At 42.5% G+C, this 144,179-nt stretch overlaps 1 protein-coding gene and 1 non-coding gene across 2 annotated transcripts; one reads left to right on the top strand and one right to left on the bottom strand.

Annotated features, from left to right (window-relative positions):
* Window positions 1–50,071: 50,071 nt before the first annotated feature.
* FLT1 (fms related receptor tyrosine kinase 1) lies at window positions 50,072–124,492 on the bottom strand. The gene is made up of 13 exons (XM_066583297.1): window positions 124,266–124,492; window positions 101,142–101,238; window positions 99,250–99,470; window positions 90,798–90,922; window positions 85,913–86,078; window positions 85,411–85,547; window positions 84,672–84,846; window positions 84,328–84,445; window positions 78,064–78,233; window positions 77,811–77,967; window positions 67,423–67,540; window positions 61,115–61,223; window positions 50,072–58,550 (listed from the first exon to the last, which is right to left on the bottom strand). Exons 1-13 carry the CDS (start codon window positions 124,324–124,326, stop codon window positions 58,153–58,155), a joined length of 2,052 nt encoding a protein of 683 aa, XP_066439394.1. The 5' UTR covers window positions 124,327–124,492; the 3' UTR covers window positions 50,072–58,152.
* Window positions 124,493–139,318: 14,826 nt separating this feature from the next.
* LOC136594101 (U6 spliceosomal RNA) lies at window positions 139,319–139,429 on the top strand. Its single transcript, XR_010788496.1, has one exon. It is a non-coding gene; the product is annotated as a U6 spliceosomal RNA (small nuclear RNA).
* Window positions 139,430–144,179: the final 4,750 nt, after the last annotated feature.

The raw sequence follows: 144,179 nt of genomic DNA, 5'->3' as shown, positions 1-144,179 counted from the left end.
CAGGAGAGCTACAGGATCCTAGCAGACCCTGATAAGCTCTGCCAGTGTCTATTATCACTACAGGGGGACGTTTACCCTGTAACTGGAGCTCCTATGGATACCTCAGCTACAGTGGAAAAGTGTCAAATTAAAAAAAAACAAAAAACATGTGAATGTCCCCCTTAGGTCTTATAGGACATCATGGGGAACATAGATAGTAAAAAAAATAATTACATACATCAGTAAAACAAAATTACAGAATAAAATAAAAATCTATACATAAGAAAGAAAATACCCCAAAGCCGACGCCAACCAAAACTGTCGCTGTATGCGCCCTGTAATTGAAAAAACGATACATATTATATATCAAAACATCCAAAACAAAATGATGGACCCATTCCTATACTTTATTTTAGCATAAATATTCTAATTTAAAAAGAAATAGCTATAAATGTTAAAAAAAGCATCATTTTTTTAGTTTTTTCCCCCAAATAAAACTAAAAAACGGAAAAAAAAGTCAGTGAAAAATATATTTAAAAAATAACCCTATATGTCGCAGAAAAAAAACACAGCAAAACTTTGGTAGCTGAAGGAAAAAAAATAGGGCATTAAAACCACCACATGAGTAAAATCCCTAAGTGTCTGGTCTTTAAGGTACAAAACAGCTGGTCTTTAAAGGGTTAAACACATCTTGCTTCCAAATGCAGACTTTATTGAACAGTGAGCGGTAAAACATACATTTCAGACTGCACCCGATAACATGTTCCTGCCCTTGAGAGGACCAAACATCTCTTCTTACTCCTCCAGGTCAGGTCTTTGTGGACTGCTCTCACTCCTTATGAGTTGAGTCTTTTTATGACTTTGACGCTTAACGCTACAGGCCCTATCACCACTGTAATCTCTCTCCTCTACAGCTATAGGCTTCCATTACCTCCTTCCTATATAGCCGTGATCCAGCTCTGACTCCACCTCCTATCACATGACTCCTCTCTACAGCGGGAAACGACATCCCCAGCTCTTAAAGGAACAGTAGTTTTGAAATAAAACTTGCAATAAAGAAGACATATTATCAAGAGCGAACATGAACATTAATAAAGTTTACCTCCTTTCCTCCACCCCCCTAAAACTTACACGGTGCCAACCTTACTTTCCATATACAGCAGTATCTAGTCCATTGCAAATTTTAATTGTTTTGTTTTTGACCAAACATTATATTGCATTGATGTTAACAGCTTGATTTTGAAGTACTAATCCTTCTCAGGAAGCAGCTAATAGTTTTTCTTTGTAAACAGTCATTACTTTACTAACATGAGTAAACGGGCAGAAATTAAGAGGACTTGAATCGCTGAAGAGCTTTGTGTTGGAGCCAAGTATTTGATGATTAAATATGCATGTTCCAAATGCATGTATACAGTGTAATTAACACTGATGGCGGGTACGTGCCCTTTGAAATGCATCCCAAACAAAGTGCCAAGTGTATTTGCCTTATGTAATAATCATTTATAATTTTAACTACATTATTATATATGCACAATGCAGTGTACAGTGTACATACAATATACTAAGCCACTTAGCTGTAATCCTGAGGTAGAGATTTTGAAACATTTTAAAGGGGTATTCTGGGCTGAAGTATTGATAACCTATCCTCTGGGGCAGGGGTCCACTACTCAGGGCTCCCAGCGATCAGCTGTTATCCAGCCCACTGTCAGCATACAGCTCCATACACATTCCAGTTGTTAATGAAGGCATTGCTCCTACTAAATTATTTGTGTCTGCAATACCAACTTTGGGCACTGAAAAGTGTATGGAGCTGTCCGCTTCCAGCCCTGTGCATAGTGACCATAGTCTGCGGTCCAAGGTGGCAGACCTTTGCCAATCAACTATTGATGACCTATCCTGAGGACAGGTCATCGATACTTTAAAGCTGGACAACTCCTTTACTATTAATCATGTATGAGCTGTATTACCCCAATGGGAAAGGGTAGTCAGATTATGGACGCCGAAGGTCCATAAAAATTCTTTAAGGCTGGGTTCACACGGGGCGTATTCCCGCCGGAAATCCCGCGGTTTGGCCGCAGCCGAAAACCGCGAGATTTCCGCCGGGAGAACCGCTGCGAAAAAACCCGCGGCGGCTTTGAAGCGGCCCGGCCGCTCGCTCTTCCACTGCGGCCGGCGCTCCCATAGAGGAGCCGCGGCTTTAGCCAGACTTACCGCAGCGGATTGGCTGTCCCGTGTGGATGAGATTTCTGAGAAATCTCATCCACATGGCTGGCTAATCCCGAGATTAGCGGCCGCAGGTGGATTTGCCGTGGCGAAATTCCGCGCGGAATTTCCATGGCAAATCTGTCCTGTGTTAACCCAGGCTAATAGTTTTTGAAGATATTTTGCACTTACTAATATTTGTTTTATAAGAAAGTCAGAAGGCAGACGTTTCGTGGCTAGCACTGCTGCCTTGTAGCACTGGGGTTCTAGGTTCATATCTGATTATGGGTAACATCTGCATGAAGGTTGTATTTTCTCTTCTTGTTTATTATTCTTCTTCTCTATGTTCTCTTCCTCTGAAGAAGGGAGAAGAAAGAAGAAGTGTGCTGGGTCAGTAGTTAGCATTGCTGCCTTGTAGTGCTTGAGTTATAGATTCCCCTCCAGTAAGGCAGAGCTAACAAGTGTTGTGGCTTAATTGTTAGCACTGCTGTTTTGAAGTGCTAAGGTTCTAGAGTCATCTCAGACCAAGGTCAACATCTTAATAGGTTTTGTATGTTATTTTTGTGTTCATTCTTCCTTTTCTTCCTTTTCTTCTCCTGCTCTGGACAAGAAAGGCTAGTTGTGGTGGCTCAGTTTTTAGCACCGCTTACTTGCAAGTGCTGGAGTTCTAGGTTCAAATATATCCAAGAGCAGCATCTGCATGGTGCTTTTACATTCTATTTGTGTTTCTGTTGTTTTTCACCTTCTCTAGCCCAACAAAGACAAGTGTGGTGGCTCAGTTGTTAGCAGTGTTGCTTTGCAGTGCTGAAGTTGTGTGTTCAAATCTGTCCAAAAGCAACATCTGGATTTTTTTAATGCTCTCTTTATGTTTATTGTTGCTCTTTCCCTCCTCTAATGTCATGCTAGTAAGAGTGGTGGCTCAGTTGTTAGCACTGCCACTTTGTAGTGCTGGAGTTGTAGGTTCAACGCTATCCAAGTGCAATATCTGGATGGGTTTATTTATATTCTCTTTGTGTTTTATTCTTGTCATTCTTCCATTCCCTTAAAGCTGAGACAATAGATGTGGTGGCTCAGGTGTTAGTACTGTTACTTTGCAGTGCTAGAATTGTATTTTCAAATTTGCAGTTTTGCAAAGTGCAAATGTTATTCTTGATGGGATTTGAACCTAGGAGTCCAGCAGTAAAAGGTAAAAGTGCTAACAGCTGAGCCACATTCATAGAAAAATAAAACTACACAACAACGACAAGCAACACTACTAGAGAATACCTTTAAAAAATTGACCCCCCCCCCCCCCCCATAACTTTTTTATTTTTCCACCAACGTGCTTTTTTTTTTTTTGCAAGATGACCTACAGTTAATATTGATAACGTTTGGGGTATATATGTCTTTTTGATCTCTTTTTATTCCATTTTTTCTTGGAGTTGGGTGACTAAAAATGCGCAAATCCAGCATTGTATATTGTTTTTTTTTCTGATGGTGTTCGTTGTGCGGGATTTAATAATGGGATATTTTACTAAACTGGACTTTTATGAATGCAGCAATACTGATTTTTAATTTTTATTTCCTTTTTTAATGTTATGACTGGGAAAAGAAGGGCAGATAACTCAGATCACAAATGTTAACCCTTTAAATGCTGCTGTAACCTTCCCGCTCGCAATGAACATTTTTCATCAGTATTTAACACCTCAAATCAGGAAGGGAACCTGCAGAGAAAAATGATAATAGAAGGATTTACATCTCCTGCGTATATTGTAGCCATCCTTGGTTTTGGCTTACAAATAGTCATGCAAAACACTGACCCAAATACTGCCATGTGAAAGGGGCCTTATACTGCGTTCGGAGTATTTGAAGGGTTAATAGCCACAATCAGAGTTATTTCCAACTGTGGCTGTTGTGGTTGGGTGTCAGCTGTTATAGATGGCTTTCACCAAATACTGATGAAATATACTAACATGTGAATAAGCCCTTATTAAAACCCCATTCACTTACATTGTACTGCTTTTCACACCTGAAATCCCGTAACAGTTCTGATGTGTGTGAACTCAGCCTGACAGTGGAGGGATGCACCTTCTTGACAAGGGGAATGGTAACATACAGTCGTCAATGTATTCATACATTTCCAGGAGGATTAACAGAGGAACACCAGAGTCATAAGAAAGAAGCATCGGCATTGTTATCCCATGGGTAATACAAGTATTTACTGAAACAGATATTTTAGGAGGGTGTCATATGATTTACTGGACTTTTTGAAGTTGATCGATAAACCACATTGTTAATCATGATAGACTGGATTCCCACTGACACCCCCCATCCCTGGGGGTTCAAGTCTGAAACAAAGCAAAGCAGTCTCCAGATTTACCACAATTTACATTGAGCAGCCAAAAAGAGGCAAATAAAGTTCCACAAATTCAGTGTACTCAAGAGTTTGTGCTCGCAAGATTCTGGTTCCAATCACTGGGAAGGGTCTGATCTTTTTTCCCATGGACAAGAGGATCATTTTTACGAATGTTAAGAGTCCATGTTATGACTTGTAATGGAGTGTTTGTATGAAAGGAAATAAATAAACTCTCACAAAGTTTGCAGACATAAAGCAGAACTGATTGGACATGACAGTACTGAGGAAACCTCAGAGTAGCCTGGAAGAAGTGGAACCAAAAGCTCAAAGCTTCTGAAAATAGACTAGGAAGCATTAATATGTTCTTAAGACAAATGGTGTATATATATATATATATATATATATATATATATATATATATATAAAAGAAAAGATTAAATAGAGGAAAGATATAAATCGAATCAGTTGTGTAATGCGAGGTGCACAGGTAGTAGTCACGTGTGGGCTTTGGTGCTCACGAGGGCTAAAGGTCACTAAAAGTCATCAATAGAGTTGAGCGAATGTACTCTGCCGAGCTTGATGCTCGTTCGAGTATTAGTGTACTCGATGGTGCTCGTTACTCGAACGAGCATCAAGTTGTGTTCGACCCCGCCCCAGTTTTTGGCTCCTCCCCACTGTGATATGCCTGTTTTGGCTCCTCCTCGCCATGACGCAGCGCACATCAACGGCAAATTTTTTGGCTGGCAGGCAGGAGAGAGAGAGAGAGAGAAAAAAAAAGAAAAAGCTCGGCACCCAGCGGTCCACATACAAAAAATGCTCGAGTCTCCCATTGTAGTCAAGGGGGGTCGTTACTTGAGTAGAGCTCTCGAATTTTACGAAAAGCTCGACTCGAATAACGCGGACCAGAGCATTTGGGTGCTCGCTCATCTCTAGTCATTAATATTACAAATGACACAGACCACAATTATGTATGTGGACCCAAGGATTTTAAGGCTATGAACACCTTTAAGGGGGGTAGGGAATGCATGAATTTTCAGTTGACAATAATTTTTGTAATAGGATTTAACTGAAAATTTTGCACAGTCAGTCTTCTGCAGCTTCTATGTATCACTTCAACATATATATATATATATATATATATATATATACACTGCAGTCTAAATCTTAATAGGAGATCCATCAGTAAGGATGAAAGCTTAGTTTCCCTCTGTTCTCTCCTGACCTGCACCCTCTTATCAGCTACTTTATGACCTCTACAAAGTTTATCCTTGCTGTGGTCATAAAATAGCTGACAAAAAGTACAGCAGAGAAGAGACAATGACTGAAAACTAAGCAGTCGATCACTAGTGAGACTTTGACTACAGTTTCTATATACAGGACTAGCTGATATACCCGGCTTCGCCCGAGTTAATTTGGTACTGGTGTTTATCTGGTGTTCACACGGAAAATCTTATGAAGTCGTGGTTACTTTAGAGATACCGGAAAAACATATGTTCACCATTTTGCATAGCTCTCTGCGTTACCCAGGAAACACCACGGGGAGGTAACCATGTGACGTCTACTTTATATAAAATGACATCAGGAAGTGAGAGAATTAAATTCCATACGTCAAATTTGGACGCTAATTCTTTTGCACTTAGAATTGAATAATCGAGTTGGGACCCATTAACTTTTCCTATTTATGACATAATCAATGCCCGTGCCAAATTTCAAGTTTCTATGACATCGGGAAGTTGAGAGAATTAGATTTCGTACGTGAACTGTGGACGCTAATTCTTTTGCGCTTAGAATTGAATAATCGAGTCAGGACCTATTAACTTTTCCTATTTATGACGTAATCAATGCCCGTTCCAAATTTCATGTTTCTATGACACCGGAAAGTGAGAGAATTAGATTCTGTACGTAAAATTTGGACGCTAGTTCTTTTGCGCTAGAATTGAATAATCGAGTTGGGACCCATTAACTTTTCCTATTTATGACATAATCAATGCTCGTGCCAAATTTCACATTTCTATGACACCGGAAAGTGAGAAAATTACATTCCGTACGTAAAATTTGGACGCTAATTCTTTTGCGCTTAGAATTGAATAATCGAGTTGGGACCCATTAGCTTTTCCTATTTATGACATAATCAATGCTCGTGCCAAATTTCACGTTTCTATGACACCGGAAAGTGAAAAAAATACATTCCGTACGTAAAATTTGGACGCTAATTCTTTTGCGCATAGAATTGAATAATCGAGTTGAGACCCATTAGCTTTTCCTATTTATGACATAATCAATGCTCGTGTCAAATTTCACGTTTCTATGACACCGAAAAGTGAGAAAATTACCTTCTGTATGTAAAATTTGGACGCTAATTCTTTTGCGCATAGAATTGAATAATCGAGTTGGGACCTATTAGCTTTTCCTATTTATGACATAATTAATCCTCGTGCCAAATTTCACGTTTCTATGACACCGGAAAGTGAGAAAATTACATTCCGTACGTAAAATTTGGACGCTAATTCTTTTGCGCATAAAATTGAATAATCAAGTTTGAACCCATTAACTTTTCCTATTTATGACATATTCAATGCCCGTGCCAAATTTTAAGTTTCTGACATTGGGAAGTGAGAGATTTAGATTCCGTACGTAAAATTTTGGCGCTAATTCTTTTGCGCTAGAATTGAATAATCGAGTTGGGACCCAATTACTTTTCCTATTTTGGAGATAATCTATGCTTGTGCCAAAATTCATGTTTCTACGACATCGGGAAGTTGGAGAACTTTTGGCGAGTCAGTCAGTGAGTCAGTGAGTCAGTGAGTGAGTCAGTGAGGGCTTTCAGCTTTATATATATATAGATATGTGGAATCTGCAGAAGACAAATGGTGCAATATTTTAAAGACACTTTACTGCAAAAATGATTGCCAGCCCAAAATGTATACATTTAAAGTAAAAAAAAAAATTCCCCCAAAGGTGCCCATAGCCTTTAACCCCTTAGTGAACACCCATATGTGTTTTCACATTCTGGGTGTCTGGGCTTTATTCTTCAGGGCTGTGAAAACACAATGGCCCTGTAAAATAAAGACCTGGGGTCAGGGAGTGTGATAGTGTGGTAGCCAAGAGCCTGGAGCTGTCAGTGGGGGTCCTGATATGCAGGTTCCTTGTCATAAGGTCGCCATTATCCCATGGATAACAGCAATGACATAAAAATGAAATCCATAAGTGAAGATGAAACTACTTACCTAAGTCCTTTGTGATGTCCCTCGACGATCTTGTATTGCAAGGACCTTTCCACAGCGAGCTGTTGTAATTGCAGGTACTGCTTGCGTTGATTTCAATGAGAGCCACGCTTGAAGTTACAAGCACCGGCCACTACACAAAGGTCGAAGCAGAGACTTCTTCATTTTCTTTCTTCTTTTTCCTTCTTCTTTCATCTTCTTTTTTTTCTTCTTTTTCTTCATTAACTTTGCCTTAAACAACTCAAGGTGACCTAGGAGTGTATGCAGGGCTTTTATGGTTCTTAGATAGTGTTATGCACCAGTTTTAGGGCTACTGGTGAAGTTCCTGTTTGGTTCAAACTAATTCAGACTGTACCAAACTTTTTCAACAAATTAACCAAACGGAACTTTTCAAAACTTTGCTCATCACTTGCTGTAATGTAGCCACATTTTAGGGTTCATGTTAAAGTCAACAGACCTGGACATCCCCAGGTATACAGTGCTAAAACCTTATCAGATAATATTTGAACTCTGAAGTGGTCTAAGTTCAGTTCAGTAGAACTTTCAGGGGTGTGGTGGTGGTGGTGGTGGTGGTGGGGGGGGGGATTTGGCAGCCTGTTACCGGTCTTTTACTATGTTTAAATGCAGAAGAAAATTCTCATTATGGAAATAGAAAATTTTACCTTTTACATTCCAGTAGCTGAAATCTGCTGCAAATCCGGAAGAAATCTGTTATAGATAACATACATCCTCAAATCTATGCAGTTTTTTCTAAATCATCAGAATGGGGCTTTATTTGTACTGCCCATCTGCAACAAATACATAAGTTGCAAGCAAACAAAGCCTATGTTGTGGCGGTACTGGGATGGCTGCCATGCTGATAGTCTGGTGCAGGTTTTGCAGGTGGTTCTCCATTTTCTGGCCCTAGTGGGTGTGGTATTAGGTGAGACATGCTTAGCTACACCTGTGGGAAATTGTCAGGGCTATTTAGTCTGGCTGATGCTGATGCTGAATCTTCAGTCTAGCTCTGACTTTGGTCTCAGTCACTTCCTAGTCCCGGATCTATCATTTGCCTGCTATATCTCTAAGCTAAGTTTGTGTTTCTTTTCTATTGTGTTTCTTATGTCATTCACCTGTCGCCCGTAGGGTTAACTAAGGCCTTAGGTACGAGGTCAGGTACGTCCTTGTCAAGGCGAATTGCCTGCGTTTAGGCAGGTCCCCATCCCTCAGGTTAATTAGATAGGGAAATAGTTCTCATGTTTTGATGCAGTTTTGTGTGAGATCTGCGGGTTACAGATCCACCACATTCTGGGTGGATGTGACAGCCTAATTATCGCTTTTCCCTAATGACAGGGGCATAACTATAGTGGGTGCAGAGGGCGAGGTCACACTGGGTCCTTGGAGCTGTAGGGGGCTCATATGGTCTCTCTTCTCAATATGAAGATATCAGTACTGTAAATGAAGCAGTGTCTTTGGGTGACCCCATTACCGAATTTGCATTCTGACCAAAAGCTACAAGTTACACCTCTGCTAACTGATGATATTACAAGTTCTTGGGTTGGACTGGCCCAACAAAAAAACAGAGGTCTAAGTTTTTAAAGCTTTAAAGGGACTCAGCAAATTAGGTAAGGCAGTGAACAATCCTATGTTTATATACAATGGGCAGGATCTATTAGTCAATTTATCGCAATGTGCAATGATACAGTAAAGCATAAATGGATATGAGGTGGTTTTGTATAACTGGAGGATGGGCCTATGGTGCTTCAGGGGTTAGTATGTTTTCTGAAAGAATGGACTATTGGATTATTTGCATCATTTAAAGCACACATAAAAATATACTTCCAGTAAATGATATGTTATGAACCGATCTGCACATTAACCATATATTGATGCAGAAAATTCTAAAGGGTTCACAAATTTTTGGCACTGATGTTCAGTTATTAAAAAGCACTAGAGAATGTAATTTAATTCTAGGTTGTAAACAGGTGCATGCCCTTCCTACTACTACAGAGAAGTGGTTACAACTTTCTCATGAGATGTAAGAGGACTCCTGGTTTACAATAACAAACCACTGTATGAAGTCTGTGCAGCGCTAATAGCATTCATATGCACATCCATGAAACCCTGCGGGCTCTGTCCAGTCCCAGCCAGAAAATGTTCTTCTTTACATTTCTATTAGAATTCTATTAAAATTCCTCAGATGCTTTTACAGAGAAAACACGCTCTCAGGCCAGTTCTCATAGCCGAGGCCATGATGTAAGCTTCTGTGGCTTGATACGTGACCAGATGCAGTTACTTAGAATTTTTCTGGTTCCTAAAAATAGGAGAGGATGTACACCGAAAGTGTGGAGAGGGCGGGGGGCTCTAAAATCCATCAATTCACATACATTTATTATGATTTTTGTCTCTAAAGGACATGTTTATTGCAATGTATTTAGAAACAAAGTTATTTTTATCAGATAATGATAGTTGATGGGGAACTTACTCAACAAGTTAGTGAAGAGTTATTTTTTTGCAGCACAAATTATCTTAATCTCTGAAAAAAATGTAGCCAAAGAAATGGATTGCTCAAGAAGAGGATATCTATCTATCTATCTATCTATCTATCTATCTATCTATCTATCTATCTATCTATCTATCTATCTAATATCTATCTTATCTATCTATCTCATATCTATCTAATATCTATCTTATCTATCTATCTCATATCTATCTAATATCTATCTTATCTATCTATCTCATATCTATCTATCTCATATCTATCTAATATCTATCTTATCTATCTATCTCATATCTATCTATCTATCTCATATCTATCTATCTCATATCTATCTCCATCTATCTCATATCTATCTATCTATCTCATATCTATCTTATCTATCTATCTATCTATCTATCTATCTCATATCTATCTTATCTATCTATCTCATATCTATCTGTCTATCTATCTATCAATCTATCTATCTCCTATCTATCAATCTATCTATTCCATATCTATCTATCTATCTATATCTTCTATTTATCTATCTATCTATCTATCTCTATCTTATCTATCTCATATCTATCTATCTATATATCTCATATCTATCTTATCTATCTATCTCATATATATCTATCTAATATCTATCTTATCTATCACATATCTATCTATCTATCTATCTATCTAATATCTATCTTATCTATCTCATATCTATCTATCTATCTATTTATCTTATATCTATCTATCTAATATCTATCTTATATCTATCTCATATCTATCTATCTATCTATCTATCTATCTAATATCTATCTTATCTATCTATCTCATATCTATCTAATATCTATCTTATCTATCTATCTCATATCTATCTAATATCTATCTTATCTATCTATCTCATATCTATCTAATATCTATCTTATCTATCTATCTCATATCTATCTATCTCATATCTATCTAATATCTATCTTATCTATCTATCTCATATCTATCTATCTATCTCATATCTATCTATCTCATATCTATCTCCATCTATCTCATATCTATCTATCTATCTCATATCTATCTTATCTATCTATCTATCTATCTATCTATCTATCTATCTCATATCTATCTTATCTATCTATCTCATATCTATCTGTCTATCTATCTATCAATCTATCTATCTCCTATCTATCAATCTATCTATTCCATATCTATCTATCTATATCTTCTATTTATCTATCTATCTATCTATCTATCTCTATCTTATCTATCTCATATCTATCTATCTATATATCTCATATCTATCTTATCTATCTATCTCATATATATCTATCTAATATCTATCTTATCTATCACATATCTATCTATCTATCTATCTATCTATCTATCTAATATCTATCTTATCTATCTCATATCTATCTATCTATCTATTTATCTTATATCTATCTATCTAATATCTATCTTATATCTATCTCATATCTATCTATCTATCTATCTATCTATCTATCTATCTATCTATCTATCTATCTATCTATCTATCTCATATCTATCTATCTATTTCTCTATCTTATCTATCTCATATCTATCTCCTATCTATCTATCTATCTATCTATCTATCTATCTATCTATCTACTTTATCACCATTCATTGATCTCTAAATTTCGAAAGAAAAACTCCAAAAAGACAAACAAACACCTCATAGCAGTGTTTCCCAACCTTTTTTAGCCTTGGGACACATTCAGCACTTAACCATTCCTAAAATCTCTCTCACCTCCCACCCTAGCAGTTTACATGTGGCCAAATGTCTCTCTCCCCCCAGCAGTATACATGTGGCCAAATATTTCTGCCCCTCTCCCTAGTAGTATACATGTGGCTAAACGTCTCTCACCCCCTTCTCAGCAGTATACATGTGGCCAAATGCCTCCACCCTCCCTCCCAGGCAGTATACGTATGGCTACATACACCCCCCTCCCCAGCAGTATACATGTGGCCAAATATCTCTCCCACCCCCCCAGCAGTATATGTAGTGACCCAGACTGGTCACTACAAAAAGAATGTATATATTTAATTTAAATGTATGTATGTCACTTAAATTTACATTTGCTTTAGAATGGATCTGGTGAGTGGAGGACCACCACTGCCAATTAGAGAGTAGACTAGGACCCTGTCTAGTCTCAAAGCTGTATGCTCAGGGAAGGACCTGAGTCTATAAATAAATTCATCCAGTTTCCAGAAGGGGAAGTCAGAGTCAGTGTCAGTGTAGGAGTAGTTGTTTACCAGTCAGTGTTAGAGTGAGAAACTAAGAAATAGTGCAATGAGAAGGAAAGGGGTAGTTAAGAATAGAGAAAGATTATAATGAGGAAGGGGAGAGAAAGATACAGAAAGGAGACAAAAAAGAAAAGAAGATCTAAAGGAAAGCTGGAAAACAGGACAGTTAAGAGACAGAGACATTCCTGCACCCAAGAGCAGGTGCTAGATACGACGCAGTATCTCAAGTGATAGATACAATGCAAGTATAGAGAGTAAGTAGTATCTCCAGGGTAGACATTGTTCCGAGGGTGGCATCTCCAGTCACCAAATTCCAGATTGCTTCGGGAAGTGGACCTGTAATGAACATTGTCATATTTTCCTGAATCTTCAAATAAAAGAGAGTTTCACCTGTTTTCTCTTTCACCTTTTCTGGAGAAGAAGACGTAAGAAGCTTGATGGCTCAGTGGCTAATACTGTTACCTTTGTAGCCCTGGGGTACTAGATTTATTATTGACAACATCTGCATGGAGTTTGTATGTTCTCTTTGTTTTCTAATTCTTGTTCTTGTCCATCTTCTCTGGGTAAAGAAGAAATGTGGTGGCTTAGTTGTTAGCACTGCTGCTTTGCAATGCTGGAGTTGAAAATTCAAATCTGACGAATGGCAACATTTTGGTAGTTTTTTTACATTTACTTTGTGTTTATACTTGTTCTCCTCCTTCTCTGGAACAGAACACACAAATTTGATGGCTTTGTTGTTAGCACCGCTTCCTTGTCGTGCTTGAGTTCTAGGTTCAAATCCGTCCCAGTGTGATATATGTTTTATATTTGTATGTTCTCTTTGTGTTTATTATTCCTGTTCTTCTTCTCCTTCTTCAGAAAGGACAGTTGTAGTGGCTCAGTCAATAGCACTGCTGCTTTGCAATGCTGGAGTTGTACGTTTAAACCTGACCAGGGGTAACCGCTGTATCTGGACTTTGTGTTTGTTCTTGTTCTCCTCCTTCTCTGGGGAAGATTGGACAAGCGTGGTGGCTCAGTTGCCAGTAATGCTGTAGTTCTATGTTCAAATTTGTCATGTCTATTCTTCCCCTTCTTCTCCCAACCTGAATATTTCAATTATTGCTCAACACCATCCATGATCTTGATCTGTTGATTCATAGCCACGACATTACCCATAGGATTTAATGGAAGGTGGCATCACTTTGCATGGACATCAATGAAGAGGGATGTGCACGCCGCCTCTGGAGACTTAACAACTATGAATTGCTGAGTATCATGGGACCTACATTTCCCTATAGGGGAAGATTGCAGAAGTGGGACCAGTACCTATCAGGGATTTATGAGATATACTGTGAATATGCCATGAATGTTTTAAAGGATATTCTCATCATTGCTGTGCAGGGACAAAGTAGAAAGATATGTCATACTAAAATTAGTGCTGCATATCCTTCATTCTCAGATTTAGTGTAAGTCCCAGTGGTCGGACCCTCAACAATCATAAAGTGATAGCACTTCTCTGACTTGTCTATGGAGGGTTTGACTGTCTCTGACAGCCAGCTTTCCTCTCTTGTTCCCTGCAGACTCTGCAGAAACATTTAGCCATACTCTCATTTGCACAAGGAAAGACTAGAAGCAATGAGATGAAACTGAAAGGGAGGAGACACAGATTGGATATTAGACAGTGAGGGTGATCAATGAGTGGAACAGGTTACCACGGGAGGTGGTGAGTTCTCCTTCAATAGAAGTGTTCATACAAAGGCTGGACAAATATCTGTCTGGGATGTTTTAATGAATCCTGCACTGAGGAGGGGGTTGGACCCGATGACCCTGGAGGTCCCTTCCAACTCTACCAGTCTATGAACTCTGTAGAATTATATGCTGTTCAGCATGACATCTAAAGATTTTTAGCAGTCCTCAAGTAGTTAATCATTTTTCTCAGCTGTTCCTAATTAAGCTGATTGTAGTGTTAATTTTTTTTATACATGCATATCTTCCAGTTGCGTCTAAACCAGGCCTTAGAAATGCAGACTGCAGGGGGGAAAAACAATGATAACAGCGGGAAACTATCTGAGAGCTTGGTCACCTGGACGTTGGTAGATGAGCCAATGTAATTCGATCGAATTATATACCAAGAACCTTGCATTATTTAATGTGGTTAGAGTATTGATTATAGGTATGTATACCTCTGATAGTAAATGTATTTTGCGTGTTGTTGCCATTTTTATAATTGTAATAGTAGAGCAGCATCAAAGGTACAGAAAAACCTCCAAAAGGCAAATAGAATCTTCTCACCAGTTTTCTTCCTTTATTGCCACAGCTTTGCTGCAACCATATATCTTTTATACTATGGATCTGTTGCCATTTTTGGTTTCTGCTTCTACTGTATGTTGCAGCCATGGTTTAACATGCACCTATATATTTCTATTGAGATATATTTCCATTGGGTAGTGCTGACCTATTTTATCTTTTTTTTGTACAAATATTGTGAAGTTTTGGCTGCCTTCACTTGAACGTACACACCTGTCACCCATTTACCTTCTCCCCCTTCTACTGGAGCATATGAATAGTATCCTACCTTCCTTGGTTTTATTTGTAGGCTGAGTCCCAAGAGAGGAGCATTCTGAGAGGTAGGAACTAGAGATGAGCGAACGTACTCGTCCGAGCTTGATATTCGTGCGAATATTAGGGTGTTCGGGATGCTCGTTACTCGTAACGAGTACCACGCGGTGTTCCGGTTACTTTCAGTTTCCTCTCTGAGACGTTAGCGCGCTTTTCTGGCCAATTGAAAGACAGGGAAGGCATTACAACTTCCCCCTGTGACGTTCAAGCCCTATACCACCCCCCTGCTGTGAGTGGCTGGGAAGATCAGGTGTCACCCGAGTATAAAAATCGGCCCCTCCCGCGGCTCGCCACACATGCCTTGTGACTTAGCTGAGGGAAAGTACTATCGTGCTGGTGCTGCTGTAGGGAAAGCGTTAGGAGTCAGTGTAGGCTTCAAGAACCCCAACGGCCCTTCTTAGGGCCACATCTACTAGTGTGCAGTACTGTGTTAGCACAGTATTTTATTTTTTTTTCCAAAATTGGATCTGCAGAGCATTGCGCCCTGCAATAGGGACAGAAGTGGGGGTTAGGCAGGGAGAGTGTTAGGAGTTAGTGTAGGCTTCAAGAACCCCAACGGTCCTTTCTAGGGCCACATCTATCCGTGTGCAGTACTGTCCAGGCTGCTGTTAGCAGTGTTGCATTTTTTTTTTCTTTCTCAAAACCGGCTGTGCAGAGCATTGCACCCGGCATTAATACTACAGGGATAGAATTGTGTAGGCAGGGCCAGAAGACATACATTATTCATTGAATAGACGCAGTGTGGGTGTTCCTTGTAAAAAGCAGGGAAAAAATTCTATTTGGCCTGCCTGTGTCAGTCCTAAGGGCTCTGGGTACGTGTGTGCTGCGTGGAGAACGTAAAAAAATCAGACGCAATCAGCTACGGTTGAGTGCAGCCTTGCGCCAATTTCTTTCTTGCCTGGGAAATACCTGCTCTGCCACAGTTAGTAACTCTGCAACAGTAAAGTTCTGTGACAGTTTTGCAGGGCCGTAACACAGTTATTAAACTTATTATTCAGTGAATAGACGCAGTGGGCCTATCCTTTTAAACAAAAGGGAAGAAAGTATATTTGCCCTGCCTGTGTCAGTCCTAAGGGCTCTGGGTACGTCTGTGCTGCGTGGAGAACGTAAAAAAATCAGACGCAACCAGCTACGGTTGAGTGCAGCCTTGCGCCAATTTCTTTCCTGCCTGGGAAATCAAATCACTGGTAATACAGCATGCTGAGGGGTAGGGGTAGGCCTAGAGGACGTGGACGCGGCCGAGGACGCGGAGGGCCAAGTGAGGGTGTGGGCACAGGCCGAGCCAGTGCGGTGGCCAGGGGTAGAGGCAGGGCCAGACCGAATAATCCACCAACTGTTTCCCAAAGCGCCCCCTCGCGCCATGCCACCCTGCACAGGTCAAGGTGCTCTACGGTGTGGCAGTTTTTCACAGAGACGCCTGACGACCGACGAACAGTGGTGTGCAACCTTTGTCGCGCCAAGATCAGCTGGGGAGACACCACCAACAGCATGCGCAGGCATATGATGGCCAAGCACCCCACAAGGTGGGACGATGCCCGTTCACCGCCTCCGGTTTGCACCACTGCCTCTCCCCCTGTGCCCCAACCTGCCACTGAGATCCAACCCCCCTCTGAGGACACAGGCACTACCGTCTCCTGGCCTGCACCCACACCCTCACCTCCGCTGTCCTTGGCCCCATCCAGCAATATCTCTCAGCGCAGCGTCCAGACGTCGCTAGTGCCACAGTTTGAGCGCAAGCGCAAGTACGACGTTACGCACCCGCACGCTCAAGCGTTAAACGTGCACATTGCAAAATTGATCAGCCTAGAGATGCTGCCGTATAGGCTTGTGGAAACGGAGGCTTTCAAAAGCATGATGGCGGCGGCTGCCCCGCGCTACTCGGTTCCCAGTCGCCACTACTTTTCCCGATGTGACGTCCCAGCCCTGCACGACCACGTCTCCCGCAACATTGTACGCGCCCTCACCAACGCGGTTACTCCCAAGGTCCACTTAACAACGGACACGTGGACAAGCACATGCGGGCAGGGCCACTATATCTCCCTGACGGCACATTGGGTGAATTTAGTGGAGGCTGGGACAGAGTCAGAGCCTGGGACCGCTCACGTCCTACCCACCCCCAGAATTGCGGGCCACAGCTCGGTGCTGGTATCTGCGGCGGTGTATGCTTCCTCCACTAAAGCACCTTCCTCCTCCTCCTCCTCCAACGCAACCTCTGTCTCGCAATCAAGATGTGTCAGCAGCACGTCGCCAGCAGTCGGTGTCACGCGGCGTGGCAGCACAGCGGTGGGCAAGCGTCAGCAGGCCGTGCTGAAACTACTCAGCTTAGGAGAGAAGAGGCACACGGCCCACGAACTGCTGCAGGGTCTGACAGAGCAGACCGACCACTGGCTTGCGCCGCTGAGCCTCCAACCGGGCATGGTCGTGTGTGACAACGGCCGTAACCTGGTGGCGGCTCTGCAGCTCGGCAGCCTCACGCACGTGCCATGCCTGGCCCATGTCTTTAATTTGGTGGTTCAGCGCTTTCTGAAAAGCTACCCCCACTTGTCATACCTGCTCGGAAAGGTGCGCCAGCTCTGCGCACATTTCCGCAAATCCCACACGCACGCTGCCACCCTGCGGACACTGCAACATAGGTTTAATCTGCCAGTGCACCGACTGCTGTGCGACGTGCCCACACAGTGGAACTCTACGCTCCACATGTTGGCCAGACTCTATGAGCAGCGTAGAGCTATAGTGGAATACCAACTCCAACTTGCGCGGCGCAGTGGGAGTCAGCCTCCTCAATTATTTACAGAAGAGTGGCCCTGGTTGGCAGCCATCTGCCAGGTCCTTGGAAAATTTGAGGAGTCTACCCAGGTGGTGAGCGGCGATGCTGCAATCATTAGCGTCACCATTCCTCTGCTATGCATCTTGAGAAGTTCCCTGCAAAGCATAAAGGCAGATGCTTTGCGCTCGGAAACAGAGCCGGGGGAAGACAGTATGTCGCTGGATAGTCAGAGCACCCTCCTGTCTATATCTCAGCGCGTTGAGGAGGAGGAGGAGGAGCAGGAGGAGGATGAGGAGGAGGGGGAAGAGACAGCTTGGCCCACTGGTGAGGGTACACATGCTGCTGGGCTGTCATCCTTTCAGCGTGTATGGCCTGAGGAGGAGGAAGAGGAGGAGGAGGAGGATCCTGAAAGTGATCTTCCTAGTGAAGACAGCCATGTGTTGCGTACAGGTACCCTGGCACACATGGCTGACTTCATGTTAGGATGCCTTTCTCGTGACCCTCGCGTTACACGCATTCTGGCCACTACGGATTACTGGGTGTACACACTGCTCGATCCACGGTATAAGGAGAGCCTTTGCACTCTCATTCCCGAAGAGGAAAGGGGTTCGAGAATGATGCTATACCACAGGGCGCTGGTGGACAAACTGATGGTAAACTTCCCATCCGACAGCGCTAGTGGCAGAAGGCGCAGTTCCGAGGGCCAGGTAGCAGGGAAGGCGCAGAGATCAGGCAGCATGTACAGCGCAGGCAGGGGAACATTCTCCAAGGCCTTTGCCAGCTTTATGGCTCCCCAGCAAGACTGTGTCACCGCTCCCCAGTCAAGGCTGAGTAGGTGGGAGCACTGTAAAAGGATGGTGAGGGAGTATGTAGCCGATCGCACGACCGTCCTCCATGACGCCTCTGCCCCCTACAACTACTGGGTGTCGAAGCTGGACACGTGGCCTGAACTCGCGCTGTATGCCCTGGAGGTGCTTGCTTGTCCTGCGGCTAGCTTCTTGTCAGAGAGTGTGTTTAGTGTGGCTGGGGGAATCATCACGGATAAGCGTACCCAGCTGTCAACCGACAGTGCCGACAGGCTTACACTCATCAAGATGAACAAAGCCTGGATTTCCCCAGACTTCTCTTCTCCACCAGCGGACAGCAGCGATACGTAAGCAATACGTAGGCTGCACCCGCGAATGGAAGCTACGTTCTCTCTCACCATCCAAAACGGGGACATTTCTGCTTCATCAATCTGTGTCTAATATTCCTCCTCCTCCTCCTGCTCCTCCTCCTGAAACCTCACGTAATCACGCTGAACGGGCAATTTTTCTTAGGGCCACAAGGCTCACTCATATAATTTTTCTAAACAATTTTTATATGTTTCAATGCTCTTAAAAGCGTTGAAACTTTAACTTGAACCAATTTTTCATTAAACTGGGCTGCCTCCAGGCCTAGTTACCACTTAAGCCACATTAACCAAAGCGATTAATGGGTTTCACCTGCCCTCTTGGTTGGCCATGGCCAATTTTTTGGATGTACATTAGTACTGTTGATACAGCAATCTTTGTGGGCCCTCGCCTACAGTGTAATCAAATGAATTTTTAGCCCACCTGCATTACAGCTGACGTTACATCCGCTGTGTTGGGCAATGCAATGGGATATTTTTGTGTATCGCCGGTGGGTTCCAGGGAGCCACCCATGCTGTAGGTGCACACGGAGTTTAACCTACATCTGTCCACTTGTAAAGAACCCCAGTCTGACTGGGGCATGCAGTGTGGACCGAAGCCCACCTGTTTTAAGCACAACATTACTACCTCAGCTGTGTTGGGCAATGCAATGGGATATTTCTATGTACCGCCGGTGGCTTCCTGGCACCCACCCCTGCTGTGGGTCCACAGGGAATTATAAATGCATCTGTTTCCACTTGTAAAGAACCCCAGTCAGACTGGGGCATGCAGTGTGGGCCGAAGCCCACCTGCATTAAGCACGACATTACTACCTCAGCTGTGTTGGGCAATGCAATGGGATATTTTTATGTACCGCCGGTGGGTTCCAGGGAGCCACCCATGCTGTAGGTGCACACGGAGTTTAACCTACATCTGTCCACTTGTAAAGAACCCCAGTCTGACTGGGGCATGCAGTGTGGGCCGAAGCCCACCTGTATTAAGCACAACATTACTACCTCAGCTGTGTTGGGCAATGCAATGGGATATTTCTATGTACCGCCGGTGGCTTCCTGGCACCCACCCCTGCTGTGGGTCCACAGGGAATTATAAATGCATCTGTTTCCACTTGTAAAGAACCCCAGTCAGACTGGGGCATGCAGTGTGGGCCGAAGCCCACCTGCATTAAACATGACATTACTACCTCAGCTGTGATGGGCACTGCAATGGGATATTTTTATGTACCGCCGGTGGGTTCCAGGGAGCCACCCATGCTGTCGGTCCACAGGGACTTCACAATAGGGAGTTGTACCTGCCTGTGTCTATGAATTAAAAACCGCGGTCTGACTGGGGCATGCAGACACCTTGACAGAATGAATAGTGTGTGGCACATAGGTTCCCCATTGCTATGCCCACGTGTGCAGCTCCTGATGGCGGTGGCACAGGATTATATTTCTCATTGCTTCTGTACAGCATTGTGGGCTATCGCCCCGCCCCTTTTAAAGAGGGTCGCTGCCTAGCCGTGCCAACCCTCTGCAGTGTGTGCCTGCGGTTCCTCCTCATGGCAGACACACTTCTAAATAGACATGAGTGTGGCGTGGCATGAGGGCAGCTGAAGGCTGCGCAGGGACACTTTGGTGTGCGCTGTGGGGGGGAGGGGGGGGCGGTTGGGCAGCATGTAAGCCAGGAGAAGTGGCAGTGGAGTGTCATGCAGGCAGTGATTGTGCTTTCTTGGAGGTAGTGTGGTGCTTAGCTAAGGTATGCATTGCTAATGAGGGCTTTTCAGAAGTAAAAGTTTTTGGGAGGGGGGGGGGGCCCACTCTTGCCGCTATTGTGGCTTAATAGTGGGACCTGTGAACTTGAGATGCAGCCCAACATGTAGCCCCTCGCCTGCCCTATCCGTTGCTGTGTCGTTCCCATCACTTTCTTGAATTGCCCAGATTTTCACACATGCAAACCTTAGCGAGCATCGGCGAAATACAAAAATGCTCGGGTCGCCCATTGACTTCAATGGGGTTCGTTACTCGAAACGAACCCTCGAGCATCGCGATAATTTCGTCCCGAGTAACGAGCACCCGAGCATTTTGGTGCTCGCTCATCTCTAGTAGGAACCCAACTTTCCCAGGTTGAGATTTACTATCTGGTATTAGCGTTAGGACCCATCTGAGAGCTTGGTCACCTGGACACTGGTAGATTGGCCAATGTAATTTGATCGAATTATATACCCAGAACCTTGCATTATTTAATGTGGTTAGAGTATTGATTATAGGCATGTATACCTCTGATAGTAAATGTATTTTGCGTGCTGTTGCCATTTTTGGTTTCAGCTTCAACAGTGGGAAACTAGTCATATAATGGCCAGAAATAGTGTTATTCCGCATGTGCCACATATGACAGCTTCTGAAATATCATCTGGTATGACAGGTATGCTTTCACTTAGGATCCCAGCTTATCATGAGATTCTAATAGCTGCTTCCTGTTACAAGGCATTGAAGTTTTAAAGTTGCCTGTTTCTTCTCATGTACAAATACTGTTGCTTCCCTGGAGCATTATAAGCCCCATTTGACACGATAGAATGTTTACGCAGATTCTGTGCCAAAATCTGCATCAGGATCCGTGTGAATTCTGGCTCCCAATGGTTTTAACAGGAGTCCGTGGTGTAGTTCATACCATGTGGGGTTTTCACATTTCAAATGCATATCATGGAAAAAGTTAGTGACATGCCACTTATTGATGCACCTGCCATGCTGATTCCACGTGGAAATTGTGTCGGGTAGCTAATCCCTGTGCGCATCCATGGCAGTGCAGACTGCAAATCCGTGGCAGGAATTCAAGGGTCATGGACTTTACTGCAAATGCACAATGGATTTTTCTACAGGAAAAATACATTGTGTGAACATGTCCTAAATTTCACACTCGATAGCTGACACTTGAATCTGCATGTACAATATCATTGTCTGTTGAAGTTGATTTTTGAGTATACAAAAAAATTTACTTGATGGAAATCATGAACTGGTTACTTCCAAATGCAACCTACATAACAACTCACTATTTATGCCCACAAGATTCGGCTGATTGTGAGAGGTGTGGATGTATCTAATAGTGCACAAAGCTCTCTCCAATAGCTTAAAGTGGATAAGTCACCAACTCCAAATGGTTGATTTATTGTATGATAGCTGTATATTTGTCGTTGCTCGCACCTCTGTGGCTGAATAAATGGATGTATTGTTCAATGGCGCTTGCTATAGCAAGCTTTCAAATCCATGTAGGGTTCATCAGGCTTCTAATAGGATAAATATTAAAAGCCTTAAGAAGAAAGCGTGCTGACATGCTGGTTTAGGAAGAGGAGGAGGAAGATCAGAGAGGGATAGACCAAGCTACGTGTCCCCTTTTTGAGGGTGACAGAGGGTGCATGGTTCTCCTGTTCCAGCTTAAAGAATCTTTATGTTCCGCTGCTTTCCACTGGTGGAGAAGAGAAGTCAGGGGAAATCCAGGCTTTGTTCATCTTAATGAGTGTAAGCCTGTTGGCGCTGTCAATTGACAGGCGGGTACGCTTATCCGTGATAATCCCCCCCAGCTGCACTAAACACCCTCTTTGATAAGACGCTAGTGGCAGGGCAGGCCAGGACCTCCAAGGCATACAGCGCAAGTGCATGCCACATGTCCAGCTTTGACACCCAATAGTTGTATGGAGCAGAGGGATCACAGAGGATGTTGGTACAGTCGGCTATGTACTCCCTCACTATCTTTTTACAGTGTTCCCTCCGACTCAGGCTAGACTAGGGAGTGGTCACACAGTCTGGCTGTGGAGCCATAAAACTGGCAAAGGCCTTGGAGAGTGTTCCCCTGCCTGCACTGGACATGCTGCCTGATCCCCGCATCTCCCCTTCTAGTTGGTCCACTGAGCTACGTCCTCTACTGCTAGCGTTGTCAAATGGGAACTTTAGCATCAGCTTTTTCACCAGGGCCTTGTGGTATTGCATCACTCCCATACGCCTTTCCTCTTTGGGAATGAGAGTGGGAAGGTTCTCCTTATACCGTGGGTCGAGAAGGGTGAACACCCAATAATCTGTGTTGGCCATAATGCATCTAACGTGATGGTCACAGGAAAGGCAGCTTAACATGAAGTCAGCCATGTGTGCCAGAGTCCCAGTATGCAACACATCCCTGTCCTCACTAGGAGGATGACTTTTATGATCCTCCTCTTCAGCCCATACACACTGAACAGATGTGAGGGAAGTAGCATGGGTACCTTCTGCAGTGTGGGCAGCAGTCTATTCCCCCTTCTCCTCCAATATGCGCTGAGAAACAGGCGTGAGGGTGGTCTGGTTATTAAGCGACATATTGTCATACCCCATCTCCTGTTCTAACCATAAAGCGTCAGCCTTTATGCTTAGCAGCGAACTTCTCAGCAGGCAAAGCAGCGGGATGGTAACGCCGATAATGGCCGCATCGCCACTCACCATGTGTGGACTCCTCAAAGTTTCCTAGGACCTGACAGATGTCTGCCATCCATGCCCACTCCTCTGTGAAGAACTGCAGAGGCTGACTACCACTCTGATGGCGATGTGGCAGCTGGTATTCTACAATGGCTCTACGCTGCTCGTAAAGCCTGGCCAACAGGTGCAACGTAGAATTCCAGCGTGTGGGCACGTCGCACAATAGTCAGTGCACTGGCAGCTGGAAGCGATGTTGCAATGTCCTGAGGGTGGCAGCATCTGTGGTGGACTTCCTGAAATATGCGCACACACGATGCGCCTTGCTAAGCAGGTCAGACAAATGGGGTAGTTTTTCAGAAAGCGCTGAACCACCAGATTGAACACATGGGCCAGGCATAGCAAGTGTGTTAGTCTGCCAAGCTGCAGAGCCGCCACTAGGTTACGCCCATTGTCACACACGACCATGCCTGGTTGGAGGTTCAGTGGCGAAAGCCACAGATCTGTCTGCTCCGTCAAACCCTGTAACAACTCTTGGGTATTGTGCCTCTTGTCACCTAAGCTCAGGAGTTTCAGCATGTCCTGCTGACGCTTCCCCACGGCAGTGCTGCAGCGCCTCGAGCTACTGACTGCTGGCACATGGTAATTGAGAGGTGGAGGTGGTGAAGGAGGAGAAGGGGGGTGTTTGGAGGAGGTGGCATAATACGCTGGAGAAACCATGACTGAGGTAGGACCCGCAATCCTTGGTGTGGGTAGCACGTGAGCGGACTCAGGGTCTGACTCGGTCCCACCCTCCACCAAGTTCACCCAATGTGCTGTCAGGGAGATGTAGTGTCCCTGCCTGCCAACACTTGTTCACGTGTACGTGGTTAAGTGGACCTTCCCAGTAACCACATTGGTGAGGGGCACTGTTTATATTCCGTGAGACGTGCTTAGGACGGGGACAGCGCATCGGGAAAAATAGTGGCGACTGGGGACTGAGTACCGAGGGACCGCCGCCATCAGGTTGCGGAAAGCCTCAGTTTCTACTAGCCTGTATGGCAGCATCTCCAGGCTAAGTAGTTTTGCAATATGCACGTTTAAAGATTGTGCATGCAGGTGAGTGGCCGCGTATTTCCGCTTTCGTTGCAACGCTTGGGTTAGCGACAGCTGAACGCTGCGCTGGGACACATTGGTAGAGGCAGTGGAGCACCATGGAGGAGAGGGGGTGGGTGCAGGCCGGGAGATGCTCATGCCTGCGTCCTGGGAGGGAGATTGCATTTCTGTGCCAGGTTGTGACATGGGAAGAGGCAGTGGTGTGACCCGCAGGTGGTGAATGGCCTTTGTTCCACCTCATGGGGTGCTTAGCCATCATATGCCTGTGCATGCTGGTGGTGGTGGCTCCCCGGCTGATCTTGGTGCGGCACAGCTTGCACACCACTGTTCGTCGGTCATCCGCGCTCTCAATAAAAAACCTCCAGACCTTCGAACACCTAGTCCTCTGCACGGAGGCTTGCCGTTAGGGGGTGCTGTGGGAAACAGTTGGGGGATTATTTGCTCTGGCTCTGCTTCTCCCCCTTCCCCCCCCTGCCTCTTCCAACCTGTTCTGGTGCTGCAGTTGCCTCCCTTCTGAAGCCCTGTCTTCAGTAGGCTTAGAAAACCAGGTTGGGTCAGTCACCAGCTCTTCCTCTGAATCCTCTGTCTGCTCCTCCCTCAGACTTACTGCCCTAACAACAACCTCACAGACAGACAACTGTGTCTCATCATCCACAAAAAGCTCTTGAGACAGTACTTGGAAGTCCCCAGCCTCATCCCCCTGACTCTGTGAAAGTTCCAAATTTTGGGCATTGGTCACGACAAACTCCTCAGGTGGCTGATAAACCGTTTTATCTGACTCCGGGCAGGGACCTGAGAACAGTTTCTGGGAGTATGCATGCTAAGAATCTCCCCTTTTCCTGGAGTGACCAGGCTGGGAGGAAGGAGGAGCAGCCTGAGGATTCAGAGGTGCCAACCCTTGGCGACATGAGTGGACTGCGTGGAAGACTGGGTGTTGGATAAATTACTGCACATGTTATCCGCCAACCACGTCAGCACCTGATTGCACTGTTGTGCTTGTAATAATGGTCTACCACACAGACCTGCAAAATGTGAGATGAAGCTGGGGAGTGGAGATACACGGCGCTCTACTAATCCCTCAGCAGCAGGCAATGTTTCACCCCGCCCAGGATCTTGGCCTCTGCCCACACCCTTATTCGGACGCCCACGTCCACGGCCTCAACCCATACCCCTAGTCTTCACCATGTTGGATAAAGCACTTGGACTAAATGCTACGCAAAATGCAAGTTATTTTGCGTACGCTTATAGGCCAAAATAGACAGAATAATTCGTGTATACTGTTGTTAGACAGCGGAAATTCACAGCCACCCAGAGACTGGTATATAGTGTACGCTATCAACAGGCCCAGAAAAATTTAAGTGTATACTGCTGTTGAATAGCGCAAATTCACAGACCCCCAGAGACTGGTATATACTGTACGCTCTCAGCAGGGCCAAAACTTCTTTCTAGTGGGTATACTGTTGTTAGATAGCGTAGATTCAAAGCACCAACACACGGGTATATAATGTACGCTTTGAGCCCCCCAAAAACTAAAAAACTGAGAAATGATAGTTTTGTTACTTCCTATGTACTCTGTGTACGCCCCTGCCAGTACACTGCAGAAAACCGGTAACAGTGGACAGAATACAGCCGGGATGCTTGAAAAAAAATCTGTGCACACTACTGGTCCCAACCAGCCAAAATGGTGATGCACACAATGAGATGAGCAGTAGTCCTAAAAAGGACTGTTGGGTTCTGGTAGTCAGGATCCCTGCCTAACCGCAACCTAATCCCTACACTAACGCTTTCCCTGCCTAGCACTGCTAGCAGCAGCTCTATCCCTTATGTCATGCAGCATGTGTCTGAGGCAAGCCTCGGGCGGCAACAGGTTTAATACTCGGTGGTCACCTGATCCGGCCAGCCACTCACTGCTGTAGACATGCAGAGGGTTGGCACGTCACAGCAGGAAGTGGTAAAGCCTTCTCCGCATGTTTAGTGGCTAAAAAATGGTGCAAAACATGCGGGGAGGGGACATTAAAGTTTCTCAAGCTCCTCGTGGTGCTCGCTCATCCCTTTTAGTCATTAAAAAGCATCATACAGTATCTACAGGAATACTTAGTTTCTCTTACTTAGAACAATCATACTTTGATTCCTAGATCTTTAATGGCCCCCATTAGGGGGTAGTATTATATTCCCAATTCCAAAAAAGTGGAGACGATGCATAAAATATAAATAAATGTAAAGAAAAAAGGAATGTGATGATTTGGAAATCTTATATAATCACATTTTATTCACAATAGAGTATAGAACACGTATCAGAGCCTGCTACGTTCTGTTTTCTGCGAGTGGATTACCTAATTTCAAACCACTAATGTGAGTGGAATTGTGTAACCCAGTGCATTTGGTTGATCCGTGTATTACCTCGGATCAGATGCATGCGGAATCTGTAATTTCTATCCGGTCGTGTGAGACCGGCCAAAGGTAGATCGCTACCCTTTTATCATGTGACTGGGGACTGCTCAACGAGGCCACCGGTCACTGCTCCGGGCTCTCAGTGACTTTTGGTAGCCGAGAGTAAGGAGATTTTAAACTTTCCGGGCCCTTCCTGGCTCCTGCAAATATGTTTGGCATTTTGCTGATGGGCGAATGCGCAGAATCCGGGTAAGGTCCATGGAGGAGGATCATGTTGGAGTTCAAATACGGAGGCTTCCGGTGAGGGGATCACATCAGTGAGGGAAGATAAAACGTCAACCTTTTTTTTTACTGTTATGCGATCGCCATTATCCATTGGATAACAGTGATCATGTGACCAAAAACTGCTCACCGCTGCCCCCCATGACATCTCCAGGCTCTCAGCTCCCTTTGGTAGCCAAGAGCAGGGAGATTTTACATTTCCTGGGCAATCCCTGACTTTTGCGCATGCGGCCGCCATTGTGCTGATGGGTGCATGCGCCGAAGCTGGGGTATCGATGGATAATGGTGATCATGTGACCGGGAACTGCATACAGAGGTCCTTGGTCACATCTCCCTGCACTCGGCAATCTTTGACAGCCGAGTGCAGGCAGACTTTAAATTTGCCGAGCTCTCCGACCATGTGTGCATGTGCGCCACATCGGCGCATGCGCAGAAGCCCGCATTAGGTCCAAATCGCCGTTGGACATCACGAAGGATGAGGGTGAGTGTTTCCAGCTGCCTCCATGGTTCCGATCCATGAGGGCAGCTAAAACTTTAACTTTTTTTAAAAATTTTTTTTACTTTTCCGTGATCACTAGCCCGGGGACAGGTCACCGCAGTCTCTGGTAATATCTCCTGCCTCCCAGCTACATTCAGGAGCCTGGAGCCAGGAGATTTCAAATCTCCCTGGCTATCCAGGCCATCTGCATGTGAGCGTGACATCATACTTATCCATTGGATAGCGCCGATTGCATTGCTAGGGGGGGGGGGGGGGGTCTATGATAGCTCCATGTTGTCTTCTACCTCTAGTAACCAACAGCATGTAGCTGTAGAATTGAGGTTGCATTTAGGTTGTACAAGTGTACTGCTGTATTCCCTTGTAATTTTTACCTTCACAGTAGTGCTCCCTATTCACCTGAACAGAGTTGTTGTTATGTCTGTGCAGCAAATGAGCACCACGCTCAGCACGGACGCAGGGTGACGTTCACACTACTGCAGTTGTAACACTCTGCACTGTAAAACAGTGCGCGCCACACCAGAAATCTGAAAGCAAGTGTGTAAAGCCTGTGTGGCACAAGAGCACAGCGCAGAGCAATACTATGCAGATCAGTAGCACCACTCCAGGTGGGAAGGAAGCCTCGCCCTAATCTAGCAGGAAGATGACGCGCCCCTGCCCAAAGCGGAGTCATCGCCTCGATAAAAGGTGGCCCCACAGTCTTCTTTCTGTGCCCTGATTGTCCGTATAGGAACCCCTGGAGAGACGAACCAACACCACAAAGCAACAATAATAATGGAAACCAAAATACAACTGATAGCAAGCAACAGCACTTTTCTGAACATGAGCCAAGGGAGGGGTGAGAATATAAAGCCACTCCAAACCTGAAGACTAGCACACCAATTAGGGAAGCTCACTTTCAACCTTCTCCCAGGCATGACTAATCAAGCATGCATCATGCAGCAAAGACAGACAGCACCAGCAGTCTTTGAACATTGTGCATTAACCCTTGTCCTGCATAACAAGGCGACAGATCAAGGCCTGTGTCGAGGCTACCATGCCACGACACTGTCACGACCGACAAGCTGCGACAGTTGTGCTGCAGTTGCCCTGCACATTGTTGCCCAGCCGAAAATTGTGAAAGTGCAACAGTGCTGAATCAATGCACCAGCACCCTCATTCTCAGGAAAGGACCAAGGCAGTATAGACGAATTGCGACAGCCCCTACCTCCTTACCTTACTTGCTAATAGAGATTTAACCACATTTGAAAAGCCACAGATAAAGGTAGCATGAATAACCCCATAACTAATATAGACACCTATACCGGACCCCAAAATTAATATAAACCGCAAAAGGAATAGATAACTGCAAATCACACCACAAAATTAATATATACCCACAGAACAGACTCCAAAACTAATACACCACTTGCATCCCCTCGATCCCCCCCCCCTCTTCCTCACCTCAGCCAGACAGATTAAACTTGCAGACAGCTCTGCTGCAGCTTCTTAGACATTACACTTGTCTCTGTGCTGACATCATAATAGTCAATGAGCACTTTCCCCATAATGGAGGCACTCATTGGTACATCACAGAAGGGGAAATAAAAAATTAAAAACAATCACAGAAAATGGCCGTTACTTACTGACTGAGGAGTGCATATAGCTGCATCCTCCACTCACCATGCAGGTAGCTGACTACCAAATGGAGGAGCAATTAACACCTGTGCAGGACACTGATAAGACAGCCACATTGTTTTTAATTTTTTATTTCCCCTTCTGATTGTTTTTAATTTTTTGTTTCCCCTTCTGTGATGCATTTATATTAGTGTGGGGACCCACTACAACGCAAGGAACCGTGAAGTGGTTAGTGGGCTCATGTATCTTGGCCAACATCCAACCAATGCCTTGCATTTATTATCTATTATTCATGTGCAGTGTGGCTTTAAGACTCCAGGGGGAGCCCAGGGTGGCTGTACCAATGTGGTTCACTGTTGGAAATGCAGGGCAACCTTCCGAATTATCATGGCGTCATTAATAGGCTGCTGGTCTGCATGGTGAACTACATATATCAGAATGGTCTGGCACCCTGTATCCACTATGTGTGGGAGTATACGCCAAGCATCCACCCCCCTCATTATCAAGAGGCAGTGTGAGTGGTTGTCTTATCGGTGTCCTGCACAGGTGTTATTGGCTCCTCCATTTTGTAGTCAGCTACCTGCATGGTGAGAGGAGGATGCATCTATATGCACTCCTCACTCAGTAAGTAATGGCAATTTTCTGTGAAGGCACTCATTGACACATTCACTGACCAATGGATGCTTCTTGGAAAAAGGCAAAGTGCTGCTTATGTATTAGTATTCCTCCTGGTACTCACTGATGTCTACTAAGATGCCTGGAGTGATCTCTGGCAACACTTATATATCAAAGTGCAGGCTTGGAAGTACTGTAACTGGCAGCATGCATTAATTTCTATGCTGCGTGTGTCTTTGCCGGCCACCAACTTTCATTACAATGACAAACAGCTGTGTCCCAACAACAGTGGGCTTTGGACTTTAGAGCCCTGTGGCCACCTTGCATAGTGTGCAGGGACATACTCCCCTCCCCCCAGGCCTGGTAAGAGATGGTGCCCTAGGCAGTTGCCTATCTTTGCCTATCCATCATCACAGAGGTTGGAATCCCCAAATATGTCAGCACTAGAGATGAGCGAGCACCAAAATGCTTGGGTGCTCGTTACTCGGGACGAAATTTTCGCGATGCTTGAGGGTTCGTTTCGAGTAACGAACCCCATTGAAGTCAATGGGCGACCCGAGCATTTTTGTATATCGCCGATGCTTGCTAAGGTTTCCATTTGTGAAAATCTGGGCAATTCAAGAAAGTGATGGGAACGACACAGCAACGGATAGGGCAGGCGAGGGGCTACATGTTGGGCTGCATCTCAAGTTCCCAGGTCCCACTATTAAGCAACAATAGCGGCAAGAGTGGGCCCCCCCCCCTCCCAACAATTTTTACTTCTGAAAAGCCCTCATTAGCAATGCATACCTTAGCTAAGCACCACACTACCTCCAACAAAGCACAATCACTGCCTGCATGACACTCCGCTGCCACTTCTCCTGGGTTACATGCTGCCCAACCCCCCCCCCTCCGCACGACCCAGTGTCCACAGCGCACACCAAAGTGTCCCTGTGCAGCCTTCAGCTGCCCTCATGCCACACCACCCTCATGTCTATTTATGAGTGCGTCTGCCATGAGGAGGAACCGCAGGCACACACTGCAGAGGGTTGGCATGGCTAGGCAGCGACCCTCTTTAAAAGGGGCGGGGCGATAGCCCACAATGCTGTACAGAAGCAATGAGAAATATAATCCTGTGCCACCGCCATCAGGAGCTGCACACGTGGGCATAGCAATGGGGAACCTATGTGCCACACACTATTCATTCTGTCAAGGTGTCTGCATGCCCCAGTCAGACCGCGTTTTTTTATAAATAGTCACAGGCAGGTACAACTCCGCAATGGGAAATCCGTGTGCACCCACAGCATGGGTGGCTCCCTGGAACCCACCGGCTGTACATAAATGTATCCCATTGCAGTGCCCTGGACAGCAGAGCTAAAGTCAGATTAAATGCAGGTGGGCTTCGGCCCACACTGCATGCCCCAACCTGACCGGGGTTTTTAATTCATAGACACAGGCAGGTACAACTCCCTATTGTGAAGTTCCTGTGGACCGACAGCATGGGTGGGTGCCAGGAAGCCACCGGCGGTACATAAATATATCCCATTGCATTGCCCATCACAGCTGAGGTAATGTCATGTTTAATGCAGGTGGGCTTCGGCCCACACTGCATGCCCCAGTCAGACTGGGGTTCTTTATAAGTAGACACAGGCAGGTACAACTCCCTATTGTGAAGTCCGTGTGGACCGACAGCATGGGTGGCTCCCTGGAACCCACTGGCAGTACATAAATATATCCCATTGCATTGCCCATCACAGCTGAGGTAATGTCATGTTTAATGCAGGTGGGCTTCGGCCCACACTGCATGCCCCAGTCAGACTGGGGTTCTTTAGAAGTGGACACATGCAGTTACAACTCCGTGTGGACCGACAGCATGGGTGGCTCCCTGGAACCCACCGGCGGTACATAAATATATCCCATTGCAGTGCCCAGCACAGCTGAGGTAATGTCATGTTTAATGCAGGTGGGCTTCGGCCCACACTGCATGCCCCAGTCAGACTGGGGTTCTTTAGAAGTGGACACATGCAGTTACAACTCCGTGTGGACCAACTGCATGGGTGGGTGCCAGGAAGCCACCGGCGGTACATAAATATATCCCATTGCAGTGCCCAGCACAGCTGATGTAACATCAGCTTTAATGCAGGTGGGCAAAAAATTTATTGGATTACACTGTAGACGAGGGCCCCAAAAAATTGGTGTACCAACAGTACTAATGTACGTCAGAAAAATTGCCCATGCCCAACCAAGAGGGCAGGTGAAACCCATTAATCGCTTTGGTTAATGTGGCTTAATTTGTAACTAGGCCTGGAGGCAGCCCAGTTAAAATAAAAATTGGTTCAGGTGCAAGTTTCAACGCTTTAATGAGCATTGAAACGTATAAAAATTGTTAACAAAAATTATATGACTGAGCCTTGTGGGCCTAAGAAAAATTGCCCGTTCGGCGTGATTACGTCAGGTTTCAGGAGGAGGAGCAGGAGGAGGATGAATATTATACACAGATTGATGAAGCTAAAAGGTCCACGTTTTTGATGGTGATAGAGAACAGTGCTTCCATCCACGGGTGCAGCCTACGTATTGTTTAGGTATCGCTGCTGTCCGCTGGTGGAGAAGAGAAGTCTGGGGAAATCCAGGCTTTGTTCATCTTGATGAGTGTAAGCCTGTCGGCACTGTCGGTTGACAGGCGGGTACGCTTATCTGTGATGATTCCCCCAGCCGCACTAAACACCCTCTCTGACAAGACGCTAGCCGCAGGACAAGCAAGCACCTCCAGGGCATACAGCGCGAGTTCAGGCCACGTGTCCAGCTTCGACACCCAGTAGTTGTAGGGGCAGAGGCATCACGGAGGACGGTCGTGCGATCGGCTACGTACTCCCTCACCATCCTTTTACAGTGCTCCCGCTGACTCAGCCTTGACTGGGGAGCGGTGACACAGTCTTGCTGGGGAGCCAGAAAGCTGTCAAAGGCCTTAGAGAGTGTTCCCCTGCCTGTGCTGTACATGCTGCCTAATCTCCGCGCCTCCCCTGCTACCTGGCCCTCGGAACTGCGCCTTCGGCCACTAGCGCTGTCGGATGGGAATTTTACCATCAGTTTGTCCGCCAGGGTCCTGTGGTATAGCATCACTCTCGAACCCCTTTCCTCTTCGGGTATGAGAGTGGAAAGGTTCTCCTTATACCGTGGGTCGAGCAGTTTGTACAACCAGTAATCCGTAGTGGCCAGAATGCGTGTAACGCGAGGGTCACGAGAAAGGCATCCTAACATGAAGTCAGCCATGTGTGCTAGGGTACCTGTATGCAACACATGGCTGTCCTCACTAGGAAGATCACTTTCAGGATCCTCCTCCTCCTCCTCAGGCCATACACGCTGAAAGGATGACAGGCAAGCAGCATGGGTACCCTCAGCAGTGCGCCAGGCTGTCTCTTCCCCCTCCTCCTCATCCTCCTCATGCTCTTCCTCCTCAACGCGCTGAGATATAGACAGGAGGGTGCTCTGACTATCCAGTGACATACTGTCTTTCCCCGCCTCTGTTTCCGAGCGCAAAGCGTCTGCCTTTATGCTTTGCAGGGAACTTCTCAAGAGGCATAGCAGAAGAATGGTGACGCTAATGATTGCAGCATCCCCGCTCACCATCTGGGTAGACTCCTCAAAGTTTCCAAGGACCTGGCAGATGTCTGCCAACCAGGCCCACTCTTCTGTAAAGAATTGAGGAGGCTGACTCCCACTGTGCCACCCATGTTGGAGTTGGTATTCCACTATAGCTCTACGCTGCTCATAGAGCCTGGCCAACATGTGGAGCGTAGAGTTCCACGGTGTGGGCACGTCGCACAGCAGTCGGTGCACTGGCAGATGAAACCGATGTTGCAGGGTGCACAGGGTGGCAGCGTCAGTGTGGGACTTGCGGTAATGTGCGCAGAGCCGGCGCACCGTTCCGAGCAGGTCTGACAAGTGTGGGTAGCTTTTCAGAAAGCGCTGAACCACCAAATTAAAGACGTAGGCTAGGCATGGCACGTGCGTGAGGCTGCCGAGCTGCAGAGCCGCCACCAGGTTACGGCCGTTGTCACACACGACCATGCCCGGTTGGAGGCTCAGCGGCGCAAGCCAGCGGTCGGTCTGCTCTGTCAGACCCTGCAGCAGTTCGTGGGCCGTGTGCCTCTTCTCTCCTTAGCTGAGTAGTTTCAGCACGGCCTGCTGACGCTTGCCCACCGCTGTGCTGCCGTGCCGCGCGACACCGACTGCTGGCGACGTGCTGCTGCTGACACATCTTGATTGCGAGACAGAGGTTGCGTAGGAGGAGAAGGGTGGTTTAGTGGAGGAAGCATACACTGCCGCAGATACCACCACCGAGCTGGGGCCCGCAATTCTGGGGGTGGTAGGACGTGAGCGGTCCCAGGCTCTGACTCTGTCCCAGCTTCCACTAAATTCACCCAATGTGCCGTCAGGGAGATATAGTGGCCCTGCCCGCTTGTGCTTGTCCACGTGTCCGTTGTTAAATGGACCTTGGCAGTAACCGCGTTGGTGAGGGCGCGTACAATGTTGCGGGAGACGTGGTCATGGAGGGCTGGGACGGCACATCGGGAAAAGTAGTGGCGACTGGGAACTAGGTAGCGCGGGGCCGCCGCTGCCATCATACCTTTGAAAGCCTCCGTTTCCACAACCCTATACGGCAGCATCTCCAGGCTGATAAATTTGGCTATGTGCACGTTTAACGCTTGAGCGTGCGGGTGCGTGGCGGCGTACTTGCGCTTGTGCTCCAACACTTGCGCTAGCGACGGCTGGACGGTGCGCTGAGAGACATTGGTGGATGGGGCCGAGGTCAGCGGAGTTGAGGGTGTGGGTGCAGGCCAGGAGACGGTAGTGCCTGTGTCCTCAGAGGGGGGTTGGGTCTCAGTGGCAGGTTGGGGCACAGGGGGAGAGGCAGTGGTGCAAACCGGAGGCGGTGAACGGACTTCGTCCCACCTTGTGGGGTGCTTGGCCATCATATGTCTGCGCATGCTGGTGGTGGTGAGGCTGGTGGTGGTGGCTCCCCGGCTGATCTTGACGCGACAAAGGTTGCACACCACTGTTCGTCGGTCGTCTGCACTCTCAGTGAAAAACTGCCAGACCTTTGAGCACCTCGACCTCTGCAGGGTGGCATGGCGCGAGGGGGCGCTTTGGGAAACAGTTGGTGGATTATTCGGTCTGGCCCTGCCTCTACCCCTGGCCACCGCACTGCCTCTTCCAACCTGCCCTGCTGCTGCACTTGCCTCCCCCTCTGAAGACCTGTCCTCAGTAGGGGTAGCAAACCAGGTGTGGTCAGTCACCTCATCGTCCTGCTGCTCTTCCTCCGAATCCTCTGTGCGCTCCTCCCTCGGACTTACTCCAATTACTACTACCTGAGTGATAGACAACTGTGTCTCATCGTCATCGTCCTCCTCACCCACTGAAAGCTCTTGAGACAGTTGCCGGAAGTCCCCAGCCTCATCCCCCGGACCCCGGGAACTTTCCAAAGGTTGGGCATCGGTCACGACAAACTCCTCCAGTGGGAGAGGATTCGGAACCATTGCTGCCCATTCTGGGCAGGGGCCCGAGAACAGTTCCTGGATGTCTGCCTGCTCCTCAGAATGTGTCATTGTAATGGAGTGAGGAGGCTGGGAGGAAGGAGGAGCAGCAGCCAGAGGATTCAGAGTTGCAGCAGTGGACGGCGCAGAATTCTGGGTGGTCGATAGATTGCTGGATGCACTTTCTGCCATCCACGACAGGACCTGCTCACACTGCTCATTTTCTAATAAAGGTCTACCGCGTGGACCCATTAATTGTGAGATGAATGTGGGGACGCCAGAAACGTGCCTCTCTCCTAATCCCGCAGCAGTCGGCTGCGATACACCTGGATCAGGAGCTCGGCCTGTGCCCACACCCTGACTTGGGCCTCCGCGTCCTCGCCCGCGTCCACGTCCTCTAGGCCTACCCCTACCCCTCAGCATGCTGTATTACCAGTAGTGCAGAAACAGAACGCTGTAATTAAATGTGCCGCTTATTGGCCTGTGGTTGGAGGCTGACTTCGCTTACGGAACGCACAGCAGAGGCAGGAAAGAATTTTGCGCAAGCCTGCTGTAACACTTAGCTGGCTGCGTATGAATTAGGACAACTACCCCCAGCAGAGACGCAGTACAGTCAGGACGGTCACAGGCAGCCCAAATAGATTTTTTTCCCAAATTTTTTTTGAAAAGCCCACTGCCTATATAGACAGGATATGTCTTTTACTGTCCCTGCCTCACCACCACTACTGGCTGTGGACTATGTAAAATTACTGCAGACTGTTTCACTCTGGACAGGATGACAGCGGTGATGTAAGAGGCAACGCAGAGGCAGGAAAGAATTTTGCGCAAGCCTGCTGTAACACTTAGCTGGCTGTGTATGAATTAGGACAACTACCCGCAGCAGAGACGCAGTACAGTCAGGACGGTCACAGGCAGCCCAAATAGATTTTTTTTCCCAAATTTTTTTGGAAAAGCCCACTGCCTATATGGACTGGATATGTCTTTCACTGTCCCTGCCTCACCACCACTACTGGCCGTGGACTATGTAAAATTACTGCAGGACGCAATGCTCTGGACGCAATTCTCTGCACGGCCGATATACAAAAAAAAAAAAAATGTGCAACACTGCAAAAAGCAGCCTCAACAGTACTGCACACGGTCAGATGTGGCCCTAAGAAGGACTGTTGGGGTTCTTGAAGCCTAAAATCAATCTTAACACTCTCCCTATAGCAGCTCCGGCATCAGCAGCACTTTCCCTGAGCTATGTCAGAATGCATCTGTGGCGAGCCGCGGGAGGGGCCGATTTATATACTCGGGTGACACCTGACCTCGCCAGCCACTCACTGCAGGGGGGTGGTATACGGCTTGAACGTCGCAGGGGGAAGTTGTAATGCCTTCCCTGTCTTTCTATTGGCCAGAAAAGCGCGCTAACGTCTCAGAGATGAAAGTGAAAGTAACTCGAACATCGCGTGGTGCTCGCCTCTAGTAACGAGCATCTCGAACACGCTAATACTCGAACGAGTATCAAGCTCGGACGAGTACGTTCGCTCATCTCTAGTCAGCACTTTTTATGAGATGGGAATACCTTAATTCCAGTTTACCTAAAGTAACCACCGACACCAATACTTTGGATTAATTTGGCCACAGCAGCTATATTTATTAACAAACAAGACATTAACAATATTTTATAACCCTCTTGAAAACCTATGGAGAGATCCTTGGAGCCCTGTAGAAACTTTGTTGCCTCACCAACCCGGGAAATAGTTGTATCTGCCACACGTCGCATACTAACCGACTTGGGCGACCGCATTTCCCAAAGCACACCTCCCGCGGCAAGCCTACCAACTCAGGAGGCCCATCATTCACCAACTCACCTCTAGTCGCCGACCTCCAGACACTGAGGCCGACTAGCCATACCCTGGCAATCCACTCCCACCAACTTTGCAGGGCACCGCTCTGGCAACGCAAAGAGGCAACAGACCAACCAATTAATCAATGAAAGGGGAAGGTAGCTATCCAGGCCCTGCCTTTCCCCCCACCAAATTTTTATGCTGACTCCAAGGACCCCTCCCCTCACCACTGCCATGACAATGCTTCCCATCCCCCTCCATCACCTTCCCTCCTCCCCTAACTCCTAGGGTGGGCAGATGGGACTCTTCTGCCCAGCTCTGGCCTTCTTCCTTCTTCTTCCTCAGCTCCTGGTCTGGCTCCTCCCCTCTTTGTCTCGTTCTCCCCCCTCCCCATAGCTCCCAGCATTCCCTTGTCCTAGTTAACGCCTTCCCTCCCCATTAACCCTGTCACGTCTGCCTTCCCTCAGCTTCGACGTCTCTTTAGGGGCTCTTGTAGAGCCTTGCACAGAGTCATTATGGGTTTGTGTTATGGACTTGCAGTGTGCAAAACCTTGCGTGCGAACTGGGCAGGTGTCTGGAGAGGAGCAGGTAGTCACTAACATGGTCACGGGGCAATAACACACCTGGGCCTGTAGGTCCGCACAAGCAGGGCTCAAAGGATCCCTGTTACGATTGCATGGAGGCCGCACCTGTACAAAGGAAGGGGGGCGCTGCATGCACTGCAGACTAGGACTACAGGTGTCCAAACCGTCTTTAGGGAAGCAGAGAGACACAACAGACCTACATGCAAACACAGATCTGAGTGGGAACAAAACAGATACATCCCAACAGTAGAAGACCAGCTTCAGACTGTCAAGAGCTGGGTTTATATGTGCTGAAGGCTAAAGGGATTGGCTGCTGGAGAATACCACACCCAGCCAGCTCAATTAGCCCAAACCTCCTGAGGAGCTGTGCTACTAGGAACCTTAGCACTACAGATCCCAGCAGCACATGTAACAATCCCACTGAGGAGTGAGGTTTGTAATATAAAATAAAGTCACTCGTGACGCCAGCACCTTTGTTAGTGTGACTGAAATAAAGACGTGCTAGCAAATTCAAAGGTACAAAAATTTACTATGCCTTTTGTGTCGGTTCGTGAGGTAGATTTTCTTCACAGCAACTACAGAGGAGTATAAGACATTGCAATGAGACCTGTACTGGTATATATGTGGTGTTTAGCAATAAAGCGGAGAAGAAATTAGAGTAGCTATGCTATGTGTGGCTACAATGGACCAAAACTGACTAAATATAAATGCTAAAATGACTGATTTGAAATAGAGAAGAATTCCTGAAAGATTTTGCTGTACAAACATTGAACCGCAAAATGGCCGCTGACACTGAGTGTAATAACTGATCCTAAAATGGCAGCCAGTAGTTTTCTGATGTTGCTTCTAGCGAGGCACTGTTCCCTTCTGAGATGATTAAGAATGACTTGAGAAACGTTAGATGCTTTTCTGAGGTAAAATATTTAGGGAACTAACTCTGCTTGCTTTTATCTTCCTTCTACCAATTAGACTAAATGTAAACTTGAATTTCACTGAGGTGATTTATTTCGTTCAGGCCAGTCACTCATGAATACAGGTGCCAGGCGGGCACCGGACTATCATACATCAGGCCCACTTCACTCTCTGAGGCACCCGGTAGCTTCTGATCGTACCCACATGGCAGCACAACCACCAGCATCCAGTCAGGACGGCGTCTCCTCACCAACCCCCTGCGCACTTCTGGTCCATGGCTAATCTCTCTGCCTGTGTCACCACAGTGCGCTAGCTCCTCCCCCTAGCCTGTTCAACCACACAGAAACCTCTATGCACTGGTCTCCCAGCAACCAATCAGGAAATCTAAACGCAGTGTTGCCGGGCAGATTATACATTAAAGAAATAGCAAAGCTTTACACAAAGCACAGTCGCAGCAACAGAATATAGCATGGCTATTTATTTGCCTGTGGTCCTTGCAGCGCCACACTTCGGTCCACTACTGACTGATAGACACTTTATTCTGTCTGATAAAGCAATGCTTCTAAGGGAAATAGTTGCATAATGCGGCATTCAATGAAGCATGCTGCAATTTTCTATTTTCTAGGCATATGAATGTGTGAGGAAAAAATCTCCATGTGCCTTAGTACAAAATCAAACATTCCAAGAGGTACCTTATGGGCACAAATATAATGATACCACACAATGCATTGTACAAAATCTCCCACCAAGGAATTTAGTGGTTTTTGCTCATACCATTAACATTAAAGGGGCTCCCTGAGATTAAAAAAATGGCCGCAAGTAGGAAACGTTATAAAATAAATAACATATACTAACCATTAATATGCCCCACCGCCGATTCAGTGGATCCTGCTGATCCTGCAGTGATTACATCAAATACATGAATCATGAGATCACTGATCTCGGCGGTCATGTACCACACAGGTAAGCATCACTGCTTAGGCCAGTGATTGGCCCCAGCAGATATGTGAACGATATAAGTACATGATGTTAACACTAGAGGACTGATGGGTACCACCACCTCAGTAGGGCGTGCAATACTGTGCAAATGTTTTAGGCCAGGGTGGAAAAATGCTGCAAAGTAAGAATACTTTATAAAATTCAATTTATTTTGCCAATTAACAAAGTGAATGGACAAAAGAGAAATGTAAATCAAACCAATATTTGGTGTGATACCCTTTTCTTTCAAAACAGCATTCTTCTAGTTACACTTGCACACAGTTTTTGAAGGAGGCCATCAAGAAGATTGTTTCAAACATCTTGGAGAACTAACCACAGATCTTCTGTAGATGTCTGCTTGCTCAAATCCTTCTGTCTCTTCATGTAATCCCAGACAGACTGGATGATGATATCAGGGCTCTGTGGGGCCGTATCATCACTTCCAGGACTCCCTGTTCTTCTTTATGCTGAAGTTAGTTCTTAACCCCTTGGTGACGAAGCCTTTTTGCGCCTTAATGACCAACTTATTATTTCATTTGTCTTTTCATTATCACATTCCACGAGGATTAACTTTTAAATTCTTCAGTCAGCGTAGAGATATGAGGGCTTGTGTTTTGCGGGACAAATTGTATTTTTTAAGGGCATCATTTTTGGGTACATACGAGGGGTTGCTGAAAGTCTTTGGCTTTGTGTTCTTTTTTTGTTTCTATGGTAACGAATGTTACATCACATGAAAGCCTTATGTGTCTAATATATGTTTTTGTGTTTGTAGCTTATGGCAACAGTGATATAGGCACGCGGGGGGGGGGGGGGGGGTGGCGGAGTCTAAGGCGATATTCACAGCAAATGAGAGCAGAGGAGTGATAAAATTCTTGTTTCTGCAAGGCAAGTCCGCGAAGGATATTCATGGTGATATGTTGCAGACATTGGGGGATCAATGCCCTTCATATGTAACAGTTAAGAACTGGGTTGCCAAATTAAAAACGGGCCACTTCAGCACCAATGATGAGGAACGTCCTGGACGAACGAGAGAGGCTTGTGTTTCGGAGATCGTCGATGCTGTGCACAACCTCATACTGGAGAATCGGACAATTTCAGCTAAAAGAAAAGCAGACATCATGGGGATTTCTCGTGAACATGTTTGTGTCATTATCCATGAACATTTGAACATGAAGAAGCTATCTGCAAAGTGGGTCCCCAAATGTTTGACAACAGATCAGAAAAGCATGCGAGTGAAAACTTCCCGGTCCATTTGTCACCATTTCCGGACTGATAAGAACTTTCTGGATCAACTGGTCACTATGGATGAGACCTGGATTTATTTGTATGACGCTGAAACCAAGGAGCAGTCTAAAGAGTGGAGACATAGTGGTTCTCCTCGCCCAAAAAAGTTCAGGGTGCAAAAATCAGCCACTAAGGTGATGGTGTCTGTGTTCTGGGATAAGGAGGGCATGCTGCTAGTAGACTACGTTCAAAATGGTTTCACCATCAATGCAGGGTTTTACATTGAACTTTTGGACCAATTGAAAGCAGCTCTGAAGGCCAAAAGGCGTGGCAAGCTGTCCAAAGGAATCTTGTTCCTGACAGACAACGCCTCCACTCACTCTGCACAAGCGACCATGGCAAAACTTGTGGAGCTAGGCTTCCAGCTGGTTGACCACCCACCTTATTCACCAGATCTAGCTCCCTCCGACTATCATCTGTTTCCAAACCTGAAGAAACACTTCAGGGGCACCAAATTTCACACCATTTCTGATGCCATGGCTGCTACGGATGACTGGTTTGAGGCACAACCGAAATCCTTCTTTTTGCAAGGCTGACAGAACTTGGAATACCGATGTAAGAAGTGCGTTGACATCAGTGGAGAATATGTGGAATAAATGTAAAGTTTCATCTTCCTATCTCGTTTCTTTCTGGGTAAAGCCAAAGACTTATCAGCAGCCCCTCGTATTGTGTACTGTATAACTTTTTTTTTTTTTTCTGGGGAATTTGGGAGGGTGGATTCTGCCATTTGTTTTTTGGATAAAATTTTACGATGTTCAGTGTGCAAAACAAATAACGTGATAACAGTATTTTCTGGGTAAGCACAATTCCGAGAAGACCAAGTTTATACAGTTTTTATGTTTTGCTATTTTAGTACACAAATCATTCTTTTTTTAAAGATTTGCTTTTGTGCTGCAGCATTCCAAGGGGCCATAACATTTTTATTTTTCCATCGACGGAGACCTCTAAGGGCTTGTTGGTTGCGGGATGAACCCTAGTCTTCATTTATCCAATTTTTGGGAACACATAACATTTTGATTGCGAGAAGCAAGATTAACAAAATTGCAATTCTGGCACGTTTTTCATATTTATTTTTAACGGTGTTCACCATGCAGTATAAATCGTATGTTAAATTAATTCTGCAGGCCAGTACCATTATGTGAATACCAAATTTAGGGCTCAGTCAGACAGGCGTGTTTTGCTGTGCATGTTATTTGCGTTTGCGATCCGCATCTATCACAATTAATGCTTTTCAATGGCAGCGGTCACATGTCCGTTTTTTATCTGTGCTCAAAAATACGCACCGGTAAATATGGGGCAGCGGAATTTAAAATGAAAATAACTGCGGCATTCAGGATTTTTTGGATGTGAAACCCCTGGATGCTGTCACATCCAGGGGTTTCACCTTGTGGTCAGTGGGGACGGAGGCAGCAGCAGCGGCCCCATTGACATACTGGACACTGTGATAATGCTGGCGTACTTTATGTGTGCATAAATGCAGCTAAGTGCGTTTTTTTTCAGCGTGGCACCCATTTCGGTCATGCAAATTTTGGTGCGCATGTGTTTTGTGCAAAAATATGCGCACCAAAAAAACACCCGTCTGACTGAGCCCTTATATAGGTTTTTTGAAGAGGGGGTTGCAACTTTTTCACACTTTAAAAAAAAATAAATAAAAAAAAAAAAAGTATTGCTGCAAAGACCCCTAACATTTTTCTTTTTTTTTCTCAACTGTGCTGTCATACTATTTTTTTAATAGCACCATTTGTTGATCCATGCAATCTTTTGATCACTTTCTATTCTGTTTTTTGAAAGACGAGATAGGCAAAATTAGCTATTTTTCCCATGTTTTTGGTATTTTTTTTCATGAGATGCACTGTGTGGGTTCAATAATTTGCTCACTTTTTTCTCTAGGTTACTACAAATGCAGCAATACTACATATGTGATTTTTCTTTTACATAGGGGTACAATCTCTTCGGAAGAGACCGAAAGAACCAGAAAGGGGGTATGTCTGTACGTTAAATCGTACTTAATGCCAAGGCTATGGGAGGATATAGGTGCAGGAGACGAACACGTGGAATCTCTGTGGGTGGAAATAAACGGAGGAAAAAATAACAAAATCCTGATAGGGGTTTCTATAGACTACCAAAAGTAGCAGAAGAAACTGAAAACTTACTATTAAGGCAGATAGAAGAGGTGTCAAAGCGAAACAAAGTAATTATCATATTATTTATCCAGACATAACATGGGAGAACGAAACCTGCAAATCTCACAGGGGTGAAAAGTTCTTGAGAGTAATTAAAGACAATTACCTGAACCAACTTGTGCAGGAACCAACCAGAGGGAGGGCCATTCTGGACCTAGTACTAACTAACAAACCAAACTGAATAAAGGGGGTACAGGTTGAGGGGCACTTGGGGAGCAGTGACCACAATATAATTGATTTCCAGATGGCATTCAATAAGAAGCCTTATCAGGGAGTGACAAACAAACTAAACTTTGGTAAAGCAAAATTTGATCAGCTTAGAACTACTATCGGTAACATTAAATGGGACAACATGCCCCTGAGGGTTAGGGACGTGGTGTCAACTTCGGGGGTCCGACCAATGGGTGAGTTACTGGAGGGGGGTGGCCCCCGGACCGGAGTGTGGTTCCAATACTTACAGATTAGACACTTTGTCCTATCCCTGGGTCCCCTGACCTCCCTACAGGCCCCTCTATTTCGCTTCGAACAATTATGCACTTCCCCGCCCCCTAACCCAGCCAAAGTCTCAGCTCTTTACAGCCTCCTCCTGGAAGAAGAGACATGGGAGGACCCACCAGGCTTTGTGGCAAGTTGGGAGAGGGAGCTTGGGAAAACCTTCCAGGACGACGCCTGGAAAAACGCCTATACATTAACCCACTCAATGGCAACCACCTCCAAATTTCAGGAAACCAATTATAAGATACTGTCTAGATGGTACAGAACCCCGGCACAACTAGCCAGAATATACCTGCAGACCCCGGACGCTTGCTGGAGATGCCAGGGCGGGAGGGGAGACCTCACCCACATTTGGTGGTCCTGCCCTCTGGTTATGCCCCTATGGCAGGAAATCACAAATCTTTACAACGCAATCTACAAAGACAATGTGGCCCTGACGCCCGAGGCGGCCCTGCTGTCCATAGTCCGTGGACCTATTTCCAAATCAAAGAAAAACATCTTTAGATTCTTCCTGATAGCCATGAGACAGAATATACCAAGACTCTGGAAGACAAATTTGTCTGCCATGAGGACTTCTTGGCTGGAAATCATGGATAACATTTGCCACATGGAGGACCTGGGTGCCGCAGACAAAGGAAACTCCCCAAAGTACTTCGCCGCCTGGACAGCCTGGATTGTGTTCAGAAATTCCCCTGATCTAAAGACATGGCTTCTAACAGGTACACTACCCTCTTAACCTAAAATAGTTGTTCCATTGTCACGCAACTTCTGGAATCCGATACAGGGCGCGGGCCACTGACAGCCGTCCCCCTCCTCCTTGTCTATTTCTCCTAGACCTCAACCTCCTCCCCCTTGCCTATCCTCACCCCCCCATCTTATATTCCTGTTATTACCAGTGTTCTCACAATGTTGCAACACCAATTTTATCAGGCAGCAGCCTCAGTAACATAGCTTCCGTACAGTTGGCGACGGCGTCTGGTGGGCTGGCACGAGAGTTGGCTCGTCCTACCTCCCAGCCACCACACCCTGTCCAACAGGCTGCCCAATTTTCTTTTCTGTATCGCAACACCTTCCCATTTTGTTGATGATGTTAACATGCTCTTTATTATAAAACCAATAAATACATTTTGAGGCCTTAGTCACACGGGCGTTTTTTCACGCGATTTGCGGATCGCATGACGGATGCGCATCCGCAAATCGCGTGACCGGTGCGCGCAAATCGCCCGCAAATCGCCCGAAAATCTGCTCCTAGCCGCGTTTCATTAGAAATGGGCCGGAGCTGTCCAGCGCATTGCATTCAATGGAGACGGCAATAGAGCCGGCTCCATATAAAGCAATGCGCTGCGGGTGAGCCTGGGATGAATTGTCGGGAAGGGCTTAAATATATAAGCCCTTCCCTGCAATTCATCCTAAAATGTGTAAAAATAAAAAATATATATATACTCACCTTCTCCCGGCAGCCGGAGCTCCGCGCGGCCGTCCTGCAGTGGGTGTGAAGGGGGTGTGAGTCAGACCTGCCCCCTGATTGGCTCAGCGCTGAGCCAATCAGAGGCATGTCTCACTCACACCCATTCATGAATTCATGAATGGATGTGAGTCAGACCTGCCCCTGATTGGCTCAGCGCTGAGAGGCAGCAGTCACTCACCCATTCATGAATTCATGAATGGGTGTGTGAGTGAAACCTGCCTCTGATTGGTCAGGGCTGTGACCAATCAGAGGCAGATCATTCAGCAGGCGGGGATTTTAAAGCCCCGCCGGCTGAATAGTGCCGAGAAGCAGTTCAGGAGAACTGACAGCGGCCGCGGCTGGACTCCGGCTGCAGCAGAAAGGTGAGTATACAATTTTTTTTTATTTTAACACATTTTAGGATGAATTGCAGGGAAAGGCTTATATATTTAAGCCCTTCCCGACAATTCACCCCGCGCACGCCGGCAGCCCATTGCTTTCAATGGAGTGGCTGTATTGCCGGCTCCATTGAATTCAATGGGCAAACATCGTTCTTCTCTGTCATAGCTGTTACAGCTGTGGCAGAGAAGAATGATTTGTCTTCTATATGTTCTCAACGGGGTCGGCGTTGCTGCCGCCGGCCCCATTGAGTGCATATAGAGAAGAGAACAGGAATCGCAGATCGCAGATAGGTGCGATCTGCGATTTCTGTTCTATAATTTATCGGACGAGCGCATAAAAAGCACTCATGTGTCCGATACCATTGCAAAGCAATGGTTTTATAAAATCGCCGGACGCATGTGCATGCGCAAATCGCGGCTAAAAACGCCCGTCTGACTAAGCCCTGAACGATAAATGGGACAACATGCTCAAAAATATCAGTACAGAGGACAAATGGGAAAAGTTTAAAAGGATCCTAATCTCCTCATGCGAGCAGTTCATTCCCTTAAAAAATAAAAGAATCTCAACTAAAAGAAAACCAATGTGGCTCGACAAGACGGTAAGAGGGGCTATAAACGAAAAAAAGAAAGCGTTCAAACTACTAAAGCAAGAAGGCAGCGAAGAAGCGCTAAAATCATACAGGGAAAAAAACAGAATATGCAAAGATAGGTTCAAAATTGCCAAGGAGGAGGCTGAAAGACTGATTGCCAAAGAGAGCAAAAACAACCCGAAACTATTTTTCAACTATATTAACAGCAAAAGGATATGCAAAAGGGAAGGCAAATCCATTCAATAGTTTCTTTTCAAGCGTATTCACAAACGAAAAGGAAATGCCATACGAGATGCAGGGGAATAAAATGAATCCCTCACAAAATATGTCATACTTAACGCAAGAGGAAGTGCGGAACCGATTAAAGAGGATTAAAATCGATAAATCGCCAGGCCCAGATGGAATACACCCAAGGATACTAAGGGAACTAAGTGATGAGATAGCTAGGCCGCTATATCTAGTATTTCTAGACACTATCAAGACCAGCGTTGTACCATTGGATTGGCGCATTGCCAATGTGGTTCCAATTTACAAAAAGGGGACCAAAAGTGAGCCTGGTAACTACAGGCCAGTAAGTCTCACTTCAGTAACGGGAAAAATTTTTGAGGGGATTCTGAGAGACGCCATCGATGAGTACCTCAAGGAGAACAAGGGAATAACTCCTCACCAGCATGGGTTTATGAAGGGTCGCTCATGTCAAACAAATCTAATCAGTTTCTACGATGAAGTAAGCTCTAGGCTGAACCTGGGAGAATCTATTGATCTTGTATATCTGGACTTCTCTAAAGCATTTGACACCGTACCTCATAATAGGCTAATATACAAAATGAGACAGCTCGAAATTGGGTGAAAACGTGTGTAATTGGGTAAAGAATTGGCTCAATGACAGAAAGCAAAGGGTGGTAATAAATGGTTCATATTCTGATTGGGCCACAGTTGCTAGCGGGGTGCCACAGGGTTCAGTATTAGGCACCATTCTGTTCAACATATTTATCAACGACCTGATAGAGGCCCTGCACAGCAAATTATCAATATTTGCAGATGACACAAAATTACACAATATAATTAATGCAACGGAGGACAATGTATGGCTACAAACGGACCTGGATAAGCTGGGGGCTTGGGCAGAAAAATGGCAAATGAAGTTCAATGTTGATAAATGTAAGGTTATGCACATGGGCAGCAAAAACGGATATTACCAATATACACTTAATGGGGTACCACTAGGGAAAAGTGATATGGAAAAAGACCTGGGGGTATTAGTGGATTGTAGACTAAACTGGAGTAACCAATGCCAGTCAGCTGCTGCAAAGGCAAATAAAGTCTTGGGGTGCATTAAAAGAGGTATAGGGGTGAGGGACGAGAACATTATCCTTCCATTATATAAGGCACTAGTCAGGCCCCACATGGAATACTGCGCTCAGTTCTGGTCACCGGTACTCAGGAAAGATGTTACAGTACTGCAGGGGGTTCAAAGAAGAGCGACTAAACTAATACATGGAATGACGGGACTAGAATACCCAGAGAGGCTATCCAAATTGGGATTATTTACTCTAGAAAAAAGAAGGCTAAGGGGCGACCAAATAACTATGTATAAATACATGAGGGGACAATACAAGGATCTCTCCCAGGATCTGTTTATACCCAGGACTACGACGGTAACAAGAGGGCATCCGCTACGTTTAGAGGAAAGCAGGTTTCATCACCAACATAGAAAGGGGTTCTTTACTGTAAGTGCAGTTAGACTGTGGAACTCTCTGCCTGAGGAGGTGGTGATAGCAAAATCCATAGAGGAGTTTAAGAGGGGACAAGATGTCTTTCTGGAGAGGAAGGATATTATAGGTTATAAATCTTAGGTTAATTGTTAATCTGGGTATACAGGTAGGTAGGAACTATTAGGGGTTGATCCAGGGAACAGTCTGATTGCCATTAGGGAGTCGGGAAGGAATTTTTTCCCCAAAAGGGCTAATTGGCTTCTGCTCTTGGGGTTTTTTTTGCCTTCCTCTGGATCAACAACAACACAGGAGGATAAACAGGCTGGACTAGATGGACATTGTCTTCATTTGGCCTTACGAACTATGTTACTATAGTAAAGGGTGAAAGGTGGTTTTTTGACTTTTTTAACATTTTTTTATATTTTTTATTTTTGCCCCATTAGTGGACTTGAATATCACCATTTTTATCATTATTCTAACACACTACTATACTTCAGCATAGTAGTGTATTAAAAAGCCTATGAAGCTCAGCCTCTGCTGATCATCATAGGCCATCACAGATAGCAGACTCAAAGGCTATATTTAAGCCTCAGGGTGCCATAGCAACCCATCGGGACCTCTGCGGCATTTAAATGGTTAAACAGCGAGGATCAAAGGTTTCTTCGGTCCCTGCTATTAGGGCTATCATCCGACAGCAGAGCCTCCGCTCTCCCTAGCACTGCAGAATAAACCCCGTTGACAACCACCATCTAAAGACGTATGGGCAGTCGTCAAGGGGTTAATGACATTGGTTGTATGTTTGGGGTCGTTGTCCTGCTGTAAAATAAATTTGGATGCCTCCCTGATGGTATTGCATGTTTGATAAGTATCTGCCTGTATTTCTCAGTGTTGAAGACACCATTGATCCTGACCAAATCCCCAACTCCATTTGCTGAAATGTAGCCCCAAATTTGCAAGGAACCTCCACCACACTTCACTGTTGCCTGCATTATTGTACGGCTCTCCAGCCCTTCGGCGAACAAACTGCTTTCTGTTACAGTCAAATATTTCACATTTTGACTAATCGGTCCAGAGCCCCTGCTGTCATTTTTCTGCACCCCACTTCCTATGTTTTCATTTATAGTTGAATGACTTGGCCTGGTTTCTACATCGAAGGCATGGCTTTTTGGCCACAATTCTTCCATGAAGACCACTTCTGAACAGACTTCTCCAAACAGTAGATGGGCGTACCTGGTTACCACTGGTTTCTAACAGTGCTGAGCTGATGGCGCTGCTTGACATCTTGAAGGGAAGTAAGCATTATGTCTCTTTTATCTGCTACACTAAGCTTCCTTGGCCTTTTTCTTGACTTTGATATAATTGGCTAATCATACACGTGACTATAATCTTACCAAACCCTTGACTTGGTACAGGTGCACCTAGAAAAATTTATGCTGTTTTAAAGATAAAGGTGGTCACACCAAATATTGATTTAGACTTCTCTTTTGTTCGTTCTCTTTGCATTTTGTCACTTGACACAAATAAACTATTAACACTTCTATTTCTGAAAGCATTCTTACTTCGCAGCATTTTTTTCCACACCTGCCTAAATCTTTTGCATAGTACTGTATAATGGGTGACCATAAGTCGTTGCTTTATTTTATAAAGTTTCCTTCCCCAAGCCATTTTTTTAAATCCTGGAAACCCCCTTTAATGTGTAATGTGAAAAGTTTCCCATTTAATTCCAAATATGCGTACATCTTAATTTCCTTTTTAAGATACAATTCCAGAAAGGATGAAGACAATACAGGGCATAGTAATTGGTGCTGCTGCATGTATCATTTGTGGAAACCTGTCACACTATTGATTGTTTCCCACCATATTTATTCTGCTTGGAAACATAATTTAGAGGAAATGCCATTGTTTACTCGTTACACTTACAATGGCTATTCCCACGTGAAAGAAAAGTGCAGTCGTCGGACCCCAGTTTAGGATCATGAGGGAGGAAACTGCTTTACAGGTTCCCAACCAGAAGTTGTTGGTATCATATTGTTGTCTGTCTGTTCAAATACTATTCCTGCTGTTCTATGCTAAAAACCACCCGTGGGTACCAATCAACTTGCATTGTAGCAGACTAACCCCATTATAGCACAGACGGGTCGTCTATTGTGTCCAGAATAATGGAGAACTAATACAAAAGTAAAACAGGAAAACATAACTTTTAATAACAATCATCCAAATTTAATTTTTTTCTTAAGAAATCCAGGTTACAAAAAAAAAAAAAAAATAACATATCAAATCCACAGACACGTGCAAAAATAGGGATATTTTATAAATTGTTAATACAATTTTTCAATATTAATTAAAATGCCATCTTAAAATATGAAAATATATACAATATACATAGAATATGTTACCACTGAATAACAAGATATTGTATTGCAATAAAAAGACCCTGAAATAAGTACATTTGACACAGAACAATGTTAATGTATATATCTTAAGACGGTTATCGCTCTATAAATAAGTAATTTCTGACATTTGACATTAAATAAGTTATATACTGACCTAGGAGTTTATATGGAATGAATATACACAACTGTATTAATTTATTGGAAAGTTTCCTTCCAGTTCACAGTGTAAGCTTCGTGGGTCGTTAATGTTGCCTTTTGAAAATGTCATTGGATGTGAAAAAAATGGTCACCTTCAATACTACTAGTGATTGGATTCACTTGTGAAAAACATACTTCATTTCAAGTATTTAAAGGACAAAGAGCCAATATTTGGAAGTAGACATGAAATAAGAAGTCATCGAATTCCTGTTTGCTCACACTATTGTTAAATGGGTTGTCCAAAATTAGAAAAAAATGGCTCAAATTATTTTTGTTCCAGAACCAGGAGCTATCTTGTCTACTTGCTATGTATGGTAATGCAGCTCTGCCCCATTCGCTTATATGGGGGATGAACTATAACATCAGGCATAGCTGACAGGCAAGAATGGTGCTGTTTCTAGGAAAAAAAGGAGACCTTTTTTGTAATCCTGGTCAACTCCATTGGGTTTCCTTTGCTTTTTTTTTTAGAGTAATAGTAGTCTGCAGTGCTATTCTTTTCTGTAAAGGAAATCTGATGAAACCGATCATAATTCAGTGGGATCATGGAAGATCAAATGGATTCATCCATAGTGGACACCATGATGCTAATATGAACAGATCCTTAAGCTGCATCAGTTTAGCACACTGTACTCTGCAAAATTAAGCCCATGCCGGGATTAATTTGCCCCCTTTAAATTACATAATCAATATACCTAGAACTAGAACTCTTGTACCACTCAGGGTGTTTTTTTAGCTCTGTCTTGTGTATTAAACTTAAAGCTTGACTGACAAAAAAAATTCTAGGCTGGTCAGGCATGGTAGAATGAACAGAAATGAAAGACCCTATGAAAGGTAATGTTTTAAAGAAATTTCACATATGGCATTCCTCCAAATAGTCCAAGGCTTGTGTCTTCAAAGAACATCAAGGAAGATAAAGAAAGCCATGACTTGAATAAAACCATTAATTCCTTAAACGGGTGTTCCCATCTAAACCAATTATGGCTGAGATGAGAATATCTATGTGTATGCCATTGCCACCAGTGGTCAGGATTAGGGAAATGCTTGAATTGGCTGATCTATGCTGCTTCTATAACTTCCATTCACTTCTACAGTAGTTTTGTAAACAGTATAGAATAGCCAATTTGGTGGTTTTCGTAATCCCAGCCCCTGGTGACTGCGGCATACAGGCTGCTATTTTATTCTCATCTCAGCCATCACTGGCCGTATAATAAACTACTGAAACCACAAAAAAACTCTGACCCATTTCACACAGCAAGTCATTAGTCATATGCCTCATATTACTCATCAAATTGTGCTTATAATGCTGTTGCAACAAAAAAGATGGTAGTGGCAAAAAGTGGCAATTTTATTAAAGTGCTGGAATTCTTTTCTCTCACTAGCCATAATGGTCACCCCGTCTCATGCAACTTCCACAAATCACATTTGCTATTGTTATTTCTGATTGTACTTCAACAGGACTGTCGAATTTAGAAAACTCATTTTCAAATGCCCTATTAGAGAGTTTTGAGTTAAAAGAGGAGGGAAAGGGCTGAGAACAGCTTAAGAAAATCTGCGGAGGACCATACATGTGCATGCATTCCACGGGCAAGGCATTGTTTTCCATGAGCACTGTGTAATGCTTCATTTCCCCTGTGGAGGTGCTGCAGAGAAATTGAACACTTACTGCCATGTCTCCTCATAGATTATGGCTGATTGTAGGGAGTCGCAGTAGCCGGATATCAGCTTCTCATCAATAGACTTCTCAAAAATAGTTACATTTGAGATATTTACTACCTGCTTGGACCCAGCATATAAACATGTTTAGCCAGCTTTGTGTTATTAAGAATTCTATAGCACTCGTCTCACAGTCAGCATGCTGACGGTTTCTTGTAGATCAACACTATGCAATAATATATACAGTACTTCCATCCTAAAATGTTGCAAAGACATTTACATACAGTGTAATCCCTCTATGCCCCCTGTTACCTCCATATATTACAATATCACCTAGTTGGAGGTCTCCCCCGTCTTTTGATACACCAGACCTCTAATGTTAGTGGTACAAGCTTTATAAAACCGTGAACTGATTGGCTCCAGTTCCGGGTCTTTCCCTTACAATATGTACGTGCACCATATTCGTATTTTCAGCAGATTCTGCACGTCGTTTCTAACAGCTGGATGACAAAGTCATTTATTTTATTAAACTGGGAAAACATTAAGTCATGCCCCAAGTCTGAAGATTTCTAAAGAATTCCATCTTGTGTGTCTACACTGTTTCTGTTTTCTGTCAATCCCATTCTTCCTGTCCCCTTTCCATGATAATCCTATTTAAGGACTTGGTTATTTTGGATTAGTGCCGTAAGTAAATCAATCTGAAAACAAGCTACGTCCGAGATATTTATAGACTTCCCACCATTCAGACAGTTTAAAAGTCGGAGCAAGCGTAAATAGATATGCCAATTTGGAGATCACTTTGATATCGGTATGGTGATGTCATCACATTTTTTGGCAGTGGTTATATAGAGAGCAATACAGAAAGATCTGGGGCTGTCTATGATAATATACATCAATCAGATTATGTACTTGGCTCTTATCTTTAGACATGAACGGTAAACAGGTTGTTGAAGAGAAAGGGTCTAATTTTTTTTCCAAAAACAGCACCATTTTTCCATGAGCTGAATCTGGGATTGCAGTTCAGAATATTCACTTAAAAGGGGCTGAGCTGCAAACGCGACCTATAAACAAGAGTGGTGGAGTTTCTATCAAGAAATGACCTTTTTGTAATCTTATGCAGCTTTATGAAACTTTTGTCTATAAACTAGAAGCACACACATATAAGGGGAATATATTATGACATCATTTCAAATGCTGATCTTAATACAGTCCTTGCCACTCATAATGCATCCAATGTATGAAGAGGCTCCAGAGGATCTTCATACATTAAGCGCCACTTGGGCCGTTTGTGTGCCTACACAGTAATCTACAATGGCCAAGAGCTAGTGTAGATTTCTGATGGGATCTACAAATGTTTTTGCGTAAGTTTCAGTTAAATCTGTCGAGCCGGGGTGGCCATGCCACATCCCCTTTTTAAAAAAAAAGTGATGTAAGTGGAGTAAATTCAAAAAGTCACAATTTTTGCTCAATTGAGACTTTTTTAATTGGCGTAATAAATTCTTCCCATGGTGTTGTCACACTGGTCCTCAAGTGTCCACTAGGCCTTGTTGGAATATGCGCATGGATTCTGATGCAGATTCTATGCAGAAATTCCCTGTTGGAATCTGCATGTTTTCTGCATCCCATTATTTTCAATAGGACTGCAGGTCATAGAAAAAAAAGAATTGACATGCTAATTCTTGCCAGTTTTTGCGTGAAACCTCAGCAGATGGCCACATGTGATTTTTTTCCCATTTAGTAAAATGTGAAAAATTCTAAATCTGTATATAGATCTGTAGCATTTCAAAAGTCAAATTCCACAGACTCTTGGATTTCTGGCATGGATTTTGCAGTGAATTTTTCTGATGAAAAGTTTTTCATGTGAACATGTCCTTAATATATTGGCACAATGTGACAAATCAGTCCCTCTCAAAAAAAGAAAAGCCAACTAAATACTAAATCTTGTACTGTATACTTCAGAATACCATTATTAGGTGTGGGAGAAGGTCCAGAAGGAAGCGTTATGTTTTGTTTTTTTTTTATCAGGGGGTGTTGAGGGTTATCCTTAAGAAAACTATTGGAGAGTGAGCCTGGAATATGAACATTCTGAATAGAGATGAGTGAGTACAACCTGTAGAACCTGACTTTACTAAAGTTCGCTTTGGTGAAAACTCAAACCTCAGGGGGGTCATTTTGGCTGAACCAGAAGTTCATTAATCCCCTAGAACTATAAGTAAACAGTCTAAGAGCCCTGAAACAATTATGGCAATTGACCTTCGATGGATATAGCTCAGTGGTTTGCACCACTGGCGTAACTATAGGGGATGCAGAGGATGCGGTGCACCTGGGTCCAGGAGCCTTAGGGGGCCCATAAGGCCTCTCTTCTCCATATAGGGAGCCCAGTACTATGAAGAAAGCATTATAGTTAGGGGCCTTGTTACAGCTTTTGCATTGGGGCCCAGGAGCTACAAGTTACGCCTCTGCGTTAAGGGGTTAAGAGAAGTTGGGGGGCTCCAAGATAAACTTTTGCACCCAGGCCCATGAACCTTTAGCTACGCCCCTGGTTAGCACTGTTGCCTTGCAGTGCTGGAGTCCTAGGTTCAAATCTAAAAAAAACCTAGTATCTGCATGGAATTGGAAAACTCCAAGCAGATGTTATCTTAGGTCAGATTTGAATTTAGGATTCCAGCTGTGCAAGGCAACAGAGTTAGCCACTAAGTTGCATTTATTGAAGGACCACCACCACCATAGCTTCAGAGCTCTTAGACAATGTTCACTGCTAGTTTTAGGTGTCTTAATGAGCTTCTGGTTAGATTCAAACTGATTTGGGCTGAACTGAACTTTTTGATGAAATTAAGTGAGCTGGCTGAACGAAACATTCGAAAAGTTCTCTCATCTCTGATCCTGAACCTATCGTAGCCCCATAATCTCAGCCATTATTTACCACCAGAATCTAGAGGCTCAGGGAGAAGTTAAATGCAAAACCCGGCCTTGTAGATGAACTGGAGACACCTCAAATTTATATCCCATCATACAACAGTAAACAATGTAAGTCACACCTTTTCTTCAGCATATTTTTCAGTGCATTCCCATCCAAATAGATATTTATATACTTAATACTTAATTTTTATATTAAAATATTAACGAAATTATGTACAATCATCAATAAAAACATACAAAAGTGTAGGTTATTTTTAAATATTTGCTGCCTTTTTACAATGCAATCATTTTAAGCTACGGCTGCACGTAACGTATATATATGTACATTATAGACAAACTTTTCAATCTGGAAATAACTGTTGTTGTTGAGGGTTTTTAAAAAATAATCAGCTGCATCATGCTGAATATGTGAAATTGTCCATAGGAACTAATTAGATTAATGTATATTCAGAAATTACATTAGTTCCCAGACAAGTCAACTTAGAGGAGTTTTCAGCCTTAACCTTATCTTGTATGTGAAGATTTGATGCAGTACATATATACAGTATACACTTAGGATATATTCCATTACTATGTGGTGCTCATTGTGCCTTCTTAGTCATTGTTTTATTGTTCATTTGGTAGAATAAGTTAATAGTTAAATAAACAACACATGTAGTTGCCTTCCAAAGCTGAATATAGGGGTCTTTTTGCAATATATTAGCTATATAATTATTTCCAGTATTGAAAGAATTGCATCTCAGTGACTTCTATGGTTAGTGAACAAGCACCATCTACCACCAAGAGTGAAGTTCAACACCTCAACACCATCTCAAACACCAGCAGTCTCCTCTACAGATTAGTCCACTTCAATATTACCATGATGCAAGCAAAGAAGTCAATGGTGGCCTTCTGGTGACCTATAGCTACATGTTTCCAACCAAATAGGTCACCTATGATCTTCTGCTAAATAATTTAACAGAGTTGTCTTATTTGGTGCTCTTCCAATGGATTGATCATGTGGCCAATACTCTACTTTTATAGAGGGTCACAGGACAATGACGTTCGAAAAAGCATGGTTACCCAACCGTACATCAACCTAGAAGTGATCTGGTGCTTCCCAGTAAAATCTTTAACTTGTGAAGCCATACAAATCTATACTATGCTGCCAATACTAAATGATCATATTCTATATGTATTTATAAAAATAGGAAGGCAACATGAAATCCTTTCATAAAAATACCTTTTATCCCCATAGTTATCAATCATTTGATCAATCCACATCTTCTGATGGACATTTCTAACTTGACGCATTACAGTAGGGTTTGATGCAAGCAACATTAAATGGCTACTTTATTAGAAGCACCGGCCCTTATACAATTGGAGCTTCCTTGTATGGAGATTAGAGCCGTAACCCCAAGGTGCAGCATAAAATCAATTGAACAAATTTTCTGCGGATCAGTTTCAGTGTGAATCCACAAATTGAGCAATCTAAGCACCTTTTAATGAGTCCTGGTCATTAGTGCTATACTAATCATGGCCAGGATTTCATACAATGCCAACCTTGTGGGGTTCTCCCATGTAGCAGTGTGGAGAGTATACTGAGAATAGTGTGGTTGAAGAAACACATCCATCAAAAGGGGACCCTGTGGACATGAATATCTCATGGACAACAAGAATCAGAGATGGATGTCAAGAACTCTACTAATGAACAGGCGGTGCACAGTCAAGCAAGTTGCAGCTGAATACCATGATGGTACTCCAACTAATGTTCCTTAGCACTGATGGGCTATAAAAGTAGATGACCAATTTCAGTGCCATTGCGGTCTAGTAGAAATAGAAAGGCTCAGATTCCAGTGGGAAAGAAGAGCACAAAAATTGGATCACTGAGCAGTGGAAAAACATCGACTGGTCAGGTGAATCCAGATTTCTGTTGCACCACATTGATGGGAGGGTCAGAATTTGGTGCAAGCAGCATGAATCGATGAACCCTTCCAATCAGCTATTCAGAGCATGGCAGCACTTCCGTATAATTTGTGCCAACTGCAAGTAGCAATCCTGTCTACGTGGGTCAATATTTCTGCATAACACTTTCAATGCCTAGTGGAATCTACGGCACGACAAACTGCTGCCGTTCTGAAGGCCAAGGAAGTCCTACACACTGCTAGAGGGGTGTTTCTAATAAAGTAGCCATGCTGTGTAAACTGCCATAGTTTCAGGTGTTTGATCATACTATATATGCTGCCATACATTTTAAAACATTAAATAATTTAATATAATAGCTATGATTGCATAGAAATAATTGGCCAAATGTTCTCTAAAAACAACAGAACCATTCTAACTTCATATCGTAAGAACCAAACAACCAGCTTTCATTCAGATATATATCTGCTGCCAGTTGGAAAATACTTCATGCAAAATAATACTTTATATGAATCGGCCTTCATAGAAGTCCATGGCCGAAAGAAGGTTTCCATAATCCGACAATGGCTTCCATTGATGATAAGTGTTCACCTTCAATTATGAACCCTCCTCCTATACGTGATACTCTTTATACATGACAGATCCTTCTCGCTCTGACACTGTAATATAGCAGCTCAATCAGTAAGGTGCATTATAGCTACCCAGCAAATGACTAAATGTCAATTCATATGGAAACCAAGTTATTGGAAGTTAAGATGTGATGTTTCATATTAATTCTCTATTCATTGTGTTCCATGTTATCATTAAATGGTTTAAAGCAATTAGAAGTTTCCTAATTTTCCAAACCTGAGATTTATTTTAAAAGCAAGTTCTTCATATATTTTGGAACAGGATGTCTGTCTTCAGACAAAATGATGTAAAAGTAACCCTAACTCTTGCAAAATATGCTACAGATCTGGCCTAATCTGGATAGAATTGCTATTTTCCTCCTTGGTACTATATTCATTATAGGCTTGTGCATGGTTAACACTGGAGCAAATCTGCAAAATAATCTTTGTACATTATCTCTTCCATCTTTGGACTGGTTTATTTCAGGAACATAAATGGCTTCCGATACAGTAGAGAATGATAAGAATGCAGTTTACACTGGCGGCAAGCCACTGCTCCATACATCCGCAGCCATTTCTCTAGTCCTTCCAGGAAGTATATTCAGTACCTTTGGTTTTCAATCACAATCTTTGAGAACGATGGTCCGAGTCAATTTTATTGGGTTACGCTACTTTCTGCTGTACAATTTTTTCTTTTCTGTTTAGAGGTCCGTGAAAGGTTAAATTTACCGTTGCAATGTTCTCCCTTGATGGTAATGTCCTTACTCTGAGATATGATGTCTCCAGTGAAGATGTTGGTTGCTCTACACTCATAGTTTCCAGAATCGGATTGTGTTGCATTCTGGATAACCACGGTTAGAATTGTAGAATACTCAGCTGTGATTGCATTTTTTTGTTTACTGATGTTGTGATTTGTTGTTCGATTTCCGACTCTCCTGCGTAAAATCCAACTAATGTTCGTGTAAAGGTATTTGTTGACGGAACATGTTAAGGTCATGTTTTCACCTTCTTTCGCCATTCTGTCCATACTTATGTGGAATCCACTGGGTACATCTGAAAGAGTTAAAATATATATACATAAAACCTACTGTGGGCAAATCAAATGAATCCTCAATATTAGAGGAACATAATATCAGTAAGTGGGGGAGTAATAATGGGAAAATTGTGAATTTGTATTGGTTTGGATTCATTGGCCATGGGTGAATATAGACTTTAAGGAATTATCCAGGAAGCTGAAGTACTGTTCCAACCCCGGTGTATCCTGGCAAAACTGTGAAAGGCTGGAGGGCTTTATGCTTCATGCTTAGTAGATGTCTTCCCATTCTGCTTAACATCAATGCGGCCTAGGGTGGGAAAAGCAGCAGCTACTGGTACTGCATGCACAGCGTTACTGCATATGTATGGGAGGTGCTAACATAACACATGCAGTAACACAGTGCGTACACAACATAGGAGTAAAGAATCCCCTACCACAGCTGTCACAGCCGTGACAGCTGTGGCAGAGGATCGTGATGTTCTGCCATTGCCATTGCTGCTGCTGGCAGTCCCATTGAAAGCAATGGGCTGCCGCCACCCCCCACAGTGATTTTCGGGGAAGGGCTTTAATGTAAGCCCTTCCCTGAAAATCATTCCTAGTTGTAGTAAAAAATGTAAAACAATCCATACTTACCTCTCCGCCGTTGTCGGGGCTCAGACGCATCTAGCCGCTTGGGTCTCGTCACTGTAATGAAGTTCTTTCAGCAAGCTGGGATTTGAAAACCATGCCTGCTGAAAGGGCTGTGACTGATTGGCTGAGCACTCAGCCAATCACAGGCAGCGCTCAGCCATTCATTGAATGACAGCTGAGCGCTGCCTGTGATTGGCCACAGTGCTCAGCCAATCACAGGCAGCGCTTGGCCATTCATTGAAATCATTGGTCTTTCCACCAGGAGAAACATTACCCCCGTGGACTCTAACAAATTACAAGAGAGAGTTATGCAGCTCCCATTGAAAAATTTAGCTTACAGAGCATTGCCTTGACTAGATACAACTGTATTCGCTTCTGTATCCACTTCTAGATATGTACTGGTTTGCAGCCTCTGAGTATAAGCAATATTTGGGTACATACTGATATTTTATAATATTTCACTTGCGCCAGAATTCTGGTAGTAAAAAATGGGTGTGGCCAAGATTTAGGGTGCATGGCTGTGCACGGCCTGCCCTGAAACATCAATCTATGTAAATATGCCCTAATATTCTTGTTCACTGGCAGCAAACTCATAGCTCAAAAATACTGAGGATTTGAAACACAAATGGGCAAATTTACTATTGCGTATTCAGGGGCAAGTTGTTCCAGAAAACTGTTTTACATGCTTTACATTGATTTACATTTAGACACCTTTTTTCACCACGTTCTAAAAAGAGGTGTGACTTTGCAGGAAGGTGGCACGATCTAAATGCATCCTCATGCGCCAAAAAGGCACCAAAATTTTGCAGCAAATACCCAGTTGAAACTAAGTAAACTAATAGATGGCATAAACGTAGACTAGACATTCTATAGATATGCCGGATTTATCATTCAGCATAAACTCGGAGCATTTAAAGACTGTCTATCTATTTACTAATACCACCTAACTTAGACAGTATTAGTAAATCTGCTACAAAGTAGATTAGAAAGTTACATAACTTTTCATATTTATGATATTAAACTTTTATTACTTTAAAACCCCTTCAAGCACATTTTGTAGACTCAAGAGTAGAAACTTTCTGGATTCAAGTCAAAGAATGTATAAAAAAATCTATTTGCTCTAGCTTACTACACCTTAAACCAGAGATCAATGTGATGCTTAACTGCACGGCCGCTGCAGTGATATATAATAGTTTTATTTACTTAAGTGATTTGAAACTTCCTGTGGAAATAGCTCCCAGGTTTCCTGATGGAAGATGCTGTTTATCTTTGCCAAGCACCACCAGGAATCTCAAAATAAAATGCAGTTTAGTGACATTGGGAAGCCAAGGAGATAAGACCGTTCTGTTCCTGTTTCACCCTAGGTAATTGCAAACACACCCACAGTCATGCTGTGTGCCAGCAAATGGACAAGAAAGAACATTTCACGGGTTACTTCAGTTTGATGTACTTGGACTGCAGCGAACACTTCAGACGGTGAACAATTCGGGCATGTTTTAAATCCCTGTCCTATTGTGAGTCTTGACTTCTACTACTGTCAGACAGACGGTTACATGGCCACCTACAAAGGCACGTCCTGTAGCACATGCTGAGGGAGAGTAGCGCAGTCAAAACATCAATATCCAGCGGAAAACAGCAATTTGGAGTCAAAAGGAAAACCTTCGTCTATTGGTACCAAGTGGGAAAACATTGCAATGTGAGAGACGTGAGGCATAAAAGTAACTCGCCCATGTTCTAAACCAGGCAAACACTTCAAGCGGAATGAAATAACATGATACTGTTTTAAGTTTCTATGGATTTCACAGTTTTGTCGGAAGCCTATTCTCAAATTATTATGGAGCCATTCTGTCTTGAAAATGTTTTTCAAAAATAAAAGGAATAAAAAGAAATAAAATTTGCTTGAATAAATATTCTTACTTTACAATGTTTGAAAATTCTAACAGGTTCTTACCGGTGACATAAAAATGTATCTCTCTTCTTTCAATTCCCAATTTATTGGAAGCTGTGCAGGTATAGATGCCGGAGGCTGACGAATCATCTATGACAAGTATTCCTGCAGTCTGAAAAAAAAAGATCAATGACATAAACATCTAGCTGTCATGTTGGCTCGTATTGACAGATCAATCCAGAAATGCCAGCATCTTCTCTGGACCAAAACTCATTAGAAATAGCTGAGGCAAAATTGCCAAAAGTTTTGCGGTCAGATGAGTCAAAATTGGAAATTCTTTTTGGAAACCATGGACGCCATGTCTTGTGGACTCAAGAAAAGAGGGACTATCCAGGTTCTTATCAGCATACAGTTCTGCAGCTTTGATGGTATGGGGTTGCATTAGTGTCTATGGCATGGGCAGCTTACACATCTTTGAAGACACTATTAATGCTGAGCAGTATATAGAGGTTTTAGAACAACATATGCTCCCCACCCATAAAACATCTCTTTCAGGAAAGGTTTTGCATATTTCAGCAAGACAATGCTAAACCACATACTACATCCACCACATCAGCATTGCTTTGCAGAAGAGTTTGGATGCTGAACTGCTCACCTGCAGTCCAGACCTTTCACCAATAGAAAACATTTGATGTATTATGAAAATTTGGCAAAGATGACCCCAGACTGTTAAGCAGCTAGAATCCTACTTCAGACAAAAATGGGTCAACACAATGCGAGTAAAGCGGCAGCATACAAGTTGCTGGGTGCAAAATTTCTTTATTCTCCCATGACAGACAAGACTGAAGCCAGCAACGTTTCGACTTGAATGGTCTTTTTCAAGCTACCCCACAAGCAAACAATACCCCATTTAAATAGTCCCCACAGGTTGCAAGACAACAAATCATAAACCTTTACTCCACCCTTGCAAGGGTGTGTTAAATGAGCATTAAAGTGCATTTACATACATTTAAAACATACATGAAATGTTGTTTTGCCTACAGTTGCTCATACTCAGCAGCGCATCTCCCTGCTTACACTGAAAATGTGCTGCTGATCCGCGATCATTTTTCTGCTGACATATACAGATGGGCAGATGATTGGGTAAATGTTCAAGCGAATATTCATGCCCAATTAGCTGACCATACACAAGAGAAAAGTTGACGGAACTCAGTGATAAAATTGCCAATGACTCAATGATATGATTGTGAAAATTTTGCTGGGAAAATGTGATTTATTGACATTTAGTTGCCTGCTCATTGGCTGAGGTCTATTCGAAACCCATAATCTGAAATAGCAGAAAAATGCCACATTGATACTATATAGGCTGTACTAGATGGTATTAAGATTTGAGGTAATAGTAATAATAAGAGCCCATTCCAAAAAACGTTTGCAAGGAAACTGAAGCTACTACAGTTTTTCAAGTTTTTCACATTTCCAGTAATTGCCTTAAATAACTTTTTTTTTGACAATTATTTATACCACTATTTAAAAATAATGTGCAGAAAAACAAGGTTAAATTATTATAGACTTTCTTAGTATATTTTGATTACAATAAAGATTGCAGATTTCATATTCCAGTGTTGGGTTCTTGTTTTTCGAAGATTTCCACGATTATAGACTTCGGTTGAAGTACAGATAGTACACCTCCCACTAGTGTAGATCTACATCTGTACTAATATAGAAATAATCTGAAGCGATTTTCTAAATATTAGACTCACAAAGAACATAAGGGAAGGGAAGAGGGTGGTTGTGTTACTACATCACCATAGACCACTTCAGTTTTACCCCTACTATTACTTCTTGTATCTCTATTACACTCCTATACTAATAGTAATGTATAGTTCACGCCTAAGAATGTTTTTAACGTGAAGCACGTCCGTGTTGGAGTCACATTATGACCCCCTGGACTCAACAGTAGAGAACAAGGGAAGTGCATATGTTGAGTCTATGAATTACACACAATACACTTCTCGTCACGTATGCACCGAACACTAAAATTAGCTGAAGCTAAAAGTGAGAAGATTGATATAGAATGGAGACGTGAGAGTATAAGTGTTTAGGATGTGGGAACTGAGTCATTAAAAAAATGGAAGTTGATATATTACAAGAAAGTACAGCACTTGTGTCGTTGACTGTGTCAATGATACACTCTATTTTGCAATGTGTGCCCAGAAAACACTCAGAGGAAATCTCAGTACAACACTATAGCTGTCATTCGTGCATGGCCTGAATGAGTTAGTTATAATAGGACGTATTTCCTGTCCTTCACTTGTATCGGTTGAATTTTATTTTGGCATCGTAAACACCAAAAGGGTCAGAAATTCATAGTGCATATTAATATACAGGATACGTAGATGCTTCCATCATCCAAAGACATAGGACTAAGAAAGAGGATAGTACTGTACACTTTAGGGTAGTGTTGAGTGAACTCAACCAGTAGAGCCGTGTTTCAGGTCAAACTTTGCTAAAAGTTTGGTTTTACACAAACCTAAACTAAGCTTTTAGCAAAGTTCTACCCAAAACAGGGTTCTACTGGTTTGGTTTACTCAACACCAATCCTGACTCTTGAACACTGTTGTATAAGACTGTCTAATAGCTATAAATGCCTTGCATGGCTCTTGGGCTTTTATGGTTCCTGGACAGTCTTATACAGCATTTTTAGGGGTTTAGTTGAACTTCCAGTTTGGTTCAAACTAGTTCGAACCAAACCAAACTTGCTGCAGATGTTTAGCAAACAGGTTGAAGCGAACTTTTCATAAGTTCACTCATCACGACTTAGGGGTCTGTCAACATGTCATTCAGACCTCTGTCCCTAGGGTCTATCACAGGTTTCTGACTGGATCACCCAAAACAGCATCTAGAGAAAACCACTGCTCAAATGGAAAACAATACAGTCTCCATTTGAGCAGTTTTCCATTCGTTTTTGGCATTTGTGCTGGATAGCATAATGAGGTTGACTATGCTATTCTCTTCGTCACAAATGCTGGAAACTAACTGAAAGCAGCTAAAACTGAGGCGTTATTGGTCTCCGTTTGGGCAATGGAAGCTGTGGTTCAGTACAAGTCTATGACTGAAAACTATTTTTGGCGATTCAGATGGAAACTTGTAACAGAGCCTGTGGATGGAGACCTAAACAAGGTGGGAATAGGTGCTAAAAGGGATCTGTCAGCTCTTCTGACATGTTTGATAGTAAATACTTGTTTTTCCCCATTGAATGAATTATCCAGGCAAAAAACATGGGCCTTATTTATTATGGCCTAGAAGTAAGAATTCTGGCATCCAAAAGTCGCAATTCTGGCAAACTCACTATAACTGTGACCTTTTTACGTGGTGCTCCACCGCTTTTCCAAAAAATAGGCAGGGCTTGGCTTTAGAGGGTGTGTCTTGTGCCTCTTAATACATTTGTTGCTCTTTGCCGGTCACAAGGTGTACTGGTATATAATACAAGCTGCACAAACATAAGAGAAGTCATACTCACCTCACCCCATCCCCTGCTTCTTCCCTTCCAATGGTGCTCAGTTCTCTAAAGCTCTTTAATTCCCACTACAGCAACGACACCACCAGGGCTTTTTGTTTGTTACAGCCAATCACCAGCTCACTTCAGCCGATGATTAACTGTTGTACTTGCATGTCCCTGTAATGGCAAGTCAGGGCAGCTGCAGCAGGAAGCAGAGACTAGCAGAGGGCCGACACCGTTGGAACAAGACTAAAGGGGGATCTGGTGAAGCGAGCATGACTTCTATGTTTGTGCAACCTGGTGAGCAGCTTTACTGTTTTTACCTGGATAATCCCTTTAAAGGGATTCTGTCAATAGTTCATGCTGCCCAAACCACTGGCCATGCACAGCGCTCACATGTATGTTTTATTCTGAAACACTGCAGTGTTTTACAATAAGCATAATTTGAAGTTTGACTCAGAAGCTGACCTGTGAGTCACAGAGGCCGGCAGTGTCAGCCTCTCCCCGCCTGCACCTTACAGAGTGACAGCTCTTCCCCCTTTTGTGTATAGGAAGAGAGCTGTCACCCTGCATGCTGTGGGAGGGGAGAGGCGGGCATGGTCCCTCTTTGTAACTCGAAGCTCCGAGTCAAACTTCAAACTGTTTTTATTCTGAAATGTTACAATTAGAGATGAGCGAGCACCAAAATGCTCGGGTGCTCGTTACTCGGGACGAAATTATCGCGATGCTCGAGGGTTCGTTTCGAGTAACGAACCCCATTGAAGTCAATGGGCGACCGGAGCATTTTTGTATATCGCCGATGCTCGCTAAGGTTTTCATTTGTGAAAATCTGGGCAATTCAAGAAAGTGATGGGAACGACACAGCAACGGATAGGGCAGGCGAGGGGCTACATGTTGGGCTGCATCTCAAGTTCACAGGTCCCACTATTAAGCCACAATAGCGGCAAGAGTGGGCCCCCCCCTCCCAACAATTTTTACTTCTGAAAAACCCTCATTAGCAATGCATACCTTAGCTAAGCACCACACTACCTCCAACAAAGCACAATCACTGCCTGCATGACACTCCGCTGCCACTTCTCCTGGGTTACATGCTTATAGCCGGTTCCACTGAAAGCAATGGGCTGCCGGCGTGCGCGGGATGAATTGTCGGGAAGGGCTTAAATATAGAAGCCCTTCCCTGCAATTTATCCAGAAATGTGTAAAATTAAAAAATATATATATACTTACCTTGTCCCGGCAGACGGAGTTCAGCGCGGCCGGCAGTGGGTGTGAAGGGGGTGTGAGTCAGACCTGCCTCTAATTTTATTTTAACACATTTCTGGATGAATTGCAGGGAAGGGCTTCTATATTTAAGCCCTTCCCGACAATTCATCCCGCGCACGCCGGCAGCCCATTGCTTTCAGTGGAACCTGCTGTATTGCCGGCTCCATTGAATTCAATGGGCAAACATCGTTCTTCTCTGCCACAGCTGTAACAGCTGTGGCAGAGAAGAATGATTTGTCTTCTATATGTTCTCAATGGGGTCGGCGCTGCTGCTGCCGGCCCCATTGAGCGCATATAGAGAAGAGAACAGGAATCGCAGATCGCAGATAGGTGCGATCTGCGATTTCTGACTAAGGCCTAAGAAGGACCGTTGGGGTTCTTGAAGCCTAAAATAACTCCTAACGCTCTCCCTATAGCAGCTCCGGCATCAGCAGCACTGTCGCTGATCTCTGTCAGAATGCATCTGTGGCGAGCCGCGGGCAGGCAGATTTTAATACTCGGGTGACACCTGATCTCGCCAGCCACTCACTGCAGGGGGGTGGTATAGGGCTGGAACATCACAGGAGGAAGTTGTAATGCCTTCCCTGTCTTTCTATTGTCCAGAAAAGTGCGCAAATTTCTCAGGGAAGAAAATGAAAGTGACTCGAACACCGCGTGGTACTCGTTACGAGTAACGAGCATCTCGAACACCCTAATACTCGAACGAGTATCAAGCTCGGACGAGTACGCTCGCTCATCTCTAGTTACAATGTTTCAGAATAAATCATACATGGGGTAATGTGCATACTTAAGGTATGTGTCACCAGTGGTTCGTACAGCATGGACCTGGTGACAGAATCACTTTAAATAACTTTTTTGGAACACCATGAATTATGCAATTCCTTTATTATTCCTCCTGGAAATGTATGAATAAATTGACAATTGGGTGTTCTCATTCCCCTAATCAAAGCAATGTGTCTTTTTACACTCTGACAGTAACCAATCAGTGCTGACAGCATCTGTCTCAGAAAGGGCACTTCTATTTACAAGGTGAATGATAACACCTACCGTGTTTCCCCGAAAATAAGACAGTGTCTTATATTAATTTTTGTTCAAAAAGGTTTAACTTTTTTACATGTATAGCTGCCTGGACACTATTTACATTGACTTTTTAAATTAACTGTTAGCAGGGCTTAATTTTGGAGTAGGGCTTATATTTCAAGCATCCTCAAAAAGCCTGAAAAATCATGCTATGTCTTATTTTCAGGGTATGTCTTATTTTCAGGGAAACAGGGTAGTCGTCATTTTATTCATACATTTCCAGAAGGAATAACAGAGGAACAGCACAATGTAGGCGTCTAATGTTAGAAATGTTCCAAAATGATTATTTCATGACAATGCAGCTATTTAGTAAAACAGATATGTCGGGTGAGCTGACAGATCCTTTTTTAAGTGTAAATTTATATAGAAACTTTAGAAATGTCTGCATGACTATTACAATTCCTTGAGGCACGGGGGTACATTTCATTACTGACTGTCCACGGTGGAGGGGGAGGGGCATATTCAATGAAATACTAGAAGTTAATTTTAGTTGAGTAATAGTTTCTTTATATAAAATTTGGCTGATTACCTTGTTCCTTCCCTCGATCAAACGTGTGCGTTCTGTGATACTATAAATCTTATTTCCCATGCTACTGCTGTTTTTCCCAACAATTAAAGGAACTGAACTGTCAGAGTGGAAATCGCACCTGTGAGAGAGAAGAAAGAATAGGTTACACAAGACACACATAAAGGCTTGATTGCATCTTCCATTAACAGAATAAAGACCTTGTTTTAAGCTACTGTGGACTACTACATTGATTGAATGGCTTCCCAAACTGACAGGTGATGGATAAGAGAATTAGTGTTGAGCAAACCAAACTAGTAGAACCCTGTTTTGGTTCGAACTTTGCTAAAAGTTTGGTTCAGCAAAGTTCTACCTAAAACAGGGTTCTACTGGTTTGGTTTGCTCAACACTAGTGCTGAATATTGGTGTATACCACTGAGAGTATTATACAGGGCTTTGTGGCTCTTCGATAGAGTTATACACCAGCTCTATAAGTTTTGGTGAACTTCTGTTTGGTTCGAAAGAATTTGGACTGAACCAAACATTTTGCAAAAGTTCAGCAAAGGGCTGACCCAAACTTTTTAAAAGTTTCCTCATGAATAAAGAAAATGTATGTGTCGCTTATAAATGGAGTCCATCATGTTCTACACAATATGTACTCTTTATGACACTCCAGTTGGGCATTCCAGGTGCCGTTGCAACTCTATCTACCAAGTTCATTTTCGTAGATGCCCTGACTTAGGTTACCTTTACACATGTTTTTTTGTGGTGGCGTTGTACCATAAACAAAATACATTGGAAAAAAACTGCATTTTTTGTTTTTTACTTATACATACATTTTGCTTCTCACACATTTTTAACATGCACTGTCATTTCATGTGCTTTATAGAGAAGCCTGTGCAAAAATGCCTAAAAAAGAGCCAAACTTATACCCAGCAGCGATTACAAAAAAAAGCTACTCACCACCAAAAAACACAATGGAAAAAAATCCACTGAAGAACGGACTGTTTATATTTTCTTTTTGATTTCTAGCTAACATCGGGCAACAGTGTTTTTTCTAGAAAAACATTATAAAAACACAAGGAAAAGTGCCTTAATGACCACGGGGTATGTGAGTATTTATCCCGGGGGTAATTTTTGGCGCCAGTTTTCTGGCAGCTTTAAGTTCCTTTCATGCGTCAAATTTATCAAATGTCATACAATGTTGAGAAATTTGTTGCATCTTTTAACATGTCTAGAAATGTGGAGTCACTTTGCATCCCACTGAGCTACTGGAGTGAGATTGCAACACATTTAGCAATTTTTAAAAAAAGTCACATGTCATAAATGTCTCTAAATCCCGGGCAAGCAGTAAATCGCATCCGCTTTTCTAGAGACTTTTGAAAAAGTGGAATGAGAGGTGTAAGTCTGTTCTCTGTGCAAATCAACAGTCATTTTGTCTCAAATGATTTGCGGTACAAAAACATACGCCAGAATTAATGTGAGATAACACCAGTAATAAATATGCCCCGACGTGTGTTAAATAGTGTTGAGCAAACCGAACCAGTAGAACCCTGTTTTCAGTCAAACTTTGCTAAAAGTTTGGTACAAACTGGGCCTTTAGCAAAGTTTTACCCGAAAAAAGTTTCTACTGGTCCTGTTCACTTACCACACTCTCAGTATAAGGGCTTATTTAGACGACCGTATATCGGCTCGGTTTTCACGTCGAGCTGATATACGATGTCCTTCTCTGCAGGGGGGGGGGGAGGGGGAGGATGGAAGAGCCAGGAGCAGGAACTGAGCTCCCGCCCCCTCTCCGCCCCTTGCCACTATTTGCAATAGTAGGGGCAGACAGGGGTGGAGCTAAGTGCTAGGACTTAGCTTCGCCCCGTCTCTCCCCCTCCTATTGCAAATAGTGGCAAGGGGCGGAGAGGGGGCGGGAGCTCAGTTCCTGCTCCTGGCTCTTCCATCCTCCCCCCCTGCAGACAAGGACACCGTATATCGGCTCAGCGTGAAAACCGAGCCGATATACAGTCGTCTAAATAAGCCCTTATACTGGGCTTTTATGGCTCTTAGACAGTGTTGTTCACCAGTTTCACAGGGATTGTTAAACTTCCGGTTCGGTTAGAACTAATTCGGACCAAAGCAAACTTTTTGCAAAAGTTAGGCAAAATGGCCAAACCGAACAGTTTAAAAATTCGCTCATCACTAGCGTTAAACCTCAATTAAAGAGATCAGAAATGGTTTGAATCTTTGTTGGAAGGGTGCCTGACAGGCTAATCACAGGATCAGCTGTAAATTATGTGGGAACCTGGAAGAAAGTCTTCAATAATTCTACAGCCCCACCACAGGGGAGACAAAGCATTGCATAGTTCCTACTGAAAACAATAGTCCATTTCTGTAATGCATAAATGTCCTCCAGAGTGACAAATGCTCTTTATAGCAACTTTTTGTGAACTCCTTAGTAGTTAGGGTTCCAAGAGGGGGGTCTTTTAATGCAGAACCCTCCTACAGAGTTTCAAAAAGAGGTTCTCTATTTCTTGCATTGAAAAGGGATGCTTGGTTTAGACATCTCCACTATAGGGAGTATCACTATTGTGGCCTTTAGCCCGATTCTCCAATGCACTGATTGCTCCAGGTCAGATACTTGCATATCTGTACTAGCATGTGTTATTAGTATTTACAGTTTGTACGGCTATGGGTGTTGTTAAACCTATGGTCATTGTCACTCGATTTTACATAAAAAAATGTTACTATGTTAGCCAGCTGGAAAAGTCTTTTAATTCACCTTTTACATATGTATATGAACTGCGTCAAAAATCATTACATGTCAACTGCGTAAAAAGTGATAATTAAACCACAAAATTTGATCTTGCTTTTGTAATGAGAAGAACTGCAGGCAGAATAAATGACACATATTCAAAAGCTTCTTAGCAACTAAATGTACAATATCAGAATTAGGAAGCAATGACACTAGTGGAAGTGAAAGCTATATAGAAATGTACCCAGTGATTCCCCCAGGGAGTCAGGTGGAAGCAGAGTGAAGTTACCAGGAAGGGCTGGTCTGAGACTGGCTTTACGTATGAATGGAACGAGCTGTTCTTTCCAACACTACTGCCTCATCAAACCATTAGTCAGCAGCAATCAACCACAGTCTATTTCAGAAAAGCCTGAAAGCTGTTAGATCTAATCAATGAAGAGTATCCAGTAATGTGGAATATTTATAGGCTGAGGTCTGTAAAATGGCGCTACTGGAGCCTGCAGGATAGGATCATCACAAAGTCCTGAGACCATGTGGTCCTATTCTCAGAAACATTCTGCTGAGGTCATAGCCTCCTAAAGGTCTACCGTACCTACTGACATTGAAATCCCCAGCTCAGTAACACCCACAAAGCCCCCCCAGAAACAGTCACCTTGTGGTAAATTTGCATACCCCCCCCCCCCTTTTCACTCAGTTTCATAGGACAGTCTCTTGAAAAGCAGAACATTTTGTGGGTATGGATCTACAGTGGTCATTATATATAAAGAAATAAGGTTTTACTATCACAGATATTCATAGGCATTATCAACTTGACCAATGTCTGATTGGAAGAGAGCCCCAAGAATCCTGAATATGGGGATGACCAATCCTCTGCTCCCACTGCAGTTCCTCTTCATGAGCATGGCCGTCCTTACTTACATGCAACCCATGCGGTCACTCAGGGCGTTGGTCACTAGTTTATAAGAGGGGCACCAGGCGGATGTAGGCTGGGAATGATCGCCCCGTCATGGTCAACCTGACCTGATGATCTTCCTCCTACTTGTGAAGCTACATGAATCATCCACTTTCTGGTGCTGTCTCTTCCTCCCTAATGTTCCAAGGCACTGCTATCAGCCTATTTGCAACACAGTCACTTAGTTCTTTGTTCTGCTAATGTATTTATGCTATGAGCTTGGTATCAGCTTGGTTCTGGTGCTTTATTTATGTGACAAGCTTGGTTCTAGTGCTGTATTTATGTTATAAGCTTGGATCTGGTGCTAAATTTATATACTGAGGTTGATGCTTTTTTTTTTGTAGGTGATCTACATTTCCAAGAATCATCTCAATCAGATCAAGAAGATAATGGGTGACTATATGGGTAGGACTATAAATTTTTTTACTCTACTTTCCTCTCAAAATGCTCTATGCGCAAGCAGAAGACTCATCAAGGTTGTCCTTGCTTCTGAGCACAAGGGCAAGTTTATAGAATATGTAGCTGTCTAGAGAAAAGCAAAAATTAATCTCCATGTAAACGTTTAATGGACTATCACAGCTATACAAGTTAGTTAAATGCAGTCACTTATTGTTTTAACCATCACACACTGCAATACCCCCATTACTCACTCTCTCACAAACTATGTAAACGATTCCCAGGTGGTTCGCTATTTTTTCCACCATCTTCCCAATAGCTACAAGGCATAGGGGCAATGTGTTGAGGTAACAAAGTTCTAGAATTGGAGAGTAAGATCCCACTTTTTGTACTGCTACGGGTTTTAGGAATCTTCCTTATGTGGAGTGCTTCATTAACTTGATTTGTATTTTCACTTCCTAAATCAGGGAAACACAATAATACTTTCATCAGAGTTATTGTCCTTCAAGATCCATTATTGCTTTCCACCCAGAAAAGGTCAAGAAAGTCATAGACCTTATTATACTTCGAAGGATACCCAAAGCTACCGAATTCCTTCCTTGCTGCAAAGTCTTTCTGGGTTAAGAGTACTTTGAAGGGGAGGAAAGTGGCTTGGGATTTGGATTATTTATTCTTGACTTTCCGACAGCCTGTCCTTGACCATAGTCTTGTGTTTTTCTTTCTGTTTTCCATGAATGAGGAGGGATAGACTTTAACAGAAGTCATCATTTCTATTTTAATATGGAGGTGAGGAGGAGGAAGACAGCCATAAATCTGGCAGTACACAGTAGCAGGAAGCCAGGAGCCCCTGCAATTATTTTTTCAAAGTTCTTAGAGCAATTCCACACTTCCACCAGGAATTCACGTGTTAACCCTTTGATGATAAGGACATTGTGAATCTTTAATTATTTGTCCTTTTACCTTGACCTATGCCATGAATAGGGGATCAGTACCATCAAACTGTATTGCTGGACTGTGTGAAATGCTTAAAAATATGAGTCACCTGTTTAAAACTCATTGCGCTTCCTAGCTACCTCTTCATCACTGTAGGGGTTAATGGACGATTGGGGGATATAACGCGACCCTTAAGAATACATAAAGCTTTTAAGGAAGTAAATTGTGCCATGTTTGAAGATGCAAAGATAACAACAGTGCTGGGAACGGTCTTGTATTGGGGAGGAAGCCAAACAAGAAGAGGAAAGCAGCGTACGCTCCTGATTTCGCACAGGAAGCGCAGAACACCTCCTGCCAAAGGGAGATAAGACGGCTCCCATGGCCTATTCTGGACTAGGCCACTGTTATCAACCTTTAGCTCTAACACTGTCCTCGAGATACTTCACTTAGTTCACTCACTGTGTTCTCAGCCATTTTTAAAGACTACCATTTCTAGACAGCATGCCAAATACAATGGAATGATATAATTATAACTGCTGAATGAAAAGCGTTTCCGGGGGCAAGTGTGTAGTACATGACATTTGTATACAGTACTAATACGCTGTTATAAATGAGCCTAGTGATCGAGCTATGGTGAACAGTTGCACTATAATGAACATGCTTAACGTGATTCGTTCCACCATAGGGATGCTGGATATAATACTGCAACTAAGTGTGGCTCTATAACAAAACACCCACCCAACTAGCACATGACATTTATAGTAATGGGGTCCTCATATGTGGTAAAGGGACCTCTTGAGTTCTTCATGCTGCAAGACTGGGTGTGACTGCAACATCTGCACCCTCTGTGGTTATATCAGTGCCAATTACTTTTAAGAATAACATCTATGAAAAAATACAGATACTTAGGGAGAATAAATAATGCCATCCCCAAAGCAGTGTACAAGGGCATAGCCAGGAGTGGGGGAGCATGTGTCCCAGGAGTTGGTTGTCAAGGCTGGTGGGCACTAACAGGCCACCCTGTCTTGCCAAGGTTATTTAGAAACATGGCGGAGGTTCTATCATACAAGTATACAATGTCAATTTTTATTAATGTTATTTCAAGAAATTATTCATCTTGAGTAGTGCTGAGCGAACCTAACCTGTTTCAGGTCAAAGTTCAGTTCGGCACAAACCCAAGCTTTTAGCTAAGCTCAACCCAAAACAGGGTTCTACTGGTTCTGTTTTCTCAATTCTAGTCCTGAACACTGGTGTATAACACTGTCTTAAGAGTTAAAAATTCTAGTGTCTCATTCTCGGAATGTTGTACAGGGCTTTGATGGCTCTTGGACATTCTTTTACACCAGTCTTAGTGCTTTTGGTGAACTTTCGGTTTGGTTCAAAATAATTTGGACCAAACCAAACTTTTTGCAAAATGGCTGACAGCAGTTTTAAGGAGATTGCTTATCAATACTCATGAGATATTTGTAATATTTAACAATATTATTAACATTATAATATGAATAGAAATTCTATTTCACAAAAGGTAACGGACAAGTTTCAGGACCGTAGACAGCCACCCACTTTATGAGAATTAATTGCCTTGCTAACTGAAGTGCAATATCAGTTGTTTAATCTATTAAAATGATCCAGAAAGTTAGTTTCTAGATAAGAAGCAAATTAATCTCTGGAATAGTTTTTTTTTCTCCATTAACTGCATAAATAGCAATGCCCTAATGTAGGATTATTACATGTCAATCTCTAAAGTGTACCCGCACTTTCAGAGGACTTTTCAGAATACACGGCTGCTCCGACACCTGTGTAGTGGCTGGCACTTGCAATAGCCAGTGCAGCAACCATTGATTTCAATGAAAAAAGTCAATGAGACTTTTATTATTTAACTCTATTGCTGTACAGTGATCACTCGCTATATCGCGGTTCAATAATTGCGACTTTAGTGCATCGTGGATTTTGGATAGACCATATATAATTCTGTTTTTGCTTAGTTTTTCGCTATATCGCGGAATTTTGAGGTACATACAGGAAATTCAATACTCCACTAGTGCTTGCAAATGCAAGATTGTACATGGTACACTATTGGCTGATGGAATGGGTTCTGTATCCTGGGCACTGATTGGCTCACTAATCATAGCACTGGTCTGTTTGTTCACTTTTGCGATTCTTTGGCAGTTCACCCAACAGATTCATTAGTGTAAATATGACGCCGCTACTTTGCGGATTTTCACATATCGCGGGGGTCTCTGGAAAGTAACCCCTGGGATAGACGAGGGATCACTGTATAGTGAATTTATAGCTCCTTTTCAGACAACCTCAAGAAATTAATCAATATAGGATGTTGGAACGAAAAATGCTGTTGTGTTAAAGGGGCTGTTCTTTCAATTAAAATATAGAGCAATGTGTTAGTCGGCATTATACAACTAACTTACCAATTACTCTTTATTTACAGTATAGCCTCTGACCCCTATTGTACTCCATGTTCATATGACCCAAAGAGTGTGGCATTCATTGGTTGCAGCAGAACATCCCTTCTACTGATCATGTGATCTTCTAACAGCTAACCCCACCCCTCAGATGAAAAATGACAGATACTTGCTGCGTTCTATAGCTAAAGCATACAATGCACTTGCCCAGTAAAAGGTAGCAGGTAGTTTGTGTTTCATCTAATGGGCAGGGTAAACTGGGGAGAAGATCACACTTTAGGCAGATGGGACATCTTGCCGCAAACACTGAACGCTGTGGTCTTTGGGTCATGTGAACATGGGGTAAGAAGGGGGTCAGCGGCTATACTAAAAAAAAATGTGCAATTGATAAGTTAGTTGTATAATGTCCACTAAAATATTGCTCTATATGTTTGTTTGAATGGACAACCTCATTAAAAGTGTAGTTGGGTCAATTCAAATTCCATACAGCTTTTCTTCTTTTCTTGGAGTTGTCACAGATCTGGCGGGATTGGGGGTTACAGGTTCTCACTGAAGAGATCCAGCAGTAAATGGAAACTTTTTTCAGGCAATGCTCCATGGGAAAAGTCTGAAAATTAATGCTCCTTCAAAAGAATGAAAAGTTTGGCTGATTTAATGCAGTTTTCTTACTTGTAGAGGGGTGTACCTTTCATAGACTACATTTCGCCATAAACAACAGCTTGTGATCTCCTAACAGACTCTCATGTCAAAGACACGGAATTGGAATTACTTATAGCGCTACTATTGTATCATTGGAATGCTTACTCCACCTAAAAGTAGCAGATCCAACACTACTATATAAGATAACGACTACTTGTGTAGCAAATGTCCTCATACAGGTTCACCCATAGGCTCCCAGGGGGGACCTCTGGAAAATTAAGTATAGTTTCCTGTTATTGTGATTTTCCTTGTTGTTTTGTTTATACAATATTGGAAAAATGAACGATTATATAATTACAGAAGTTTTAGTAAAAAAAAAAGGAACAAGAAAAAAATATTTTCTCAGCCGCGCACATTAAAACCAGATGGTGAATCGTGGCAAGGATATTTTTTATTTTTTACTTCAGCATCAAAAATTCCATTCTGGATTTAAGGGCTTAATATTCCATTATAAGGCTTTGTCGATGAAATGAGAAAACAAACCACAGGGAGCCTCTATCTCAGTTATTGTCAGCATGGAACTTTACAAATATTTATTCAACATTTTGATTTAATCAATATGTTTGGATGGTGGCTAATCGTTATTTACTATATCTTGGTGCTCATGAAGTGGTCATTTCATCCAAACCATCTAAATCATTTCTATTGAATGGCCACTTTATTAGAGACACTGGTCCTTTTATAATTGGAGCTTCCCTGCATGGAAATTAGACCCTTGGCCCTGGAGTGCAGCAAAACAGCAAGTGAGTAAGTTTTCCATGGATCGGTTTCAATGTGAATCACATTAGAATGGGGAAATCCAGTGATCTGAGCGACTTCAATGAGACCTGGGACCAGGATTTGATACACTGCCAACTTCTGGGGATTTTCTAGTGGAGCAAGGGTGTAAGGAGAATGGCGTGATCCTCTGGATGTAAACAATTCGTTAAAAAAAAGGGTCAGAAGAGAACGTCAAGAGCCATTCTAACAAACAGGTAGTGCAAATTGCAGCAAAATACATGGTAATTGGAGCCCCAGTATTGTCTGCATGCACAACTTGTTGTTCCTTAGTATAAGAGGGCTATAAGCGCAGGGGACCAGTTCCAGCACCATGGCCAAAAGTAACTGAAAGGCAAGACTCCAGTGATCAGAAGAGCACAATGATCACTGAGCATTTCTAAAGCATGACCTGGTAAGATGAATCCAGATTTCTGTTGCACCATGCTCATGGGAGGTCAGATTTTGGCACAAGCAGCATGAATAGATGAACCCTTCCTGTCAGCAGTTCAGAGCTTGGCAGTACCTTAATCTGATTTGCAGCAACTACAAGAAGCTTTTCTATTCAAATAGGTCAATATTTCTGAAGAATGATTTAAACACCAAGCGGAATTTATGCCACAAGGAATTGCTGCAGGTCTAAAGGCCAAAAAAGGTCCGGCGTGCTACTAGATGAGTGTCTAGTAAAGTGGTCATTCAGTGTATGTCGGATAGAGACTAGGTATGCCACTGCAATGTCTCCATGCACATGACTTTGCTGTGCACATGAGATCTTAATCCAATGTTAGACATCTCACAAAATGACATACAGTGAGATAAAAAGAATTTGTTCTGTAGGCTAAGACTAGGTAAAAAGCACACAAATTGGTGCAAATAAATGGTGAAGAAGCCGACCATTGCAATAAAAAATAAATAAATAAATCTTGTTGTTTGTATGGTGCCAACCTATTCTGCAGCTCTTTCAGGTAATTCTTTTTTATTACCCCTCATTAGAGATGAGCGAGTATACTCACTAAGACTAACTACTCGAGCGAGTAGTGCCTTAGCCGAGTATCCTCCCGCTCGTCTGTAAAGATTCGGCTGCCGGCGCGGGTGACAGGTGAGTTGTGGCGGTGAGCAGGGGGGAGCGGGGAGGAGAGAGGGAGAGAGAGATCTCCCCTGCGTTCCTCCCCGCTCTCCCCCACCGCTACCTGCCCCCGAATCTTTAGAGATGAGCGGGAGGATACTCGGCTAAGGCACTACTCACTCAAGTAGTTAGCGTTAGCGAGTATACTCGCTTATCGCTACCCCTCATCAAGCTGGGTACTCATTTTACTGACCTCAGAAGAATGGAAGGCTGAGTCAACCTTGAGCCGGCTATCTGAACCATGTGGGGATTGAACTCACAACCTCCAAGTCATGAGCGAGAGCTTAGGACTGCATTACTACTTTTATATTCCAATCTGTTTTGAAAAATGAGTTGCTGTGGGTATCTTCACAGGTTCTTAGATGTATGCTGCACCCAGCAGAAACCTACCTTGAGGCAGCGTGGTGTTGCATGCATGGACGCCAGGTCCAGGATATTCTGGGTGGTGGAACGCCATACACAGTACATGTCAGTGTTTGCCTGCTTCCTAGCAGGTACGATTGTGGTTCTTGGATTGACATGGATTTCTCATAAATCTGGGGCTTTACTATTGAATAGAAGAAAAGGTGAGATATTACTTATGATCAGAACAGGACATTGACCAATACCATGCATGACAGAACATAAAGAGCACCCAACTTACCATTAACTATAAGGGTCATGGTTACATTTTTGATAATGTTCCACTCTTTCATCTTCAGGGACACTATGTACTTTCCTGCATCTTCTTCAGCCACATCCTTAATTATCAGGCTATCATTGTTTATTATGTACCGTGCACATTTGTCTGCTGCCAATAAGTTGTTTTTCCACCTATGACAGGAGGTGAGCACATTAGGTAAGTACACTATTTCTCATAACATGATATTACATTAGTGATGAATGTTCAAAGTTGGGCTTTGATGCTGAAGGAATTATTTATATTCTTAAATTAATTCGATCGGTAGTGCAGAAATACTACACTTTTTAATAGTATAGGGGTTTTCCAGGCAAAAACTATTGATGACCTCTCTTCAGGATAGGTTATCAATAGGTAATCACCAGGGAGCTGCTGACTGGGATCCCCAGCGATGAGCTGATCACCCAGACCGCTGTCAGTGTGGTGAGGCTGGATGTGCGTAATAGGGGTTGGCAGTGAAAGTGCCCTAGCTAGCTTCATTCCCATTGACATCAATGGGCGATGAAGCTGGCTATTAAACTTCCAGCACTTCCTTCTCTGACACCAGGGTCAGATACGGACATGTAATAGCAACTCCAATTGATTTCAATGAGAGTAAAGCCAACAAGGGCACTTCCACTGCCGTCCCCTATGACAACGTTTGGCCCACTGCACTGACAGAAGAACAAGCGACGACCTCATCACCAGCAGGTCCCCGGTGATTACCTATTGATGACCTATACTGAGAATAAGTCATCAATAGTTTTTGACTGGAACACCACTTTAAATATACCATAGACAAATTTTCACAATGACTATGTGTTACCTTGCATTGACTGGGATTTACTAGCCAAAGACTAACAAAGGTACCCCTGATGACCCTGCGTCATCGCCAGCAATGCCTCACATGGACCCAGGAAAGATGTCATCGCACTAGGTCATCTCAAGTAATGAATCACATTTCCTGCTGAACCATACAATGGTCTGGTCTGGATCTGGCATAAACAGCATGAAACCATACCCCATTGGTGCATTGTTGAGGTTCAATAGGATGGAAATGGTGGTGTCATGGTCTGGGGAGCATTTTCTTTTGATGACCTAGGACTGTTGCTCATCATACCACAATCCTTGAATGGTGCACACTACAGGGAACTGTTTACTGACCATCTGTACTCATATGTTCTAGAAGTCTTCCCTGACCACAGTGCCATCTCTCAATAGGACAATGCTTCATGTCATTGAACTCTGATCACTACGGAGTGGTTGGAGGAAGATGACAATGAATTCTCCACATTGCCTTGGGCCCCAAACTCACCGGACTGTAACCCCATGGAATATATTTAAGATATGTTGGAAAGGGCTGTGAGGTCTGCTTCCACTTATCTGCAAAATGTGTACCAACTGCTGGAGCTGCTGCAGTTGGCATGGGTTGAATTGAGTATGGAGAATGTTCACCACCTTATGGAATGTGTTCCCCAACATCTGAAAGCTGTGATCACCCAAAAAGGTCAGATGAATTTAAGCCAAATGAATTTAAGGATAATGATATTCCAGCGCAGAACACAATTTTATGCTAGCATTAAGTACATACTGCACATGAATGTTCTAAATTATCTTATTTCCTTAATACAAACAATGTTTCTTTGCTCTACTACGAGAGAATGCTCTATTTATAACAAAGTTCAACCACGAAAACGACCTTCATTTTGCTCGTGGAACTTACAAACTACATAAAAATAACTCAGTATATTTTTAGAATTTGGAATTCGGAACATTTGTGGAAAATAAATTTCTTCTTTTCACACAAATCCCCTTCCTAACCCCTAATAGAATGACCCCTGCATTCATTGCATGGGAAATAACTCATGGGTATGATTATGCGGGAGTTTAGATGTCTATTTTAGATGCCTATTTTCCTATATATAACCATATTTAACACGTTTTGTTCCTCTGGAGATTTGAGAATATCTCAAAGAACGGTCCCAGGAAAATTCTATTTACCTTTTGTGAAATTGAACTGCTTTAGTACCAGGGTCACTAACACAAACCTAAGGTATATAAGCAGTTTCCTTAAAGATTAACTGCACTTTCAGAAAACTTTTGACATGTTATTGAGAAACCTCTATGAGGCTGTCTTCAGCTGCCAGAAGCAACAAGAGCGAGCAAAGATAGCCAAGAGGCTACAGAGGCCGGTTGAGTGCTGCAGCCCTCTAATTCAAGTAATCAGCAGGGGTGTCAGCAGCGGGACCCCCACTGATCTATACTTTTACCATGTCTCTATGACATGTCAAAAATTTTCCAAAAGTGCATTCTATTTTTTATTCTATTTTCTGTACAAGACAATGGGGGTGGCCATATTGGCTAAAATTAAGTTAACATTCAGAGACATCGTATATAGCAGCCTAATTGGCCACAGAGATAATGGACAGGAGAGGACTCATTGACTTTTAGGAGAGAATGTAGTGAGCATGCTCTGTGACCTGTGCAGGGAGGCAGAAGAGGTGAGCTATGACATCATCTGTTATGGATGGTGGATCCTTTGTTATCTATATATAAGTGTAGCCTTTCATTGTAATGCTGCCACTGTAGATCAGATGACTGCTGAAAAGTTTTCTCTACAGAACAAGATTTTTCAAGCTATTAAACTTAGCGATCAGTGGGAAAAATGCATGATTTTAGAATTTATTTTCAAATATAGATTGTAACATCAAAAATGGAAAAATCTTTAAAAATGTGTTTAACTTTAAAACTTGACATATGCAACAGGTCATTTTCTGATGACAAATTTCTTTAAAAGTGGTTGTATAGAAGATAGGTTAAACACAGAGCATTTGGATATTTGGACTTCCTGTAATCAGTTATAATCAGGTGCAGGTTTTAATTTTTTCTGCAGCGACTCTACAGGTGAAACCGTGAATTACACAATTCTATTTGAAATCAATAGGCTGCACAGACATCTCGGCTCCTCCAGAAATTTCATATGTGGGGAAATCATGGTGTCAAAATATTTATATTAATATAGTCAATTAAATGTATAATGCTTGTGGGAACTGGGAGGTGGAGGCCTCTATATTGTGGACTTCGCTGCGCAATTAATAATCCAGCTTTACAAATAGTTCTTGGGACTCTTAAAACGACACTTTCTAAGGACTCTCTGCTGTAGTTGAGATTTTTTCTAATGTCTCATGTGGGATGGATTTTTATATAGTGAGGTGAAACTGTATTCCTCAAAGAACTCTCCATATGAAGTCAACCATGGAGAAGGGACAGGTCCGTATCCACAAACAATAAAGTTATTTCATAAGATACGGATGCCTGTAGACATCATGTAGAACACAAGAGGGAATTTGATATAAAGCCATCAAAGGTACTTGAATTTCAATTATAAGAAGGGCCAGGAAAAACATCATTAATTGTTCAGAGCCAGAAGAATGATGTGAACTGGAGTACCTTCACTGCAGCCTAACCTTATGGGAAACACAGGAGTCCATGACCTTAGAGCATGATTAACAATTGATTGTCTTCCCTTACTATTTCAGGAACTAAAAGTATGGAGGCTATTCCCCATCATCGTATTTGTTTTCCTAATAGGGTCGGTCACGCAAACCTTTGTTTCAGGTTAAATCCATTAGGCCAGTCACAGGGCTGCAAAGCTGCAGATCTGCCCCATAGATAGCATTGTTTATTAAAGGTGTTTTGCATCTTATTTTTTAATTTTAGACTATTCGGCATTCTTGCCAAGAACTGACTACAATAGTTAATTTAGGTGAACCACAAAAAGAATGGGTGCACAATACCAATGACGAAGGCAGAAGCACTATAATTAGTAATACTGATCAGCACTTTATTAATTGACTCGCAGCACATTCCTGGGCTCCACAGTGCTGCATGAATCGTGGTAAAATCATGGTTGCAGTGTGACCACAATTGTTCTCTAAAAGGGTGGACAGATCTTCAGATGGTTTTGTGACAAGGTCATAATTTTTGTGATAGCCTCTTGCAGTCTATTCTCTCACAGGTAACAGTTGAAGATGCTTTATGATTGCTTTTACCACAATTTACCTTTGTCTTCACAAATAGTGATGAGCGAACTGTTGAAAAGTTTGGTTTGGTCGGTTCACTGAACTTTTGCAAAAAGTTCAGTTTGTTTGGAATTAGTTCAAATCGAACTGAAAGTTCACCAAAACCCATAAAACTGGTGTATAACACTGTTGAAAAGCTATTAAAGTCCTGTATAACATTCTGAGAGTGTTGTACAGGGCTTTAGGGCTCTTAGACAGTGTTATAAACCAGTGTTTAGGACTAGTGTTGAGCGAACCGAACCAGTAGAACCCTGTTTCGAGTAGAACTTTGCTAAAATCTCAGTTCAGGTTCGTGCTGAACCAAACTTTTACCAAAGTTCTACTTTTCAGTTTGGTGACTATTCATGAGTTTAATTTCTCTCCCCCCTCCACCCCCCCCCACCCCCCCCCCCACACACACACACATTCCCTTTACTTCTGTGTTGAAGAATTAAAGAGTCAATCTCTCCGGGTGCCAGGTTGTGCCCAGAATACATTCTCACATATTTCCCCTAAGATTATTGAATCATCCTCCCTTGATCCCATGTAGCAAATTCATGCTTGTGAAAGCATAATAGTTTGTAGGAAATGTTGATTACTGCATTGGAATTTCCCAGCCAAAGTGAGGACTATTATATAGGCATACAAATTGATTCACAGCTAATCATTGACTTCCATTCATTGCATACTTTTTGGGGACCATGCATTCTATCTCCACCCCCTTCAAAGCAGGAGCATAAGGATGAACAGGAGATACAATTTTATGCTTGTTGGTTCCTATCTTACAGTAGATCACAGTGTGATTTCCTATAGCTCATAAGTCCTGATTGCTTTATCAGAGAGCGCAAAAAGCGCGGTTACTAATAACAATTAAAAAAATGAAATGTGATCCACAAAGATGTCTGCACCAAATTGTTACTTGGTATTTTACAGCTAGAAAAGGTTACTTGGCAAAGCACTGCTAGGAAAAAGAGTTAAGTCAGCATGTCCTACAGCTAAAAAAGCGTAAATATAGCCTGGCAATCGCTGCTAAAGGACATGACTCATTGAAGGGAAAGCCCAGTGTAGTGTCTATTCATAAGCTCTACAAGCCAAATTGGTTAATATGACAGGGAAATGCCAATGAAAAGATACCAAAATAGCAATGAAAAAAACAGGTTTCCAGTGCAATAATACCAATATAGCAATTCTAAGGGCTCATGAGGAGCCCATATGGCACTATAAGGAATCTCATTTGGAGCTGTAGGCACCCCATGTGCTGCTGCATGGAATTTCCATATGGCACTGTATTATGGAGCCATATAGAGGTACACAGAGGTACTAAATGGGTTTTTAGACTTGTATGGGTGTTGTGACAGAATTTCTGATAATCCATGTGGCCTTAAAGAGTTTTTTTCCCACTAAAGACATTTATCCGTTATCCACACAATGACACATAAATGTGTGATCACTGGGGGTCCAACTGCTGAGACCCCAGCCATGGTAAAAATGTTCATCCCGAATAGACCATGTGAATGGATTGCTTATGCACATGCATGACCACCACCCCATTCACCTTTATGGTCTTGAGGGAGATTGAAGAGGCTATCAATCTTCTTCCATCCCATGAAATGGGAATGGGGAGTGGTGGTGATGCACTCCATTCATAGGGGGCATTCAGGATGTGCTGTTCTCTAGATTGTTGGAGGTCCCAACCCCCAGCAATCACACATCTATTCCCTAACCTATGGATAGGGGCTATATATCTTGAGTGAGAAGACAATTTTAAAGAAGTTGCCCAGGATATGCAATGGATAGTATTTCTGCGTTGATCTGGTCCCTGGGACCCCCAGAGATCAGCTGTCTGTCAGGATGTTCATGCATGGAACTGATTTATGCAAGAAGCAGTGGTTGTGTTTGGTATTACAGACAAGACTTTCATTGACTTCCATGGGAACTTTGTGTGTAATATCAAGTGGAATGGGCTGTCTGCTTCCTGTAGAAATCAAAAGCACACTGGCTTGGCGAACAGCTGATCAGTGGGTGCCCAGGTGGTAGATCGCCATCAAACTACTACTTATGGCCTATTCTGCAGATAGGCCATCAATAGTTTAAAGCTGAACAACCCCTTCAAGCTACTTAATATTGTATGAAAGAACTCAGAATAGTAAGAGAGATTTTGAAATAAAAGAAGCAATACTTCACTTACCAAGTGATTTCCGGAGGAGGAAATGCTCTTACTTTCACACCAATCCGATAGGATTTCTGACCCACTACTGCTTCTAATACACCTGTCTTTCGAGGTTTAACATTAATGTAAGGAGCAGCTGCAAAATACATAAAATAAATATCGTTAGTCAACGGGACTTATTTATTAATTGAAATGTGCCTGAAAAGTGGTGAACATGTATGGAAAAATACCATAAGCGACATTTTTAATCTTGTTCTAGCACATGTACAACAGTTTTGAAAAAAAATGCCCTATGCTCTGCTAAGAGAGGTAATGTTTGTAAAACAGTAAATGATCAATTACTGTAATACAGTAGACCTTACCGTGAACACGAACTGTTGTATTGATGGATTTGGTGGATGGACCATTCTTTGCGGTGCAGGTATATAAGCCCTGGTCGATGCTCCTTACTTTGTGAATATATAGCATGCTGTACACCAACGCTTCTGAGTCTGATAAGACGATCCTCTTTATTATGGACGCCAATCTGCCAAATTTCTAGAACAAAGGTGTCCCAGTTATATATTGGCGCTCTACATGATCATCCGCCTCATCACATAAGAAGATGCTTGCTACTCTGTAACTATGCTTGATATTTCTAAACACATACATTTTGCATACGGCTGCTCTAGCATTTCTTCTGTATTACTTCATATATATTTTTGGAGGTGCACATTTTCTATTTCCATATGAGCAGCAGCTTTTGTGTTACACATGGCAAAATATTGACACAGTGCTTTCGCTTTGGAAAGGAAATGATGTGAGCTATCCGTCCCAGTACACAGTAGTTGGGTTACGTCACCCATGAGATTCTGACTAACGGGATTAGGTGATAGCTCTACACACATGGGTGGGGGTGCCTTACTGTCTGGCAGGGATTATGCTGTGACAGAGAGAATCCATGCTCCTAATAAACAACCTCTGTGCCCTCTATAAGGCCTGGAGCATCACAGGTAACAATGTAACTCTGTGATACCAGTGTATTACCATAATGTATCCAACTGCAAAAAAGGAGCAGCTGTGGATGTATAGGGGATAGTTAAGAAATAGGTCCTTTCTTACCATTCCAGGATATGTCCACTGTATTTCAGCTCTTGAATTCAGATCTGTAGTGACAGTACAATTAATTGCTAGCGTGGCGTTACGCAGCAGCCGGATGGAATTTGACACGTTAAGCCGTACATTATGGATTGCACTGGCTGCAAAAAAAAAAGAATAATTGCATGAATAGTATAAGAAAAAAAAGAAATAAAGTAAGGCAAAGGCATATGCTAGTTAGAGGGAGCACCAGACAAAAGATCAAACTGGGCTCCCCATTTTGGTACAGAGTTTTGCTACCCAGGATACAGGGGCATGGTGTTTTTTCCTCTCCTGGTGAAATCCCTTCATTCCTTGTTTGCACTTCTTATGAACAGGTTACTACTGCAGAGGTTCACATCACTGAATAGCAAAGGTGATGGGACCAACCAGGATTGGGACACTTTCCTCCAAGTTCCTCATCATAGCAAACACATGATCTGCTTCTATTGTCTTGAAATTAAGAAAATGAACATATATTACTCACATTGCCTGTTGGTGAAGTAGGTTGAAGTGTGTGTGACTCCGTTAACTGTAGCTTCACAGCTTAATAAGCCAAAAAACAGATATGTTGGGTTTCGAATAATGAAGCCTTTTTTATTATCCCAAACAACGTTCTTGTCACCGGGAACAGATAATACACTTCCATAGCTCTAGGACATGAAAAGGAAACATGTTGATATACTGTAAAATATAATGGAATTACTTGTACAAGGAAGATCTGACATAAGGTTGTCAAGAGATAATCATTTTATATCTAACAGTTGTGCCAGCCTATGAAGATCCAATTTTGTATGCCAAGTGCATGATTAATCAAGGGTTTCCAAACATTGCTGCAACCCTTGTTGTATTGGATGTACCTATGACAGCAGTGTCTATAGCGCATATAGTATGTATTATGTCTGAGCCAGACGCCCAAAACACCTTGTCCAATATACACTCTATTAGAAAATTCAGGAAGCAAAACTATTATTAACAAAACTAAAAACAGTGGGGAAAAGGGAAATCTCACCCTATCATACTAATACAGGAAAACCCTGCCTAAAAGTGGGGTGATCACCTTGACAAGGGCAGCCTCACTTCTGGAACCTTTGGGATACCTAGACTGTCCCTAGAAGGAAAAAGAGGTGAAAACTGACAGATGTAAAAACAATAGTTACAACAGTACTAGATAGTCAATGTACAACAGTAAGTAAAGAGTAAGAACACCATCTGACATAGATGGTACTAGGAGGGCGGGGCCTGGACCAGAACTCCACTATGCCAAGGAATAACCTTGGGCAGGAGTATTTATACTACAATGATAGTTGATTGGTCAGCTGGGCAGACCACCTCCCCGTCGACGAATCAAACCCCACACTTACAAATTGATGTTTACATGTTGCTGCCAACAGTCAAATGACAGAACACATGTGCTGACACTGTGGTCACATGTCGTAAAGTGAATATCCATCATTGATCATCATTATATTTTTACGTCAATTGGTTCAAATTCAGTGGTTATATTTTTTTCAATATATTCTTATAGCAGTAGTTGCTCCATTTTCATTTAATGAATGATTCCCAAGATTCTCTGAGCTGACATATCTATCTTTAAAATGGTTTTCCTGCTGAAGACATTTATCCCCTATCCACAGGATAATGTGATAAATGCCTGATTGCTGGGAGTCCCACCAATCCTAAGAACATCACACCCTGAATGCCCCATGTCAGTGGTGTGGCAATGCGCATGTGTGACCACCACTCCATTTATTTCTATAGGACAGAGGAAGATCAATACACTTGGCCATCTTTCTCCATCCCATAGAAGTAAATGGAGTGGTGGTCATGCATGTGCTCCACCACTCTATTCTAGTGGGGCATTCGGGGTGATGATCTTAAGATCATTGGAGATTTCAGTGGTTGAGTGTCTAACAATCAAACATTTATTACCTATCTTGTGGATAAGTGATAAATGCCTTTAATGGGTAGATTCCATTACTGTTTAGAACCATGGAAGATTTCAAAATTAAAGAGTCTAAAACTAAGGACGAAATAAAGCAAAGGTCAACTTGACTTAGCAGTTGAGGTTTGTAAAAACCATGGACAGCCAGTCTAATTCTACCATAAGAAGTAAGCTGTGAAGAGTGACGAGTAGAAATGAGCGAATATACTCGTTTCGAGTAATTACTCGATCGAGCACTGCGATTTTCAAATACTTCCATACTCGTGTGAAAAGATTCGGGAGGCACTGGGGGGGCGGGGGGAGGCGTGGCGGAGCGGGGGGTAGCAGCGGGGAACAGGGGGGAGACCTCTCTCTCTCTCCCTCTCCCCCCACTCCCCGCTGCAACCCCCCACTCATCCACGGCGCCCCCCCAATCTTTTCGCCCGAGTACGGAAGTACTCGAAAATCGCGGCGCTCGGGCGAAAAAGGGGCGTGGCCGAGTAGGTTCGCTCATCTCTAGTGACGAGCTTTTATTCCCAGCTTAAGACAATTTCTGAAAGAGTATGCAATTGAAGTAGACACAGCAAACTAATGAGGTTTCTAAGAAAATGATGGAACCTATGCATATATATGTTCTTAGTTTTTGTATGCTTTCAAAGAAATGGAAAAAAATATTCTTGGAGCTTTCATCTGGTTATATATAGGATCCTGACTATAATTAGCTAAAGAATCTTTAAATGCTTCAAAAATTAAGAAGCTGCAAAGCAGGGGATAATACATCATGTTCATCATATGGGCACCACATGAGAGTTGAAAGTCTGTTCTCCAATTCTGTGATATGCTGTGCATAGTTAGTTTATACATAATCTTCATACATCTTCATGCTGATGAAACTCAAATCTACCTTCCTGGCCCAGATATTATCTCCCTACTATATTGAACCCCAAAGTGTCTATCAAACCATATCCTCCTTCTTCCCGCTTTCTAGAAATCAGCATGGAGAAAACTTAACTCATCCTCTTTCCCCCATCTCAATCAACGCTTAATCAATCAGACAAGCTCAATCAACCATCAGACTTATCAATCAAAATAAACAACTCCATATTTTCCCCAGTCTCACAAATCTTATATCTCACTGTAACATTTGACTCTGCACTGTCCTTCAATGCATGAGTACTAGCCCTTGCCACCTCCAACTCAAAAACATCTCCCAGATACACTCTTTTTCAATGTCAAGTCAAGAAAAAAAACATGTCCTCATAATCAAATACCTAGACTAGTGCAACATCCTTCTCTGTGGCCTCCTATCCAACACTCTTGCACTCCTCCAATCCACTCTCAATTCCGTTGCCCACCTAATCCACCTCTCCCTTCATTACTCCTCTGACTCTCTCCTCTGACAATCTATTTATTGGCTACCCATTATCCAGAGAATTCAGATTAAAGTTTTATCAATGACATACAAAGCCGTCCACAACCTGTCCCCTCCATACGCCTCTGACCTAATATCCCAATACCTCCCTACGTGTAATCTCCAGTCCTCACAAAAGTAGTTCCCTGCTCTACTCTAGTCTGCTCTTTACATACTCACCTCCAAGAGTTTTCCTATGCTTCCCCTATACTCTGGAACTTACTATTCCAACACAACCTACTCTCCACCACCTTAGAAAGCTTCAAGAAGAACCTACAAACCTCTTCGGTTCCTACAATCTACAGTAATCCTGAATCCACCATACTATCATAAGAGCAGCTTCTATCCTCATCTATTGTCTCCTTCCCTTGTAGATTGTAAAACCTCACGCCCAGGATTTTCTCTCTTTACCAGACTGTAACTCATATAGTTCATCTTTAATTCTACTCTGTTTTTTTTCTGTGCGCAACTTATTTAAACCCCTATTCTCATATGTACATACAGCAGACATATCACTGTAATCAATGTGACATGCACTACTTTATGCTGCTCTCTCAGTGAGGACTGCAAAAAGATGGTGACAGATAGAAGTGAATAAGGCAAAACTACAACACCAGACACAGCCAAGGAAAAACATGATGCTATTTCTTGAAAAAAAAACTTATTAAATCAAAGAATTATCACAATGCACAAAAAGTCACGTGTTCCAGCTTCTAGGCGTCTGATGGGACACTGACAAATAGTCAAAAACCAATCCATCAGACATATAATTCAGGAAAATCCCTGTTAAGTAATATAAGGTTCAGATGAAAGTTATATCTAATTAGGAAGACTATTTTTATATCAACTTTCCTTATAGAGCTGATAATGCCATTGCCTAATAAAGAGATCTATACCCAGTCTATAGATATACAATAAGATTCACTAAAGCTTGCCGATCTAATGCCAGTCTTTAGCAATGGTGAACTGAAATGTGTGCCCAATTCATTAAGAGGTGGCACGCTTCTTAATTAGATATGAGCGAATGTACTCGTTTCGAGTAATTACTCGATCGAGCACCGCGATTTTCGAGTACTTCCGTACTCGGGTGAAAAGACTCGGGGGGCGCCGGGGTGGGGGGAGGCGTGGCGGAGCGGGAGGTAGCAGCGGGGAACAGGGGGGAGCTCTCTCTCTCTCTCCCTCTCCCCCCCACTCCCCGCTGCAACCCCCCACTCACCCACGGCGCCCCCCGAATCTTTTCACCCAAGTACGGAAGTACTTGAAAATCGCGGCGCTCAGGCGAAAAAGGGGCGTGTCCGAGTAGGTTTGCTCATCTCTATTCTTAATTAATCTGTTGGCTTTTTAGCTGTGCGCTAGAAAGACAAATTTACCCCAGCATAGATCTGTGCTTTAATTTAGACACAGAATTTAGACCAATTTAGACAAAATTGTATTTCCTTGCATATCATAATTATATAACATAAGCAAAAACTGAGGAGATTTTCTATGTCTTTGAACTAAGGAGGTGACTTGACAAGTGACAAATGAAAATGTCCTGAATTCCTGTTAGCACAACATCTAACAGCCATAGACCGATTTGCCGGCTGTGAATAACATTTCCATCTTACTTCAAAACTCTGAGAACAATGACAATCGTCCTTGAAGTGAAACCTAGAGAATAAATCTTGCACACTCCCAAAAGTGCTGCAAACTAATGATTTCATAGCTGAGCATAAAACATGATCACATATTTTCCGAGCTCAGATAAAGAGATTTTCTGTCTATTGAGATGCAAATTTCCAGCACTTGGGACAGAGAAAATGTTTACATGGAACATAATCTAAATAATTAATCCAAGTATAGAAAAGGTCATATCAATGTATGAGTATAAAACAACCATTGACCCTAATGCCCATTCAACAAGGCATCGGTCTGGTTCCCGATAGTACGGTCAAGGTCAATGCCTACATTTCGGTAGACCAAAGAAACATTCTTGCTGTCATCAGCATCTAACAAAGTTTTTTATGAAATACGGTGTATCTCCGAAGTGTACAATACCTGTCTTAATGTGACTTTGATATTCGGTGATGTAACCCGGCAAGGAACAACCAGTTTTTCTCCTTCTGTTATGGTAATTATTTTGGGTTCTCTGATATGCATGTTTACGAATGCGCTGTTCTCGTCTGCAAAAGAATGATAATAAACAGAATGATGACGACGAATGCTAGATTTAAATGTTACAAAATGTTTATCTATAAATTAAGTGTTGACCCATAATGACTCTAGATAGACATCTCTTGAGCTCCGCCTACTCAAGTTCCTCTGGCACCTGGTCCCACCCTGGTCACCAACACCAGACGGATATTAATGCTGAAGTTAATCACCTGCTCACTTCAGCTGGTAATTAGCTACAGCTGTCACATATCCTGGTCTCAGGACATCATCACTCTGCACCGAAAAGTGATGACTAGCAACTGACCGGGCATCGGAGAATCCGGAACAATAGCAAAGGTATGGCTTGTCTTATGTTGGTAAAGCATGCTTAGCACGTTTTGAAAGAAAAAAAGCTTCTTGAATAGCCTCTTTATCTTTGCATTCTCCTTAATCCTAATACCATATACTCTAAACACTAGCACATTGCTGGTCCAATTTGCCCACCTGTTGATCAATTATCCATTACAGTAAGCTCTGGGTTGGTTACCTTCTAACCAACATCCATATAGACAGAAAGTGTTTACAGTATTTATCACCTCATTAAGGCTAAACCCCTATTCACCTTCAAATTCTTGGCTATTAGTATACAAGTTCCCAGTGTCTAATATAGAAATTGTTGCCCCTATTTCTTCAAATTGTAGATAGCTGAAATCTTCTCTAGTAGCTATAGGGATGCATAAGTAGCAGTCAGACCTACTTCTTGAAGTCTGAGAGCGACCAATGGTCCTTCTGCTACATAAGAAGTCACCACTATTATAAATCGCATATGATAGGTCAGGCTCTGCTATAGTTGGGGGCCCATAAACTTCCAGTTACACCTCTGGCATCTCTTTACGACCGTGAACCATAGCACTCTTCTTTCTACTTTCATTAACACAATTGGGCAGGTTTACTATTGAAAATGTGCCGAATATCTGGCAGAAAATTGTGCCAGAAAACCATCTTACATGCTTTGTATTATAATTATGATGTGTTTTACATACTTTTGGACACTTTTTTTTACCTCGTCTGAAAATGGAGCATCACTTCATGAAAAGGAAAAATGCAACGCCGGGCACAAAAAACTGTGTCAAAATTATGGAGCAAAAAGTGGAGATAAGTAAGCCAACTAATAGATGGTATGAAGTCAGACAAAGATATCTAAAGATACGCCAGATTTATCATCCAGCATAACCCACTGTGATTACTCTGGCACAGACTGTCTAGTCTGTAACTCTGCATAGTTTAACTATTGGACAGTATTAGTAAATCTGCCTCAATATACGGTAATGGGGAAATAAAGAACTGGCCCTAATGCTCAGATGACCTCTAAGATATGAAAATGAAGTCATCAGGTTCAGCCCTACACTTCTGAGAATAGTAGAATACAGCATCCTCAGATTGGTGAATAGTTGTGGGCGATGAGTGCTCACCCTCTCAAAAACAGCTCTGATTGGTGACTGAGATCAGCTCATCCAGACCTCAAGACAAAAGGAGGAAATTGCTTTGTAACACCAGCGGGGAAGTTCAGACTTGAGTTATTCTATTTTAGTCACCTTTGGAAAATCGTGATTTTATTCATTAAAAAAATCTTCACTGTTTCTTCACAAATTCTTTTGGATGGGAATAACTTTGAGATTTCCTTTAATTCTTATTAAGTAGGACCAGTGTATCAAAGATCTATTAGCAAAGGGTGAAAGTAAGTATTTTCGCACTGGTGGAATGAATAGTACTGCAACCTTGCAATTCAAGTGGTCTTAAAGGGATTTTCTGATATTTAAAAAACTTACCCAGTGGTAGAAAATGGTCTAAAAAAATTTAAATTGCCATTACTCACCCTCTCCCGTTGCCTCCAGTCCAGCACTGCCACCACAGTCCCCTCTACTCCAGTTCTCACTCAAATAGGTTGCAATTGTCACGGTGGGGTCGGCGATCAGTCTTAGGTCTGGGCTGGCATTGTGGCATCAGCCTTGGCCCACATAATGTGCCATGTCGACATTTGTTCATTTTCTGTTAGCACTGGTCAGCAGGGAGTTAATTACTCATTGCTGTTAAGTGGTTCATTGACTGGCTGGGATAATTGGCTGCTCAGCCAGTCAGTCAGTCTTGTTTGGTTATTTAAACCAGACCTTCTGGACAGAAGGTACTGGTTATACTTTCTGTTTGGAGGTGTTTCTAGTCTTGTCTGCAGCTTCTGGGTTGAAACAGCATCTCTGTTAAGATAAGTCTACTTTTGTTCTACTTAATTATCTGGGGTGTTTGTGCATCTTTTTCCCTGCACTAGTGGTTCTATATATTTTAGTCTCACCTTACATTTGCCACTATTCCTTGTCACCATTTATGGAAAGTCATGGTCACCCCAGGTTCCTAATGTAGGGTCACCCTTATCAGGGCAATCACCCTGCTTCTAGGTAGGGCTGTCTTGTATTAGGTTTAGGGTTAGTTTCCCTGTTTTCCCTTTTGCTGTTTCCTTATACATTTTTGTGTTTATTCATGTTTGTACTAAGTATGTATATACTCATCCTTTTAGGACATAACTACACAAATGTGTCAGATATAATAGATAATTAATCTGGATCGGATGCAACAGCAGTGATGTCATGCTCATTGCTTATATGACCACTGTAGCCAATCACTGACCTCAGTGGTCATGTCTGCATAAATGCCATGACCTCTCAGGCCAGTAATTGGCTGCAGTTGTCATGTTAGCAATGAACTTGATGTCATTCCTTCCTGTTTCAGAGGGAACTAGGCTGGACTAGAGGCAATGATGAGGGTGATTAATGGCTAAAACCCCTTTAAGACCCCTGATTTGCAAGACCGCAGTATTAACCATTCCACCAGTGCATTGAAAAGGCTTAGACAACCTGTAATTTTCCATCTTAGTAATTGTGCAGCTAGATAAAACTTTGGCAACATTAATAAAAAGCCCTTGACTACTCTAAAGGGAAGTCATAGTATAAGTGTGGATTATTTCACTGTAACCATAGTATCCATATCTTCATAATATATGTAGCATAAACCACGGCCAACAATGATTTCCTTCTATTTTAAGGATGCTGTGTAAGGCAATTGAAAAACAAACTTGTTTTCCAAGGTTGGTAGATGTGTGAAGAGGTCAATAGTTTCATACATTTAATCATCTGTACAAATGATTACTACCTGCTCCCCGAGGGACATAGTCATTCATGTCATGAAATTAAAATAACAATTCCAAACTGTGCAAGTGTTATAGAGCAATTTCCTGTATTCTACCACAGATAACATGAAAAGGTGGACAAATAGCTTCTCTGTAGACATAATGTCACCACTCTCAGCTGCCAGGTCTTTTAAAGACCAGTCAGTGTGAAAGTGATAAAAGTTGAGCTTTGTTCAAGGCTTGCTCTTAGAATTTCTTATGAGAAAGTAATTAAGGCCTGTTTCACACATAACGTTTTTCATAAAAAAAAATTTTCATGCAGTTTTCTTTAGACAAAGCCAGGAGTGGATTCAAAAGGAATGGGAAATATAAAAAATGCCCAAAAACTGAAGTTGTTTTTTTTATGTGATGTTTCCTTGTTTCCTTAATACAACTCTTTGGTCTCAGGAACAAAATCTGATTAAGGAGCAGAGAGAGTGGGAGTTATATTACCTTGTGAGGTTCTTACTCCCTGTTTGGCCGCTGATCTGCTGCTTTCTTCATTGTTCCAACATGGCCGTGGTGTTCCTGTCACTACTCCATGCACAGAGCGCATCAGTAGTCAGACATGGCATGCCGCTTTCTGATTGGCCAGTGCTGCTCACATGCCTTAGACTACCGATGCACAACCACTGCTCTGTGCACAGTCTAAGGGTAGTCTACGAATCTCTATGACAATCTTGGAAGTATAAAAAGGGGTATCCCTATGGATCCGGAGAAAGGATTGTACCAGATATTATAACAGCTCCCTTTTGATCTTGTAAAAATTTTGTCCCACAACTGGTGGGATGATTTAAGAGACCAATTTCAGTATAACTCAACAAATGCTCAAATTAAAATTGGTCCATAGAAAAAAACAGCATGTTTAAGAAACCTTAACCATAGGTGATTGTAAAGGAGAGACGAAGTAACCCCAAGGTGCTCAACTTGTGGTACCTGTAACCCAGAGAGCACATATCATGTCACTAGGGGATACTTGCAATATGATCATTTTGTACATATAATAGGCAACACAATGTAGCAGAATAGTCTTGGACGTACTTTGATACTAGAAAGCCAGGGATTGGAGGAGTAAATGAATAGACATGTGGATCTATGTGCTCTAAAATAATGACTAGTGAAGCTCTACTTTCGATTAACCCAAGCTATATTAATGACAAATGTAAATTCTAGCATCTTTTTAATATATATTTATTACCTATATGTTGTTCTCACTTATTTCTAGAACAGTAGGTACTCAGAGGCATTCTAAGTGTAGGATTTTAAAGCACTGTTAATATCTTAATGGGGTTGTCCCATTTGGACAACCCCTGTCCTTGTCTTATGAAGAAATATGGTTGTTACATAGGGTGTTCATGCTTGGTTTCCCCACTAGTAGGCAAAGCAGAGGACTGCTGGAAAAAGAAGTTCTACTATGGAAGTCTGAATGCGACCACCATGTATTACCTACAGGAGAAATGTGCTGCCTTTTGGAGCTTTTCATCAGGGAATTCAACTACCAGACCCATAATAGTCAGCTGGCCACCTTATTTAGATAGGAAATTCTTCAGACCATAGGAACCAAGCCACAAGAAACCGTTAAAAGGAGTTGACAAGCATTCAGCAAAATGGCCAGCATCCATGCAGCTTGTGAGAAACTTAGCTTAGAACGAGCTAAAAGAATCTCTAGACCAGAGAGCTAAGGGATCGGGCTTTGGGTCAGAGGTGGAGCCTAACAAGACTGAACAGTGTAGCATTAAGCACCACCTCCCACCTGTGGCCCAGCTTCCAGCAATGCCCTCTTCATCCTATGGTCTAGAGATGCATTACGCCAATCCTAGGACAAGTTTCTCACAGGCTGCATGGATGCCAGGCATTTAACTAAAGTTCTAGACAACCCTTTTAAAAATAAAGAGACCTGTAACACGTTTCCGCCATTCCTTTCCTGTCGTCTGGAGTGTCACGCTGAAAAAACATTTTAAAACTATGCAATCAGCAGCTATGTAATCCTGAAAACTATGGTGAAGGTGATCTGGCAATAAAAAGGGGTGCTAATTTTGAAGTTTTAATTTCCTTCTGGTTTCACTACAGGTCCGACAGCAAACTATAAACTGTTTTACAACAGTCTGCAATATGTTTACTATTTACAGTCCATTCCAACAATTGTAGGTTAGGCATTAGAAGCAGTGGAAGTAGCTCACATGACAAGAAGATACATTTCTTGCCCTGCATCTCCTAATTAACAAATCTATAATTTCCTTTAGATACAGACACAGCCAGAAGACCTTGAGATACATTATTATTGCAAGAACTGTTGGCGCCATCAAACATGAAGAGGTGAAGAATCTGCATCCTTCCACTCCAACAGCCAAATCTTCGAAGCCAATATTGTTTTTCAGGAATGTATTTTTATCCAGTTTTACCTTAGGTCTATCACACTTTGGGTTGCATTTAGTTGATATAAGCCATTTGGATAACATCTGACATACTTATCCTCCCCAGTTTGTTACTTCCTGGTCCAAAGAGACTGTCAAAGGGGTTGTCTGGCCTACAGGAAGTTGGGAGTTCCAGAGGATGAGACAGGGGTACAAAAGTTCAGCCAAGGACTGTAATTTAGACATCGGCAGGCAAACAAAGAAACAATAGTTTGGAAAAAGGAGTATTGCCGTTTCAATGTAAAAAATGTGGAAAGAATGGAATTTTAAAAGTTTTCCATAAATTCCTTTTATTTCATTTTTTAGGGCGTCATACACATGTTACAGTTCAGTCCTGAAGAAAATTCATGGGAACCCCTTGAAAATATCAATGCTCTATTACTTCTGAAGATGTTTCATTAATTCCCTGGAATAAAGAACATGGAATGTAAAGGGGTTCACTGTCATAGCTTGCAGCTGCAACCGCCATCTTACCCATTCCTTCCCCGCTTTTGTCTGAGGCGCATATCCTGCTCCTTCTCTTCTTTTCTGTTGCAGGTGCCCAACTCTGACATCTGCTCTATCTCTGTCAGTGGCATGGAGAGCACATATGCACATGCTTGCACTCTCAAAGGACTAGCGTGTTCCTTACTAAATCTTCCCTTACCAATCATCAGGTGTTCTAGGCTAAATCATGCACCCTGCCACTAAGAAAGGTGCCCGAATTTTTGGTCTTTTGGTCTAGCTTAAGGTGCTTTTCCATGTGTTCCGACTTCATTGTTCTTGACGTTAGTTATGTATGACTTCACTGGTTTCTTGGCTCTTGACCTTGACTTGATGCATTGACTTTTCTTCTGTATGCTGTCTGCTGCGACTCACCAGCTGGCTATACCATGCTGAACCCATTCGGTGTGTCCTGACCAGCTTGTTCCTCATTCTGAAGTTACTCAGCCCGACCCAGATTGATGTGACTTTGCCTCCATTTACATGTTTAAGTACCACGCCTTGTTGTAGCGTCAGCTGCCACATTATTGGGACCACTTCCAATGTAACAGTCTGAGGACCCCACAGCAAATCATAGACCCCAACTGGTGGGGTGCAAAAATGAAGTCCAGGGTTTCTTAGGTGTCGCCTCTGGATTTGGCCAACCAGTGTTTAACACAGCAGGTCCATATCCACTGATCCTGACAATACTGCTTCACTGAATGGACTTTTAATTAGTAATTCGATTTTTTGGGGTGCTGAACAGGTTATATAAACATAGAAGATTGATAGCAGAAGATGACCATTTGGTACATCTACTCTGCCCTTATGTAAGTCCAAGACAATTCCAATAAAGTTGTTTTCCAGGTCTAAAACATTGTTGTCCTGTTCTTAGTGGGATTCAGTCCCCAGGACCATTTTGATTATTAGAACAGAGGGGCTGTAGGTTGACTGCTAAAATGTTTTTGATTTTTATCAATGCTACTTGTGGCTGAGTCTGGTACTGCAGCTTCTCCTTCAAACTGATGATCTGCATGGACCAGACCCCTACCAATCAAACATCGGCAAGCTATCATATTCTTATGACATAATAAGTCATCTTAGTATAAGCCCATAGCATCTTACAGAATATTATAGTGAATTATTTTCAGAATTGCCGTGTTACAATTTACTTTTAAATATTAATTATTGAAAATTCAAAAACACAATGTCTTTAGAAAACTTTCAGATTGACAGCTTTCATCAATTTAATTGTTTTCTTAAAATCTGAGTGTCAACCAATCTGGACGCCATTATAGCTTGCAAAGGGTTTGTCAATGACTAGTTGTGCAGTGATACAACTGCCAGTACCTTATCTCGAGTGAATTAGAAGTCAGTTGACAGTTCCTATGGAAATATAATGGTGGCCATACTGTATACAAGGTCTTAAATAACAAGGAGGCAGATCATGCTGCTGCCATGGAGCCCTTGGAAAGGGGAAGCCCAGCCTTGGATGGTCCAATCTGCTTTGATACTGGGATTTGAGAACATGTGCAAGGCACTCTCCAGGAAAACTACATTGTTAGGCTCTATTCACATTATGGTTTTACTGCCAACTGCTGGTTTCATCCCGTGTTTTCGTCTTCTCTTCAAAGAACTGCATAGGAGTGGAAACTGGGATGGAACTATAGGGTTCAACATGTGAAACGGAGACCTCATTGGTCATCCTTGGTTCTTTTCTATCCAATTTGAAGGGCTGGCAGGGACAGAAAGTATGTAAAATAGAGACCAAATATGTCTCTGTCTCACATATTGAACCTTAAGGTTCTGTCTTGGTTTCTGTCCCTATGCAGTTTTCTCCATAGAAGATGGAAAGCCAGAATGGAGCCAGCTCTGGACAGTAAAAATGTATAGGGAAAAGAGCCTTAGCAAGTGAGGAATTAGATCAATGGTCATGAAAACAGCATGGGGTGTGGGAATAAACACTGGACCCTTAGGTCCTGAGTGGCAGCACCAATCACCATAATGGGAGGACTATTTTAATATTTGCCATGACGACCCCTCTCTTCCTATATTATATCAAAATCATATTAGTTATACTCAGCTTTTCAAAAATGGATATAATTAAGAAACTACTGAGTTGGAAGAGGGAATATGTAAAGGCCTATATGTATGGGTAATTTATTTTCCATTTTCTAAAAAATATATGTAAAACTTAAAAAGGACTATCTACAATTTTCACGGTTTAGAAATGAAATATTTCATAAAACATCAGCTGCTTTACCTGTAATAAATATATAGACACCAGATGGCTTCTTGGATGAGGTAAAATATTCGTACTGGCAGCTGTAGAATCCAGTGTCACTTAATTGCGCTTTGTGCAATGTTAAATTTCTATAGCAAACTGTCTTGGGGCTTCCCTGGCATGAATTATCAGTTGTATGGAACCTTTTACTTTCTTTCCTGGAGGCAGCTGGGAATTTCCAGAGAACTGTTTGATCACCTCTGTAAAAAATAAGAGAAAAAATGATGGTTAAGAAGGAAAACAACTATGAATTTGGTTTTGGAAATAGTATCCGTCAACCTGACATTAGTGTTCAACAGCCACAAAGAGGGGCTGCAATTACCAGGACTCTTTCCTATGGGAAAGAAATTGCAAGTAACTTTATAAAACCTGTAAATGTTACAATATACTTGGATTTCTTGCAATGTTTGCAACTTTTTTGTTACCCCAGGGAAACTTTGAAGTTGCCACAAGTCCACTGGCATAACTACAGGGGATGTGGTTGCACCAGGGCCCAGGAGCCTTACGGGGCCCATAAGGCCTCTCCTCTCTGTGTAGGGAGCCCAGTACTATGAATAAAGCATTATAGTTGGGGGCCCTGTTACAGATATTGCATTGGGCCCAGAAGCTTCAAGTTACACGTCTTGACTCTACGCGTCCATGTGGCAATGCTACGATTTCACCACAAATCATGGGCATCTCTTTGTCATTGTAGAGCCTTTAAAGGGGTTTTCCCTTGTCTGAAAATAGCTTCAGAACCACTCTGTTCTTCCTGGTTGCTGCTGACCAGGACATGTGACTGCTGCAGCTAAAAACTGTCCATACCAGTGACCTATAGCCAGTGATTGGCTGCAGCAGTCACATGTCCTGGTCAGTAGAAACAGGAAGGATAGAGTGGCTGTGGAGCAATTTTCAGACGAGGGAAAACCCCTTTAACATCAAAACAGTGACTCATTTTAGAATCAATTTACAAGCAAACACTGGGCTGGCCGCTGTGTTCCCCCATGCAATGCCAGCCAAAATATGCCCCCTTACACTACTAGTTATATTGTGCCCCCATACAGTGCCATCCACTACTGCTGTATGCCTGTTAATGTAGTGCCCGTCACAATACCCCCCAGGGACAGGCACAATACCCCAGAGGCCACATATTTTTTAAAGAGTGACAAAAGACAGGTCCTGCCCTATCTACCTGCCAATCTTTATTTGCACATACAATAGCATGGAGTTTTGAGACTTTTGACTTGTTCATGCGCAAATACGCTCCGCACTGGCGAGCATATTTGTGCATGCGGTCGTCTGTTTAAGCCCTCGGAGTGAGTTCACACACAACTGAATAGCTGTGGAATTTCGACTGTGGATTGTGAGCTGAAGTTCCACAGCAATGTACAGTCAATGAGGTTTAAAAAAACCCATTCACTTAGGGCTTAAACTGACGCACATATGTGGAAATACACGCGCTGTAACAGAGCATATTCGTGCATGGACGAGTTATGTCTTTGTCGATGTGGTGTAGTTTTTACTTTTCACACTCAGCGCTATTGTGCGCGCAAATAAAAGTAGAAAGATAGAGCGGGACCTATCTCTACTCGCATGTATAAAAATGACGCTCATGAGAGCTAATCCATTGAAATCAATGGCTTCGCTTCGTCATGTTCTACGGACGTGAATTTCACGCACACAAAAACCTCCGCAAACATATTTGTCTGTTTAAGCCCTTACAATGGCAAACTTCCCCCACAGGAAATAGTCATTAGATTTTAGAATCCGCAGCACGCACTATGGTTGTGGAACGGCAGAAGATCTTCACTGAAGAGTTCATTCATTGCAATGCAATAAGTGAATTCCGGGGTGAAAATCCGCATAACATCCGCTTGATAAACCAGCCTTACCTGCATGTAAGGTGTATCGGCTCTCCGGATCGTACTACTAATTCCTTTCCCTTTATACTTAATGTAGGTGCTTTCAACTTGGAGCCAGAACTGTAACCTGCAAGACAAAGGGAATAACACTGAGCAATACATTCATTGTGAGCAATGAGTACGAAATACAAGATCACAGCTGACTCTGCAGATACAAGACTGATCTGATGGGACTGCATGAGCATTGCAGACTGATGCTACTAGGGATTTCTATCTTTCAGCATCTACAACCAGAAAAAGTCTTCTCAGATATAAATCCAACTGATATTCCTTAAAGCGCGGCCACCACTATACAAATCGAACCATCAATAGATCCACTATGGAAAAATAAATGATGCATTGAGCAGCATTTGACAGTTAACATACAATCTACATAAAATACTAACTTTGCTGATACTGTACTTTGCTTTATTGATCTTATATCTATTCTGATCTACCCTGTTTCCCCCAAAATAATACCTACCCAGAAATAAGCCGTACCTTGATTTTTGGGGATTTTCAGGGACGCTTGAAATATAAGCCCTACACTGAAAATAAGCCCTAGCTGCATTACATTAAAAAAACAACACATTACCTAGCAGGCTCGGGCTACGTCCCTTCTGCTGCTCTCCTGAGCTCCACTAGGCTTCCTGCAGTCAATGAATTGGCCAATCAGTGCCACAATTCATCCAATCCATAAATCCCAGCTCCACAACGCGATGACTGTGATTGGTTCTCGAGCGCTGCTCAGCCAATCAATGCAGCGCCGGATGAACCAATCACAGCCATCGCATTGGTTCATCGAGTGCTGCATTGATTGGCTGAGCAGTGCTAGAAAACTAATCAGAACCACTGCTTCCTGGAGGCGGGATTTATGAATCCCATAACCAGGAAGCGATCTTTTATGGGCGACCAATGACTGCAGGAAGCCTGCTAGAGCTCCGGAGAGCAGGTTAGTATAATAAGACATCCCCTGAAAATAAAACCTAGAGCCTCTTTCCGGGCAAAAATTAATATAAGACAAGGTCTTATTTTCAGGGAAACAAGGTATATAGGTACAACATCATAGCTTATTCGTCTCCAGAGCAGTATTCCTATTTCTTCAGGCTGCTGACCCTGCTTGTTCAGTATCTGTATACAGCTGGACTGCGATTTGCATTCTGAGAGGTACTATATGCAGCGCTCTACAGTAACCTCATAGAATAAGTGTAGCATTATAAGGGTCAGTTTACATCTAAAGCTCTATTAGGAGGCTCCAGTGCAGATTCCATCAAAAAAAGTCAGAAATGGTAGTGCAGCATTCTGTGCTATTTATTTCTGATAGACCCTCTGCTAGTATTATCGTCAATAGGGTTGGTCAGACAATGTCGGTGCCCACCAGGTGATGGATCTGTCACTACTGTCATCGTTGGTTTTCTGCATTAGAAGAGAAAACGAGAAATGTGACTGTAGATGTGAAGCAAGTCTGCAGTAATTCTACCAGTCTGGCGAAGCTGTAGGGTGTCTGCTGACAGGATTGCTGACACTTTCCCACCGCAACCACAGAGTTATGAATTAAGTTCTGATTTATTGTACGGCCTCTAACAGAAGATCAGAATAATGACTAGCGTAAATTCTTCACCAAGTTACTATTTTTTCTGCAGATTACAGCTACACAAACGTTTCGAGGGTAAATATTCACTTTCATGACTTCTGCCAATGTCTCTGTCAAACTACGAATTGGCAACGTCGAAAAGTCTCTATTAGATTAACACCCAGTTGTTGTAGAAGCGCTCCAAGAGAGACATCTGAAGACTTCCACAGCCGTCCTTGTGTCCAACTTAATGTTTCTTGAAGTAATACTATTACATAAGCCTAAATATATGAATGAGGGATTGCCTCATCATTTGTGGACTGTGAACATGATCTGCTTTATGCGATGACCACACCGAATACATTATAAGGCCTATTGAAAATATCCACAACTAAGGGCTTCAACAGACGAACGTAGGTGTAAATTGGCCGGCCGCAACGGAGCATACTTGCCCATGAACAAGGGTTGTATGCCGGATAACACCCTTCCCCTTTCTTTTTTTAACTTGCCATAGACTTCTATGAAAGTTTTCTGGGTAACACAGAGAGTCCAATCTTTTCTTGCACACGAAAAACATGCAAATTAGTGCGCTAAGACATACATGTCTTTAAGCCCCAAGGGTCTGTTTTACAGGGGCTGATGGCAGCTGTCTAGAAAAGCATTGATCAACAAGTTTGGTGCTCGTTCAAAGGGCCTCAACACAGGCCAATGCCGGTTGTATTGTACACCGACCGTTCGCCCCCGATACACTATAATTATCGCCGGCAGCACATCCCCTGTTCATGTGGGGAGATTTGGTGCGTTTTATTGCCCAAATGGGGGCATATTTGCACCGCCCAATGATCGGACAAACGTTCCTGCCTGATCATCGTCCTGTGTATAAGGTACTTAGGACTAGGCCATGCTTACGATTCTCCAAGAGTGGTAATGGTAACCTTTATGTGCAAGAAATTCCTTGTAATGAAGGCTTTGACACATTGACATTTTAACTTGTTCTGCTTGAGTTATAGGAATAGAACAAGAAAAGTGATGGTAATGGTGGCTCTGTCATATACCGGACACCAACGATGCCCAGCGGACCTCATTGACTAGAACTGTGCCTATCGTGGGATCGGGCATTCCAGCAGATCTAATAGTGATACATGCAGAATAAACTAAGCAGACCATGTGAGAAAGGCTCCTAATATAAGCTCTGATGTACATGTGAATGAGGCCTTAGAGGTCTACAAAGTCCAGCAAAGAACAATATGGTACTAGTGAGGAGAAAGGCCACTATTAACACTTCAAGTTAATAACTATTTAGATGACCAAGGTAGAAATCTTTGGGACATGAGTATATAATGCATCAGGGCTCTTGATGAATGATGACAGCGCAAAGCATCAATACAAGCGCTTAATCTCTCTTCTGTAGTACTCAGACCCATAAGAGCAAATCAAAAGGATTCGGCCACTAAGGATATGCCATGGTTTCTTTTTACATGATTGAGCTTGAGAAATGTACTCAGTGGGCAAACATCTTATCCAAAGGGTGCAGACATAGCAGTTGCATATGGGTTCTGGTGCCCAAGGTCTCTCTGCCAGGTGAGAAAAATGGTGCATGATAAGTGGGGGGCCCTGTTATAGAATTTGCAATGGGCCCTGAAACATCAAGTTACAGCTCTGAGTGGAAAGCCCAATTATGATGGTTTCACACAGAGCTTTTTGTGTAAAGTTTGCTATAGGTTTTGGTGCAGTTTTTTGAACCAAGCCCAAAGTGGATCCAGTAGACAGGAGTAGAAGCCTTTCCTCTATATTTCTCATTTCTCTTGAATCTACTTCTGGCTTTGACTCAAAAAGCTCCATAGGGCATAACCGCTGGTACCCCAAGCTGTCCCAAGACTGGCACACTCCAAATGCACCATCTGAATGGAGCGGCGGTGGTGTGACCACTGCTCCATTCACTTCTAAGGGACAGAAGGAGATAGCTAAATGCATAGAACTCCACCTGCCCCATAGAGGTGAATGGAGCAGAGATTAAGCATGCATTCTACAGCTCCATTCACCTGGGGCATTGGGGTGTGCCGGTCTCAGAATCACTGAGGGGTCCCAGCCGTCGGACTCTCTGCAATCAGATATTTATACCCGATCCTATTGATAGGGAATATATGGCTTAAATGGGAAACACCTTTAAGAAACAAAGTTGATTCACCAGGACATAATAGTGCATAGCCGCCGATGATGTAACCCATGCTGTCAAACCACTGTAAACTCAGGAATGTGACCCAGAACATTGAAAGAAACACAAATCTAACACTGCTCAGTATAATGGAGCCATGTATTTTATATAGAGTCTATGGAGTGTAGCTTGCATGATCCTGACATCACATATACCAAGCTCCAGAGGACAGATGAGAATGGTTCCTGCAGCGTCTCCATCAATGGTGCATGTTACAACTGTACATAATTGGCCATTAGCAAAGAGATTAAGGAGGAATCTGTTCAGCGTGTTATGCCGGCTTGTCAAGATCAAAGCAGCCAAAAATCCTAAATGAAAACAGCATGAGTGGATTTGCTGAGTTTTGCTCACATGAATGAAATGTTCACAGAACATCTGGAACCCTGGACTGCAGCGTGCTGAAAGCACAGGAACGCACCAGCAGTCACAAGGTGCACTGCAGAACTGATACAAAGTATCCTATGGTGTCAGCAATGTTCAGGACACGCAGAGGAGGCTGCTGTTATACTGGGGGTGATGAGTGCACATAGAAACCAATGCAATATCTTTATTTTATTCCTATTTATTTATTTTTATGTTTTCATTAACTTGAGTTTATTTTTTATGTTCTGTGATTGTTTATATTAATTGTTTCTAATGACACCCAATACCTCTGTGCAACAGCATCTGGTGGAGCTACATAAATCATCCTCCTCCTGACTCCATCTTCTTCCCTCTGATGTTTTGAGGCACCACTAACAGCTCGTCAGAGCTCTTGCAACATGATTGTTTTGTTCTGCTCTTGTAGTTATAGTATCAGCTTCATTCTGGGGCTGTATTTATGTTATGAGCTTGGCTCTGGTCTTGTATCTATGAACTGAGATTGGTTCTGGTGCTGTTTTTATCTTTATCTTAGCTTGGCTCTGGTATTGTATATATGTACTGAGGTTGGTTCTTGCGCTTATTTTATGCTATGAGCTTGGCTCTGGTATTGTATTTATGTAGTGAGGTTGGTTCTGTTACTGTATTTATGTTACAAGTTTGGCTCTGGTATTGTATATATGTACTTAGGTTGGTTCTGGTGCTGTACTGTGTTTCCCCGAAAATAAGTCAGTGTCTTATATTAATTTTTGTTCAAAAAGGTTTAAAGATTTTTTACATGTATAGCTGCCTGGACACTATTTAAATTGACTTTTTTAAATAACTGTTAGCAGGGTTTAATTTTGGAGTAGGGCTTATATTTCAAGCATCCTCAAAAAGCCTGAAAAATCATTTTGCATTCTCAAAAATTCTGGAAAATCATGCTATGTCTTATTTTCAGGGAAACAGGGTATTTACGCTAAGAGCTTGGTTCTTAAGCTGTATTTAAGTTATGAGATTGGCTCTGGTACTATTTATATGTACTGATGTTGGTTCTGACACAGTATTTATGTTATGGGCTTGGTTCTGGTCAAATATTTATTCACTGAGTTGTTCTGGTGCAGGTCAGCTGCTATCTGGCTACTTTTTGCACAAGCAGAATACAGTCATCCCTTGCCATATCGCGGTTCAATGATTGCGGTTTCAGTGCATCGCGGATTTTACATAGACTATATATAATTCTGTTTTCGCTGAGTTTTTCGCTATATTGTAGAATCTTGTAGTACATAGAGGAAATACAGTACGCCACTAGCGCTTGCCAACGCGAGATTGTACACAACACACTATTGACTGATAGAATGTGTTGTGTATCAAGCGCTGATTGGCTCACTGATCGTAGCATTGGTCTGTTTGTTCACTTTTCAAATGTTTGGCAGTTCACCCGACAGTGTAAATTTAATGCCACTACTTGGCTGATTTTCACATATCGCGGGGGTCTTTGGAACGTAACCCCTGCGATAGACGAGGGATCACTGTATAGGCAGACTGCATATCAGTGTAATACATAGAGGGGGAGATTTACTAACTATTCTATGCCAGAATAGTTCAGCCTGTGCAAAAATTTAGCGACTTCTCCTCATCCTGCATCGGCCCTGCCACTTTTTAAAAAAGTGGGCACGGTTTGTTGAGATGGGTGTGCCCGTCCTGAACCAACAGATTTATGTATAATTTACGATTTCTGTGGAGATGCCGGAGATGCCATGAATACATGAAGAGGCGTGCGCCTCTTAATTCTTTCAGCACACCATGCGCTGCAGGAAATCATACTAAGCCTGGCACAGGAAATGCTGGGCTTCGTAAATTCCCCAAAGTTTTTTTTTTTAAAGGTGTGGGAGACGCTAAAGAAAGATTCCTCACAGTGCGCCATCTAATGCAATCCTGGCGCTGTATCTTATACAGATTTGGATGAGGCTTTAGATGCGGATTTGCCATGGGCTTGCTGCGCATTTCACCCTTTATCACAGCTAAGTTTCACTATAATGGCTTCTTCAGACAACCATGACTTTGTCCCATTTTGCGGCCTTGAAAATGACAGCCGCAAATCAGGAAATAACGAAAGCATTTCTTTGAATGGTTTTGTTTTCACTAGCAGGATTCACATGTGAGAAAATATAGAACTTGCTCTCTCTTTCTCGAACTTAGTTTTCCTTCAAGCGAGAAAGATAGGGCAGGACCTATCTTCCCACTTTTTTTTTTCAAACTCGCATGCAATAGCGTGGAGTTTGAATAGTCAAAAAAACCCACTGGTTCATACGCTAATATGCTCTGTAGTGCCAAGCATATTCTAAAGACCCATATAGACACAACAATTCTTGCTCAAAATTTGCTCAAAGCCATCTTTTGAGCTATAACTGGTGCGTCTAAATGCGCGGACATTGTGCAGTTTTCGTGCACGATTCGTTCCTCACTCAATTCTAGTTTTCTAGAACTGAGCTATGAACTCTTATCAGAGATGCCGGCTGTTATCACAGTCGGCAGCGCTGATAAGATTCCTTCAGTGCTGATAAGATTCCTGGTAGTTCACAGCGAGACGTGAGCTGTAATCGCGGAGAACAATACAGCTGTTTGCTTATGCACAACAGCTGTATTGTTCGCCGAGCTATAGTGGTGTTGTCCCGCTCAGCCTGCAAAGCTCTTTAGTAGCTAATTAGCTACTATAGACTATGCAAAGATGATATAGGTTATTAAGGAGGCTTTATGGAGACGTTTGCTATACGTGGTATACATGAACAGCACATGGCCCAAAAATACAGCCGTATGAATATGTCTTCAAACTTTGGACATAATACTGTTTCCATTCACTGACATTAGGCATAGATCTTGAGAATGAATACTTTGTAATCTGTGGAATCTATCTCCTGCAATAATATGGAGATTTTGTTGCATTTACCTAAAAAAAGGAATAAACATAACAGAAAATCCAGATATAAAAGCCACAGTTGAGAGAAGTGGTTCCTTCACTACGGTGACTGCCAACGTTCCTAAGATTTCGACACCCACTGATCACACAACTAATTGGTGTGAATCCTAGGTGGCGGACCCCTACGTGCCAATCTGCTATTATAATACTATGGCCCAATGCCCACGGCCATATTGGCACTGCGGGATTTGGAGCGAACGTTCGCCTCCAGATCCCGCAGCAAATACTCCCCATAGGACATGCAAGGAAAATGCTCTTCCATGTCCATGAGCGGAAATCAACTGCGATTTTCCGCTCTCAGGGGAAAATCGCTGCATGTCCTATTCTAGTGGGAGGCTCGCATGGACGGATTCCATTGCAGCAATGGAAGCGGTCCGTCCCGCTGTGAGTCGTGGCAGATCCGCGTCATCGCCGATGCGACGGCGCGCCAGCCGGCACATCCGCAGAGCAGAGAGGAGGCAACTGACAAGTACACGGGGGTCAATGCCAGGAATCAGACCCGGCTGTGGGCATGAGGCCTATAAAACCCTTATTAAAGAATAGGCTAGCAATGTTATAGTCCCGAAGGCCCCATTTAAACTTATTTTACTTTACTAGTCTGTACTAGTTGTTTTATGATACATTGATACAACTCATAAATATAAATGTCTTACCCATATGTAGCTCAGCCTATTTTCCAAAAAGGCTAATAACAAACATCAGTAGTTGTTGCGTTAGAACTGTAAATGCTGTACTATAACTACTAAAACACAAAAAAAATAGTGACAAGAGGGACAAAACATGGTAACCAGTTTCAGCGAGGCACAGCATTGCAAAGTCCCCTAAACTGCGTGTAGTAGCATATGGCCTGTTGGAGGAGCATGAGAAAGCTTTCAGGAATCTGTTCACTGCTGATAACGTCACATCATTAATTACAAGTGCGACTGACACTGAGGATTCCACAAATAGCAGAGGATGTTTAATTACAACAATAGCAAGAATTAGCTCATCTCCAAACCATGTAAATGGGCAACAGGTCAAAGGTGAAAATCTGCACCAAAACAGGGTTAGTCACTTAAGAATCAGTCTGTAATATCTCTCTAATTACTTGTTTATACATTTCGCAATTTTTCACATAAAAAATATTTTCAATAATTGAATAAATTAATAGGATTGTTATTAAGGGGTCCTTTGATTGTGACAATGTGTTTATCTTAAAAGGGTTTGCAGGCAAAAAGCCAATCACAGTGTCTCACTACTGGAACCCCCAGCGATCAATCCAACGATCCCCAGCAACAAGTGTTCAATTTGCCTGGAGCACCACCTTTGGGCAAAAGAAGCATTACACCTTATCAATAGTCTGTTCATTTAATCCATATGTGTGTTGGTCCTCCAGAGCAAAGGATGTTCTTTGTAGTCACTCTTTTCTTTGCCGAATGGGTAATTCTAACCAAATGAGTCAGATTTATTTATTTGGTATTGGAAAATGTATTTTTATGCATAACTATGTTTTACTATCAGTTTGGTACTAACGTGTGATTGCATGAGGAATTGCATTAGCTGTCAGACACATTGAAGTGCTGAATACATGACAATGATGTAAGGAACACTAGTCATAGTCGCCTTATTACTTTATTTAATCCTATACAACATAATTTCATAATGGGTGGTCTTAACCCGGTGTCCCGTTTTAGTCTAAGAGAATCAATATACTTAATAGGGTATTTATGTGGTCATGTCACACTATGAAGTACTTCAAGAGATTCTGTCAGCTACTTTTGAGCCCTATTAGCTCAGCTTACGGACTCAAACTAGCTGACCCACTGAGTCCGGGTATGTAAGATTTATATGTACCTTCCCTGCCATTCCCCCATTGTCAGTTCTCAAACCCGCTGCCGAATGCATTGCGGTGCGAGCTAGGTAGCCTGCCCATTCTGTGTGTGGCATGAGAGAATTACATGCGCCTTAATGCATTGAGTGATGTGTTCAGCGACAGCGGGAAAGGTAAGTATAAAACTTGCAACCCCGGACTCAGCAAGTCAGCTACTTTGAGCCCCTAAGCCAGTTTTAGTGGCAGTGGTGGAGTTCTGCTTTGTTTTGAACTAATTCGGACTGAGCCAATATTGGGTGAACTGGTAGAACTGAACTTCGAAAGTTCACTCAACACTACCTCCCAGACTCCAAAAACACGCTAAGAGGTGAATCTACATTTTGAGCCCCCATGGGGGCAGAACCTTATAGCAAGTGATGTACAATCGCCTCAGAATAGGCATGTGATATATATAAATGAGCTAAATAAAGTGCTTCCACACTACCTTACATAATAATGTAGTTCATTGGAAGTCACTGACATCAGACTTATTAAGTAATTTTAAGACAAGAGCTCAATGGTGACTTTTGACTGCCGTAAATTTGTGGGTTGCCACAACCTACAGTGGAAAGGTGGTGTGACAATCACAAGAACTGCAGTAAGGTTGGAAACATTGGGGCTGCACCCCAAATTCACTGTCACCCCACACAGCAAAATGTAAACAATAACTTTTGATTTAACTACATAGGAAGTAATTTTATCAGGCAAAATACTGTATATACTCGAGTATAAGCCTAGTTTTTCAGCACATTTTTTTGTGCTTTTTCGGCACTTTCCCTACTGTCATCTTCCTGCTCGGCTTTCAAATCCCCTGCCGTCAGTGCTGTGTAAGTAAGCACTGTGATTGGATCGAACACCAGCTGTGATTGGCTGGCGCTCAATCCAATCACAGCGCTTACTTACACAGCACTGACATAGTCAAGCAGAGAGGACGGTGGGGGATGACAGCGGGGAGAATTCAAGCAGCTTGTCGCACAAACACAGACCCGGCTGGGAGGTGAATATGGAGGGTTTTTTTTTACCTAGTATATACTCCAATATAGCTCGGCTTATACTCAAGTCAATAAGTTTTCCCAGTTTTTTGTGGTGAAACTTATTGTCTCGGCTTATACTCGGGTCGGCTAATACTAGAGTATATACGGTAACATATTTCTATCTTCTCTAAGCCTAAAACAAATCAATATTTAAAAATAATAAAATGAAGCTGAAATACATTGAGGTGGTGACAAAGAACCCAATTATAGCCAGACGTCACATAGACAATCCTGAAGTATGCGAGATAAGCAATAAAAATGATAGATATCACTAACAGAAAGGTGCCAAATCTCCCTGAGCTTGAAACTTGAAATCTTATTCTAGATAGTTTCAGAAACTCTTCTTTATGATGTTGAAAACCAAAGTACTATTTATTCCTACAGGACTTAAGAACTGAATTTTTCTACATAACTGCAAACATCTGTGTGCTCAGTGAAGGATCTGGGTTAGGGTATATTCACACGGACGACTTTTCAGTGCACTTTTCGAACCCCAAAAATTGGTCCAAAATCGCACAGCAATAGTACACATCCACCTGAATGGGAATAGTCACATGGGCTTTTGTTCACTCTGCCGAACAGTCCGTGTAAAAAAAAAATTACATGTCCTATTTTGGTGCAATTTTCTTTCGAGAATCGGCCATTCAAGTCTATGGGTTCATGTAAAAGAACAGATTGCACTCTCTTGGTGCAAATGTGATCTATTTTGAATGCATGTTACAAAGGGAACCATGATTTAAAAAGAAAAAACGAGAACCAGGAAGTTTGTGAAAAATGCATGAAAAAACAGATGAAAATTGTGCATGAAAATAGCTAAAAAATAAAAAAAAATCGCTCAAAAATTGGACTGATCAAATTTGCAATCATCTGTGTCAAAATACCCTTAAATGTATCCTCAGAAGGAAATGATCCAGAGGGTTTTCCCCATTTATATAAAACATGAATGTCGCTGATATCATTGCACATGTAGGACATATGACTGTTAAGATCTAATAGGCTATTTGTGAATCATCCCATAAGAAATAATATCTGGTGGGATGGTCTCCAACATTACATCTCCTGTTGAACCTTTGAGGTCTTTATCCTCCTGCCAACATCTACTATTTATACATACAGTACATATAGATCACAAGCGCTTCCAACATCTCCACAGTACATTTACTGACTGGCGATGGTAATAGCACAGGAGCTGGGATCGGAGATAACTATTGTACATTTCGACCCCCTGCAGGGACTAAAGAAAAATTCCAGGAAGCGTATTCTAGCATATATTCCAGTAAGTTCTCAGTAGGGTCCTCCATGACCCTTTTCCACAACCAGTGATGTATACAGTAGACATAGCAAAAATAAAAATAGTCCTCCTATTAAGGTGCTGGATTTTGGAACCGAAGACAAAACATTCTCATGTTTGTTTTGCGTCCCCTCTCTCCATGGGCCTCATAGCAACTGTATGATCTGCCTCCTATATATATATGTACATCCACAACATCGCCAAATAAATAACAATATTGCTAAAAAATTAATTACAAAGCAAACCACACTTCCATATTGGGGACTTATGGCCACGTGGCTCACCCGTCACTGCCACGTCATGGCCAAGAAAGGATAGCAATGGGCCGCTTCTAGCCCAATGTGTTCCACAACCTGTTCAGCCCCCTTTCTACTTCAGTCCTTAAGTAACCTCTTGGTTGTAATGACAGCAAATACTCTAGAAGGCTATTCGCTGGGTCTATTTATAAGTTTAAAAAATATATACTTGGGCTACAGCTCTGCAGAGTGCCGAAACGCGTTGCCGTTTATATATTTGTTGTTTCGGAACTTATTAAAAGGCTTAGGTCGCCCCTCAGCCGTCTTTTTTATAAAGTGAATAACCCCAATTATGATAACCTCTCTGGGTATTGTAGTCCGCCCACCCCATTTATTACTTTGGTTTCCCGCCTTTGAACCTGTTCAAGCTCTGATATGGCCTCCTGGCCTATCTGCATAACTTTACATTTATCAGTGTTGAACCTCATTTGCCACTTTTCTGCCCAAGCCCCCAGCTTATCCAGGCCCATGTACAACCGCATCCTGTCCTTTCTGGTGTTAATTACTTTACATAGTTTTGTATCACCTGCAAATATTGATATTTTACTGCACATCCTTCTATTATGTCATTAATAAATATATTAAAAAGAATAGGGCCCAAATCCGACCCCCTGTGGTACCCCACTAGTAACGGTGCTTGTAACTGCAGGCTGGGGTCTCATTGAAATCAACGCAAGCTGTGCCTGCAGTTACAAGCGCCAGCCACTACACAGAGGTTGGCGCGGAGACTTCCGCTCCGACCTATGTGCATTTGTGGCGCTGACAGCATGTGCCCGCTCAGCTGACCGGTCGGGGTTCCGAGTGTCATACTTTACCCGTTCAACTATTGATGACCTATCCTGGCGATAGGTCATCAGTACTATTGTCCATGGAAAACCTCTTTAAGGAGTGTTAAGTAAACCAAACCAGTAGAACCTAGTTTCTGGTTGAACTTTACAAAAAATTTCAGTTTGGCATGAACCTGAACTAAGCTTTTAGCAAAGTTTTACCCAAAACAGGGTTCTACTGGTTAATCTCTCTCTCTAAACTAGTCATGAACACTGGTGTATAGCAATGTCTAAGAGCCATAAAAGCCCTGTAAGACACTCTCAGGAGGAAATGTGGACTTTTTTCTACTTTAAAGGTATTGAAATTGTCACCACATATGAATTGACATACTAAAAAGATTCAGATATTTGGGAATTAATGCTGAATGTCAAATAGTCATGGCTAGACGACTAGGTCAAATTGGCAGGTCTGGAATGTAGTAAGTAGTATCTACCAAAGTAGTCCAAGGAACGACAACTGGCGATAGGGTCACGGATGGGCAGGCCTCATTAATGGGAAGGGAAGTCTAGGCTGTCTGGTTCGATCCCACATAAGAGTTAGGCTACATTCACACAGATGAGAATCTTGCGTGAGCTTTGTGCATTGTGAGATGCACAAACATGCACGAATATGAACTCCTTTCTTATGCATAGACTTATTTGCAGGAGTGATGTCGTGAATTTAAAAAAAACACAGCATCTTCTATCTTTTGGCATTCCTTTGGAACGCCTCACCCATTGCTTTCAATGAGACCTCTAAAGACATTGAATTGCACTTACATGTTGAGTGATATGTATGTGAGTGCGATCTGATGATTCCCATTGAAATCAATCACGCCTCAGGATCTCAATTTCACAGAAGTGGTGCAAGGTGTTTTTGAATGGAAAATGCCTCGCATACGTGTGAAAAACTCATATTGGCAAGCACGTGTGAATTTGGCCTTATTGAAGCACAAGTTGCTGAAAAAGTTCATGCTGGCTATGATGAAAAAAGAGTCAGATCACACAGAGTATCACAGCTTGCCCTATATGGGGCTGCGCAGCCAGAGAACAGTCAGTGCCATGATGACCTTTGTCCACCACCAAGAGCTCCTACAATGCACTGCTCTTTAGGTTCACATCAGCAATATGGGTAATTCCTACTTATCTAATGCAAAATTCCTTGTACTTTTCCCATTAACGGCCTCATTATTGGATGCATCGGTATTGGTGGTTTTGAAATTCTACGGACTGTTTCTGATGTACTGATAAAAGTGCTGGTGGATTATTGACTCATTTCCAATGTCTTTGCGGTTTTGTCACTAACATGTTGTTCTGCTTTTGGCTTTCCTATTTGACCACATTTCTTGGTATTGCTGTGTCACATCCCGTATTAGAATCGCTCCTACACTTTCTTGAATGAGTTATAGAAATGTGCATATTCAACCACCCCCGAGTTTCTAAGTTCTGTAACCGAGGGGGAAAATTTGACAATCGGTAGCGTCACCCACACTCATGAGGGAACTGCAAACGTTGCCCAGTCATTTCAATTAACTACACTCAGATAATAATACAGATACTGCTCTGTCACGTAAGTTGGGAGTCACTGAAGCATATCATTCATGTTCACTTGTTTAATCCAATAATAATATTATCCTGTTGAGTTAAATTAGGTCTCGTAAGCTTTGGTAGGTCCAATGTTGACTTCATCTTGTGTCCAAGCATGAATAGGAACATTTTTTTGACTCAGGTCCATCAAGTTTTTAAACATTGCATCCATGGTTGTCTTAAGACAAGAGAAGTTGAATAAAAAGATAAAGCTGATCTGTCTCAATGCTCCCATTAAAAAGTAAGGTCTTATGTTTCAAGTGAAGAGGGCAGCAACCCAAAAATTAGGCAGTCACATTTTCCCTGGCATAGTCCGGAATGAAGATACTAGAGAAGCGACTACTAGGGCATCTGAATAGGGGTCTATGACTATAGAGAGGGGGGCTCAAGTTCAGCTTGCTCCAATTCCTTTTTGTACAGATGTTGTCAATGTGGACAGGACTACCCAGCCCATAGACACTTCTCGATTAACTACTAGGAATAGAAAGAGTGGAAAGCAGCCAGCGCCTGGGAAACAGGTAAAACCTTTATTGGGAGTAAGTTCTTATAGCATGTGAAAAGTACACTTGAAATCAGAGTCTTATTTAAGGGCGTGGAAGTTAAAGTCTTTTCAAGGTTCTCCCTTATCTTTTGTCTATCACTGTAATGAATTTAGTAAGTGATGATGGTATTTCAAACAGGAAGCTCTGAAATAACACTTTACTGACTACTATCAGAATCCTCCTTTTAAAATGGACAAAGGATGCACAATGCACTCCTGGAATTACATGTCAATTGTCTAAGGCTGCCCTTACATATTAGGACTAGAGATGAGTGAGCGTACTCGCTAAGGCAAACTACTCGAGCGAGTATTGCCTTATGCGAGTACCTGCCCGCTCGTCTCTAAGGATTCGGGTGCTGGCGGGGGGCGGGGAGCGGTGGGGGAGAGCGGTGGGAATGGGGGGGAGATCTCTCTCTCACTCTCTCCCCCCCCCCCGCTCCACCCTGCTCACTCCCGCCACTCACCGCTCTCCCCCGCCGGCACCCAAATCTTTAGAGACGAGCGGGGAGATACTCGGCTAAGGCACTACTTGCTCGGGTAGTTTGCCTTAGCGAGTACGCTCGCTCATCTCTAATTAGGACTCTTTTACCCTGAACAATTATCGTTTAATTCATTGCTAGATCATGCAAAACTGAATGATAATCATTCAGTATAAAAACTGGCAGGGACAGAACAACGAACAATAATTTGTTCGCTTATCGTTCATTGTTCAATTTATGCAGGCATAAGAATTAAATCACAATCAGCCCGACGATCATCTATAAACGACTGCCTGTTCACTATGAGTGGAGGAAGGCGGCTGGAAGCCATTACCAGTGTGCTCTGCCTACATTCACTGAAAGAGTATCATTACCACGTTAAAGCACAGGAGCAATAATCATTCGGAGGCCCTTTCTTCTGCAAAATGCAAATTATGGAGCTCTTTGTTATGAAAATACTGTAATTGTTTTAGTTTATAGGTCAAAAAATGCGTTATGTAAGAAAGTCTTTTTTTCTGCAGATTGTCTTGACCGGGCATGCCAAATTGTAGAGCTTGAACTCCGTACACCCAAATGTCTGACTTTGAGAAAAGTTGAATAATTGCCATGTTCAGAATGGAGGCATCATATCATAAAATCTCCTGAAGGTCTGGCTGCAGTACACTGTCAGTACAGAGAGGGGTCACTTGGTGGACACAGGAAGGCTCAAGTACTCGCAGACCTGGAACAGGTCCACACAGAAGGACAATGCCACATGAAGACCACCCACCAGATTGTGTGGACGGCAGTTGTTGATAGATGGGTGACTGCAGCACAGATCTGAGCAGTGGTTGGAGTCAGAGTTACACCGTGAACAATTGTAAACTGATTGCTTGAGTCTGGGTTGCATCCTTGGACCCCCATGTAATATGTTTTATTAACCTGATTTCACTGCCAGCAATCACTAACTTGGAGTACTGCTAGATGCAACTAAACACATGAATGGAGAAGAATTGTGTTTAGTTATAAGTTCTAATTCTGTCTGGGTCAAAGTGATAATCGTCAACGTATCCATCGGCACTTTGGAGAAAGGGCCTATGCTGCTGTGATTTCAGAGTGCCAAACAGGTCCAACCCCTGGAGTCATGGTTTTCGGAGTGGTCAGTTATGGTAATAGAGTTGAGTTGGTAGTTGTTGAAGGCACAATGACTGCCTGCCATGGACATTGGAAAGGACAGAGTGGTACACTCTTTTGTCATACCCTTCATAACCACCATTCAAAGTAGTATCAGCCAACAGGATAATGCCCCTCCAAATATTGCTGCCACCAGAAAACACAACTTGCAAGTTGTCACAACTATGGATTAGCCCATACTGTCCCAGATATATCTCTAATAGAGCATGTTTGGAATGCTATAGGTAGATGCATTATGTCACATGTCCACCCACTATTCACTGTACAAGAACTGACTGCACAAGTCATGAAGACATGGAAAGACATACCCCAACAAGATATCAGAACTCTTATTGGTTCAATGTCTGCAAGGATCCAAGAGTGTACAGGTGCTGATGGTGGCAACACTTCTTACTGAAACCTGTTCCAAACAGTAATTCTGAATGTACAGAAGGAAGAAAGACGCTGCTAGACTCCTCTGGCAGTGATTTACCTCATAAAAAAATAAGGATTTGGCAATTGAAATTCAACTGTCTACTACTTATAACCATGACATGGCTCCTGACAGGTAGAACTGGGAGTCCCCAATACACATTGGATACTTGGCAGGACCCCCCTCCACTGAAATCAACGGGTTTGGCAGACATAAAATGTGTATGGCTACCATTAATCATACATTGTAACACCTAAGCAAATGTGACCTTACTCTAGTGTGGAAGTTATATAGATGATATAAATAACCACAATCATCACTATAGCATTATAAATGTCCTACTAAGTATAGGGGCTCATGGCTTTTTCTTATATGAATCCATAATACACCATCCATAGAAATCTATAGTACAGCTCTATCTACCTCTATGTAATGCAGGTTTCTCTTGTGGATTCGTAAAAAAAATATCAGAACCCCCCCAAAAAATATATTTTAAAAGTTATTGGCCTACAGACAAGTCTTTCACTCACAGCAAATAACGCGAAGATAATTAAATCCCCAATGCAAATGATGAACAACAAAGTTTTGAGTCTGACAAATGTAGTTTCCCCAATGTGCTAAGAGTAAGATGGGTGGGACATTTGACTTCCTGCTTCTCCTATCCAAAGGAAGGTGAGCTCCAGATATGACATAAAAGAAGACATGTCTGAGTATCATGGAGTGTTAGAGGAAATCAAAGTGGAAACACACAGGGGACAAAGAGCAATGCACTCAGGTAAGAGGAAGGGGATGAGCTATTTATGGATGGGGGACTGGGAAGAACACAGCCAAGGATATGGGAAAGTCATTTCCTTTTGATAGCAGGAAAAAGCCTATTTAAGGTAATTACAAAAAACAGGGATGTCCACTTACGTAGAAGAGACAGGAACAGAGGAGAGGTCGGGACAAATTGTGACATGAGAGAGCTGAGATATAATGACAGGAATCAGAGGTGTTCCCGGAGTAAGAGGTTTTTGATGAGTCATTGATGAAAACTTACGTAAAATCGGTCAATTGCAAAATGATTAGGATATAATGTGGCTTTAGCACTTCCGTTTTGTTTGGTGGATGTTCTCCCTAGTAGGTGGATCCAACATCACCAACAATGTATTTTTTCTACTTTTTAGTGACGTGTGTTCCACATACACCGATGGCAATTTTCAACACACTCTGAGATCTAGTGGGCTGACGTAGCATGTGCCGGGGAAAAGAGCGTGGAGTACTGATAAATAACCAGGCAAAGCCATGACCAGTGTATTTGCATATAGGTCTAAGATAGCCAACTGTATCTTTGTGATCCATTAGGGCACATAAACACCATAGAGTGGGATCCCTTGCTCATAAGCCCCCTCTATGATCCAGAATGGAGAGCCACACATTAGAAGTGGCTCCAGTTCTAGCGGACCTTCTGCCGTCTTTGTAATACAGGTTGACCATTCACGTGAATGGCTGTCCTTTGATACTATATTTTCTCTGCAGCAGCTATGACTTCCGCTGGAAATATCAGCTAGTTGTCAGGCTTGCTAAGAGTGGGATCCCCCGCTCGTAACCCCCTCTATGCCCCAGAATGGAGAGTTACACATGAAGAACAACTCCTATTCCAGCAGACCTTCTGCCGTCCAGATATTGCAGGACGATTATTCACATGAATGGCTGTCCTGTAATACTATATTTCCATTACAGCAGCTATGGCTTTCCCTGGAAAGATCAGCTGGCTGTTGGGGTGCCATAGGATTAGCTGTTTACACTGGCTCCTGTATTCTGGGAGGGATTGTACAAATTGGAATAACCCCTTTAAAGCTACAATAGGACACTATGCCTCAAGAAGTCACCATGTGGCAGCATATGGCAAATAGGTCCATGGATGGTTGCTTAGATATGTACATGGAACCCAAAAGGATATATTTGCTTACAGATTTACTCTAAGCCTACACATTCAGTGATAAATGCAAATTATCCCAATATTTCATACCTCCTATATCACACTTACAGGGGTCCAGGATGTGGGATATGGTAACTTATTTTGCAGGAAAATATTTATTTCTTTGCGTTAATCCTGCAATTTTATCAGTTAACTCAAGAAAATCACTACTTATCCAAACCACAGAACACCGTAACTTTTTTGACTCCTCCAGTTATGACATTCAGTGGTGGAATTCTACTTCATTTTCACTCCCTTGAGATGAGAGGTCTCCAACCTATGGCTCTCAGCTGTTGCCTGTGGCTGTCAGAGCCTGCTGGGACTTAAAGTTTGGCATAGTTTATATACCCTTAATACAATGCCTGTATGCAACCGATATGTCCTAAATTTAGTTGTGTTAAATTGATTTTGGAAAACTGAACAAAGTCAGAAAGTGCATACTTGTCTGTATTTACTTGGCACCTGTACTATTCCACTGTAGCAAATAACCCACCACAGGGAGATGATCTAATAGACCAGGCAAAAAGGCACCTTACAGCTCACTGAACTTTATGAACTAATGCATTGGAATGAACCACAATGTTCCCTTTGACTGAGCAAACAGTAACACATCCAATGCCGGGAGATTCCAGCTAGCATCTCTGATAGAAAACATGATCTGTATGAGTTGTATGACCTGTATAGAACCAGAAAACTTGATTTTTGCGGGTTACGAAATTAGCACATAGGTAAAAATGAGCCAAAAGAGCTAATTAGACATTGGGAAGATTTCCTTGTGATTGAATTATAACTGGAAACATCCCCTCAGCTTTGTGTCTGGCGTTGTGCTGTGTGAGTGTGAACAGCGATTGGGTAATTGTACCGCATGCTTCTAAATAAACACATCCAGAGCGGCTCCTTTCCAGGGCTCATAAAGATTTGCTCCAGATATCTCCAACACTTGGGATACATTGTTTATATCATATTCCGACACGAAAAGTCTATGTCTTCAATGGAAATGTAAACAGATTAATCTATACTGATACTCTCGACTTCCTCTAAATCAAAGCTGCTTATCTGCTCAAGCAGACATAACTATTAAATGGACAAAATAAGGAATTCTCTAGTCTGGCTACTAGAACTCAGCTGCACCGTTCAATGGAAAAGTGCATTCCTTGAAAAAGGAATGAGGATTAGTGATGAGGGGTCTTATGAAAAGTTTGGTTTGAGTGGTTTGCTGAACTTTTGCAAAAGTCTGAATTAGTTCGAACTAAACCGGAAGTTCACCAAAATCCCTAAAACTGGTGTATAGCATTGTCTAAGAGGCATAGAAGTCCTGTATGACACTCTGAGAATGTTATACAGGAATTTTATAGCTCTTGGACAGTGTTATAAACCAGTTTTCAGGACAAGTATTGAGCAAACTGAACCAGTAGAAACCTGTTTTGGGTACAACTTTGTTAAAAGCTAGGTTCAGGTTTGTGCAAACTTTTAGCAAAGTTCAACCAGAAACAGGGTTCTACTGGTTCAGTTCGCCCAACACTAGGCAGGATATTTCACTTTGGATTTAGTTTGCTGCCATAGCTCTGCATCTAAATACCTTGGCAAAGGCAAAGGCAAAATGGCTTCTTGACACACTCCTCCCGGCACCCGGAATCAGGGTAACATGTCAAACCGTCCACCAACGTACCTCTCTCAAAGTTGTTTCATTTACCTGTATAGCAACTAATGATACCTGGTTACAGCATAGTGAATTCCCAATAGGTCATAAAACCTATGTGTGGATTCTATCTTGAGGCTCTAAAGCCGTTATAGAACTACAACCCCATGCATGATGGTTAGTAGTTTCAAAACAGTTGGTGATATACAGGTTGAAAACCGTAGCTGTATACAGCTGGATTCTCTCATTAATTCAGGGTTCATCTGTGTATGGCCTCCTAAGTATAATTAGTCTCTTGCTATGTCATAGGACTTGATGTATTTTGGATGTATTTAAAGTACAGAACCTAATCCAAGATTATCAGCTCTATAAAACATCATAGGATATCATGATACCATTGATAATAGCAATAATAACTATAATTAGTGATGAGTGAACTTTTCAAAAGCTCGGTTTGGCTAGTTTGCTTAGTTTGGGCAAAAAGTTTGGTTCTGTCCAAATTAGTTTGAACCAAACCTGAACTTTATCAATACCCCTAAAACTGGTGTATAACACTGTCTAAGAGCAATAAAAGCCCTGCATAACAGAAGAATGAAGGAAAAAAAGGAGGAAGAGGCAGAAAAGAAGTTAGTGGGTTCAGCCAAGACAAACTGCCCAAGCTTCATTTTCGAGCTGAACAGAACTTTTAGCAAAGTTCAACCTTAAATAGGGTTCTACTGTTTTGCTCCAATCAGTACTAACTATAATCATCATCATCATCTCAACCAATCTTGGACATCATCTTCACATGGTTTAATTGAACATCTGCTGACCAACCAGGATAATGACAAAATAAACTTATATCAGCATCTGGACCTGTCCATACCATGAAGAGGGTCACCAGAGCCTGACCAAGTGTGGCAGATCTTAGTGTCAACTTAGTGTCTCACAGAAATATACCTGTAGGACTGTACAACATTGGCCTAAAAATAATCATTGGGGTCTCAAGCGTCTCGTCGTCATTTTAGTTCTAGAAAACTGAGTTTACAAATCTGAGATGACCCTATCAAAAGCAATGTCTTCCATTTTTGTCTCCTTTGATATATCTGATCTATTTAAGAATTTACCAACGTCTTCAGCTTAGTATTTTAAGAGGGTATTTAATACAAGTAACAAAGCTGATCATTTCTGCTTCCACTGCCCTTATCCTGGTAATGGAGAGGCTGGCCTTCTTGCTTGTTACTGTATAAAAATGACTAATCTCTATAGGATTAAGGATATTCCAGTAGCTTTTCCAAAACCCGCCACTTGTTTCTAGGGTCATTTGTAGTGTATAAAACCTCTGTATGATGTCTACTAACTCTACATTTTCCATTCAAGCTGTGTCATAGTCCATATGCATCCTGTTGGCTTCTACTGATTTCTACTTCTATGTAGATGCACCAAAGTCACAGAAGATTGGGAAATTATGGTAATCCACCACTACTTCGTAGCACAGCAAGACATCTTCCTTGATGGACTTCCTAAATTTTCAGGTGTGATGAATTTGATTTGAAGGCCAGTAGGACTTTATTATAGACAGTAAAATAGCCATGGTAGGATATATAACGTCATTTTATTCAATAGTGTTTAGTTTGATGAAGATTATATAATCTGTGAAGGATACAAAGGGGTCTGGTCATCTCAGAACGGTGATATACTGTAGGAGCAATTTATCTTCTAAACAATTCACCATTCTTCTAAGGGATTACTCTGCTTTACTAAACTTGGATACTGCTAAACTGATGTTATGCCTTGTATTCAATGGATGGATGGATGGATGGATAGAAACATTTGAAATGGATGGATGAATAGATAGAGAATATTTCCACACTAGATGTAAAGAAGTTTGACATCTTTACCTTTTCAATATTTCTAACACAGTCCATCAATGGTGATGATCTGATAAATAATGATCGGACTAATACTATAACAACACATATAAAAAAGAACATCTCCAATAGTCTTCTCCAACCACAAAGTAAAGTAAGACCTTTGCACAGCTTCACAAGTTTATTCTAAATACAGAGGGTAACAAAAGATATGCAGACAGTGCACTGAAGTTATGCAATAGTTGGTACCACATGCAAAAAAACAGCTTAACTGAAGCTTAAGATGCATTTAACTCATGACAGAAATATGCTTTCCCCACTACAAGTCATCAAAGATTGAAATCATATCATGTAATGTATAAACAATGATGCTATGTAACACATTCAGTATCATACCACGTAAAGGAACCAGAATCATAGCATGAGATATATCCAGAATCACACCAGGTAATGTATCCACAATTATAGCATGTAAAGGAACCAGAATCACATCATGTAATGTATCAAGAATCGCACCATGAAATACGTAAAGAATAATACTCTGTAATGTATCCAGGTTCATACTCTATAATGTATCCAGAATCATACTCTGTAATGTATCCAGGATCACACCATATAATGTATCCAGGTTCATACTCTATAATGTATCCAGAATCATACTCTATAATGTATCCAGAATCATACTCTATAATGTATCCAGAAGCACACCATATAATGTATCCAGAATCACAGAATTAAATGTATCCAAACTTTTTTTTCTAGTAACACACTAATCCTTAATACAGGTTTAGGTAACACAAAACTATTTACATTTTATGGAAATTACAAAGTCAACCTTAGCATTATTATCCATGGGACCACATTTTACACAAAACCTTGTAGCAGGGCATGCTGGGACTACTAGCCCCAGATCTGTAGAATATCTAGCTAGCTGCCTTAATACAAGAATAATCATTAAAATATGAGAAACATAATTACATACATTTGGGCTTCTCTTTTCGTCCACCATATCCTGACAGCTGATCTTATACAGAGAGCATGCAGTGATGGAAGCGTCAGCATGCAGCCCAGATGTTGAGGAATGCACCTACCTGTCAGCATCAGGCATCCAAACACCAAGTACAGCATTGCCACAGTAACACAGCTTAACATCTCTGTCTGTAGATCCCACAATGATGAGCTTCTGCAATGCTAGGGGTAATGATCACTCATAGGATGAGCCTCCACTAAGAAGTATCCTCCCTGGTCCCCAGGCTGGGAGTGCTGAAAGTTTATCCTGGACCAGAAAGCTATCCAGCAAGACTGAGAGCTCCTCTCTCCTCACCAGCTTCCTGCAAAATGACTTGTACACAGCAGTGTGTCCTTAGCTGCAGAGTGGGAAGGAATATCCTGAAGGACAAAGTGCTGGAACCCCAGGGAGATATCCATTCATTATGTGCAGCCAAATTCTCACACCCCTGATATAACCTCTTCTAAGTGATGGCATCTGCAACCACTCCCTGCCCATGACATCACTAAGCCCCTGGTATAAAGGCAGCTGGTCCTACCACATGCAGTCACTAACTGGTCACAGCTGCAGGGGCCACATCTCCCAGACTGTTCTGCATCCCAGCAGTCATGGCTGAGTTGTAACAGCATTGTTTCATTTACACATGAGTAGGGTCACACGCACAAAACAGACTTTATGCAAGAAGTTTCCAGTCCCCTGTAGACACTGAGAACTTACACAATGTCCCCATAACTCATGGCTTGCTGCTATTATAAGGTCTGAACGCTACACAAGAATGCTGACAGATTGTTTACTTTGAAGTACTTTTGTTTTTGTTTACTATAACAAGTAAGATACAAAGTTTCTATAGTTAGTAATACAATAAACAAGAGAACATGTTTCTATAGCTCGGAGTTCATTAGGCTGCTTTGACATCTGCATCAGGGGTTCAGTTTTTCTGCTCCGTTACGGAAGCAGGAAAGGGGAATCCACTGTCCAAATAGATGTATCTTATGACAGAACCTAACAGTGCCGAATGGACCCCTTTAACTATAATGGGGTCCGTTCAGTTTCCGTTCAGCATTTTACCGGATGCATGCAGGACTTTTCCTTCCAGTATTTTGTGACGGATCTGCAATGGCAACTCTGAACAGAGATTCCACTGCAGATGTGAAAGCAGCCAAAGGCCTCATGTCTATAGGCAGATTTGTATTACAGAATCCACGAGGGGCACCTGTGAGGATGATCCACAATTCAAGTCGCCCATAGGGATGCATGGGCATCCACAGCTTAATTAAATTAATTTCTGGTCCAGAAAGCAAATTGCAGCATGCCCCATTTTGCTGCGGATTTCCGCACGGACGGCTTCCATTGGAGCTAATGGAAGCCATCCGATCCGCGGTTCGTCCGCAATTGAATTGTGGATGTGCCACGAATTCTGCGGAAAAGCAGGAGATTTAAAAATAAAAATCTCCACTGTGCAGCGGCACACCTGCACACATCCGCAGAGGAGAAAATGAAGCACCGCAGAAGACCCGGATGGGTAAGTAGAGAACCCACAATGTCCTCTGTCGCAGGCAGGGTTGGGTTCCCGCATGCGGAATCTGATCCACCCGTGAACTTGAGGCATAAGGCCAGTCTCACAAGAACAGGTCAGATTCTGCAAGCGGAACCCGACCCTGTGCCTGGCCGGCGTCCTTGCCTACCTGTAAAATCTGTACTGTGGATGTCAAATGTGGAAGGGCCTCAGAAGCTGTCCACACAGAGTCCGCGCAAAAATAGAGCATGTTGTGATTTTTTTCCGCAAGCGGACATCGCAGCTGCTAGCCGCTCAGGTGAGTAAACATGGGAATGCTCTATTTGTTTGAATGTGTACGGCTCGTCCATGCAGGTGACGATCACGGATTCCACAATTCAAACTTGCTCATATGAGACCGGCCTTATATACACAGGCCATATACAAACACACAGCTGTGCTGGTAGAAAATCTTGAAAAAAAAGTCATATAAAAGGGCTAACTGCACTATCCTGCCAAAGGTATTTGGACACCCCTATCAGTAGAATGGATCATGGCTTAGGGCACATGACATGCTAATAACATGTGGACCCTTGGAGGTGTCAGCCATAGTTTGTGATGGAAATAGAACACTATTGGACAGATGGGATATGTCGCTGCACACAAACTGTTCATCACAAAGTACAATGCATGGTCTGTCTGCAATGGTGCAAGGAGTATCGTCATTGGACAGTTGAGCCAAGGAAGAAGGTTCTGTGGCATGACACATCATACTACTCCATACCTAGGTGTGGAGGATGTCAAAGGATCGCCTTTTATCCAAGTGTGTGGTGCCAACAGTAAAGTAGGATGAAGGATCCGTTATGGTCATGGGATGTTTTACATGGCATGGTCGTAGGTCATTGGTTGAAGTGCTACTGCACTGCCACTAATGTCACATATGCAATCTATGAGCCCTTGTGGCTCCGTGTGTGCATGTACATCAGCTATTACATCATTGGCAGTAAACTGCACATGCACAAACTTCTGGGAAGAATATCAATGCATGCGCAGTTCACTGCTAGTGATGTAGCATCTGGTGTACACACCGAGCCGCAAAGCTCATGGAATTTATACGTGACATCAGTGGATGGATGATTTTGAAAGCAAGCGCATATGATTGATCCAGAAAATGGTACATATTTTTAACAGTAAGATGTTAATGGTAGAATAAATAGTTGATTAAACTCTGGTTATGGGTCTTGGCCAACCCCTTTAAGCAGTATAATGGGTGCACTAGCTCTAATTTTGACTATGGTCCCAGTTGTGGAAAAACCATGGCCTTATAAGCAATACACTCACGTCATATCCAAGCAGTCATGTGACATTATCCTTGATCACGAGGAAAAACTTTAACTACGGTTGTAATTTTTTATAAATTACTTTGAGTATTGTACAGGACATTCCTGGGTTTTACAACACTAATTACATTGGTGATTGACCTTTAAGAGACCCTTGGGTGTTAGATATGGAGTATCAGGTGTCAGGAATCCACGCACAGGGGTCTTTGCACAAATCGACGCACAAATCCGCGCCCTTTTCAAACCTTCCACTTCTTGTGAGACCAGACCTTTTGCAGCTCTGGTTTCCGCACCTCAACACCCCAGGGCACAAATCTTGAAAAAATTACAGTTACACAAAACTTTGATGAAAATTCGCAGGATATATTACAGCATATATCACCCTCTTACAGACCTCACTTTACACCACTAGAATTTGCGTACTGAGTACCCATGATGCAAAGAGCTCCAGAATCCAGCACTCAGTCCCAGGCGTCCTCATGACAACTGAAGCCAGAAGTCCTGGTGCTGAGTAAAAAGGCTAAATAAAAAATAGTTCTTTATTCGAGGGTCTGAGCAGCTTATGAATAATTACCTCTGTGTAAGTAAATACTTGTATTCTCTATAAAATAACAATTTTCAAGCAGCTTTTCTTTGAACTCTTTGTTACGCCATTCCGCGGTTATTTCTCCTGGAAATGTATGGACAATGTGGGAGTTACCATTTCCCATGTCAAAGGGGCATATTTTTACAAAGTCTTCCACTGTCAGACTCAAAGGCGTAACTTGAAGCTCCGGGCCCCAATGCAAAACCTGTAACAGGGCCCCCAACTATAATGCTTTATTCATAGTACTGGGCTCCCTATATGGAGAGGAGAGGCCTTATGGGCCCCCTAAAGCTCCTGGGCCCGGGTGCAACCACATCCCCTGCATCCTCTATAGTTACGCCCTTGGTCAGACCTGATTGGACAGTATCAGACTATGTAGAGACACCCCCAACTGGTAGCACGCAGTTGTCAATTTATCAGTAAATTCCCAGGAGGAATAACAGAGGAGTGACAAAATGCAAAATTCTGAGAAAAGATGCTCCAGAATGAATATTTCCTGGGGAATACAATGCTATACTACAGATATCAGGTTTGCTGACAGGCACCGCACATATGGGGTTATGAGTCAATAGCATTATTTGGAAGACACGCTGGCCCCTGTACCTGTAACACATTTGTGTGAATGTCCTTGGTCGACTCCTTAAAATATTCCATCTTGAACTGAAAGAATTTCTATATGACAGTTCTAACACACAAGGTAGTGTAGTCAAAGCTTAACATCTCATTGTCTCTGTCTTGATGTACACCACTCCATTATGAAGACTCCTGTAAAAAGGAAGGGGGAATGATGGAGGGGGGTGGGGGCACTATTACATGGTTACATAATTGCATAGGTTGAAAAAAAGACATCTCTTGGGGTAGGTCACTCTATAGTTTCACTAACTGTAAAGAATCCCTTCCAACATAGTTTCCTCCACCACTAATGAATGCCCCAGTCCTTTGTAAAGTCTTTGGGGAGATTTAATCCTGTACTTTGTATTGCCTGCGCATATACAATAAGCATACATGTCAATGACATCACTTCTAAGGCATCTCTTCTCCAAGCTGAATAAGTCTGTTTTTTCTAGGCTCTTGTTATATAAGACCTCCCATCCCATTTTAGAATCTACGTGTTTGTCTTTAACCCATACCAGCTCTCCTTTATCATTTTTTAGAATATGGAGCCCAATCCTGTATCCCATAGATAAGATGTGGTCTTACAAAGGACCTATAGGGGTTTTATATTCATTAAGTCTCTATTTATAAGCATCAAAATCTTATTTGCTTTAGCGGCTGCTGCTTGACGCTGAGGACTGCTGCTTGGTTTATTTGTAACCAGAATACCGAAGTCCTCCTCTTGCTCTGTTGTCCTCAGTTCTATGCCATTGACTCTATATGCAGTAATACAATTACTATGCCCTAACCTCATCACTTACCAACATTCATCTGTCATGTTCTCGCCGGTGCTGACAGCTTATCCAGGTCTTTTTGTAATATTTTATAGTTGCGCTAGATTTTACGTATCCTTCAAAGTTTTGCTTCATCAGCAAAAATAGACACTTTTTTTTCAATCCCATCCACAATGCCATTGATAAAGTGATTAAAAAGAACTAGACTAGAACTGGGAACAACACAGATTCTTCTAGTCCCCACTGCTGAATTTAGTCCATTTTCAGCATGTACCATTGACCCCTTTTTTTTTGTCCCCCAACCAATTTTTTATGCATGTGCATAGATTGTCACATAGTCTGAGTATCCGAAGCTTCCATACAAGACTGTTGTGTGATGCAGCCTTGGGGGACTGTGTTTGCATGAGGCTGAATTTCCAGGTTTAGTTGAAGTCAGCCTTGAAGTTAGGCCTCATGTCCACGGGGAAAATCAGGCCCGCCGTGGATTCTTCATGCAGAATCCGTAGCAGGTCCCTCCTTTCCCACGGACATGAGGCGAAAAAGAAAATTTACTTACCTGTCCAGACGCTGCGGATCTTCCCTCTGTCGCGGACGGATCTCCTTTCTTCGGCCTGGCAGATGTGCTCGGCACGCTGGCAGCGTGCCGCGCGCATGCGCCGTGCACTCTCTTTATTTTTTAACTCCTGCTCTCCCGCGCCGGTGAGCAGGAATTCAGCTGCAGGTGTGCCGCGGATGCGGACGGCCTCCATAGGCTTCAATAGAAGCCTGCAGGAGCCGTCCCCGCGGGAGACCTGCACTAAAATGAAGCATGCTGCGGGTGTTTTCCCGCACACGCAATCCGCGCCTCAGGGGAAAATGACATCCGCAGCTATTTAATTACCTGCGGGTGTCCAATGCATCCCTATGAGGCGCGAATCACGATTGCGGGACACCCGCTGCGGATCTGTCCCCGTGGACATATGGCCTCAGGGTGCTTTTACATGTTCAAATAATTGTTGAATCGTGCGAATATAAGCAATAATTGTTCCGTGTAAATCACTTATCGCTCATCGTTCCTTTTATGAAGCCATTAAAATCATCGTTCGTCAATATCCAGTCGCTGCTTGTAAAAAGTGATCGTTCAGTCATTTGCAAACCATTCTCAGGCATTTTCAGACTCCCTTGACAGACTAACGATAGACTCAAAGAGCTGAACGAAAAAAATAAAAAAATGTAAACGATTGTCTGTGCGTGTAAATGGACATTGCTTGAAAGTAAACGGCTGGTTTACTCATTTTTCTATTCCAGCAAATTGCGCCTTGAGTGCGCAGATGCACACAAAAATAGAGCATGCCGTGTATTTTTTCCCCCTGCAGAAATATGCATGTAAAAATGGAGAATGTTGAAATCAATGGTACCTATTGCCTGTGCTTTTACACGCATGACAATGTGCGCAGAATCGCCCGTGTGAAGGAGCCCTAAGACAGAACATGCTGCATTCTTTTTTACGCGCGTATTATACACAATGAATATACGCAAGTGTGAATGGATCAGTGAAAACCAATGTAAATACATTGACTCCATTCACCACGTATTATGTGCTCGTACATTGCAAACATAATACGCAATTAAATTACTCTCGTGTGAGCCCGCCCTTAGGCACATATACAAAGGTTATTCCCTGGTGCTTCAAATAATTGTTAACAGTAGTCTTCCAATCTGTGTAATCAATCGGAACATCTTTCCCCTTCCTACATGTTGAGATTAGTGCAGTTTAGGGCTCTTTCACAAAAGCGTATACCAGCCGCCGTTTCACTGCCGGCCGATATACACTGTGATCTGATGTATTGGGTTCCAATACATCAGATCACATGGCCGTATTCCCGTGGCGTAAAAGCGTCTGGCTGGGCCAATATAGCATCGGGTACTTTCACGCCGGGCAGCAAAGACAGTCCTGGAACCATCTTTCTGGGCGGAATACACTGACCACTGCATGGGCTCTTATGGGAGCCAATGACAGCGGCCAGTGAAGGGAGGTGGACGGGAGTTTAGCAGCGTGACCGCTAAACTCCCTCCCTCTTCTCTCCTCCCCTCTGGCTGTTTGCAACGGGAGGGTGTGGGGTGTGCTTAGCTCAGCCCCCGTCCTACCCACTCCCATTACAAACAGCCGGAGGGAAGGAGAGAGGAGGTGAGCCAGTGAGGGGGAGAGAAGGGAAGGCATTGGTATTCCCCAGGGTCCGTGCCGCCTGAACGGGCGCACAAACGTTAGATTTGTGCGTCAGCTCACGTGTTTTTACAGCAGCAGCGGGCGTGCATAAAAATGCCTATCATCATGTGAGAGAGGTCTTAAACTGTGATCAGTACTGATCTTGGTGTGAAAAAACAAAGGGCCAGGAATTAATAACAATTGTGAAACAAAAATTTCCACAAAAGGTAAAAATAAGATTTAAGTCTGAATTAATTTAATGACATGTTGTAGAGATTAAAATCCATTGCATGCCCTATCTATCACAGAAATGTTCCCCTATACATTAAACAGCAAGGTCTATGGAGTCGTAAATAGTGTGTAATAACTACAGATATTGACTGGTAGTGTTCTTCTGGTATTTAGGACCACAGTTGGCCGCCTCCATGTACCTTATATTGGGCGTGCAAAAGCCTCTAAAATATATTAGAATATAAACAGGGCAATTGAGAAGCAATGAGGCATGAGTGACCTGGAAGACCTTTAACTTTTGCTTCATCCTGTATAGACGCTTCTTGCAATGTATAGAGCAGGATAGGGGTTAATTACATAGGAACTAAGTGTCAGCATCCCATCGCCATCCATTTCATTGTGCCCATAACTGCAGGACAATAGCTAATAAATGGACATATATAGACTGCCAGCAGCCCCACCTAAGTATCTGCAGTCCTTTATTTTTAGTGCCTCCTAATCACAGTCACTTTTGAAGGCCTTTAAGTCTCGGTATCCCGGTGTGGATTAGTAATAAAACGGGAAGAGCACGATCCAAATTAATTTCTAGCCCAGAAAGGAAACGCTGTTTCCTGTATTGTACTTGCTGGTGCCAACAAGACGGACACAGAGCTCTATTGTCCTCCCAACAATCCCATGGTGGGGAGAGAGCCTTGAGAAAATCCACCTTCCTCTAGAACAGGCTTTTGATGTCCATGAAGAGGGTGACATGTGTGATACCTTCTGTGTGACATGAAATACAGGGACACTGAGCATGGGGAGGAAAGACCCCCGAGGCTAAGATTATCCTTATCGGCTTAACTGATGGGGTTTTAACAATTATAGCAAGGGGAATGTGGATAACCCTTTGTGTGCTGGGCTTATTCAATTACATTGCATCCCTGTATAGAGCATGCTGTTATGGTCAATTAAAAATAAAGTTTAACGAGTTTACTAAGGACAGTGGAAGATGGATAACAAGAATGAAAGCTGAGGTTGATGACGTCATTGCACAAGTAATAGGCAGTAAATGAAGCTAGTTAGGTCAAAGATCTCTGTCCTACAGTACCTCAACTGCAACCGATGACAATGAGCATATGAAGACGGTCAGATTATATCAAGCCTCACAAGATTCAGGGCCAGCATGGACCACCAGAGTAATAGAGGATCTCTTGGTGGGCTTAGATGCTACACTAAAGGTCCAGTAGCAGACAGCTGTATTTGGTGGTGGCTTTGGAGTCAATCACTTTTTAGTAGGCTCTATTTTTGACGGGTTTGTTACAAGTAACCTACTAGACCTTACTGATGACATGTCCTGTATGTACAATGCAGACAGCAAAGATTATGATGCAATCTATAGTAGGTGTGCGCATATTTTCTATATATACAAGAGTGAGTTGATAATTATCTGTAATACAACTTTCAACTTTGTCAGTGAAAATGGAAAACTTTTAACCCTTTCTAATTCCCTGTCTGATGTCATCCTACACTCTGATTGAAGCTTGTACAGCTCCAATGTCAGAAGACGTCCGACAGGGTATTTTTACCGTTTATTGCCAGCCACTCCGCTGTCTAAGCCTCTCTGGTGCACACACACTGGCTTTAGCCAGCAGATGGCAACGTTGTATAACAGCAAGGGTTAATATAATCATTTTTCAACGTAGTCTCTTTGCTTTTCAACACACAAGCTTCTTTATGCCCTTAGAAAAAAAAGTTTTTTGGCAGAGCAGCAAGGCATGCACGCATCGCTTCCTTCAATTCTTGATTCAAGGTAAAATGATGACCCCTTAATGTCTCATTGAGTGGACCAAACCAATGATAGCCTTAAGGGGCAAGATTGGAACCACACAGAGGGTGAGGCTAATACCTAAAGCTTGAGCTTCTGGAGGGTTTCAACAGTATGAGCAGCAGTATGTGAACGGGCATTGTCATGCAGCAATGCCTTTCAACAATTGCCTTTGGGCAGGCTTCAGACCGTCTCCTGATAATTTTCCAGTACTGGGCCTTGTGAGTCCTAAAAAACTGTAAGCATCATTTTTTCTGCTGATTGTTGGCTTTTGAACTTTTTCCTAGTAGGCGATTGTGGACGTTTCCGTACCATACTCTGCCATTTACTCTCCGTCTTGTGCTGATGCTCTATTTATGTGCAAACGGAAAGCGGAGCGGCCACGGTTAGTCATGGAACTGACCTAGCAACTTTAGACTTGTGCAGCAGTGATAAGACTGAAACCTTGCCTAACAAATACATATGAAGGCAACAAGGCTGCCAACAGAAACACAAATGCAATTGCATTGCCAATGAATATTGACTCCCCCTCATTTGATCGTCGGTAGATCTAGGGATTACTGAGTGTGTTTTCACAAACATTCCTGCATGGTACGTGTTTTACCTCTGTGTTGGCTCATCTGACACAGGGAAGAGCCTAAATCTATTTTTCCTGAAGCCTGTCACCGAGGTCTAAGATAGCAGTCCATCCAAGAAAATAACACACTGGACCATTTAACAGTCATGTAAGGTCCATGGGTGGCTTTACTTTGCATGGTAAGAGAGAAGGATGCTGCTTGAATGATTTATGGCATAGAGATTAGGGATATTATTAATTTACCAGTGAACACATATGGCCCAAAATATCTTTTCTGATGTAATACTTTCAGTTATTTCAACTTCTGCAAAAAATGTCTCCTGAGCGCATGACTATACAAAAATGCAAAACGAGGAAGATGATTTCACTATTCTAATGAAGACTCCAAATATATGTAATGGGAAATTATTATCTGTCATATCTTACATCTATGAGTGTAGGCTTTAATGGCCAACACCCTATATTATACTGATATTCTAAGTATTGTATTACAGGGGCGGCTTCTAAGTGTCATATAGGAGTCATCAGAGGTGTAAATTGGAGATTTTAGGCTCTAATGCAAAATTTGTAACCAAACCCCCACTTACCATGGGCCCTTGTCTTCTCGTGTAGCAGATGGGACTTCAGGCTTTTTCACGCACCAGAGCCTGGGTGCAAGTGCTACCTCTGCCCCCTATAGCTATAACCCTAAGAGCTGCAATAATGGCTTGTTGTTTACGAGCTACATGAAAGAGGCTCACACGCTGTATTATAGCCATCATCTCTGTATTATAGTAAAAGTATAAACTATAAAGTTTCAATGAGAGTATAAAAATGGGATCCTCTTTCCTCGCCTACTGCCCACTGTGCCCTTCCTCTTCCCTCCAAAATATGGATGACTGCCATTGGAACAGCCATCGTAGATACTATTAATTGTATTGCAGTTATTATTGATTGTATTATCTTAGGGATACTTTCCATTTTCCCAGAATGCAGAATAAAATCAAGTGACAAGTTTTCCGTGGATCAGTTTCAGTGCAAATCCATATTAGAATGGGAAAATTGAATGATGTGAGTGGCTTACAACGAGGCCTGGTCATCAGTGCTAGACTAATTGGGGGCCAGAATTTCAAAAGGAGAATGGAGTGATCAAGAAAAAACATTCTGTGGACATAAACAACTCGGTAACGAAGGAGGTTAGAAGAGGATTCCAAAAAGCATTTTGACTGAATCCAACGCTGGTGCTCCAACTAATATGCTCAAATGCACAACTCTTCCTTCCTTAGGACAACTGTCACAGTGTACCAGCCACAACTGAGGATTGGGACCGGGTGACATCACTATGTCAGCCCTACCCCACAGAATCCCCATGCTGGCACATGCTCACTGTCATTTCAACATTGGATGCCAGCAGTGATACTTCTCCTCCTGTATGTGGGCAGATTGTTTGGCTGAGAGGTGGGACAACTCAGCCAACTAATCAATATTAGTTTGTGTATATCTATTCTGGCTCCTCCTCACAGAGAGCGCCGGTTATTCACTTGGTCTGGTCTAACTTCCTGTCTGATCACACTATTGAATATCTGTTCTGGTCTGCAACTCAGATTGACTCCTGTTTGACTTGGCTGTGGAGGGTATCTGATCTGGTCTGCAGTTCTCTTCCTGATGTGGGTCTCAAGTTTAGGCCTCCTTCACATGAGCATATATGCAAAGCTATCAGAATATGCATTGAAAAAACGTGACCATGTGAAGCATTGGATTCCAATGCATTCATTCACATGAGCGATTTTTGGGCGTGTGAAAAAAATCTCGCTGCCAAAATGAGAACACCGGCGACCATTTTTGGTTGCTGATTTTTCACGCTGCACAAAAACATAGGTCTTGACCTATCTATTGCCGAAAAATGCTGGAAGCTCCCATAGACTCCTTAGGGAGCTGAAAAAAAAGGGAGGAGGGGGGAGTTTACCCTCCTTTACCCTTAAAGAAGACAGCTGCCACTATTTAAGCTATTAGACGTCGTTCCAAGGATTTCTACCAACGATTGTAAAAATGCATACGCTCGTGTGAATGAGACCTAAAGCAAGTCTGCTGTTCATTTACTATTATATCTGGGATGTTATATCTTATATCCCGGATATTTGGGGTTATATTTGCTTATCTAACTATTGCCACATGTCCTGTTGCCATCTAGGGAGAGTCAGGGTCACCCAGGTTCCTGACATGGGACCACGCTCATCAGGGTGATCGCCCCACTTATAGGTAGGGTCTATCCGTATCTATGAGGTCAGGGTCAGTTTCCCTTTATTCTCTGATTTGTGTTTCTTTATACATTTTTGTGCTTTACTTGTTTGTACTAGACTGTATATACTCATCATTGCATTTGTCTTGGACAGAACAGCAATCAGTTCGAGAAACAGAAACAGAAAGACAAGACTGCAGGGGGCAAAAAAGTACAAAAGTTGGATCACTGAGCAATGGAAAAACATCACCTGGTCAGATGAATCCAGATTTCTGTAGCATTGTGCTGATGGGAGGTCAGAATTTGGAGCAAGCAGCATGAATAGATGAACCCTTCCTGTCAGATGTCAACTATTTAGGCTGGTAGCGGTGAAGTAATGGTGTGGGGATTGCTTTTTTGACACACCTTGGCTCCTCTGAAAGCAGTGGATAGACACTATGATAAATTGCTGTGATTCTCCAGGCTAAAGGATGTCCACCATGCTACTAGATGGGAGTCTCTATTAAACTGGCCATTCAGTGTATATTGTAGCTTTGTAACTGCCTTGCAACACTAACCTCTATGTTTTCCCTATGTTTATGTAGGTGTTATTCTATACTCCAAAAACATACTGAGAAATTATTCTACTTCATAGGTCAGGAAGGGATAGGGAAGGGAAGTCAAAGGACTTATAAGGCCATGCTCCTCTGGGAAATGCATGCAAATAGGAAGATAGAACAATGCCTCTGCAACGCCACCTATTGGAAGGCTGCATTCCTGCAACTCAATGTCAGACCTTTTAACAGGCTTTGTAACAATGACTGGGAATATAAACCAAATATATTTGCAGTCATTAATATAAGACTTGCTTTACATTTTCTTCATAGTGTATGTGTATAAGGAATTAGTCAGGACGCAATCTACATGGTCATAATCTGTGCACCACAGAGTTGAACACTGGAATTAAATATACATAAGGGCTTAAACACATTGCCGTAGGTGCAACTACACCCAGCGGCATGGAGCGTAAATGCGCCTGAATGAAGGGAATTTCTACCCCTTTGTCGGCTTTGCAAACTCTGCACCAGGGTGCAGAAGTTTGAAAAACGTCACGGGAAGATAGTTGCTGCCCAATCTTTCCTGCTCATAGTATTCGCTACGTGCGGGAAAGATAGGGCAGGTCCTATATTTTCTTCCTGTACAATTAATGGGCAAGAATCCACTGAAATCCACTTATATCGTTATGCGGCCATGATTATCACAACCACATGAATCCGCCCTAATGGAAAATAAAAATGGTGTCTGCAATTATTTTGACTTCCATGTGAATATAATCACCATGCTGGCATATTGTTTAGAATACATTTATTATATTGTAGACAGTATATTTCTTTATTAGATGAAGAAACTACATTTGATGCAAGAGTAAGCCAAAATTTCATGGTGCAGAAAGTACCTTAGATGGAATGAAATGCATGACCTACGGACTCATAAACAGCAGTACTACCCACTGGTCACCAGGTCACCCAATTATCTCCAAAAATAGATGACTACACAAAAGAGTCCAAAACCTTAGTTCTACATGACTTCCCAGTAAAAAATGTTAGCAGGTGGTAGGAACATTAGTCTGCAGGTTCACAATAAATCAGCTTCCTATCAGGACAAATTATACTTTGGATTTGCATCATTTTAATTATACTTGCAAGCAAGTTGTACCTCAATAAAAGAAGCAGATCGGTGCATTGTATTCGCATCGTAAAACCTTTTCCAACCAACTTGCTCCACTTTCGAAATAGATGTTGTCATTCATGAGAGAAATGTTACTGATAATATGATGTATCACACGCTCAATAATTCAGCCACTTATTTAACCAATGACTTGATGGAAATATTTTGTGCTGTTTTGACTAAAATACGTATTTAAAATATTCAGAAGTGCAGCTATTCTTTAAAAAGGTCTAGTTTAAAGAAGGATAGACACGCAAGCAAAATGTCACATCAATAGCAATGACTTCCAGTATTGGACTGGAGCTATTTAGGCTCACCAGAGGAATTCTCCGTCTAAGCCAAGTCTTTCCCTGCCAAGTCATAACCACTTCTCTATTTTAATATCCAATTTTTGCTATATGATGCCAAATAATGCCATTGAATACCTAGACAATACTACCAAACAGTGTTGAAGCAGTGATGAAGGTATGGGCTTAGGCTTTGAAAGAATGAAAGGGGCCCAGACAACTACCAAGTATCCAATCACCTAAAACCTGCCTGGAAAACTACAGGTACAATTAAGTGTCCTCCACATATCTACTAATGTCACATTTCTCAGTAATAGTGATGAGCGAACTTTTGGTATTCCAAGTCACCAAACCAAACGGTTGGTCGGTCCAAGTTAGTACAAAATGAACTGGAAATTCACTAAAACCCCTAAAACTGGTGTATAACACTGTCTAAGAGCCATAAAATCTCTGTATGACACTCCAAGAGTGTTATCGCAGGATTTTTTTATGAATCTCAGACATTTTTATATACAAGGGTTAAGAACTAGTATTGAGCGAACCGAACCAGTAGAACTCTGTTTCAGATGGTCGAACTTGGCTAAAAACTTGGTTCAGGTTCATGTTGAATCGAACTTTTAGCAATATTTGACCCAAAACAATGTTCTACTGGTGTGGTTTGATCAACACTACTCAGGAACTTGAAAAAAAACCTTTTTTTTATAAAGCAATGCCACCATGAACCAATGCTAATCTGTCAAGACCTTAATTTGCACATGCGATAAGGAAGTTCAGGTTGCAGCCCAATAGCATGGCTCACTTGGTCAAGCTTGTAAAGCAATTCTATCCAGAATCAATCGTCATTGCCACAACCAAATATTTCTAGAAGGCTTCATAGGCATGGCTGTATTATAGTCTGTTTTAGCCTCATATTCTACTTATCTCATCACATGCGGGTGGTCTCCTGTAGTAGCATTGCTTCTATGGAAGATGACAGCACACAAAGTGCCTATAGCTCTGGGCCCTAATAAAACAGAATCAATCTCAGATCAAAAATACACGTAATCCAAATAGCAAAAACAGAAGCAAGTTTTGTAGCTAGTGGTTGGATACTGTCAAAATGAAATGTTACAATTTGCTTTAGAACTATAGATGGCAATAGAGTATATACAGATTTATTTGTAGAGGTTAAATATGTACATACTGAATGGCCACTTTATTAGCGACACCAACCCTTTCATGATTGGAGCTTCCCTATATGGAAATTAGACCCGTGACCCCAAAGTGCAGCATAAATTCAAGTGGGAAGTTTTCTGTGGATCAGTTTCAGTGAGAATTCACATTAGAATAGATAAATCGTGCTATACTAATATTGGAACAATATAGAGAAGATAAGCATGGCCTCTATACAAGGATAACATGTAAATTAGTGATAGATTCTACATTTTTAGAACAGATTTGTATAAATATCTCCAATTCCATAACTTGGTAAAGTTCTATCTACCCCCTTCAAGAATTAATGTTCCTTCTATACTCAATGTTTGGCTGTCCTCATGCCAAGACACTAACAAAGACCTGTCTACTTGCTATTAAATTTTGAATTCTTCTCCTACAGTCCCTATGGATGGACTAAGAAGAGATGGGAAAGTTATTTAAAAATCTCAATTTCAGAACATGAGTGCAGTGATGTGTACTTTCAGATCCTAGATATACAAACTGCTTTGAAAATTCTCATAAAATGCTCGTTTAGAGAAATTACTCGATCGAGCATCGCTTTTTTTGAGTAACTGCCTAAGCGGGCGAAAAGATTCGGGGGGCTCCAAGGGTGAGCGGGGGGTTGCGGTGGGGAGTGGGGGGGGGGGGGGAGAGAGCTCCCCCTTGTTCCCCCCTGCTACCCTCGCCCCCCCCCCCCCGCCCCCCGAATCTTTTCGCCCAAGTAGGCAGTTACTCTAAAAAAGCAATGCTCGAGTAATTGTCCTAAACGAGCACGTTCGCTCATCTCTATACCTTACCCCTCCACTCTTAATAATTTGTCTCCATGTTTTTCTGATCGATGTTGGAGGTATGGATCAACAGACAGTGCCTTACTAGAGTTATGGCCGGACAGTCCTTAAGTTTCGAGTTAACAGAGCCAGATTTTCCAATTTATGTCCAAGTAGACAAATGCACCTCCATTCTGCAATGAACGTATTAGGCATAGATGTTGATCAATTTCCTAATACTTTGCATAATGTTCTTCTTCATATTCTCATTGCATCTAAGATAAGCGTTGCCCAATATTGGGATAGCAATTCCATTCCTTCCATATCTGATATAATTACATTAGTAAATAATAACTGTTGGTTTGAATGTATGAATGCAAGCACTACTAATGAAAAATAAACATTTAGACAAGATTGCACACTGGCTACAGAATCGTTTCAGTTGTATATCGTCATATTTGGCTCAGTAATCCTTTCTTTTTCTGATAGATTGAGTAAAGCCACCTTTACACAGGTTGATAATTGCCCTAATTCTCGCTGGAAACCGCTAATTCAGGCATTCAGCAAATTCATTGTCCTGTGTACAAGCAGCCACCAACAGGGCACTGAGTGAGAAAACGCTCACCTGTCAAAGTCTCTTGGTTTTTCAGGAGAACTGCAAGCCAAGCAACTATTGGGCCTTGTAAACAGGAGCCACTCAATGTTTGAGAAACTGCTGGTTACTGTGAATGGAGGCGGGCGGCTCAGAATGTTACACAGCAGCTCTGCCTCCATTCATTGAACAACTATCGCTCCTGTGTAAAGTACAGGAATGACCGTCATGCAGTTGCTCGTAGGACAGTTGTCAGGCGCTTATGCTAGAGGTGTAACTATAAGGGATGCAGGGGATGCGGTTGCACCCGGGCCCAGGAGCCTTGGGGGGCCCATAAGGCCTCTCTTCTCCATATAGGGAGCCCAGTACTATCAATAAAGCATTATAGTTGAGGGCCCTGTTACTTACTTTGCATTGGGGCCCAGAAGCTTCAAGTTATGTCCATGGCTTATGCTCCCAAATGAAAAGGTCCCTTAAGTCATCAGTTTACTTTGTTTGTTTGATTAGTTCTGTTCTTAACCTCTTAACGACACAGGATGTACAGTTATGTTCTGGTGTTTCGGGGTTTGTATGGAGCTGATCCTACTCCATACATGGCGGGTGCTGGCTGTTTCTGAAAGCTGACAACCACCGGCAACAGCCGTGATCAGTGTGAACGCTGATCATGGCTGTTAACCCCATAAATGCCGCTGTCAGTTATAACAGCGGCATTTAAATCCTCGGATTGATTTTCTTAGGTCCTGTACGACGCCACCCTTTGTGATGAGATCGCAAAGTGTCGTTCGGTTGCCATGGCAGCCTGGGGCCTTCTGAAGGTATTAAAATTTATAAAAGAAAACCCTTTTGTTATATTTTTAATGAAAAAAATCAAACACATAAAAATAAAAACATATTTGGTATTGCTGCGCCCCTTAAAACGTCGATCTATCAAAGTAACACATTATCTCCCATGGTGACCATCACCTCATATCCATTAACAAATTTAATAAAAATACAACTATGTCGGCGGAAAAATAGAAAAGTTGTCGGCAGAATATAATTTGATGTTCTTCCAAAGATATTTCGTTTTTTAAAAGTAGTACAGCAAAAAGAAACTATATAAATATGGTATAGTCATAATCGTACTGACCCACAGAATAACGTTATCATATTATTTTTGCCAGTGTGTATGTTGTAAAAACAAGGTCCACTCCAACGATGGCGGAACTTAATTTTTTTTCCATTTCATTCCACTGAGGGCTTAGTCACACGGGCGCACCAGCACCCGTACACCGGTGCCGATGCGCCCGTGTGACTGAGCTCTTACTGCAGGAAGAAGACGGCCATACTTCAGGACGGACGACTCCCCGCAGCGCTGAAGAAAGAACACATGACCGGCAATGAAGCCGATCACATGTTCTTTCCTCCGGCGCTGCAGAGAGACGTCCGTCCTGAAGTGCAGCCGACTCCTTCCTGCAGTAAGAGCTCAGTCACATGGGCGTTGATGAGACTAAGCCCTTAGACATGTTTTAAAGTTTTTCAGTACATTATACGGTACATTAAATAGTATTATTGAAAAATACAACTCGTCCCGCAAAAAACAAGCCCTCAGATAGCTATGTTGAGTTATGATTTTTTTGTAAGGGGGTTAGAAAAAACGAAAATGGCAATGAAAACAAGGAACGGGTCCTAAAGGGGTTAAAGAATATTTGAATGCATACTAAGTTCTGTTGTAGTATCTCATATACAATTTCATTGGTCTTTGCTATAAAATATTTATATTGTATTTATTCTCATTGGTAAGTTGAGCACTCTGACTGACTTCCAACGAGGCCTGATCATTGGTGCTAGACTAACCAGTATTTCAAAAACTGATGACTTTGTGAAGTTATTTCATATAACATTGTGGAGATTATACAGAGAATGGTGTGGTTGAGCAAAAACATCCAGTGAAAGGGTATTCTGTGGATGTAAACAACTCATTGACAGCAGGGGTCAGAGGAGGATGTCAAGAATCCGTGCACAGTCAAAGAAATTGCAGCCGAATACAACACTGCAATACTATATAAGAACATTTGCAGTTCTTTCCTACATAATTACATGTGGATATCCTACATCCCCCTCCTCTCCCCCTCCTATTTCCCTGCTTCCTTTCCTCCCTCCCTTTCCTATAAACTTCTTAAAATGTAAAAGCAAACAAGCACAAACAGTGGACTTCAAAGTATTGCTATCATTTACATTCACAGCACTCTGATATCTTCAGTGATCAAGAGATAGTAGTATATGAATATATACACAGATCTAGAAGCAGCACCCCCATTTTATCCATCTCACACCGAAGTTACAATAGTTTAGACTGTGAAATAGCTATTTTGCTGGGATGAAGGCTTCATATTCACTAGGGCAAAATCTATAGAAGGAAAGACCAGTGTGACACTGTAGAAATGACATTTTTGTCATTCCTTTTCTTTTATTTGGTGCATATCATGTAAAATTGTACCATGAAGGCCTGTCAGCAAAATGACACTTTTTATAAATGGGCCCCATTGTATCACATCAGTATCCTGTTTTTAACTGCCAAGTTTGTATGAGCCCATTGTACAAACATTTACAGAATAACAAAATGGGGAGAGGAAGGGGGGCTTGGTGTCTGACAACGTAAAAACTGCCACAAAGACCACAAAGACATTAATAAGAAGCAGCAAGTCAACACAAAAATAAAGTTGCCTAATTATTCATAATTCAACTTTTTATATTTTTTGTAATTTAAGCCATTTATAATTAAGGTCTATGCATCAAAATTAATTTTCACCAATGTTTTCCTACAATATTCATATGTTTAGTGCAGTGAAAAAATATTTGCGTCTCACCCAATCTCTTCTGTTTTTGCTAAATCTTTCACATCATCCAATTAATTTTAATACAAGATAAAGACAACAGGCGCAATCACAAAATGCAGATTTTAACTTATTGTCCCATTCAGAGAAAAAAAGATTTAATCAAAACTTATATTATCCATGTGAAAAAGTAATTGCCTCCCTAAACCTAATAACTGACTGTGACACCTATAGTGGTAACACATTTTTCACAGCAAAAGGACAAATGAACTCAAAAATCACTGTCAGCAGTGATACTTACCGATATGCTGATACAAAGAAACACAAAAGCAGGGCTTTGTATCAGCATATCAGTAAATATGGCCTCTGGCAGTGATATTTTAGTTAATTTGTCCTTCCGCAGTGGTACAATATCTTTGTAATTGTTAGTGTAGGGACTAGAGATGAGCGAACGTACTCGTCCGAGCTTGATACTCGTTCGAGTATTAGCGTGTTTGAGATGCTCGTTACTCGTAACGAGTACCACGCGATGTTCGAGTTACTTTCACTTTCATCTCTGAGACGTTAGCGCGCTTTTCTGGCCAATTGAAAGACAGGGAAGGCATTACAACTTCCCCCTGCGACGTTCAAGCCCTATACCACCCCCCTGCAGTGAGTGGCTGGGGAGATCAGGTGTCACCCGAGTATATAAATCGGCCCCTCCCGCGGCTCGCCACAGATGCATTCTGACAGAGATCAGGGACAGTGCTGCTGATGGTGGAGCTGCTCTAGGGAGAGCGTTAGGAGTGATTTTAGGCTTCAAGAACCCC

Source organism: Eleutherodactylus coqui, chromosome 1 (assembly GCF_035609145.1).
Source record: "Eleutherodactylus coqui strain aEleCoq1 chromosome 1, aEleCoq1.hap1, whole genome shotgun sequence".
Lineage (NCBI taxonomy): Eukaryota > Metazoa > Chordata > Amphibia > Anura > Eleutherodactylidae > Eleutherodactylus > Eleutherodactylus coqui.
Note: the sequence above shows the minus strand (reverse complement) of the source record. Positions and strands in the feature narration are given on the sequence as shown.

Coding starts and splice junctions, on each gene's coding strand:
- FLT1 (XM_066583297.1), bottom strand. CDS start 124,326: ATGTTAAGCTGTGTTACTGTGGCAATGCTGTACTTGGTGTTTGGATGC. Junction 101,239..124,265: donor TGGATGCCTGATGCTGACAG/GTAGGTGCATTC, acceptor TTTGTCTTGCAG/GTTACAGTTCTGGCTCCAAG. Junction 86,079..90,797: donor TCAAAGTCACATTAAGACAG/GTATTGTACACT, acceptor TTCATGTCCTAG/AGCTATGGAAGTGTATTATC.